General features: G+C 39.0%; 6 protein-coding genes, 1 long non-coding RNA gene and 1 pseudogene across 12 annotated transcripts in view; 6 read left to right on the top strand and 2 right to left on the bottom strand.

Moving 5' to 3' along the window:
* Positions 1–831: 831 nt before the first annotated feature.
* Positions 832–39,681, top strand: LOC145483850 (polycystin-1-like protein 2). 5 transcript variants are annotated; one of them, XM_081462401.1, is made up of 22 exons: positions 832–955; positions 7,520–7,649; positions 14,610–14,728; positions 15,865–15,937; positions 17,643–17,945; positions 21,091–21,434; positions 21,988–22,129; positions 23,191–23,300; positions 23,912–23,970; positions 25,213–25,367; positions 25,676–26,408; positions 26,964–27,410; positions 27,907–28,051; positions 28,343–28,519; positions 29,290–29,415; positions 29,581–29,805; positions 30,107–30,355; positions 31,028–31,771; positions 32,699–32,935; positions 33,277–34,566; positions 35,626–35,797; positions 36,639–39,681. In XM_081462401.1, exons 5-22 carry the CDS (start codon positions 17,855–17,857, stop codon positions 38,264–38,266), a joined length of 7,074 nt encoding a protein of 2,357 aa, XP_081318527.1. In that variant the 5' UTR covers positions 832–955; positions 7,520–7,649; positions 14,610–14,728; positions 15,865–15,937; positions 17,643–17,854; the 3' UTR covers positions 38,267–39,681. The 5 variants fall into 5 exon arrangements, with proteins under 5 accessions (XP_081318527.1, XP_081318526.1, XP_081318524.1 ...); XM_081462400.1 differs by lacking the exon at positions 832–955 and adding an exon at positions 2,869–3,160; XM_081462398.1 differs by lacking the exon at positions 832–955 and adding an exon at positions 6,277–6,584.
* A 2,719-nt stretch (positions 39,682–42,400) lies between these two features.
* On the top strand, positions 42,401–59,768 carry LOC145483848 (retinoschisin-like). Its single transcript, XM_081462395.1, has 7 exons — positions 42,401–42,652; positions 43,176–43,225; positions 50,575–50,705; positions 54,647–55,002; positions 58,756–58,897; positions 59,177–59,292; positions 59,685–59,768. Exons 3-7 carry the CDS (start codon positions 50,621–50,623, stop codon positions 59,745–59,747), a joined length of 762 nt encoding a protein of 253 aa, XP_081318521.1. The 5' UTR covers positions 42,401–42,652; positions 43,176–43,225; positions 50,575–50,620; the 3' UTR covers positions 59,748–59,768.
* Positions 59,769–60,222: 454 nt separating this feature from the next.
* Positions 60,223–63,955, top strand: LOC145483847 (sperm receptor for egg jelly-like). The gene is made up of 5 exons (XM_081462394.1): positions 60,223–60,295; positions 60,584–61,262; positions 62,208–62,811; positions 62,962–63,132; positions 63,480–63,955. The coding sequence occupies exons 2-5, from the start codon at positions 60,712–60,714 to the stop codon at positions 63,546–63,548; spliced, it is 1,395 nt and encodes a 464-aa protein (XP_081318520.1). The 5' UTR covers positions 60,223–60,295; positions 60,584–60,711; the 3' UTR covers positions 63,549–63,955.
* A 262-nt stretch (positions 63,956–64,217) lies between these two features.
* LOC145485693 (uncharacterized) lies at positions 64,218–65,681 on the top strand. The gene is made up of 3 exons (XR_014049214.1): positions 64,218–64,365; positions 64,903–65,131; positions 65,653–65,681. It is a non-coding gene; the product is annotated as an uncharacterized LOC145485693 (long non-coding RNA).
* A 106-nt stretch (positions 65,682–65,787) lies between these two features.
* LOC145483846 (uncharacterized) lies at positions 65,788–67,567 on the top strand. Its single transcript, XM_081462393.1, has 2 exons — positions 65,788–65,947; positions 66,578–67,567. The coding sequence occupies exons 1-2, from the start codon at positions 65,803–65,805 to the stop codon at positions 67,432–67,434; spliced, it is 1,002 nt and encodes a 333-aa protein (XP_081318519.1). The 5' UTR covers positions 65,788–65,802; the 3' UTR covers positions 67,435–67,567.
* On the top strand, positions 67,566–73,243 carry LOC145485692 (polycystin-1-like protein 2). Its single transcript, XM_081464316.1, has 4 exons — positions 67,566–67,943; positions 68,603–69,880; positions 70,756–70,930; positions 71,523–73,243. The coding sequence occupies exons 1-4, from the start codon at positions 67,710–67,712 to the stop codon at positions 73,241–73,243; spliced, it is 3,408 nt and encodes a 1,135-aa protein (XP_081320442.1). The 5' UTR covers positions 67,566–67,709.
* A 695-nt stretch (positions 73,244–73,938) lies between these two features.
* On the bottom strand, positions 73,939–94,339 carry LOC145483844 (uncharacterized; annotated as a pseudogene). The gene is made up of 16 exons (XR_014048965.1): positions 94,147–94,339; positions 93,038–93,354; positions 92,164–92,305; positions 91,742–91,851; positions 90,692–90,750; positions 87,643–87,818; positions 86,132–86,920; positions 84,922–85,040; positions 83,949–84,074; positions 83,435–83,584; positions 82,810–83,091; positions 81,575–82,315; positions 80,696–80,920; positions 78,819–80,135; positions 77,778–77,940; positions 73,939–77,068 (listed from the first exon to the last, which is right to left on the bottom strand). The product of XR_014048965.1 is annotated as an uncharacterized LOC145483844 (transcript).
* A 1,679-nt stretch (positions 94,340–96,018) lies between these two features.
* Positions 96,019–105,990, bottom strand: part of LOC145483843 (polycystin-1-like protein 2) — a 15,345-nt gene continuing 5,373 nt past the window's right edge. Inside the window, exons 8-17 of the mRNA XM_081462392.1 lie at positions 105,244–105,859; positions 104,768–104,935; positions 104,519–104,642; positions 103,779–103,963; positions 103,247–103,486; positions 102,033–102,740; positions 101,261–101,497; positions 99,502–100,767; positions 98,243–98,414; positions 96,019–97,930 (exon numbers count right to left, since the gene is read on the bottom strand). Coding sequence (XP_081318518.1) covers positions 96,321–97,930; positions 98,243–98,414; positions 99,502–100,767; positions 101,261–101,497; positions 102,033–102,740; positions 103,247–103,486; positions 103,779–103,963; positions 104,519–104,642; positions 104,768–104,935; positions 105,244–105,859 — 5,326 coding nt within the window. The 3' untranslated portion in view covers positions 96,019–96,320. The remainder of the gene's footprint in view (positions 97,931–98,242; positions 98,415–99,501; positions 100,768–101,260; positions 101,498–102,032; positions 102,741–103,246; positions 103,487–103,778; positions 103,964–104,518; positions 104,643–104,767; positions 104,936–105,243; positions 105,860–105,990) is intronic.

Below are 105,990 nucleotides of genomic sequence, written 5' to 3'. Positions count from 1 at the left end.
TTAGAGCAACTTAGGACGAAAATACTTCAGCAAAATTCCAGACATAAACGTATTGAGTAGTGGGCAGGAGCCCATTGATGGGGTCCTGGTTGTGGTCCAAAAGCATAAGAAATTTCGGAAATTTCGGACGCCTTTTCCCCCGCGCGACATCCGCAAAAATCCTTGCAGCATGTACGCACGTGTGCCGCACGCGATAGCGCAATTAGTTCAAAAAAAGCAAAATTGTCCCATATCATAGGGACAGCCCCAATACTAGAAATGGCGCCCGCTTATGGTCTCCGTCCCGGATTATAGCTCCTGATTCAAATTGATTTCTGTCGCTAGTCGCTAGGCTTCGAGGTGTTTTGTTTTCTGGATTCAAAATATTTTAGCTACCATCCGAATTGTTTTGCAGCTCGGCCAGAATTACTCCTGTCCTTGGGTTGAGAGCAATTTGGCGCTGGGTTTAAAAAGAGTTTTGCCGTGGGAACCAAAACAGGTTTCTTCGGTGGGCTAAGATTTCTTTCGTCGCTGCGTTTAGAGGTGTTAGGATCGCTACAGATTAGATTAGATCACGGTAGTTTCTTCCTGTGGTTCCAAGCCATAGGATAGAAACTTGTCCCACCCCTACCCCCTAAATATGGGATGACAGCATTGCGTGACGAACAAATAAGGAGATTCAAGGATTCAAGCAGCAATCAATCAACAGCTGGATCACTTTGGTGCAGGGCAAAGCATGCAACTATCTACAAATGACTTATCCGTTTTTGACTTAGATGTAGTGGCGATCACATGCACCGAAAGGTGATCACGGATTCATGGTATTCGACCGTGACCGTCAAATACGTTGACAGTTGGCGATGTACATCGGACATACTTAGTGTAAACAGAAAACAACTTTACTGCTTTATATGCGACGAGTGGCGAGAGAAACACGTTAAATCGGCTTTTGGACCTGCCTTTTACAGCAAACAAGGTAAGAACATTTCGAAATTGTCGGTTCCGTGTCTATTTCAACTTAATATAGGTCAAGACACGTGGCGCATGCTAAAATATATGTCTAACCCGTAAATTGAAATTTGACGACGGAAGGTCAAATATTTCAATTTTTAACGTATTTTGAAAAGCTCTCGCGTCGCTCACAATCATTTGCCCAAAGAAATTGTGACAGGAATCTGTAGACCATCCTTCTACGATTCAACCACCAGAAGCTTAATCCATTTGAAGGTTTCGCACATGGTGAAAATTAATTATATTTAGGAAGTACTTTTAAGTGAATGAATACATGTCTTCGAAATTTAATTATGTTGCACCCAAAAAGATACCGCAACATTTCCCATAATCTACCCAGTACACATTTGAAAATTGCACAAAACTATTTGAGTGTTTAAAGACTGAAGAATAATTTGGTTTTGCATGCGAGGCTCTCGAACTTGTCTAATAATGGTGCGTCAAATGACGATTTTAACGGAATTTGGTAATTTGCCTATTTCTTTGAAATAAAAGGACATTTTGCCAAAAAACTACCCAGTAGTTTTTGTCATGCCCTAGCCTATCTACCATAAAAATTTGAGCGAAATCGAATGCGATGGCGCAATTTTTTTTTTTTTTAAAATAGCAAAATTGTCCTATATTATAGGAAAAAGCCCCAATACTAGAAAAAGCGCGCGCTTACGATCTCCGTCCCCGATTAAGGCTCCTGTCATAACCTAACAAATAAAACATTGTATTAAATTGTGACCCTCAACTGGATTTCAGTAACTTTGGCGATAATACGCGCACGATACGTTTGCACGGTAAAACAAAAGAGAAACGATTTAACACGTAACAACCGTGCCACGATGTTTCCTCATCAACATGTTCTTTTCATTTTGTTGTACGACGACATTACCAGTGAAATTTTGTTGCATGGGTAGCTGGAGAATAACATATCTATCAACCTGGAATCGCAGGCAGCAAAAATGGCGTGGTTTCAAGGTGCACGACCTGATAACGTGAGAGTCGAAAGTTGTTGTTTCCCTAGGAAGTTAGTTTTGTTCGTCCTAGGGAGTTAGTGAGTTTTGACCCACGTTACGTTACACGTTCTCCTCCAATCGGAAAACGTATTTTAGTTGGGAGGTATAACAATTATTTTTAAGCACCTATGATCAACTCTGGCGATAAAAAAGCATTCCAAGAGTGCGTTTTGCAATTTCCACGACGGCGAACTATGGAACAACGCCTAAATACCTCGTTACACAGTTGTATAGAATATCGACAGATCGACACGAAACTGGAATTAAATGCAAATTTCGCTTCTGCCTTTCGACAGTTTTATCGTCAAATCTTATCGCGGAGAAATTCAAGCTGTTCCACGTAAAAAAGTAAGGACTGCGTATGAGACAAAACCTTTTCGTACCGTGTCAAGAAAAAGTAAGCTTTTCCGTTTCAGACAGATACAAATAGGTCAAAACATAACCAAGTTAAACGGAACACGGCAACTCAGTTTTGTTTTACTTATTAAATATGCTCAGATCGACATTCTTGACACGTAAATGGTTTTATGTCAAAACCACGCGAACGTATCGTGAATGGAGAGTCAAAATTTCATCCGCTGTCCCTCGAGACGTGTCAAAAGGAGAATTTTACTTTTTTACTTTATTAACGTTCAGGGCCGGGTTGTTGAAAGCCCGATTAAGCTAACCCAGGATTAGCCAGAATTTTGATTTGAGTTTTGTAACTTTTCGGTGAGGTTTTCTGTTCATGCTGTTTGTCCTTCAGCTTTGAGCTTGACTAAGCTCAAAGTACACAAAATGTAAGCAGTAAAAAACATTTTTAAGCAAGAAAAATTAATACTTCGGTTAACTTTTACTCCTGGGTTAGCGTTAACCGGGTTTCGAACAACCCGGCCCAGAACAAAAAAAATAAAGATCGATTAAAATCTACCATTCCAATAACGTAACACTAGAACCTAGTGATATTCGATGTACCATGTTGTTTGTTCAGCTGAAAAGAAATAGAAGCACATGTTTATCGTATCAAATGTCCCGATACTGGATAGCGGGTCTGGATAAGGGTGACGATATCAGTTATTAACCTGAATTTTCGACGATATCAGTCCAAAAACGCGTCTTTTCTGAGCTACGTACCAGTCCCCATGTCGACACTCTGGGTAAAGTGAACAAAAAAAGCGGTAAAAGAGGTGAGGAGCTTGGTTTTCTTAAACTTCGCTTTAATGTCAAATCTATGCTGATTCTGTCTTTGTCCAAAGGATCCGAAAACGGACTACTAGGTCGTGGAGGGCCCGTAGTAGAAAGACTTACTTACATTTTTTGCTGCGAGTCTTCGTTTGTAGTCAGTTTCAAACGCCCCTAATCTTATTCATCCCTTGTTCCTATTTGGTTTTGTCGTTTCAAAATTGTTTTGTCTCAAATTTGTATACCGAGAATTGCCGATCGCATAGAAGTTTCGAGAAACATTTCGTCAGAAACGAGAAATGACGAGAAACATTACGTCAGAAACACAAAACGACTGTGTGTAGTCCTAAATCACCCCTAATCTTATCCAATTCTTGTTCCTATTTGGATTATCGCTTCCAACTTGTTTTGTCTCTATTTTGCATACCGAGAATTGCCGATCGCATAGAACTTTCGAGAAACATTACGTCAGAAACAAGAAACGACGAGAAACTTTACGTCTAAAACAAGAAACCACTCTATGGAAAGAAAATTCTCTTTAAATTCATCCTACAACGAAACATGACCGTAACAATCTACCTCGATGTATTGTTTGTTCAAAATTAGAGTTTTCTTTCGTGAATTGACTTAGTCTGTTTTAAGCTCCTTGGACAACAAGTGTAATATTAAAATTTGATCCAGATTGATTTTTTTTGGACCCTTCTGTTGTAAAACCTTGCTTTGAAACACCAAATATTTTTAAAACCAAAACTGGTTTTTGCATTTGTGTTGACTCTTGTTTTTCCCCGTCGGGAAAGGATTGGATTGGTCAACTGTTAAGTAATTGAAACTAATCGTGCGTGTCAACGACGTGACTCCCATTGTTAACTTTGACTTGAATACGTCGGAGAGACTTCAAATAATTCGACGTTATCATGAATAGTGTACGAGCGCAAAACAAAATTTGCGCGGACGTGCACCAGTTCCAACTTGAATGTGGACGTTTTTGTTTGCTCCTTGGAAGTTTTCAGGGCTTCATTTATCGGCCTATCGATCAAACAAGCTGCCTTTATCGCAGCAACTCGCTCTTTGATATCCACAACTCACGAGTTAAAAAGGAAGGAGGTGGTAAAAGGAGTTAAATATTACCCTTGCTGTTGTTTTATCGTCAATTGCTAAATTCCAAATTTTGATTGGTTAGGGTTAGGTATTTTTCGTTAACGTGACTATCCGTCCCCCGAGTCGAGCATTGGGTTCACTAAAATATTTCTGATTCTCGACAGCAAGAAGCTTTTCGTGACTCATTTACCGCGGTTTTAATTTCATTTTCAGCCCGCGATTAAGAGTATGGGCTTCCTATGTGTATTCCTTGCTATTTTTAACCGAAGGTACCTTTTAACGTTAATCAAACGATAATTGCTCTTGTAGCGCCGAATGAATACGGCAAAATTTTCAAGTGATGAAAGCAATCATAATTGAGGTGCGAAAAAATAACACCAACGAAGGTGATGTTAGTAATTACAAAGCGTCTATTAAAAGCCGGTTGCTTGGAAAAGCTTTCAATCTGGCGAAAAAATACCAGATGTCGACAGAATACGTTGAACCCAATGCCAGTTTATTTTTCCACAGTTGATTCAGAGCATCAAAAATGAAGGAAGTGCGAATCAATTTACAACTTCAGATTTAGTTTCAGGACAGTGTGATCGTGATTTACTTTCTCTACAGCCAGTCGATCATCGTATAATATTTTTAATCGAAGAAAACGTCAAGAGACGGTAATAGCTCACTAATAAGGTAGAAAAACAACGGAGGGGAACTGAATAACGAGCCAAATTAAAGGAAGAAGAAAGGCTGTAATGTGGGAGCATTGCGCAAGATTGCAAACGACAGATCTTAAGGCAGCGAGTTTAGGTTCATAACCAATGACGAAGCAATGCAACTGAGAAGATCACTTCCATTGTCAAAACATTTCGGCTGTGGTTGTCGTGGCCACTTCGTGATCTTTTAGCTTAACAAAACCAGAACAGAGATCTGTTCGCGGAGAAGTAAGCTATTTTTAATTTTAATCATCCGTTCCTGAAAGCTTTTGAACGTTTGAGACAAAGAAGGTCCATTCATGTAGCTTCATAGTCAAAATGTCTAGAGGCGTCCTCCGGACAAATGGCTCGATTAACCTCCCGGAGAGAGCTCTGCCCTGAGTGAAGACACCACAGATGATAACATCCAGCTTTAAGTTTTTTCAGAAAGAAAAATTCAACAAACTTCCATGCCATGTAAATAATCCGAGACAACTGCTTGTAGGGTTATAATCTTATTGAATATTAATTATCGGCATGGCTTAGTAATTTTACTCCGCAATCTTTGTGTGCGTCAAGCTTCGGGTAACACTTCATATTTATCTTTTAAAATAAAGACAGAAATTCAGAAATAATTCTTCCCACTCCAAGTTTCCGCATTTGTATGAATTTGCATGCAAAATAACTCATTAAAACTTATCGACTCCAAGATGTTTTGTTACAAAAAGATCAGAATTCGAAAGGAAAACCTTAATGGACGGAGGTCAGCACTTTCATTTATTCCATTCTGAAGCAGCAACCATCAGCGCGCCACAAAAAAGCAGAAACTTTAAATCTGTCAGCGCTGAAAACGAGATCAGCTTTTGAGATAATTAAATGGAAATCGTTGAGAAATTCTGAAGCTCAAAGCAAACTTGTGGGAGGGGAAGTGTGCAACGTCGAAAGACTGTGAGAAACATAGAGTTGTCAATCCAAAAAAATATATTTTTCTTCTACAAGTACCGTGTACGGGAAAAAAAAACTACTAAAAGTAATTGATAGCTGTTCCACGCCTTTGCTATTTTGAAACTGAGGAATCCCACGTAATTCACCATGTGATTGAAAAAGGGTTGTCAACTTAGTCCACTGAAACACAATTTTCCGTGATCTCGGTCAGTTGCTTCGAGTCTAACAATTAGTCTAGCCAAGCCAGCCAATTTTGAAAATCATTTTGTCAAAAACCCTGATTACCGGTTCTGTATCTAGGCTGATGTCATAATTCTTACTATACATCAACGGATCTCTTTCTTTGACGCCGTGTATTCGTAAAAATTAGATTTACAGGTGTCAGTCAACAGGCAGGTGTGGGCAATACGTTAAGCTGTAATCCCTTTCATGAGATATGAACATGTTTCGGAAATGAAAAATGGAAATTTGAAAAAGAATATCCAGTAGAAGAGATGGAAGTTTATTTCGGAAATTGCGACTCAAAAGTTCCGGCTGCGGATTGGATGATTTGACGTGTATGCAGGCACGTGAAGTCCGACAAGTATTATTTTTAGCACGATATAAAACTCCAGGTACTGCCAGCAATATTTTATAACCTGAGTGTTTATTAGCCCATTTTGATGGAGCAAAAGTGAGAACATCCAAAGCCTTGGCACTGGAAGAAAAGGTTTGTGTTAATTATTGGAATAATTGTCATTGGTTAAGTCAATTCCATCGATACCTACTTAACAAAAGCGAAGTTTGCAAATACGATAAGTATTGTTGCACGTATTCCATTTGAGCATTCGTTTTATGGTAAAAGAGCCTCGAACGCATTTAATTTTCTATGCAATAAATACAATGAGTTACACTTCATTTCAAAAGCACGTCACATTTCATGCTGTGAATCAAACTTTAACAAGTTCCTAGCTGAAGATATTAAAATTCGCTTTGAATTTTAAAGAATGTTTATAACATCCCTAATTTGGGAAAATGTTCATAACTCCGAACGACAATGTTACCGATTCCTTCGTCATACTGAAGATTTCGTCTCATAATTCATGGTTACAGAACGCCAGATATGTATGCTTTCCAACTAATTATTTTCTTCTTCCTTTGCTTAATAACGTTTTTGTTCTTGGATTTGAAAACATTTCAGAGAAGTATTTATTTTTATTCTTAGCTTGACCAGATGCTGATTATTCTTTTAGCACGACGACTATGGAGTGATGCGAACTGCACGAACGCAATATTCGACTGAAAATTTGAATACCGATCGAAATTTATATAATGTAAGCACACTTTTAGAGGAGAAAAATTTTTAGCAGAACGTTCAAGGTAGCACATTTTCTACGCCTTTGTAGCAAATCGTGAAAACGATGAATTGCTTCTTCTCTTTTTGCGATTACGCTGCTAGAAATAAAGTTCTATGAACTTTTATCTCAACAAGACGTTTGTAAAGCTATTCACGGAAATTGGCTGTATTTCGATCAGCGTGTGTTTGTCGGAAGATGTGTTGCGGTTTCTTGGTATAAATAGAGGCTTTATTTATTTGCTTGTAGTGTGTACTTATTACATTGTAGTTAAAATCAGTATGTCTCTATCTTGTGTTTGTCTCGACAGAATATATGAGTCAAAGCTTCTTTTCAAACGGTGAAAATCTCAATATTATGAAGTTACTCGTTGGTGGACAGCATGCTACAAGGGACGTTCGTGACTGAATTTCATTAGCGAGTGCTCTGCTTGAAGAACGGTGAGTGGTTTGCAATCTTTAAAATAAGCTTACCTCTAACACATGGAATTTAATTTCTTGGCTAATGGGAAAATATCAACCTTATCTTGTAAAAGTCAGTTTAATCGTCATTTTATTCACTGCATGAAACGAGTCTAATGTTAATGATGTAAATTTGAGACCCAGGATGAGCATTTTCCGAAGCGGCAAAAGTGATATTTAAGCAATTCATTTATTTGCGGCTTGCAGCTTTTACAATCTACGCAACAGTCTGTAGTCGTCAAAGACGATTTGCCCGAACTACTTCTGGCACTTTCGCTCGGCAACAATCATTTGAAAGCGCAACATCTTTGGTAAATTATCGTATTTCCGGAGTAATCTCCGACAATGCATTTAAAAATATTGAAAACATACTTGGCTTAACATCGAGAAACCATAAACAATTGAAATGGTTTGCATTTCTTTTTATTTTTGTGACCTATTTTTGTGACCTAAGCTAGTGAGGGACCTTCTCATAAAAAACGGATTAGCGCTAATCCTTTGGGTGTTTTTTGGATGGGTTCTCATCGGATACTCACGAAAAAAATGTGTATAAAAAATTGTTAAGTGTTCATGGTCGTCACTGTAAGTGTTGTTGTACTTTATGTTAATGGTCCAAGGAAACTGAACATTGTTCATCTTAACCACTTGACATAAAAATGGACACGAAGTGTCCATTTCCAATGTATAAACTAATCTGATTCATTTTTTTTTCAAAAGAGAACTTGTTAAGTATCTCAGTGGAAGTCCTATGGTTAAAATCAAAATTATCCTTTTGTTTAAACAAATTTCAAGGAAACTGGGCATTGTTCATCTTCACCACTTAACATAAAATCAACATGAAATGTCCATTTCCGTTGCATGAGCTCATTTCATTTATTGAGTTTTTTTAGAAAAAGAAGTTGTTAACTATCTCAGCTGAGGTCCTTTTGTAAAATCAAATCAAAACTATCCTTTTGTTTGTACGAATGTCTTGTAACTCGAATTGCGAAGATTTAATTTGTTAATCGGGATTTTTGTTTTAATAAACTGTTCATGAAATAGGGCTGTGCGTTTATGGTTTTTTCTTCACGTGCTATTTCAGACTCCAGATTCTGATTTTATAAAATCAGGTTTTTTATTTCTTTTTTAATTTTTTTTCTTACAAATGGCACGATTCAAGCAGTTAAGACGTCTGACTCTGTCCTTCTTTCAATTTTTTTTTTTCTAAAGAAGTACAGTTCGTGACCAGAACAAAAGAGTCCCGAACGTTTGGATAAGGTCAACAAACTACTGTCCCTCACATTTGATTTCTCGAAACGTAGCAATCTAAAATCTTTTTGAAGATTCAGTATGAGCATAAATCCGGGACTAACATACATTACGGGGTCTGCAGAGGGATTGAAGCTTCGCCGGTAGCCGAAGCTTTCCACCATTTCCCCGTGTAGCATGGAGCGACAAGCAGCCCAAAACTAGGAAATACTGTCGAACCTTCACTAACGGCCACCTCTTCAGTTGTTGACTGGATCGAACAAACATACAGGCTTGTATTGTTTCACAACTTTTGAAAATATCACTCAGTGAAGCAGCTAATGACATTTCAAGCAAATTTTAAATATTTCACGCGATGTTGTTATTTTATATAGCAATGAAACTACAAATCATTATGATATAACAGTTTCTAGTTCTATGCTTTACTTAATATAGCAAACACTAAAGACCGTGTTTGAAAACATTTCCTAACGCCGACAGCAGAGTTAAAAATACGACGACTGGAGGTCCAGACTGGAGTATAATTGACGAACTTAGAGGCGTTTGTGTGTCTCTCCAGCCGGGAGTATACACCTAAAACAGGAGATCATTAGGTAGCCTAAAAATGTATATATACCCGAACCTCTCGACAATGGCCACCATGGGGACAGAGGGAAGGGGCCGTTGTGGTGAGGAGGCCGTTACGGGGAGGTAGGGATGTAATATAACACCGGTTCTTTTCGTTAGGTTCAACATTTTTAATATTTAAAAATTGATTATGGTAGTTTACAAATAAGTAACACAATCAAAATATATCTGTCCAATAAAACAGGAACCAAACAGAAACAGGAGTGGTATGGATCAAGTTTGGTGACCTTTTACAATACATAGTGCATACACGTACACCGTTCGTCATTTGCATACATCGTTCGTCAGTCTTTAATCAACTGGCTATTTCGGCACTGAATGTATGGACCATCCGCCAGGAAAAAAGGGGCCGTTTTAGGGAGGTGGCCGTTAGTGGTGGTTCGATTGTATTTCCTAGTTTTGGACTATTATTCCATCTAGAAGGAGATGAAGCAACAGCGCTTGTTGCTTGTCATGCTACATGAGGAAATGGCGGTAAGCTTCGGGTACTAGCCGGTGAACCATCGACTTCTGCTATCCCTCTGCAAACCCCATAATATATATTAGTCCCGGATTTATGTTTATACGGAATCTTCGGAAAGATTTTAGATTGCTACGTTTCGAGAAATCAAATGTGAGGGACAGCACTTTGTTAACCTTACCCAAACGTTCGAGACTCTTGTGATATACACTTGTGACATGGACATTGACTGTAGTAAAGGGCGCATCGAGGGTCGGATCATAACTTGCGGGACAACACAATCCCTTCTCAAGCTCACTTCTTTAGAAAACAAACTAATAACAGAAGACAGTCAAAAGTTTTAACCGCTTGAATAATGTCATTTGTAAAAAATCTTTAAACTTACAAAAATTTGTACTAATGAGCATTATTCAAATATTTGAAAGCTCTACATGTATCATGAAAGGTGAAACTTTCAGAAACCATTAATTTCAACTGCTGCACGGAAACTGGAGCTTATTTTGATTTTTTACGGTTTCTGTGAGGCAGAAGATCTGCTTTAGCTTATAGCAACGAGACAAGAAACGGTTCGCAGAAAAAGTCAAAAAATAAGATTTTACATTATTCAATAAGACTCTTACTTTTACTGTCCTTAGCCCCTTCCTTGTTTCTGTAGTTTCTTCTTGTGGTTATTCAGTGCAATTATTTTAATTTGTTACTTTTTCCATTACTACCTCTTCTCATATTTTCGTTTTAATTCATTCTCATGTTTTTGTTTTCGTAGCAATCAGTGTAAAACATCAGTTAAATGCATTTTACCCTGATAGCAAATGAATTGGGAACTGGCTAGATAAGTACACATCAATCAAAACCTTTTTTTGTTCTGTGAGAGAAAATTTAACTTTTTAAATTACATTCGATACCTGAATGTAATATTAATCTCCGAAGTAAATTACCTAATACGACTAAACCTTTATCAAATAAAACTTGAATTTTAAATCAGCTTAAGGGTGTTAGAATTGACCTTTTTGTTTAGCACTGAAACACTGCCATGCCTTGTTTTACAATTTAACACAAACCGCCAAAGTATCATTTATTATTAAGAAGGGACAACCATTTTGCAAATTAACGACAACCCGCGGCCGTCCCACGAGAATCTTGACGTGTTTCTTATCTTTGGACTTGTCATGTTTGGAAGACAAGCCTCCTTGAACCAAGCTGGAAACTTATTTTTCATTATTTGTCCATTAATACCCACCAAACGTAACATGAGAACGAAACTCAATTAGAAAAAAAACAAAAAACAAAAAACAATGTAATGGAAAACGTATAAGTATGGTTACACTATGAACATTTCTCTTGCAAGCCATGCGTATTAAGTTATTTCATAACATTTTTATCGTATAGTACTTGTCACAAATAAATCCGTACTACCGTTCTTTAATAAAATATTGGATCTGTGGTAATTTTTACTATACAAGTATTAAATCCTACAATGGGCATTTTCACTAAAACCCAAAACACGAAACGATGTTTTAAATTCCAAGTTACACTAACAAAAATAATTCGTTTCAAGTGTTTGTAACGTTTCGCTCAGCTAGCGTCGTGTGGAAATGAGGAACAGAATTGCGCTTGAAAGTCGCATTTATTGTAAGTTATTTTCAAATTTAGTCTTAATAGGTTTGCCCTATTTATTTTTGAGACATCTGTACGTAGAGGTCAACCGTGGGAAAGAGGAAGGGTGATTGCTCAAAGTCCATGCATGTTTTTCTTTCTTCTTAAATTCGTGTTAGACCCATGTATACCACTGGGCGGAGAAAGAAAATTTGATTGGCAAAGTGTTCGGCTCAAGAACACTACAAAATAGAAAAACAAAATGGAAACATCTTGGCACTTTCTCGAGAGTTGCGTAAGAATAAGAGGGGACCACTTAATACAATTAATTTTCAGTTGTCGACAAGCGCCATTTTTTTGGGACTTTCCTGAAATCCATTTCCATGTGATATATCTCCTTTTACTCATTGTAATCCACTATTCGAGCTTCAAATAAGTTGTGGGTCATGGCAGTGTATTGGCGGTCTGTTTCGCAATTCTACAAATTGTCTGCCCAGGAGTCATGGAAAATTTACGCGTATTTTTCGCGTTTCTCTTCGGGAAGTTACACATGTGTTTTTCATAAACTGCACCCGGGAGCAACTTCAGACCAGTAGCAAAATCAAATCCAGATATTTTGTTTTAAGTTTTGACAGAGTGGTTTTTCAATAGTTGATAATTTTGCAATAAGTCTTTGCTTTTCTTTTTTTTTTTGGTAAAACATGTAGTTTTAATTAAGTTACGCATCGAAAACTATAAACAATCTAAAACCTAACTAACTTTATTATTACGTGGTTCCTACGGCTTTGATGTCAAAATAACAGAGGATAAATATTTTTTTACTTTATTTATTTTATTTACATCTTTTTTTATCTTTTAGTTATTTCTTTGTTATTTATTTATTTAGATGTTTTTTTGTTATTATTTGTTCCTCTTTTAATTCATCTACAGTCCTTTAAAACGTCGAGAAATCCCGTTTTTGTCACATGAAGTCATCGTCGGGGTTTTTAGAGTAATTCAGTTGTAAATATACTTTAAGGTACTTTAATTTTCTTTAATTTTCGGGAATTTTGTACAAAAAATAGATTTTACATGACGGGCCAGTTGATGCTTCAAATTCAGCGGTCACACAAGCAGGTTATAAGAAGAAACGAACTGATCACCAAGAGGACATTGTCTTAATAGCGGTCTTCAACTGAGTATCGTAAACCAAAACCAAAGTAACACTCTGGCCAATCACAAAGGACGCAGCCATTCCATGGAAACAGTCAAAACTCCGACCAAATTCATGCGGCTAACGCGAAGCGCGGGAAAACGCGTGCTAGCGTGTCACGATTGGTTTTGGTTTTGCTTATAACTGAATGAGAAAGTGGCGCGTGTTTTTAATTAACCGATCGCGTAACGTAGAAATGTAAAACCAAAGCAAATGCGAATTTCTTTCGATTCTCGAGTGAAAAATTGCATGATCTATAGAGAAACAATTAGAAATATCCCCGCCATTGTATAATGTGTGAAACACACCTGTAAAGGGATTTGAATTTTAATAACGAGGGCTTAATGGTTAAGCTGGAATGCAGAAGTAGTTGAAGTAGTTTGTCGCAGTTATCGCACGCGCAAACCAAAAAAACATAAAGAAAAGGGAAAAACGAACAACCAAACAAACAAACAAATAAGCAATGAAGTTAAGAAACCTGCCTTCAAGGAAATGAAAAGAAACGTATTTTCACCTGTTTTGCGCAATAAGACCTGGCAATTTCACGAAGACAAAATACAGATGAATAGCACCAACAGATCTCAATGTAAGTGTTTATAGGGGAAAAGGGAAATAGACCTTTGGCAGGTGAAAGGTCCAGAATAAAGGCTTAATGATGAAATCGTCACTGTTTATCCTTTGAAATTTGTCGATAGTTAAGAAAAATGGGCCAATTATGTTTTCTTTGGTGGTTTAGACTACTAAGCAATGTACACATATGGCTGATTATTTTTTCTTTTTCATGGCCGGTTAATTCGATACCCATTAGCTAGCAAAGCGAAACGGAAACTTATTTAATTGAATTGAATTTGGCGATTGTTTATTGTCTAAAAAAAATCTTTTTAATGTTTTTCATGTAATTTGTCTTCTTCCGACATCCGCAGGAGTAATTCTAAGAGTGTTAATAGCTTGCTGAATTTTACATTCGGAAGTTAAACATTTCCAGTTAAAAATTTGGATTATTCGACACAGAGAGTTTCCTTTTCTTGCTCTTTTGTTACTTAAGGCCCGGTTCATACGTCGCATTTCTGCCGTGTCGAATTCAATTCAACGATTTAAATTCGACAGAAATTCGTCAGAAATTCGTCAGAAATTCGACGTCTGAATCGGCTGCCGCATTTCTGCCGCACGTTTGACTGGTCTTGTCGCATTATCCGACAGAAATGCGACACCGATTCAGACGTCGAATTTCTGCCGTGTCGAATCTAATGCATACGTTATGTTAATGTATTGAGCATGCGTAAATGTGTTCCCGCCAAAGAAAAAGAAGAAACTTGGCCATTCTCGACCCAGTGCAACCTGAACATATTGCAGCACATATTACTCCGTTGTCAGCCTTCTCCCTCTCGTTCCATTGGCGCACAATTTGTAGCAAAATTAAAGTCCTTCGTCGCTCAGTATTTTCGTCCGCCATATTGAATACTCTACGTTTAAAACATTTTCCGCTGGCCGACATACCCGACAGTATAAATTCTGAATTAAGTGCGACACAAGTGCGACGTATGAATCCACAGTCGCATTTCTGCCGCACTTAATTGAATTGAATTCGACATGGCAGAAATGCGACGTATAAACTGGGCCTGGGCCTGAAGTTTCTGTTTTCTCAACAGACACTAATCCTTGGTAATGCTTTGTTTAAATAGGTGGTTGTGTTAATTGTTCTGTGCGGGTTTCTGGCGCCTATCACAAGCAATGATTTAATTTCCTGTCTTTACAGTAACTATCGAATGGTCCGAAAATTTAAAAATCTCTCTTTATCATCTTTGATGTGTTTTTGCAGAATTTGGAAATCCTTCCTTCATGGTGGAAAAATTCAGTTCGTTTTGAGAATAGATCTTCGCTGTGATCGGCTTTAGAACGCTGCCAGCTCTCCTAATGAGCGGAATAATATAGCAAACGGTAAGCGATTTTAAATCGTTTAGATACATTTAAGTCAAGGTACATGTATCTATAGATATCTACAAGATAACGGAGATATGAACCTCCTCGAGGCATAAAGAAGGATAGACTTAAGTTTTACGCGATAATCAGGGACATATGAAGTTTATTCCATCGTATATATACATAAAATATCTTTCGTCTTGTTGGCAATGCAATAAGGCAATACTGATCAATTTTTAGTTGAATACGTTTTCCATCTGAGTAGAGAATTTACTCAAACGAAATCAATAATTATTGTTACGTCCTTTCCGTCTTAAAATGTTAACCAAATGAAATTTTCTTCGGTAAATGGGAAGAGGTAATCAACGACAAAAGTTTGCGTAGCGTGTTGTGCAACTGAACGAATTTAGCAACACGGAAACAGAGAGTTACAATTCTCACTGCAGTTTCTGCGAACAGCCGAAATCGCACTGGCAAATGGATGCGAGTCAGTTTTTGCCCCGTTAGTTTATGAGGGTGATCGGACACGTTTTTCTCAACAATATCAACACGTTACTTAGAGACAGGTGGCGAGGAACGCAATAAGTGACCAATTATCTAATTCCCTGAAATAATTATATTTAAATTACATTTTGCTGCTTCTTGAATCGAGCAACAAAATTTCAAATTTTGTTTAAGCAACGAACATTTTGCCATAAATTGAATAAATATCGGAGCAGATTCATTCAAGTTGAATTAATTTAACATGACCTGATTATATATATCTAGCTGAACCGTTCTGATATATAGATTTCTTGTTATCATTTATGGTGCGTTAGCATTTTTCTGATGAAATAGAATTCGACAATTGTCAGGAAGAGAAAATAACTTTCTACTAGTTTCTGAACTGTTTGCTAACGGAAGATTAAATTAAGAAAATAAAGTTTTCAAAACAAATTAGTTTTCAAGTAGTTAACGTATACAGAGAACACGCCAGAAACGTATGCTCGGTGGTTTCATCATTGAATTCAAGACTAAAATAACCCTGAAGGCTGGTTCGGTGATCACTATTTAGCATCTGTTCCTTTGAACCAGGTGTGGGGTAAGCATGTTTTACTTCTTACATAAATTTTAAGCACGCAGTCAAATGCCGTGTAATTATGACCCATTTCCAGGTGAAAATCAAACTTGGTTGAGTAAACAGCTGGAATAACTCCACTGAGCGGACGAATTCGACACGTATATCTGGTATGTATAGAACATATGGATCTAATTCGGTTTCAGAGAAAGATATATGTGGGATAACTCTCTCTAGAACATAGGACTCTCTGCAATCAGGGGGAGATCGTCGCTGTATCCAGGGCCTCTACAACTCCACTGAGATGCGAGGTGCGAGATGTTGACATAATGATCACGCCATCAAAGTTGAAATTGCATTATTCTGATAGTGGAAATAAACGTGCAATTTCCAGTTCGTTTTTGTAGCAGAGTTTTTTCAAAGAAGTAGGAAGTATTTTCTTCGTGGTTCTTTTGAGGTCTAGAAGCATAAGTGAAAGTTTGGGAGAATTTGAAAAGCTTGTAGAAGAACGAAGATGTCACAGGCCAGTGTTTCAACAGCGCTTCTTTCTCCCTCAAACTTATGCTCGCGTTTCAGCAATACGATGGAAACACCTAAAATGCTCTCACCTAAAGTGTTTTCTTGAATAAGTGACAGGAAATCGCACGGATGGTTGTTAATGATAAGGATAGGCCAACCGTGTTCAATTTCTTGGAATAAATCAAGAGTCTGACCACGAGAGCGATTTTAAAATCAAAATTCGCTACATTTGTCTTCTATTTCGACAACTTCAGCAGAAAAAAAGTAGAATTCATATTGCTTTGCGAATGACAGGAATTGAGTGGGATGTCTGTGGGGGAGGACATAAATAAGGATATATTTTTATTACGCTATGTTTTATAATTATTCTGTTGATAAGAATAAAGAAAGGCACAGAATTTTGAGCTGGGGCATTGAAGCTGCTAGTTGGATCAGCCTGGTCTAATTGATTTGTTCTTAGTGTACAGTGTAGGGAGACTAGTTTTAGTGCAGTGCACGCTCTTAGACCGAGAAGAGCTGGCCCTGAAGTGTCTGTGACCTAAAAAATGCAGTTGATCTTCTTCTCTTTGTACTTGTAAGGGATGTTTATAGTGCCAAGCTGCTTGATTGCAGAGCCACCTTATGCTGAAAGGACGGCTTAATTCTTTTCCAGTGCTTCTGCGGTTAACTTGACATAACTGAGCAAACGCTTTTTTTAAAAGCTTAAAAGCTCCATTTCCTCTCTTTGGCAACTATCGGCCACAATGCCAAATGTCGTTGATAGGTTCTCTGTTTATGAGGTTTTATTTCCTAGATATTTTTTATCAAGACTAGTCAGGTTACCAAGAATAAATTGCAAAATGACTGAATCAAGTATCTTAAGCGCAAAGTCTTTCAATAACAAGGCCTCTCAATTTTCACTGAGTAATAAAATACAAATAATACAACAAAGGAAACTTTTCTTAGAAGGCATGCGGGGTTTTTGAATCAAGATCTGTTTGAGCAAAATACATGAACCTAATTGCTATTTGAGAGCCTTAATAAATTCTTACAATAATCCGTGGTTGTCTTGGAGACTTGAATGCTTAGTCATAGGCCTGGTCATAGGCCTAAATCTGTCGTTAGTCTTATATATAAAAAAAAAATGTGACTTACTATAACTTGCGTCGTGATACTCCCAAGACTTGCGCATTAATCTGGGTGCTAGAAAGTTTTTTTTTTTTATTTCTCGATCCGGTATTTACTGCTTGTTATGTCTACTTTATTGGCTGTATTCTTTTATGCAGAACAAAAGCACCGCTTCGTAGTACAAAAAATTATGACCTCAAGAAAGTTTAACCGGTACTGAATATTTGCAATGTTAATTTTCTTTTTCAGGAAGATAATCGAACAAAATCGCTCGGACAGCCATCTGTTCTAAAGCGGTGAAAAGGCTCTTGCAAGTTAAGTCACGTTAGCGATCTCACTATTTGAAGCCCTAACGTACGAATATCAACGGTAATCGACACCAGCTGATTTGACACCAAGTTTTATCAGCCTTAGGACACTGGACGAATGGTTGTATCACAAGACGATCCAAAGATAAGATCATGGTCAGGAGAATGAGGCTCCATGTGGCGCTAAGGCAAATTCTCGCCCTATTCCTGATTGCTGTACGTTCAGGAAATTCAAAATGTCCAGGTAAGGAAGCGGTTTATCTTGTTACGTCCGCGCCCATTGCGGTGCGTAGTCATATGCAATGTCACTGCTGCAAATGCCATCCCGCAGCCGTTTTATTCGCTTGTTTTGTTAATTGTGAATCCACTTTGAAGGTAATCAAAATGAAGATAGTTTCCTAAGCTTCCTTTAGGAGTTGCTGTATGATCTTCACTGAGTTAAGGGCAACTGAACCTCGAAAACCATGCTTGACATTTGTTTATCCTGTGATAAGGGTAAACACATTAATGTGTTGATATTTTGTCCTCTACAAAGCTGTTCAAATGTACTTTAGGGGCTCGCTTGTAGGAAACTCAACAAAATTGATTTAACAATCGCAATTTACAAACTGAAAAGGGCCAAAAATTATAATATTTTCTGATCTTATGTTTTGAATATTTCACAAACTGAACGACATAATATTTTCCTGGAGCAATTGAATTTATGTCACACTGACTGCAGGCATGAAAAATTATAACAATTAAGTTCAAAAGAAATTTAAAAAGTCTCTTGATGACTACAAAAAAATTGACAGAACGATGTTAAGAGTTCGGGAATAATAAATGTTATGAAATTTCTGGGTTATGGCAAGTGCGGACTGATTGAATTGCTGATTTTCAGTGTCACGCAATTCAAAATAGATCAAAATAAAAAACAAAACCGGTCAATAGGTAAAGTCCAGAATCTGGGAAATGAAAGAAGGTAAGTATGCGAAGACGCTCGCCAAAATTCTGGTCACAGCAATTTTTCTTATGCGAGATATGCGGGGAAATTTTTTACCGAAATTTACAGAGATTTGTACGGAGACGTCATGCTGGTGCCCATCCGTATGGGCACCAACATGGCGGCCGGAAACCAACAGAAACATCTGTCACTGAGTTTTGCTACAAAAGCGTGAATTTATCCCTCGAGAAACACTAAAACATTAAAATAATACTTCTTCTAAGACATGAACTGTTCAGGTAACCAAGTTCCCCGAAATAAGTCACTTTTTTAACCATCATGACAGCCCTCTTGGCTGTCAAGTAAATGCCGCGTCACGCAATAGCTTAGAAATTCAAGCGTGGTGTATCACAAAACCAAGAACCCATTCGGAGCGAAAATTTGTATGAATATTAGTTTTCAGCTACTCTTATACATCATTAAAGTAAAATCTCAGGAAGATCAATAGGTTTGTAGTTTGAATTTTAGTGACGTCATGTGAAAACCAGCTATACAAATTACTGCCGAAAACAGATAGAAGTTGTCATTATGTTGATTAGACTTTCAACAATGCGCAACACTATTCACGCACAAAATTTTAATCTGTTGATTCGTTAGAGAGTGGTGTTGTGTATACTGAGGTAATAGACTAAAAGAAGATGCTTGCGAAATTTGCAATTATATTAAATATGCAAAACGTTTAGAGGGACGTTTAGAGGGAGCTTAAATAATTATTGATAACTGGATTGTGTTTCTAAAAACAGCGCCCATGATGGAAAAATTATAAAAACGCGATCACTACGCGCGCACTTGACATTCATTAGATGCAGAAGTAAAGAAAACTGAGCAGTTTGGTTTGTCTGACTTGGCAGCAAAATAAACATTAATTAAAACGCTACGTAGGAAAACCTAGCGAAGAAAAATAATTCTCGTGACTTCCTTTCCATCGTTCAAACACATCATTGCGTGATTGACAGAAATTAAGGGAAACATGCCTTCCGGCAGGGGTAAGACGTTATTGTTTACAAACCAATAAGTGTACACATGAAAAATTCGAGAGCAAAACAATACTTCAGAATTTCACTGACAGTGAAATTCAAAATAATTTCGTTTCAAATTATGGACAAATTTTGTTCCAAGTCAAAAAATTAAGGAAAAGGATTGTTACTAAAGCAACTAAATTATTTCAGTAAACATGCATGAATAACGTGCACCTTTAAACTGAAAGAAGATAACAAAAAAATTAAATTAATAATCATATTACTAATTTTAAAGATAATCATTCTCGAAGTTACAAGAATTAGTGGGAGGTCATGAGGGTGATATTCTTTTCGTATTTGCCAGAACGAACATTATTAATACCTTATTTCTCGAAACGTGTATTAGCAATACAGAAATAATGTGTTTCTTCCTGCTGAAAATAAGTCAAGAAAAAAATAAGTATTAATTTAATCACCATATTACCTATTTAAGGACTTTCATTCTCGAATTTATAAGAACTAACAGAAGTCTTAAGTCCGAATACTCGACGCATTCTTCCCAGTGGGGGCGTAGTTTATAGTTTCTAGAAACTGAATGGCTTCAAAATATATCAAAATACTTGTCTACAATACGATACTGCATTAAAACAAAAGCGCTCAAACGCACATTATTATTATTTATTATTATTATTATATTATTATTATTATTATTATTATTGTTAGTCATGAACTGACTGAAATGATGAAACCTAAATCCTTTTACGAATGGAAGAAACATATCAATAAAGGTTTATCATTATGATAGCTTGGCTTCGCCGTTAACGCATGGGGCGAATCAATCGCTACGTCAATAGTTAAGTTCCAAGGCATACATTTTCGCTTACTTTCTCTTCATAGTCGAACTTTTGACTTAAAATACTTTGCCTTAAAATGTCTACTGTTCCGTTATACTTAAGGGGGAGTACGTAGAGCCCATCTGTATGTATCTATAGCTTAGGAAGAGTAAAAGAGCCCAACTGTTAACTATTTTGTAAAATGTTTTAGGATGTTTTGTTTTTGGAATAAGTGTTTGCTTGGGTCCTTAGAGATCATATGGAAAACTTGAACAATACAAACGTGAATAAACAGCCAAAATAGACAACCGATTGCTTAAAAAAAGACTGGGAAATAAATTTTTATTGAAACTTTTCGTGATATCTGTGGTTATGAGTTTATCTCAAAATTTCAGAAATTAGATGAATTTTACTGAAATCCTTTCAGAGCAGAGATCTCTGGTCGAGCGATCAACGTGTTGGTGTCTCCATTGCCGTCTGCTTAGACTTCCATTGTTTCTCACGAACACTTAGCTTTCATTTTCAGCGGAGAATTAATTATTGCAAGCAGAAGACGATCACAGCTCGTCGCCTCGTCTCGAAACTACCTCTTTTATCTTCTTCCTCTTTGACTAGATGCATGCAACAAACCCCTGGGAATCTCCGACTACAGAATCCGTGACGACCAAATGTCTGCTTCCAGCGCATACGATGAACGCTTCGCCACATTCGGAGCACACCGAGCTAGACTAAACCTAACAAGCTGGCCAGCTGGGTACAGAGCTAACAAAGAAACGATTGGTTACTTTCCTTGGCTAAAGATAAATCTGGACCAGGATATGGTGATAACAGGCATTGCTACTCAAGGGTTCGGTAATGCCTCTTTGAACGAGTGGGTGACAAGTTACATGGTGTTTTATGATAAGAGAAATGCAGATGAAGCGGTTTATTGTACAACGGAAGATGGTGAAACCTTAAAGGTGAGTGTGTTTGTCATTTGGGTCCTTCGCTCCTTATAGTAACTCTGATCATTTACTTATTTTACATGGACAGTACCATCATTTTTCTCCGGTATGCCCAAATTGAACGATAAATAACCTCGATTATTATATTTTATACGACATTTTCGGAAGGCTTGTTGAGAGAAGTGAAACTTCGGTCATACATGTCTTCGAACCCCACTCTTTTCTCCAATACTTTTTGGCGCCGGTGTTTCCCTCGCGGTTTCAATTTTTCTCATCCCAACTAACTTGACAAAGTCCTTCAGGATGCTTTTCCTGGCAGAAGTTTTGTAAGTTTTTTGCACTGGTGAAAAAATGGCATTTCAATGGCAACTATAATGGATTAGCAATCTGATTTTGTTCTAGGCCTTAACCGATTCATTTACCATAAAATCATAATGAAGGGTCTTGATGTTACACACGTTTGACAACACTTTTCATTATAATTATTTTCTTACCTTACGTTCTTGTCGGCTGTTCTTACAGTATTTTTCCCTATTTAACGCATAATATCACTCTTTTACTGCTGCAGACCTTCAACGGAAATATCGACTCGAACTCTATACAATACGAAAATCTGGCTTTTCCTGTGGTGACGCGAAGCGTGACGATCAATCCAACGCTATGGAATAATAACATTGGTTTTCGGATGGAGCTCTATGGCTGTGAGCCAGGTTTGTCCGAACTGATATGTCCATCCATGTAGCTATGATTTCGTCTAAACACTCTGAGCACTTACTGACTATATACACTACTGAATAGTGAAAGTTAAGTGGTAAGACCTTACCTCATGTTCTTGGTTAGCTTAGCTATTTGAACTTAATGAAAAATTTCATAAACTCTTTGGTTATGTTTTTTTTATAAATTATAAATTATAGATGTTTTTGTACTTAGAAATTTTTAGAGGGGCGCATGTTTATTACTTATAACTAGTAAGTAACACCCTCTTTAAATAAAATTTAACAGATTGATTGATTGATTGATTGATACCGCAAAGGCTATCGTGGAAGACGAGGCGGCTTAATGCTTAGCGCGCTGAATTGTGGATCGAGAGTATTGGTCCATTTCATTGTGTTATAGCATAATATGTTCTTGGAAAAGGCACTGTAATCTCACAGTTTTTTTCTGTCCACCTGGTAGAATAAATGATTACGGTAAATTTTTTTGGGAAGCCAAACAAAAATACAAAGGGAAAACCTACAATATCAGTAGTCACTTTATGCAACAGAAACCGGAATAGACGGAATACGTTCCGGCGATAGGAGTCTCTCTGATTCCATGCAGACCGCTTTCTGAAGTCTATACATTTTTTCTGTAAGAACCTTCGAGGGGTATAATTGAGATAACGCAGATAAAATGATATGCACAAGGCTATTTCACTTGTTTCTGTTGTATGGTTTTCTCCTAACATGCTTGTGGAACTCAAAGGAATGGGTTATTTTGCTGTATTAAGTGGTGTGGCGATTACAACCCGGTGGAAGCAATTAACCCGCGGAAACAGGATCGTAATAGGAATTAGGTGCAATACAAAGATTTACAAAATTAAGTTCTAACCTCCGCATTGAAAAGTGTGAAAGGGAGAAGGAAGATCACATTGGGAATGTTTAGACGAGGACGTTTGATTTGTTGAGATCAGAGAAGCTACTTTTCGTAATTCCATGTGGCATACTTTGCCTTTTTTCCACAGAACGCGCCTTTTCAAACTTTTTTTAAGAACCTTTTTTTCATTTTTCAGAATTCTATTTTGTGGCGGTGATCACTGTATCAAACTCGCGTTTTACACTGCATTACGCCAACCCGAAGAGTGACGCTTACTTGACTTTAAAACAAGATATAATAACAGAGGTACTGTAATACGCTGTGTTCACACTTGGCGTCCGAGCACTGGTGCCTGGACGCTGGCACAAAATAGCGTTGCGTTCAGTTTAGTGCCAGAGTACAAGGTCGAAACCTTGTGCCCGGGCACGGGCTCTGTGTCCGAATTCTGGTGTGGGTACTTGGAAAAATGGTCTGTTCATACTTGTGCCCAGCGAGAGTTGAACTCGAGCACCGTGCTAGGGCTTCAATTGTGAACATTTTTAGAACTGTTCTGAACGTGACTTTAGTCAGTGCCATCAGACCATCACACCTACGATTCTATTCTTTAAAGTAGGGATTGCTAAGTTCTTAATGGTACTTTAAATGTGATTTGGTTGATGATTCTTTAAATACGTTTGTGTTTTCATTGGTTTTTCAGAAGACGGCAGAGAAGAGTAACTATTTTGTGCTTTGCAAGATAGAAATAATTCAAACTCCTTCAATTGAATTTGCTCAGGTGCATGCCCTTTGCGAGTGTTTAGGAAGGGTCAGTGGTGAAAACAATAATTAGAAAAACTAGAAAATCCCAACCTAAGGACAGAGAAGATTCTTAGGGATGGAATTGGGAAAAAAGGGATTCTAACTCATTCATTTTTCAGGTGACGGAATTCCTCGAAAGAGTTCCTGGATTTCTCTTTGCCGACATACGACAACTGAGGTAATATAGATTGCATGGCTTTATTTAACGCTCCTTAAGCAATGTCGCTTACCTATCTAACTGTCAATTAATGATTGTCAAAAAGATATCGTGTGGTACGTTTTCCAAAGAATGGATCTGACTAATTGAGTTTTATTGTCCAAACGTCAACTGTTATTTAAATTGGAAATTACAAATGACAGTTTGTTAATTTACTCTCTGATTTCACCTTTTTAGCTGTTCACTTTGTTTAGGTCACATGAATTTTCTCGTGCAATTTTGAAAGAATAAGCTCGAATAAATGTTTCAACGACTTACAAAATTGTTCGAGCCCGTAATTACTTGCTAATAACACACATGAATAAAAAGATAACTTACCGCCTTTGATATACATTGATTACTTTTAAAAGCAGTACGCAGAAGCCTCGATCGTCCGAATATCTTCAATATCGCAAACCTTCCGATAATGTCGGAAAAGCCTCGAAGTGTTCGGGTGATCTTCGACAAACTTCCGTAGTCTTCCGAACTTGTACTCTTAAGAAATCTTTGGAAATGCTCGGTTAATATTCAGAAATCTCAGATAAGGTTTGGTGATACTCGAAATTCTTCGGAAGTGCGCGGGTAATCTTCGCAAGTGTTCGAAATCCTCGTTGTAAATTGCACTGGTGTTAAACTTTTTGCACTGCTCTTAGCCATTCAAAATCGACTCTTTTTTCTATTGTATCATTGGGTAACAATAAGTTAATATTCCGGTGTAGCGCAATGTAGGTCTTAGGCTTGTACAGTCGAACCACTTCTAAGCGGCCATTCTGGGGGAAATGGGAGGTGGCAGTTAGTCAAGAATTGGTCTGAGACTTAGTAGAAACATCAATTTAACTTGCGTTAAGGCAACATGGGATTTCTTAAATGTTTTTATCAGTGGTCACTCCCCATTTCGGCGTGTTATCTGTCATCGACTTTTCCAAAACAAGGTCAAATTACATGCATTAAATTTGGGTGGCCTTTTAATAAGATTACGGACAGTAGGAAACCTTCTTCAGGACGACCAATAGGTGGCCGCGTCCCCTTAATAGTAGGCCTTAAGTAACCCGGCGATTAACAGGGTTCTATTTACAGTATCGTATTGATGGCAATCTCGGGACTTTGAAAACTGCTCCCTTAACAGAGGGTGGCTGCTGAAAGAGGTTCGACTGTATTCCCATTATGATAACGTTCATGGAAATGAATTACATCTAGAGTTTCCTTTCTCATATCTCTGCTCAGTCCGCAGTCTTACATGAAAATACCTATCATGGCTGCTGAGATCGAAATTTATTGTACTCAGTCAAGGAGGGATACTGTGCTCCAAGAGCTGCAAAACAGCATAAAGAATGGAGATTCTTCGATACTCAGCGATTATCTTTATACTGAGAACCGCTGTAAGTAAAAAGTTCTCTATTGAAAGTGCTTTGAAAGGGCTTTCACCCAATAAGCTATATTATACCAGTTGGTACGGTGGCACAAGGAGCTTTGGACCCTATCAGAGTTATCTTAGACGTGCTTTCAAGTGCGTTTTGTTAAACGTTATAGTAAAAGCAAATACCATGGTGCATTCCTTTCCATGGGGACATAATACTCAGTGAGCTCATTGCACCAAGACCGATATAAGCTTAAACTGCGTGGGCCAGTTTCGCTTGGGTAAAGCCTTCATTTACTAAATGTATTTCACTATTCAAATCTCCTTCAGTTGATTGTGAGTGCGACCTTCCTAAAATCACTGTACACCTGCAGAAATCTTTGGAGAACGCTACCGTTATTTACACCAACGATCGATTTCCGCTCAGAGCAACCTTTCAAGACGACTGCTATTCGTCGAATGGCTATGCACTTTATTGGGAGGTGTGTAAATGCGAAGAGCAAACTGGATTGTGTGATCAAATTATTCCATACGGGATGAAGAGACCTGGGTGGACGAAGAAACTTTACCCGAGGTTGTTCCGTGCTGGTTACCTGTATATCCGGTGCCTCGTCACAGACCCTAAAGACCCTAAAGTACCCATAGTCTACGACTATGGGTACGTCAAGATCATTTTGCCTCCGATCGTTGCGAAACTCGAAGGACCCCCTAATGTCGTCAGAGGTAATGAAAGTGTTGTCGTACTTAGTGCTTCTGAGAGCTTTGATCCCGAAAAAATTCACGAAAAGACAGAAGGCCTTGCATTGACCTGGTACTGTGGAGGAGGTATCATATCACATGATAACCAGGACGGGCTTTCCACAGTCTCCCCAAGCGACGCCGGTCGTTGTCCAGGTGATGGCATATTGAAAATAAACAGCACATCGCCCGTGCTTCAACTTAATGTGAGCAATTTAAGAGGAAACCATACCTACTTCTTTGAAGTTGTGGTTCAGAAGGGAGATAGGTCAGCAAATGCCACACACAGGCTAAGAGTAGACGAGCCGTTTGTAATTTCTATCAGGTGATTACGAAATATTAATTTTATGGTGCCCAGTTTATTTTTAATTTTAAGTTCTAGAGCGTTTCCTCAGATATCAGGAGTGTCCTCCAGCGAAGCTAAATGGTCTGGATGGGTTTGACGGATATATATGTAGGCAGAAGTGGTTTTCACTATCGCACAAATTGAGATCACATTCTGGAAGACATGTTTACAATTTGCCTCGCATTATATGAAAATACAGATGTCTTGGCCATGGGTATGAGGGGACAACACCTAACAAATAAACAGGCTCAAGCGTAGGTGGAGCTCGTGTAAACGATGGAAAACTAGGAAGATTGGAATTAACAATTTTCATTCCAACTTGACACCTGATGGAATACATTATTTGCCTTGAAAGGAAAATGCGATTTAAAGCACATGTCCGTTTGAGAGGTTTTGGACAAGAATTGCTTTTGAAACAGATATAAAACACAAGTTTAGTCGGTAATCGACTGGTTTGATGGAAGTTGAAATTTACCTTTGCAGTTTGGACTAATTAAAACGTACAATATTTATTATACATGTATTTACTTGCAGATGCACCACAAACTGCGGGGCCAAGGTGAGCGTCAATCAGCGGTTAACTTTAAAGTCTTCTTGTTCAGGGCCACTCTGCGACAGAATCATCAAATACGATTGGCTATTGCTCAGACGTGAATTGTCTAGCAAGAAGGACTGGATAGTCGTGCCAAACTTCGAAGACAGAATACTTACAGACATCAACAGCCCCAATCTGGTTATTCCGGGCGATAAGCAAATTTTAGAAGAAAATACCAAGTATAGGATAAGGGTTGAAGTGACACTTGCAACTGGGTTCACGTTCGCAGAGGAAATAATGTTCATTACAAACTCTCCTCCGCGTATTTTAGATGGCCGTGGTGGATGCTCTGTGACTCCAAGGGAAGGCCTCGTTCTGACGACAGAATTTAAAATTAACTGCTCGGGCTGGTCAGACGAGGACCTGCCTTTAAACTATGAATTCAGGTAGGCCAATTAACTTGTTGGTGAGAATGTTAAACCTGTTATTGTCTGTTAAAGTCTGTGTCAGGCTAGTGGCCCATACAGCGGGAGCGTAAGCGACTAAGAGAACGAGATGCTAGTCCATCGCAACTGATTTCTGTGATAGTGATAAATTCATATTTTTCTGGGGGAAGGAAGGAAATGGAGTTGTGGAAGGTGGGTGTAATAATCACCATCAAGGGACCATTATGCGTACGTAGATGCACACAATGTAAATCAAACAGATATATGAAAGAGGTAAATTTCTATGAACTGTTTCAGTTGAAAACGTATTTTTGATTTAAGCAGGTGAACTAATTTTTTTCTGCTACTCCCAGATCTCTATTTGTTTACAGGTAATGAATTGGCTTTAGTGTGTAAATCGTAACGTAACCATGTTGAGTATTGTTTGAAAGAGGGCTTCTTCGATATTTAAACGTCTACTATAGTTAACAATGAGTGGTTTCTGCTGAATATTTAGATACCAAACCAGTTCTGGAGTATTAGTAATTAACAGTGGACCTGCGTCCCATGCCATCGCCCGATTGCCTCTTGGGAATGTAACTGTAGAGGTACTCGTATCAGACCCCCTGGGTGCCTTCACTGCTCAACGACTTCAAATTCAGGTAGGTTGTAACAAAGTTGTTGGATAACCCTAATCAGAGAGTCAAGTGAAATGCTCCTACCTCTGCAGGAGGCTTTAATTCACAAAAAACAACTCTTGTACGCCTGGCGTGCCTGTGTTTATACCCCGAGTCTGCATTGTCATCTCATTTGTGTCGTTCAGTTCACGAATACTCGATCGTGTTCGTCCAGTTTTGCTGTCGCTCGTATGACCACTGACCTAGTTGAGATATACTCATAATTACCCAATAGTCAATGGGTTTGTTAATCTAAACACAAGTGTTGCCTTTCAGGTGAACCCGATACCTCCAGACGACTTTTCTAAAGTTCTGAAATCCTCCGCAACCGGTGGAGACAGCCAGCTTAAAGGTCTTGTAAATGATGGGAATGTTGATGAGGCTGCGCAGATGGCCTACTCTATTCTTACAGCTGTGGAGGATGCCGATGTAGGCAACGATGACAAGCAAGCGGTAAGTAACCCGCTGTAATGTCTACTTTATATGGGTACATCTTAAAATAGTGAATAAAGAAGAAGATAAATATGTCATCTACCTCCCCTTCAAGGGGACTATTCAGGGCCAATGCAAACAGACATTGAAAAAAGATATCGTGGATGAAAATATCATGGTTAAAAATCCCAAGTTACAGGAGGCAGACCAGTTGGATATTTGCTAGCGTAGCTGAGGAATTGAACTCGGAACCTCCGAGAGCAACTTTTCAGTAAGTGATAGAATGGTACTTTTACACACGACTAGTGGATTTAAAGTCGAGTGCGCACGCCTTTTTGGCACGCTGCCTCGTCAGTAAATCAATTGATCTTGGGAAAGTTTGAATAAGCCTGGGTTTGACTTGCTAAAGTTTCGATAAATCAAGTAATGCAAGCTTGTGAAATCATTGATTAAGGCCTCAAAGGTGTTCATTAAATAGAAACCACATAAAAAACGTTTGCAAAATCAGTGAGTTTACGTGGAGTTGGGACTCCCACACAAACCAACAAAGCTAAAAATTTGTAACTAAACAAACATAGAGACGCTATCGCTTCTGCGATCCGTTGGGTGGCGTACTCAACAAACATCAAAACGGGGGAAAAGAGATTAATGTTTTACGGTTCGCTTACCAACGGCAAATTGCTCATCCTTTGGATCCTGGAAATCATCTCTTGACGGATGAAAGGAAAACCTCACACTTCTGCCGGTTAATAGTCTATTTTAATCGACTATCATCTTGTATTTTGCCAAAGGTAAAGGAAACCATACTGGAACAGATATCCACTGTGGAAGTGAACAGTATGCAGCAAGTCACTCAACTATCAGCAGTTGTTGTCATGGCAACCGAAGGAGAAAAGGATGTAGCCGTGACAGCTCAGGTATAACGATACTTTTTCCCCTTGCTTCCCTTCCTTACTGCCGCCCTCCTTCCCTCCTTCGCCTTGCTTGCTTCGTTGACTCGTTGCTTTCTTCCTTTCTTCTTGCCTTCTATCGTATAAGAGTCTTCTCTCATCTTAACTGTGTATTTTTTTTACTTAACAAAGGAAAATGCAGTCGGCCTGTTAGAAAATATGACGGATTTCATAACCTCCCAAGCCAGCGCTGAGGGACAAGATGTTGACTTGGTTCAAAACATTGGAGGTAATCTCTTACAGGGAATGTCCAATTCCCTTAGCACCTCTGCCAAGAAGGCGGTTGTATTCGAGGAACCAAAGGTTGGGCAGGATACTATAGAAGATGAGGATGATGTTGTCACCGAGAGGAAACAGGTAACATAACACATTTCCGCGGCGAAACAAGAAGGGTTGTCAACGGAATATAGTGACATATGATGATTCTCTTGTATGATTCTCGTTTAGCTCAGTTGCGATAAATAATTGCCCACAGTCAGAACCGAAAAAAGCACCAATTATAAAATGAACTCTCATAATTCTAACGCTTAAAATTCATGACTCTAGCTCGAAAGAGAAACAATTTCATTCTTACGAATTTTCTCACAATTTTAATTACCTTCCCTAAAGAATTGGTCTTTTACCACTCAAAATGCTCAATCTTTTTTGCTCTTTACAGAGCAAAGATATCGCCAAGAAAACTCTTCATCTCATCGATAAACTAGGGGGTGGTCTCCTAGCAACTAAAGTACCTGGTGAGAAACCAAGCGTGTTCCACACTGACAAGCTGACGATGATATTGGATCGACAAACGCTCGCCAAAATGGCGGAAAAGACGTTAGGAGAGGGGGAAGAGAAAGTCTCCTTACCATCGTCTAAGACCCTGTTTGGTCCAGATGCCGCAAACTTGAAATCTGTCGATGCACAGGTAGGGGCCGACCTTGACATTTCTGACGTGTTTCGATTCCATTACGCGTCGACAGTAACTTATATATAGATCGAGATATCTTTGCTGACGCCATGGCTGTATGTATGTATACTTAATTGTATGTATGTACGATATATGAATATTTAAGAAACTTTTGGAACTTAGTAATTAGTGAAATTTGAAGTTCTTTGAGCGAAATTTTGAAGGGGAAATTGGCTTTTAAAAGCGCAAAGTTGGCACAAGCGCAAATGAGACCATACATAAGTTGCAAATATTTTGACAGCTAATTGTACCTTGAGATTTTGGAGCTTGATCAGAGACTTAAGCGCGACTGCTAATAAGGCAAACATTGTAGACAAAGAATCCTATATATCTGCTATAATACAAGAGAACTCCGTAAAATCTCAAGCTAAGCTGCGCGGTAAAAGAGACTTTGGATAGGCAATTGTCTTATTTCTAAATATTGCTGTAAATCTCAAAGGAAGCTTTCCCCAAATTTAGTTTATGCCTTGTCTCTTGTTTTTGTCTTCCTGCACAAAGTTTCCAGGCTTGATTACTCGTTTTTTTAAATGCATACCAAACTCCCCAGGTCCGCAACTGAGTCAGCTATGACGAGACTCTTGCCATGGGTTTCTTCAAGCATTCTATACCAATGATTCTTTTTTCTGTCAGATGACTTCGTTCAGCGAAAACCCGTTCACGTGGGATAACAGTGCGAAAGGTATTCGGTCATCTGTGGTGGACTTTAGTTTAAAGAAGGGCGACGGAACTCCTCTTCAAATTACTGGCCTCAAAGATCCAGTTGAGCTGTTTATACCTGTTACCCGAAAGGTCCAAACCACAGGAAACAAATCTGATGACAAATATTTCGCAAAGCCCAGTGATGGTTCTGAGAACTTGCAATATCATCGGATCGATATTCCATCAGTCAATTCTATTGTCTTCTTTGATATTCACCCTGAGCGCGGGGAGGTATTAGATATTTTTGTTACCGCAGGAAAGAAACCGACGCCGACTAATTACCAGTTCAAAACTCGCGTTCCAGATTTTTCATCTTGCACAGCGTCTTCCAAAATCTTTGGATACCGCAACTGCAGTAAAAATCCCTACGAGATCTCACTAGCTAGCAACGTCACTGGAAAAACAGGAACTCACTACATTGGCATCATGTTTGCCGCAAATAAAACCGAAAAAATTCAGAGCCGTGAATCACGGTCTTGCGGTGGCCAGGGCGGTCGTCAGAAGCGTTCTTGTATCGGCGTCAAAGATCCTCCAACCACACCTCCTTCATCACCAAAGATTATAATACCGGAATATAACAGCAGCACAGACGTGAACTACACGATGTCAGTGACTGTGACAAGCTGTTTGTATTGGTCTGAAAAGAAACAGGTCTGGACTAATGAGGGATGTTCGGTAAGCTGGGTTGATGCTATTGTTATTCTCTTCTTCGCTGAAGGATAGGTTAACTAGATTTGCTCAGGGCCAGGTTGTTTAAAGAATTAAGCTAACCCACGATTAGCAAGAATTTTGATGTCAGTTTTGCAACTTTGCGATGAGGGTTTTTGTGCACTTTGTTTGTCCTTCAGTTTTAAGTTTGAATAATCTCAAACGACACAAAACATAAGCAGTGAGGAGCAATTAAAATTAATACAGTTGTTAACTTTTAATCCTGGATTAGTGCTGACCGACTTTCGAACAACCCTGATCTGATGTTCAAAGCAGCCTGCGTAATTTGCTATTCTGTTTGAGCAGCGTATTGTTAGTCTCACTCGTTTTCAACTGACAAATTGTAGAATGCCAAGCACTGTGCCACGTTAGACCCCTTTTATTTGATTTTATTTCTCTCATAACCTTTCCAAAATATCAACATTGCATTACCGGTGCGTTGTGAAGCACATGGGTGATAAAAATAACACAAATCATCAGCTCTGTGACTATGTCATGCGCCACTTAGCTCTACAAAATTTGTCCAACTTCAACTCCTAAATGTAATGAGAATAATCGCAAAAAAATAATACCGAAATGTAACTTTCATTATTTCTTTTGTACCTCGTGGTCAGAACTATACATGTATACCATAATGCACTTATAAGGCTCTTTCTTTATTTCTGAGGGGTGGACCATTTGAATTTTTATGGGGAGGCTTGATTTTGAAAAAAAAAAAAAACATATCCTGCAGGCATACTTTTACCACAAAAAATTTCATGCACTTTTAGCGAAGCGAAAAAAGCAAGTTATAAAGAGAAAATAATACATGAAAATAATACGTGTATCATGCGTCAACAGTCAAAAGTCAAAATTCATATGGTCCACCCCTAATACATGTCTTTTCAAATTTAGATTGGACCAAAAACAAAGTCCGGTACTCTTCACTGCCTGTGTACTCACCTCTCAGCTTTTGGCGGAGACTTCTTCGTGGCTCCCAATCCTATCGATTTTGACAAAGTCTGGGAAAATTTTGGAAAACTTGCAGAGACTGGAAACTTTGTTGTCTTAGCCACCGTGTGCTCCATATTTGGTGTGTACTTCATGGGACTTGTTTTTGCCCGAAGGGCAGATAAGAACGATGAAATGAAGGTAAGATATTGCTTCTGTTGTCATCTCGTAGAGTAAAAAAAAAAAAATGGAAAAACAAATTTGCTTCAAATTCGTCTCTGAAATTCTTTAATTTGAATACTTTAATCTTTAATGATCGTGAGGTTGCTTTAAGAAATCGTTTCCGATGGTGTGTCAGTTGCCAGGGTTGTGTAGGTGTCCTCTTTAGAGACGCTGTCTTTCTGTTATTTTGGAGGCAAATACAAGTGTAGTGTTTTTGTATGGCTGGGGCACGACAGAGTGTCTTCTTATTGTAAGTAGTGGACGTTTATTCTTCATTGTCCTGTGAGACCCGTACTAATTCTTTTTTTTTTCTTCGACAGGTGGTAGGAAAAGTATACTTGAGTGACAATGTTTACTCTAGTGGCTGCGTCTATAATTTGCACGTGCGAACAGGAATGTGGAGAAACCAAGGAACAACAGCTCACGTGGGAATTGTGCTTTATGGAGAGGAAGGCTGCAGTGGCCCCATTTCACTCTCTAATTCAAATGCAAGGAAGACATTGTTTGCCCGCGGCAGCGTGAATAGCTTTACCCTGGGGCTGCCAAACTCACTTGGCCGGCTGTTCAAGATACTTATATGGCATGATAACAGCGGTGAGAATCCCGCTTGGTTTCTTCAACAAGTAGAAATAGAAGATTCCAGCACGGGAGACACGTGGCATTTTCTAGCGAATCGGTGGCTTGCGCTTGAGAAGGGATCTGGGGAGATCGAGTTTGAAATCAATGCAGCGGACAAGAGCGAACTCACGAAATTCAAAAATCTGTTTGTGTTTAGGACCGCAAGGAGTCTGGGCGATGGACATTTATGGTTGTCTGTGTTAACCAGGCCTCCGCATGTCGCGTTTACGCGTTGCCAACGATTATCTTGTTGCCTGTCAGTTTTGCTCACTGCCATGGTAACCAACGCTATGTTTTACAATTTCGGCGCCGCACCTAAAGATTCTTTCCAGTTGGGACCTGTGAAAATGAGTTGGACCCAAATCAAGATTGGAATCCAAAGTAGCTTGGTTGCGATTCCAGTTAACGTGTTGGTCGTTATGATCTTCAGAAACATCAAACAGAAGTCTGGGGAGAAGGTATTCGACATACGAGCTGAGGAAACGGAAGAAGAGGAGAAATTGCCAGGGTGTCTACCAAATTTCTTTGTTTACATCGGATGGACATTGTGTATTCTAACATCACTGACTGCAGCAGCCTTTATCGTGTTCTACAGCATGATATGGGGAAAAGACACATCTAACCAGTGGCTTACCTCAATCACGGTGTCGTTCGTCCAAGATGTCTTCGTTTCCCAGCCAATAAAAGTAATTCTGTTGGCTTCCCTGCTATCAGTCATACTCAGGAAGCCGCCGGAACGTGAGAAAGTTTTTGGAGTGACTTATCAGAAAGAGAATCGTGCCAACAAAACGGTGACAGGTCCACCTCAGGGTGATGAACTGAAGAAAGCTAAGGATTTCCGAACAAAAGTTCAAGGCATGTACAAAGTTCTCGCTGAAATCACTTTTTTCTTGATTTTTGTCCTACTTTTGATGATAGTCTGTTATGGAAATCGAAGTCCCGCGCGTTATTTACTGACCAACTCCACGGAGGAAGCATTTGTAAATTTCAAGGTAAGCTCAGGAATACGTTGCTGTTCACTTTTCCTTAAACGAAAATCGCGCACTGCCTGATAAGAACCCCAGGGGGGAGGTACTCCCTTATATGGGCTATATAGGTATGTGCGGCCCAAAAGAGTAAGGATTTCCGCCGTTTTGCTCATAATTAGGGTACCGATTTTGACCATTTTAGTCATAAATAGCGTATGATTTTTACACTCTGTTCTTAAACTGGGTATGTTTTTTAGAAGAAGCTACTTTTTCAGGTCATAAATAGGGTAGGGAAAACCGCAGATTTTGGTAACAAATAGGGTAAGGGTTTTGGAAAGCCGGCGGGCCACATACCCTCACCCAATTTTTCTAAGAGTACCCCTCGGGTTGATGACACAATAGCTGTCAATCGCCGGCATAAAGATTGCTATATCCTAGTCGTCTTGATGGGTGACTAAAATTACAGTCGTAGCAGCGACCACACTTGCGATTTTCGCCGATGGTTACGAAGGCTATAAATGAACATTGCCTTGTGTGCTTATAGCTTTACCCTAAAGGAGTTGTCATGACGAGATATAATTAAAACATGTTTGAAAGGAAACGGAAGCGAAGTGGATTATTCCCAGTCGCACTCGGGTCGAGTTGTTTGGTTTTGAACGAGTGTTAAGTTCTCTTTATTAAAGTGTTTCAGGTAAAGCTGAAATAAATAAATAAATAAATAAATAAATAAAAATAAATCACTTCATTTAAATGTCATGGTATTTAGCACTGCTGTGTCGATTGGGGACACTACAAATGAAGAAACACATATCGTAAATGGAACTGAAAATTTGTTAAAAATCCCAGCTGGTGGGAGCTGAGACTGACCAGTTGGCTACTTTCAAGACGTGGAGTAGTTGAAATCGGGACCACCCAACACTAATCCATCTAGTGGCAGGTGGGGGGATCTTAACCCAGTGCCCTAACTATCGAGCCACGCCGAATACTCAGGAAACTGAACTAAAAATTCAGGTTAATCTTGATTTGCTGAGCCATAATTTGAATGACTTGACCCTTACCCCTTCTTTATTTGATCTATTCAAGGGTAAGAGCATTTCATCATTTTGGGCGTGGATGCGTGGTAAACTCTTTCCAGCTCTGTACGACACCAGATGGTACAATGGGTGGATGTTCGATTACGACGAAGGATTCATGGGCAACAGAGAGCTTTTTATGGTTGGAATGCCGCGTCTACGGCAAATAAGAATTAAGCCTGGTAGAGTATGATTTTCTATACATTATCAACGGTAATCCGGGGGGAATTGCTGTTTGAAATGTCGTTTGTCCTAATTAATTTGAAGCATTAGCATTTTAAACTACCACATTAAACGGCTGTAAAGTTTGCATACATCAACACCAAGTTAGTCATAAAATGTTTTAACCAGGTGAGTGCTACAAAAGACAGTTGTATCTAAGAGTTACTGGTAATGGAGAAATTTCTGCTCCATTCAGTTGTGAATTTGTAAAATTGTGATCATAAACGTACTTCCTCTTTTTTGATTATATGGTCGTTGTCCCGGCGACGTTGTGACATGTCGACGTCACTGGATTTTGTTGACTTTGATCTGATCCCCCAATCAATTGCTTACTTTGGCTGTTACCTACTCCCTAGAAAATTTGAGGAATTCAGAATATACTATATAGTGACTTTGTAAGCTATTTTTATGTTCAAGGGGAATTTTTAACCATTTAGATGAAAAGGCTCCTCTTTATCTCGAGCAACCATGAATATAGATGACCATGAAAACGTCGTTTACACGAGTATTGTCCGAAAAAGGTTGTTACTTATATAGCAGAATGTCGTTGAACATTACTCTTTTTGAAACCTATTTGTAACCCTTAAGGTTTTATCCAGAGCCTTGGGTTTTTAAAAATATCGACGAAAATCATGCCGTGAAGCGTTTTTCTATGTTGTTAGAAAATGAAAGCGGTGATCATTCGGTTTGTCAGCAGTCGGTGAGGGTAGGATGGGGCGGGGGGAGTAGAAAAGGGAATATTCCCTGATGACACAAAGGAAAGCCCTTCCTTAAATTTTAATTTGTTTGTCATATTTACAGCAAGCGTCTGTCCAGTGATAGAGAAAACGCCCCAATTGGGAGAATCGTTTACAAGATACATTCCTTCTTATTCATCGAAAAACGAATATAAGACACGGTACAATCTGCCCGAGTGGATTCCAGTGACAAACATGAGCCACAATCAGTCAGTGTTTGAATTGGAATGGATGTGTCCAAAGCCGTGGAGATACAGAACCCCGTGGGACTTAGACACGCTATCCTATGAAGGATATTACAGCACATACAATGGCGGTGGGTTCATAGCTGACTTGGGATATAATATCAAGTCTGCGTTAAAAGTCGTAAACGAACTTCAGGCAAATAACTGGATTGACCAATTTTCAGTGGCGGTTTTTATAGAATTTACTATCTTCAATCCCTCTAGTTCGTTATTCAGTGTGACAAAATGTCTTTACGAGCGATCTCCTACAGGAGGAGTGGCTTTTTCGAGAAGCGTAAATACACTAACGTTGTACCACACGTCGAACAACAACTTTCAAAAGTTTGTGGAAGTCTGCCAACTTCTCTTCATGGTAATCATTGTATTTTTCGCAATCGACGAAGCATACAAGATATACAGAAAGAAGAAAAAGTACTTCAGGGGTTTTTGGAACTGGGTCGAGCTGTTACAAATCCTGACCGCCTTCAGCTCTGTTGTTATTTACTTCTTAAAAGCTAAATACACGAGTTCGTTCGTGAAGAAAGTCCGGAACAATCCTTTCGAGACCTCAAGCGCGGATTACATTGTTCTTTGGTCGATGGTTGAAATTTATGTGCTATCATTCCTCATTTTTATCGTAACTATGAAGTTCCTTCGACTAATTCGCTTCAATCGCCACGTGTGCCAAATGATGGGAACTCTGGCTAGGGCGGCGCGCCCGCTCGTGTCGTACTCCGTGGTGTTTGTATCAGCAGTGCTGGCCTACACTCAGCTAGCATTTCTTCTACTCTCATCAACGATGGGACCATACTCATCGTTTTTCAACTCTCTGCGTGCCGTACTGCAAATGCTTTTGGGAGGAAAAATGTTCTTTTACGAGATCAAATCGGTGAATAGCTTGCTAGGGCCGTTGTTTGTGTTTCTTTACATGTTTACGATGATGTTCATTCTTTTAAACATGTTTCTCGCCATCTTGAACGAGTCCTACTGGGAAGTTGTCGATAGCCCCGAAAATGACTTTAACAATGCCGATTTGGGACACTTTATGATCGTTTACCTGAGAAGAAATGCAAGGCTGCTTGGAAGACGATTCGTAAAGTCCCTGAAAAAGCACTTTCAAGGGAGAATGTTCCCACGGAAACGCGGAAACAAGGAACTTGAGAAGTTGATCTCTAACGAAATCGAAAGAAAGGATAGCACCAAGAAACTCTGTCCCATTGCTTCGATGGAGTCACTTGCAGATGAAGAAGACGAAGACCCGCTGAAAAATACTGAGGAATGCGATGACCATGTATATCTAGATTCAGGAAACATTACTGTATCCCTCCTCTCAATAGACGAGTCGTACGAGTCAGAGGAAGACGAGTATCTCGAGAGGCTCCTGCAACATGTTAAGAGCGCGGCGCACAGCCCGGAATTTCGTCAGAATGTCCCACCTTTGCGTCCAATAGTAGAGACTATAGTATGACATACATAAGGGAAAACGTGAAGTAATGCATGTCCGGGCAGGACGACCCATTAAAAAGGGGAGGTGTGCTCGTCGGGTCATTTAAATTCGGTAGCACTTAGGATGCTACAACACGGAACTCCAGTGTTTTTACTGTCAAAGTATCTCAATGCTCTGGCAGGAAATCTTTAAAACTGCTCCATAGAACAAAGCACTCTGTGACCAAGTTTTTAATCGGCATTGACGTCGCTGTAGCTGTTTTTTGTGTTTCTGTTTATAATCGTATAAATCTTCTGACTAGCATCTCCTCCCCTTTAACATGGAAGGTTAAGGTAGGCGTAATTTTTCAATAGTAGCTGACAATTACTTTGGTAAACCACATGACTACGTGGCTTTTATACCTACAGTTAATTGCACCTTTGTGATACGCTTCTACCAGATATCAGACGCGTTTGGTCGAACTCCAATAAGCCAAAATACCCATCGTGAGACGAAACAAGCCTGATACACTGTCGAGTCGATCGTATTTAGATGGCGCAATCAAATATTTTCCCTACACAGATTCGGTCAAAAATGTAGCGATTTCAGGTCAGTGACGTGATATCACAGGAAATTATGACCGTAAGCAAGACTTCTGATTGGATATTCCAAACCCTTTTGTGATTTTTCACAAGATGGCACTTTGACATTTTTCTACATTATCAGTTTTCAATTTTTATTTTGTTTTGAATTTTTATATCCATGTGAGTGTCATGCTTCACCGAGAAGAACAATTTATTTCGTTTTGCTCATCCTAAATATTTATTCTAAGCCCTTCTTGCATTCTTCCAACATTTTCTATTTACTTTGTGAAGTTTGCACAAGGCTGGCCTTGTTGTGGAATTTGTAATGTAGTAAGCTCACTTTAACATTACCTAAGTAAGGTTATGAAGTAATCTGTAACTGCTATCTCTACCTAACCCTGACACCAACACGTTTTAAGTTTATTTTTGACCGGGTAAAGCTGTTTTCTTTTTTTATAAATGTGGTGTACCGTATATTAAAGATGATTTACAGTCCGTACTGCGCAGTCTCAGCACCCTAATGTTTATAAACATTATAAGATCTCACTCGATGGAATGCGAATCGATGTTATTCGTTACGAACCACATACCTTATCTTTGAGGCCTTTCAAATTCTTTTCAGTTCCAACAGCTTTATTGATTTTTACAGCTGCGAAGTTGTTTCATCAAGTGATAGGAGAAAGAACGAAGCATAAAGCTTCGACCGCTTCGCATCCACAATGGCGGTTGCTTTGAAACTTGAATTTGCTTCATGTAAGTAGCTGCGAAATGTTTACATTTTGTGATGTCTTACATGAAACAAAACAAAAAACGGAAACAAACTCTCGAGAGTGCGCAGTACGGATTGGAAATCATGTTTAAAAGAATCACTTAATCATATCGTCTTATTTAGCCAATATAAACTGCTTACAACATACGCATCAAGAAATATCCTTCGTGACCTCTCTAAATTGGCATACCCAAAAACCACTTTGTTTTACAATGGGAACACGAGTAGAGTTTCTTATAGAGCTCTGTTTTGTAACGTTCTTTCATGAAAGTGTTTCATTCTATACAGTGGCGTATCTCAGTGGTAGAGGCGGTGGTTACGAGGATGGGTACTTAAACTTCATCTCCCTAAAAAAGGTTTGACGTATTTGGACCTGCCGTTATCCCCATCTTATCTGTTCTTCCTCTTCCCTTGATCGATGAAAGAGAGGGCCCAATTACGCTTTGTTCTCATCCTTTCCGCTTTTGATAACTTCTGGTTTCGCCACTGATAGAAATTAGGAAAATTCTGTATTGGATTTTGATTTCTATTTAGTATATGCAAAGGCTGTATCAAGTGTTATCTTATATCTGCTTAGTTGTTGCAGTAGATGCCTTCAAGCTAGAATTTATGCCTAACAGTAGCGCCAGAGCTATGAGTATTAAATGAGGATAAAGTATAAAACGTTAATACGAGCTAAAGAAATAATCAGATCTTGATTAATTTAAGTTAAAGTACATAAACAATACATAAATAACAACATCTATTTGGGGTTATAAATCAGATATTTATTATGAAAAGTAGAATTATCCAATCTAGACTAACTAACTAATACATAAAAGACTGACAACCTCCATCCGGAGCGATTGTGTCCGCGGACGGTGTTTCCAGTGCCGAAAGCGGAAACAGACTTACTGGTAGAGAGCTCGAGGAAAACTCTGAGAGTCGACAAAAAAAGAGCTGGTTATTTAAACGAGGTTTGCAAAGCGTTTAAGAAATCGCTGGGCTACTTAGATTCAGTTGTAATAGTACAATTTCGCTGCTACCAGAAGTGTCTTTCGTACACTCAATTTCAGCCGTAAGCAATATCTAGTTGACACACAATATATCCGCGGAGAAATGTAGGGCTATCATGCTTCTTATCCAGTTTGCCATAGCTCGACAAAGCTTTCAAACGTCTAAAAAATTATGTAGGGTTAAGAACCTTGATAATCTGTTCAAAGTATTTAACTCTACCCAATAAAACCGTTTATTTGAGATGTGGCCTGAACGGAAAAAACATAAATGAATTTCAGAAAAATAAGGATACGTCATAGATATCCCTCAACCGACGTCATGTGACTTTTGAGATCATCAAAACATTTGATGGATTTACATTAGAATAATTATGCATGACAGGGTGCTCTCTTGCTGGCAAGTAGTAAAGTATTTACCCATATAAAAATATATGAATAAAAAATATATTGCTATTTTTTATCAAGTGACCACCAGTGTTTATGAGACCAGGGTAATTACCATGTACATGGGAAAACCGGAAATTCCAGTTGGAAAATCAAATGGTTCGCGCCATTCCGTTAGGGAAGCTTCAGAAAATATGGGCTATGATTTGAGGTGATGCTATTTTTCTGCTCTTTTAAGTCTCTCTAACTGATGTGGATATACTTTATAGCGATTCCTTCTCCCGTCGTCGCATTCAATTGTTTAGTCTTTATGCCTGAAATTTCCAACCGGATGGTTTTTGTAAATGGTAAGCACCCTTGACAACGGAACCATTTTACACACAATGTGCTCAGTCCACACCGTTCACTCAAAAAATACAGGCTGATGGTTGCCCGGGTGGCTCGACTCTGAGCAAGAGTATTAGAGAGCTTTACATTCATATTTCGGCTAGGGGGGAGGGGTTCTCCCAGAAACATTGGCCGGGGAAAGGGGAGGGGAGTTGCAGCGAGCTTCTGGAAACTCTTACCGTATTTCTGTCCTAAATTTGCGATTTTGCTTACCTTGTTTCGGAACCCACCCAAAATCCGATGCCTCATTTCAAACTTTACACTTCAATCAATACGCTTTCACTAGACCTTCCTTATAATCAGTTCTCCAGTCCTAACGGCCAATAATGTTTATATGCTTTCATTAAGACAGCCTCTAAAACTGTACAATGTACGATTTTGTCGTATTAATCATAATGACTATAATAATTTTCAAGAAGTGGCTTCGTCTAAAACATACCTGAATCAAGGACAGAGTGCAAAAACCACACCGTATTGATGTCAAGTATATATTCAGTAAATTGGAAAATTTACTGCGATGATCATTCTTCACTTTCACCATACCGTACTCAGACCAAAATGGCTAAATTCTATATCCTACTTTAACCCAAAACAACTCAAACACCGTACCCTTTGGCGACACGTGCACAATTACCTAGACACGTGGCCCATATAAGGGAGTATTCCGTCGGGTATTTTTGAAGCATTAATGGTTGTATTACTCTTCTGGCCCTGGTTGTTTGAAAGGTGTATAAAGCTATTCACTGGATAAATCACTATCCAGCGGATGGCGTGGCTGCTGGATAGCGTGGTTTGTTTTGTGAACACTTATCCGCTGGATAGCGATTTATCCGGTGAAAAGTGTTATTCAACCTTCGAACAACCGGGGCAAGATGTTATTTTAGACCGCGGCTCATGATAATGTGCTATAGTTTCGTTTTTTTTTTTTTTTTATTATCATAAGCAGCTCCAAAATTTGAATGATTTCAGTTGCAGACAAAACATGCAAACTGTATTTCCTGGGTTATATATTTATAGTTGAACCCTGAAGCAAAAAGGACAGGAATCAGTTGCTATCATTTGCAGACAAAACATGTAACCTGTATTTCCTGGGTTATATATTAATAGTTGAGCCCTAAAGCCACAAGGACAGGAAACAGTTGCGTCTGACGTCATCGAAAACTGCGGCGCGTGCTCATTTGGCTTTCCATGTGCTCTGCTTTCCCGTCGTCTTCCCGTTGCGAGCGTAAGTCGGTGCTGTTTCCCGTTGAGTCCACGACGTGACACTTTTTTGACAATTTTTTTCGTCGTAGTTCATCCGTCTTCAGAGGTAAGGGAAAATGTATTTGGGATGTTCTCATCCTTTTTTTGACGTTTTACAATTTCTTGCGAGCGCCGTAAAGACTGGTTTTCACTAGAGCATACGCACAAGCACAAGCATAAGTATAAGCACAAGTGAAAACAGCCGCGACATAAGCATAAGCATAAGCAGAAGCATAAGAAGAACGAACCCGCTTATTTTTCTTGTGCAGTTTTCACTACTAACCCGCTCGACATAAGCATAAGCATAAGCACAAGAAAAACGAACAGTTCTGTTTTTTCTTGGGCTTATGCTTATGCTTATGCCGAGCGCGTTACTAGTGAAAACTGCACAAGACAAATAAGTGGGTTCGTTCTTCTTATGTTTCTGCTTATGCTTATGATTATGTCGCGGCTGTTTTCACTTGTGCTTATGCTTATGCTCATGCTTATGCTTGTGCTTATGCTCTAGTAAAAACCAGCCTCAAGGATCGTTTTTGTCGTGCAGCACTCTAGTCAGTATTTAGCTTACGCTTATATATGCTTACCAACAGCAGATCAAGTCGATAAAGGACTCAGACGAGGATCAAACAACAAAGAAAAAGTAAGTTTAACTTGAATTTGTGTCGCCGTACAACATCGAAATGGTTGCATGTGGAAACTTTATAGAAAAGCCTCCAACACCCATAAAAAGGACTTCCTAAAATTCAGAACTAACCAACCCGAGGGCTACATCTTGAAGAGACGAAGAAATCTGGGTTCTACTGTAAGTTTCATCGGCTGGATTTACTGTCCGTTCACATACAGAAAACCTGTATCTGTAAAAATATAAGCGTCTAGCGTGCATTAGTTACGTTTGGCTTTAAGCTTTATTTTCTCTTAGTCGTCGACTATTGGATGTTAAATTTTTGGCTGTTTAGAAATGGAGTTATTTGGCTGATGAAGGCTATAATGTGACTCTACGAAAAATTTAGTTTTGTACCAAGTCATGAACATTATGCTAATTAAAAATGAATGCGTATATTCGTGGGTGACAAAAATCTATTCTGGGCACATTCACACCTTTGAGTTTATTTACACAGACCTTGTGTAAAATCTGCCTGGGTGTGCAGATGCAGAGCAAAAAATTGACATTATTGGGAAAATTTTCGCGCACTTCTAAGACTTTCACATGACTTGAACTTTCATTATCCTGCGTCAAGCCTCTCGTGCAAAAAGCGCATGGTTTTTGAGCTCGTTGACGACCAGGTGCAGCTCTATTGTTTATTAATTGGGTTGACGAGATCGCCGGACAGATAGCTCGCAGCGCGCAAGTAGCTTGCGTCAAGATGGTTATTCCACCAAAATGGTGACGTTTAGCACCGTGGAATAGCAGTTTTTAATTGCGTATTTCTATGTGTACAACTGACAATTTGACAGGTCAAAACGAATTTGAAAATAGTCCTTACATATCTATTGCTGGGGAAACTTGCTGGTGCCACTTTTTCTTCGTAAACGTTTTTTCTTAAACTTTCACGAGTTAGAAAACGCCGAATTATGAACTGCTAATGCCAATGTTTCTGCGCAGCGAAAAAGAGTCACGGCTGCTCTCGACTACTTTCAGTTAGGGCAAGCATCAATAAAAATTGCAACGAATACCACAGTGCAAAAATAATAGCGAGCCCGAAAAAAAAAAAAAAAAAGTTTAAAACAAGTACATGCATATAATATGCAGGCCGAGAACTTCACTTATTGGACATTACGCTAAACATCTTTTCAAGGAAAAAATAATATTTTAAAACATAGATAAACGCTTAATATAGGAACAGTAAACGTATTTTGAGTAAATAAATATTGTCACAAAAAATGTGCAAATAGTAACGACTTGCAGAAAACTGGAATACCGAAGAGAAACACTCACTTTGTTCTGTTTATTGGCGACATCACATCAACCTCGATTTTGTAATAATAAATTCTGTAAATAATAATCCATGATACAAACACGGAGTGATGAAAACAGTAGCAGAAACAGGGAAGAGAAAAAGAATATAAATATAAAATATTAACTTTCGAGAAGAAACTAATGAGCAACTGAACAGCGAAAGCCCAAGCTGATAACATCTTGACACTGTGAATATCGAAATGGTAATTAATGCAATTTCATTTCGCTTGGAGCAAGATTGCTATAAATAGCTTCGGGACTCATATGCTGCTGCATCTATAGCAGGAATACGCGTCAAATTATGAATTTGATTTGAAGAGCTTTAACTTCTTATTCTGCTTATAACTGGAGACAGTTATAACATTCTGTCTATCCCGGCGAGTGATATTCACATATCTTTGGAAATGTTTATACAGCGTAACAACCAAATAATTATTTATACCAAAACCTACATCGATTAAGGAAAGAAAAAAAGAAAAAAAAAAAAAGAAAAAAATGAGTCAGTGCTAAATTTCATACATCACTGAACATTAAATTGCTTGAACCACACTTATCAATTTTGGTTTGAAAACGGAGTATTCGAATCAAAATGGCATCCAAATCAGCTTTCTTTGACACTATCAATTTGGAATCGTTTTTGCTCGCGCACTAAAGCGTTACATGAAAAACGATATAGAATAAGAAAGTGTCTGTATTCAACATGCGTAGAGTACTTAAGCCAGCGATATAAAGGCTCTCGTGACGCCAGCGTTTACGAAAAGCGACGCAGTGATGATGTACTACAAAAGAGAAACAGCGTTTTCGAAACCATTAACCACCTAAAGAAATTTTTATTTTTCGGATCCCCTTGACCGAATACGATGAATTGCCGTGCGGGAAAGGCGACTTGGAAACATCTTAACATGATAACATTTTGAAGGAAAATTGACCCAGTAGCAATAAATTGTCTCCTTGATAACGAAGAAGGCATTTTCTTTTGGAAAACTAAGACCTTTTCCCTTCCAACATTACTGCGCAAGTCAGTTGAAATTAGTCGTCAGTATTTTCTTTGCTGCCGTTTTTGCGTAAACTAAATTAAATGGCAGTCTCGCTAAAAGCGGTCCACTCGATTTCGGGACCAAAAATAATTTTCCTTCATTTTTTGTCAGTGAAAAGGGTTTGACACACATATATATAAAAAAGCACTTTATTATTTTCCAATTCCTTATTTTTGCTTTGCTACGAGCCAAAATTGAATTTTGGTCGAACTGAGGTTGCCGACCGTGATGAGAAAGGCAAAATTCTCCGATTTTGTGAAGCGTGCTACGTCGCCTAAAATGCAGCTCACAGAATTTCGTTTTAATACGAATTTTAAGGTACACTCACTACTTTGACTGACGAAATATGGAAACTTTCCGAAAAATTCTAAGCTTACCAGCGAGGCTGGACGACTCCCTACTCCGATCACCTACTAAAATTTAGCCAAATTTGACGGGGAAAATCTCAGAAGTTGGGTCTAAATGAAGCCTAAAAAGCACATCACAGTAAATTTCATACCTTAATAAACCGTTCTATAAGTTCAAACCGGTGGGTATCTCCTTGGATTGTACACGAGAACAGATTAAAATCTGCCACAGTCAGTGTGTTTACATAGCTATCGCTCGTGTCAAAGCTCATATGCATAACCCTAGCACCCGGTGAAAATACATCTTCTTCCATTCAGGTTCGTTTGTTGACCTTCTGAGTAGTGGCAAATAGCTTCCTTTAATACTTGTGTACACTCTAGATCCATTTTTGAGGTGAAGGTTGCGTTAAAGTTGATCAATTCGTCGTCCTGACCCTTCAATAAATTCTGCCGCAGAGGGAGCACTAGGAGTAGAAGAAAATCGTAAGTTTTCATTTACCGTTTAATGGCAACTGAATCCTGTACTACTGCCAAGACTACTGGGAGCTTGACGGCTATATGCCCGAATTTGAAGAGCAACAACAACGAACACTTGCCGGTTGCATCGCTGGGAAATGAACCTGAATGAACACGACACGCTTGAATGGAACTATGTTTTGCGATGAATGATGAGCTTTACTTCTGTTTTATGCTTGATGCTTGTCTTTTAGTATCTTGCACAGCGCATAAAATAAACTTCGGGATCCGTTTATCGGACCGTTTATACAACGAAAGCTGCACCAGCTTCGTCAAAATGTCACACAAGTTGTAATGTAGGGTGCGTGACATGTTATGTTGAGTGTGTGACTATGAGCTCACGTACCGCAATGTATGCTAGGATTTGGTTTTGGAGAGTGAAAAACATGTGCTTGGAGATTATACCAAAAGTACGGAGTTTGTGCTTTAAGAAAACGTTGTTTTCGTCTGAGTTGAGCGTGTAACAGCAACGTGACCAATTACCCTGGAGGGGGGTACTCCCTTATATGGGCTATATAGGTATTTGTATGTGAGGCCCCAAAGGGTAGGGTTTTTCAGCCGTTTGGGTCATAAATAGGGTATCGATTTTGGTCATTTTGGTTATAAATTGGGCATGGCTTTAGCACTCTAGTCTTGAATTGGGTATGATTCTTAGCAGAAGCTACTTTTTCATCATTATCAATAAGACCTTCAACAAAGCCCTTCATAACGTATGCTTAGGGCAACTGTGTCAGCCGCATAGGTCATAAATAGGCTATCAAATGTTTGGTCAGGTCATAAATAGGGTAGCAAAAAACGCAAATTTTGGTCATAAAGAGGGTAAGGGGTTTGGGAAGTGGGCCGCACACCCCCACTCAACTTTTCTGGAAGTACCCCCCCTGGGCCAATTACCAGGGGCCGAGGGCAAATCCCCTACCCCGCGCGCGCCGATCATTAGATTTGGCAAGATCTTCTCATTTCAATATTGATAATGTAAAAGCCACCCATTAATTTTTTGGACTAGTGCAATCTTTTCTTTTCCATATTTCGTCAGTCAAAGTAGTGAGTGTACCTTAAAATTCGTATGAAAACGAAATTCCGTGAGCTGCATTTTAGGCAACGTAGCACGCTTCACAAAATCGGTGAATTTTGCCTTTCTCATCACGGTCGGCAACCTCAGTTCGACCAAAATTCAATTTTGGCTCGTAGCAAAGCAAAAATAAGGAATTGGAAAATAATAAAGTGCTTTTTTATATATTTATGTGTCAAACCCTTTTCACTGACAAAAAATGAAGGAAAATTATTTTTGGTCCCGAAATCGAGTGGACCGCTTTTAGCGAGACTGCCACTTAATAATTATGCAATGGAAATGAAAATTCTATATACCTTGGCTTTCTACCAGTTCAGTTTAGCGATCATACATGACGCACTCTACGATTTGCTCTTTTAACGTTTTTGCTGTTTGTTGTAGAAATTTCATCGATATAATACGGGTCTCCATGAAACTGGCAATTTTATGTGTTATTCCAAATGTTAGCCCCCATTAAAGATTAGAATATTGTTATTTTAAAGGGACACTGCCACCATTTTTAGCCGCATGATTTTGGAAATCTCAAAAACAATATCGATCGTTGAAAGCTGAACAATAATGGTTTTATTTTGTAGAGTAGTACTCGACAAATGATTAGAATCCATTAGAAAGTGAGGATGGCTAACGATGGCGAGGATGGAAACGAATTGCGATATTGATGTTTTGAAAAAGCGTCAGGCTGTCAGTTTTTTCGAAAGTTCAAGTTTGGCTCGAAAATCGCTGAAATTTTGAAAAAATGATGCTGCAGAGTGGACGTTCTTCAAGAAATTGCCTTTAATCATTTAGTTAGTGCTATTTTTAAATAGCTCTAACTAAATGAAATTCAAATTTTTAAATAGCTCTAACTAAATTTATTTTTAAATAGCTCTAACTAAATTTATTTTTAAATAGCTCTAACTAAATTTATGTAATAAGAACTTAAAAGTTCTTATTACATAAATTTAGGGATCGGACCATTTCGTCAATTTATAACAGTTTCAAGGAAATATATCGTGACTGTCTCTCTTTAAGATACTAATCGCGCTTTGTAGAGTCGAGAAATGAGTATTTGCCAAACTTTCCGTTTCATTTTGCAAATCTTTCTCGAACTATCGCAAAGAGGTATTAGAAAGTAAAAATAAGGTTACATTAAGGCATTTTATCACCATGTTTGAAGTATTCCTGACGTGTACAGGTCCCTTATCGCAGCACTTGGAATATTTCATGCTGATATAACTAGATTAGGAATATTTCCTTTGGCCAAAAGTGTATATAATATAGTTGGCTGGTTTGTGTTGCATGAGCAACGTATTCCATGCACCACACGGAGTTTATTTTCCTCCCAAAGACATATACATGTACTGCTTTTAGTTGTATAGTGTATAAGGAATTTGTCAACGAGTTCTTTCAACTAGTAATTCGTAAAAGGCTTTATCTGTTTCTCGCAGTGTATTTTCACTCTTCGTAGATTTGTCTTTCCCTCCGGCTATTTGGCAAAAAAAAATGAAAACCTATCTAACAGGAACTTTTGCAGGTAAATTGACCGCGTGAAAACAAGAAAATTTAGTTTCAAAATCGAATCAATTCACGGTAGGAATTTTGTAAATATTTCAAGTCTTCAATTATTGCATTATATCCACGGGTATACATTGGAAATTTTAAGAAAAGAAAATGAAGAGATGATCCCTACCGATGGTTATCTATTAAATCTACATTTGGTCCTGTTTGCGTCAGTCGTTTCGCCATCCACGAAGAAGACTTATCTTGTGCGTTTATTTGTCATAACACATACCATTGCCCTTTTGCTCCGTGCTACAACACTTAAAAAATTCAAATTTGTACTTCTGAGGTATCCAGGCAAAGTGAATATTCATGTTTCAATACTGAATATTGGTTTTTATTAACTGGTATCTTACTAGAAGGGTTTGGAAACAAGTTGCTGAACTGATATGCACTGATATACCTCTTTGTCACCGCACGCCTGGTGTGTAAGGTGACATATTTCTCCTCTTTCATACGATGACAACAACTTGAAAAACTATATCCGTGAAAGTAATCCGATTCTTGAAAGCGCGGAGCCAGTCCACCTGTAGCATTGGAATATTATAATAACTTGCTTTTCTTGTCAGGAACAAAAGCAAAACGGGGAAATGGGCCTCTTTGGAACTGGGTATTATGTAATCTGCTCTGCTTTAAATTTTACACTTGAATCAAAATTGTAGTCGCTGCCATAACATTCTACATTGAGCAGTAGCAAAAGAAATAATGGCGATTTCGCAATTTGGCATTGTATCGGGAACACTATTGAGCCCTGTTTTAAAGTTTTCTCAAGCAGCCTGAAGAATACAGTCACCTTTTTCCCTGAAATCCGTGTCCACTTTGGTTCTTGGAATAACGTTTCGATATCCGTTTTACATTACGCAATTTTTTACTAGCGCCTCAAACGGTTACTAAAATGGCATTTTAGTGTATGCCTCTATGACTTTATTTCACCATTTGCTTACAGCTGAGTCTTGTCAAGTGTACTTCCTGTCGAGTCTATTAAAGGGCGAGAGGTCAGAGGAGGACTTAAGAAACTAGGGAGGCCTCCTGGCTTAGTCCGTCGTCGGAAAGGTTCTTTTCATTTTGCTTAAGAAAGGAAAAGAGCTATGTGTAGTAATTAAGTCAATTTTGTTTTTGCCTCTTAAGGACATCTTTCATTTGGTAAATAAGAAATGGTCAGTTCAGTTTATCTGTGTAAGATCAAGAAAGTATCCCTCTATAGAAGGCTGTTTTATTTAATTTTGACGATGTTTCTGCTGACCTGTACACAACATGTTCATCTACCGAGTAATATTACGGTTAGTCACTCATGGAGACAGCGAAAGGAGACATTATGCCATTATTATCACAGAGTAGGAAAATGCTTAACGTATTCATAAACGTATAGTTCTCACATACAACAATAGAAAGAATTCAGAAATGGCTTTGTCTTAGAAAGGGTGGTGGGTTTCACTTCCTTCTATGCAAAGTTCGTTGCCACTTGTAATTAATCCTTGGATAATTAATTGCTTTTTCCTATACATGTTTGCTTTTAATACACAGGTAGAGAACGGAGAATACTTCTCTGTTTGCTAATAATCCTTGAAAGATGGGATTTGTTGCTGTTGCTGTTGAGATTTCACTGATATTGCTGTTAACAGTTTTCTGTGGAGTCAAATGTTACGACTTGCTAGGTTAGTCACTTTACATTTGTTTTTTGTCATCCCTTTAACCTTAATAGAAATTAAAATGCTAATGACGTAGACCTTAAAGAAGTGATTTATAGAAATTATTTTCGAATTCTTAGAAGTGAACGCATGGTTACATTAGATAGCGTTTTATAACATGGCTTAAAATGAAAGATTTTCCGCTCAAATGACTAAACAAATAATAAGAAATCAAAGGACACAAATATTACTGTGTTTTCTTAGTCTCATTGGAGTCGTTGTTTTGACCAAATAAGCTTAAAATATTGTTTACCTTTCATAGATCACACAAAGATAATTTCCGGAAATTTATGTAAACTGACTTAAATCATGTTTGCAAACATCCATTAACAGATTGTGATTGCTTGTCCTTGGGTATAAAAACAAATCATTAATAACGACCTCAGCCATTTGTGGTCAAGTGCTTTGAAATCGAAGCATTTCTTTTCCACTTGACTGTAAATTAGAACAGTCTAGAAATATGTTATCAGCACTTTTGTAAATCAATCTCAGCTTCAGATTGTGATCAAGACCTTAAAGTGTATGAACTCCATGTGGGCTTCGTTGCCCTTTTCCTAAGTTAAAGACTTCTCGACATAACGCATAAGATAACCAGAAATTAAATAGCATGCTAGTTTATAGACCCAGATTTTTCTCGTGCCGAACCGTCGGTTTGGACGCTCTATATGATGAAACGATATTTTTTCCCGGGTTCAAAAAATGCGTTTAACGATTTGTGTTTAATTAAGTGCGCAAGTTTTCATGCAACATAAATTGTAAAATCGAATACAACTGATTGTTTTTAAAAAGCTCTGGTATACACGTATAGAAAGATTTGATTTGAGAACGTCACATGTTTGCATGATAGTTTGGCTTCACAAGTAGGCAGTGCAGGGGTATAATTATGACATTGGACATCTGTTTCTCTGAGGAAATTGTTTTTTCTCTAGCTTTGTCAAAACCTACGATGCGATTTGCAGTATTCTGGCGTTTTCTTATTTAAATCTTATCAGTTTCTATAACTTAGAATTTTTTGTATTTACATGCAAAAACAGCGGAAAATCGATTCAAGGTCGTCGTTCGTTTAGTTGGGCATCGAAGATCATCATTGATATGATCACATTGCTTTACCTGAGTATACATCAGACCTCCGTTTCTCAAGGATTTCATCGCGAGCTTTGCTTCCGGAAAACTGCTCTGAGCTGTTTTGTTTACTGTTTTCTTAACCCTGGGCAGCAGAAATTTTGCCCTTAAGAGTAATTTTTTCGAAATACTTCAAAATTGTGCTAGGATGAAATTGCATCCTATGCCGAAATAGTCAATTCAAATCAGTTAGCGGCTTAGAGCTGCAACTGCAGAAAAAGCACCTACGTACATTTACGGTGCATTCTATCAGTCTCTTTAACTTTTCTGTTATTCCTAGTAATTATTGTTCGTAAAGAGTCAATGTTGCAGTGAATTGTAATTATGGTTGCATTACAAATGTACATATTTTTATCATGACATTTTATGTAGCAGGGGAACATTGGTTAATATACGCTTTATTTGGATTAGGCGAACTGAAGAACGGATCTCACTAGCCTTACTGTGATGTAACTGATTTAAAGTAGATTGGTGGCTACTTCACTTGGGCTATAGGGCACGAGTAACGCGAACCAAAAGTTCACTTTAGCAAAAAAGGTATATCCCTTGGACGAGAAGTAGCTCGCAAGTACTAACCATACTGCTTTGGAAGCGGCTGGAAATATGAGCTTTAAAGACTGTTTAGAGTAGTCATCTTAAGAATTTATGATTAAAATCATTTTATGAAGGACTATCTGTTATTGACATAATGAATGTATGAAATACATTTGCATATTTAATATTCGCTGTTAACGATCTCTGAGTATTATTTCCTTCCTGTTTTCGTGTCAGTGTTGCTTTTCAACCGTTTTGAAGTAAGACACATGTTCAGTTTTCGGAAATGTGAAGACAGCCGACGCAATGGATGAGCCATTCTCATATCAGTTTCATCAAATGTCCTATTGCGATGAATAATTTCAATATCCTCTTTCTTTTATAATTTTTGTACTGAAAATGTTGCTATTTTTGTGATGGTATCTACTCTTGTGAAATCAAGCACGTTTCAATAGAACATTTTACTACCTCCCTCCTCCCTAGTAATTGGAAAAACGCGTGACCTTGGGTAACCTTCGTCACAACGGGTAATACACGGTTGTTTTTATAGTTGTAGACTGAATCCAATATTTACCTTCATAAGATAGTTTATATTTATTTATTTATTTATTTATTTATTTATTTATCTATTTAGTTCTTCATTTATTTATTTTTATTTATTTTCAAAATGAAGAAAGGTAAACCTTATCAGGGAAATTCATATTAGCAAAAAGTCAAGGTAGGTTCGATAGCGCATTCAATGAGAATCTCTCCTATTCCTTTTGATATTACTCCTAACCTGACTAATCTCTCAGCTTGAGAAAGACTCGTGTCAATTATTAAAGATATCTATGTTGAAAGTGAAAAAATGAAAAGAAAAAAAAAAACCTAAAATAATGCAGGCGATATGTGTATTCATATACATTTACAAACGTCAGTCGTGGTGTGGAGTGCCAAATTTAAATTACCAAGTTATTAAGCTTTCTGTGTTAATCAAAAAATTAGTAGTAAACTTACAGCTTTCTACGTTGGTCACATCATGGTCACATCTAACTTGCAACTTAATATCTTGGCGTCCAGGTTATTGCTGCAATTTTTTTGAAACATCAGACTTGCACCGGACCACCGCCAGGCTTTGAATTCATTCACACAGTGGCGCATTTCTGATTATGAAATATAATTATGTACACAGAACAGTTCGATTCCATTCAGTAGTCTAAAGAATATATCTTCGTTTACAAAGTTGGTGTGATAAATTTAAATTTTGGAACAAAGTTCTATAAGAGTCGCCCCGATATCCGCCCTTTTGCTCTGCTTCTTGACATTTCTAGATGGAAAATGTTTCAAAGTTGGGGTTGGAGTCTTAATATTAAACAGGTGTATATTTTTTCGAGTCAGACTTACTCGTCGTCAATCAATCAAAACGAAAACAAGATATGAAAGTTGCAATCTTTCATCGCATAATTTCAAATTTTCCTGATTTTGCCAAAATGTACTGTTTAAACTTTTTCCTTCGTGACTTTTCAGAGGTGGTTGTTTTAGAGCATTCTAAGCTCATGCAGCTATTTAATAACATACCGTCGACGAACGCCAGCGAAGGACAATGGCCCCATCCTACCGTCAAACCTACAATCTATAGGAGTGAAAGAAACTTGGAAATTAAAATTGCGTCGTCTTATTGAATAACAGAAGCTCGTGCAAACAAAGTTTTTAGCTCAAAAAGAAGCGTGGTCAAAAAGCTATGAACGACTTTCGCGGCAGGTGTAAACGACCGTTCGACGCTTTCGAAACTGTGTGGCATTTGAAATCACCTCTGGCAACATTAAACCCACTTCTGCTGTTTTATACTAGGTTTGCAGTATCTTTTTCACATGACCGGCAAATGACGAAGTTTCCTCTACAGACAAGTTGCTATTGACAACGGGAAGTGATTTTCCACCAATTAAATATCTTCTATTATAATGAAGTTTTTTCCTTTCATGAAAATAGCAAGACATCTCACCAGGTTTCGGCAGACTATGTGCGTCTTCGAGATAGCGACTATAAACTTGAAAGTTGTAAGATGAGACTAGTTCTCCTTTGCAATTTGTTGGTGTCATTCGTATTAGCAAAAGTTCGACATAGGCCAATCGGGATACCAGAAATAATCGGTAAGATGAGTTCTAAAGTGATTCTAAAAACCGTAAAGTTTCTGCCTCAAATTTCATAGAGTAGGTTTCGACCAAAGCCATATTAAAACTTGAGTCCCGTGCTTGTAATTTTCCTCCCTCCAGTTAATTGTAGATCTCCGCTTGGAATGGAATCCGGTGCTATACCAGACAGTGATCTAAGTGCTTCACCATCTTTTGACGGAGATCTCAACACTTATGGACCTCAGAGAGCAAGGCTTAACCTGAAACGGCGGCCTTACTACGGATATCGCGCAGAACAAAGATCACGAAGCGATGGTTCTGCTGAGTCCAACGAGACTTGGATCATGGTCAAGTTACGAAACGAGACTGTGATAACGGGTGTTGCTACTCAAGGATATGGTGTCACAGAAGCCCAGGAGTGGGTCACTAAGTACACATTGATGTATTCAACTGGAAACGAGTTTTTTCCCTTCAGAGAGAGAAGCGGAAATATCAAGGTAAGCTAATACTTGTATTTTGTTGTTTTGTTGTTAGGTTCGTCCTAATTTATCCAACAAGTGTCCTGATTAAAGTAAAAAACCGAGCGAAAGGTCGTTGAATTTTTAGATTTAAGTTAGCAGTAAACCTAGGTAGTCTTTAGTATTTTATTGATAAGCCAATATTTTCCTATTATCTCATCAGTGGCATTTTATCTAAGCATAAATGAGCTGTCTTTCATTGTTACTTTTTTGCCATCCATCTTCCAGAATCTTCAAGCAATCAAAAATGTCTGCATTGCTCAGATTGAAGTGTTTATTTAAAAGATGTTTAGACTTCTTTGATCGTTAAATCAAGGTTTTGTTCAAATTTTCATGAATTTTACGTTTTCATCTCACTGTTTTTAATGACATTTAAAATTTGTCGGTGGATTAAAGTATGTTGAAGAGCAAGAGTTTCGAGCGAATGATAACTGGCAGACGTCAAAAACTGCAATTTCATGACAGCATACCTCCTTCATCTTTCCTTGTTTTCAAATGCAAATTTTAACAATTGTGTTTTAATCAGCACCCCATGTCTTTTTTTCCTTTTCAAATACAAATTTCCACAATTATGCTTTGACTGCCAGTGCAAATAAAGAGATATATTAATGGAGAAAAAGAACATAAAAATAATTCATTCTGGTAGTTTTAGCAACGCGGTATCAGGGCTTATTTGACATCACGATTAATCGCTAATAATGCACGATAATAAAAGTATTATCGCAAAATTTGGAATTCATTTATTTACGCAATTTTTCATTTCCACTTTAATCTAGCCGGTGAGTTTTGGCGTCAATAATTTGTGCCTTTTCCCATTATTAAGCAAGCCATAGCTAATAATGCCCAACAGGAGCCTGAAAACTTCTTTTTTAATTGTTATTGTTTCTTATGCCGATTTTTGTAAAAAATGGTTTTCCAAATGAAGCTTCATGAAATGATCGTCGTTTGTATTTAATTTATAGTCTGAGTCAGAAAGTTAATGATTACTGGTGTAACTGACTTGGATTCATTGTAAGGCCGCAGATTCAGTGTGCATCTGAACACGATGGTTTATTAACTTCAACTGATGCTGACTAAAGGAGGAGATTCATCTACAAGAGGCTTAATTTCACAATTTCCGATATTCGAGAGCCCTAAAAATCAACTCGTGAATAAAGGAATAACTTGGGACATTAAGGGTAGGTTAGCCCAGCATAGCGATCATTTGACGCACCGTCAAAGATGCAGACGCATTTGCATTTGTCAAAGAGACTGATCTTTCTACTGAAAAAAAAACCTTGGTAAATTTAGCTTCGGGTTAAATATCTTGACATCAACTGATGAGGAACAGTTTTATGTGCTGTTTTACGTTCGGTTCCCCGCCATAAGCATCATCTGCATCTGCCAAGGATGCAGATGTATTTGTCATTGATGCTGATCTTAATAATGAAAAAACCTCTGTAATTCAGCTTCGGGTTTTTAATTTTGATATCTACTGACGAGGAACAATTTTAAGTTTAGTTTTAGTTCATGTTCCCCCACATTGTCATCATATGACTCATCGCCAAAGATGTAGATGCATTTGGATTGGTCATCGATGCTGATCTTTTTAATGAAAAAAACCTTTGTCAATTAATCCAGCTTCTGGTTAAATATAATCTTGACAAACAATAAAGAGAAAACGGTTTACATTCAGTTTCACTTTAGGTTCCCCAACCTACAATAGCCACCTACACCGCCAAAAATTAGAATGCATTTGCATTTGTCAAAGAGGCTGATCTTTATAAAGGATAAAGTAAATTCAGCTTGATGTTGATAATCGTGCTATCCACTGGTGAGAAACAGTTTTACATTTAGTTCTATGCTAGGTTCCCCAACATAGTCATCATTTGACGGATCGCCAACGATGCACTTGACAAAGAGGCTGATCTTTATAATGAAAAATAAAATAACTTTGGTAAATTTAGCCTCGGGTTAAATGTCTTGACATCAACTGATGAGGAACAGTTCAGTGCTACGTAGCCATCATCCTACTTGGTGCCAAAAGATGCAGTTGCATTTGAAATTGATGCTGATCTTTATAATGAAAAAAAAAAAAAAAAAAACCTTTGTTAATTTAGCTTGAGGTTGATAATCTTGATATCAACTAGTAAGAAACAGTTTTACATTCAGTTTTACGTCTGCTGCACAGAAGATGAGGATGCATTTGCATTTGTCATTGACGCTTATCTTTATAATGGGAAGAAACCTTTGTTAACAACTGATGAGCAGCTTGAGGTTGATGATCTTGATTTTACGTCCAGCATTACTTATGGTTACTTTAGCTAGGTTCCCCATCATCTTGCACACCGCCAAAAGTGCGAATGCATTCGCACTTGTCATTGAGGCTTATCTTTATAACGAGAAATGCCGTTTTTTTTATTCACCCTCTAGTTTATAATCTTGGCAGCAGCTGATGAACAGCAGTTTCAATTTAAGCTTAGGGTTTCTTAAGGGGATTTAACCCCCTGCCGTTTGCTGAGAAAGCAAGAGTGCTGCACACCCAACGGAAAAACGTTTAATACCAGACGGTGTAATCATATAGTTGCTCCTCATCGTTTATCACTTTAGACATGGTTGCAATTGCATTGTTAGCCTAAACTCCGTAGAAGCGATTGCGTATATTTTTAGTTTGAATTACCTAGGGCTATAACTTTGGTAGTAAGTGCTGAGAAACGGTTAAAAGGTCAAGTGCTTCCATTCATTAGCCCTTGCTGATGAAAAAAGGTTTGCAGTTGAATTAAACCCAAGCGTTCCTTTGATTATGTTGCTATGTTTAAGACCGTTTACGGACTAAGATATATTGTCCTCCTGTGCTATCAAACCCCACTTTCTAATGTGACCGTTTCGAAGATACTGGATCAATGCGGAAGTCATGATTTTCATCATAAATGTCACACTACTCCTTCTGTGGGCGGTGGAGGCTTAGGGTATCAACAAGTGTCTTGCTCCTCACGTGGGTCTCGCTCTGATAAATCAATCAATGGGTCGAAATAATATCTACTAGGAATAATAGCAATATTGTTCAGAAAGTCCGGAAAGTACAATAAAACAATTCCAATTTAGCTCAAATATAACAAGCCTTTTTCTATAGAGCATGACTTGTCTCTAGCAAGTCGGCTATAAAGTATATGCTCTGCAAGTCCTAAAGATGCAAAGCCACAGTTGTCATTATTTTGCTCTCAGAAGACTGCTTTGCTTTATCCCACTTTAAATTAAAAAAAAACATTTGCCACTATTGTCATGCCGTTAAAATCGCTTTAAGAGGTGTGTAAGCCATGGAAGCTAAATGTTTCTCAAGTTCACGGTTGAAAATGAGTTTCGATTGTTGCTCTGATCTATCTTGAAAGCTATCATAAAATTACTGAAACAAATAAATGAAACTTTTTCCATTCTAAGAGGATGGCATTTTGAAGCATTTCTCTTACCTTAAAACAAACCAGAATGAATTTCTGAGTGTTCAGGCATTCTTTGAATACATTTGCAGGCAACTTTATTCCCGCCAGAACTGACCTGTGACAGCAGACCGGCTTTTATCACGTCGTTTATAACGTTAAAATAACGGGCAAGAGTCAGTAGATGATGATGCAAGCTGAACAAAACTCACCGCGTTTTATATGCTATATTTTATTATGAAAATATTGAAGTAACAATAATAGAAAACAAGAAGTGAATCTCAATTTAATTTTAAAAGTTGATTTTTTGTGTTTAAAGGAATTCAGAGGAAATGTCGACAGTAATGGAGTTGAGCACCACAACGTTCCACTTCCTGTTCTAACATCAAGGGTTATGGTAGTGCCGCTGACCTGGAATAATAATGCGGGCTTGCGAATGGAACTTTATGGATGTGCACCTGGTAAGCACATGTATTTCTTTACTTAAAATAACTAATACTTTCATGCCAACTAGTTATAAGTCGTACTACGACACTAAAAATGAAAAATACAATTTTTCCTGTTAAAAATATTAGTGTACGAAATTACCATAACTGTGAAATTAAAGCCGGGCAGTAAATTACTAAACTTAATCCTTAAAAACTAAGCCATAAAAGTCTTGTATCCCTCGGCCAGTTTTTTTATATATAGTTTCAGATTCCCGTGTTTTACATTGTTTACTTATCCATCCAAATCTACAGGTTACTACTTTCTGGCGAGGCTCAAAATAGCTGATCATGGTGCATTTTTCACTCTTGCGTTTGCGGATGAATTAAGTGAAGATTACCAAACCTGGTCAGCTGACATCACAGACGAGGTAAAGGGATTTTGATTTTGGGTTTATTGGTTGTAGCATAAAGTATTAGGCTCTCACCTGAGGGGATGGTATTCCATCACATGATACTCAGCATTATTTCCCAACAATTCTTCGATAGCCGTTCATTCATCTGAATGAAACTAGGAAGGACCATGTGAATGGTGCAGTGAGAAAACGGCACTACGGGGCCATTGGGCTGGAATACCGAATTCTGAAACTGTCAAAACTACAAAACGAAATTGGAATTGCAATGATCATGATAATGATATAACTTGGCATAAAAAGGGTACATGTTCCTTTTTTCGCTTGCCTGGTGATATTGTTTAATGCTCTTTAGGACGTCAGTCAAGACTGCCGGTGAAAACGGCTAATAAATTTTACCTTCCCATTAGGTTCAACGCCTCATCGGAAATGTTCCAGGATTCCTTCAAGTGAAATTGCGACGTTTTCGGTAAGTAAGCCTTGTATTGAATGGAGTTGTGTACTCGTGAAACTCGTACAATGTAAAAAACGCTCGGTACAATGTAAATAACGTAGTGGCGTGGAAAAAAAGAACATCTTCCTATTTTACCTGTATTCAGTTCAAAAATAGGTGGTTAAAGTTCCTTTACTGAGAAAGATGTTTTAGGTGATCTTTCTTTTGCTACTTGAAATGTCTTCCACTTGCAGAAGCTTTGTAGTTCGCTCAGCCCCTTGAAATTGAAAACCAAAAGTTATATCCATATGTCCTTTCTCCAGGAAACTGAAATTAGATTTCCATTCCCTCTTTCCTTTGTAAAACGATCTGTTGCTTGCTACAAGTAATAAGATCAGTTTTTAAAGTATTGATGATTTACTGTTTGCTGTATCAGATTGAGTAGGGATTCTGTCGGACCATTAGTGTTAGCTGAGGTTGAGATACATTGCATTAAAGAGGCCGCTCGCTTTGTTGCTGGTAAACTGGAAAATTCTGTCGTTTCGACGGACAGCATATTTAAACCAGAGGTCGACGTCTCCTTACCAGGTAAGAAAAACAAAGCTTATGGTTTAATTTAACCAAATTAAAATAGAAAGTCTTGAAATTCGGCCCAAAGGGCCATCGAAGATGGATTCTTCGAGGAATTATCTTACAATACTGGCCTCGTGTATGTATTACGCCGAAACGTAAGCTATGTTTGGAAATTAGGATAGTTTTGGCTATTTATAATTAGTGTCTACATTTCCCTTCATAAGAAAAATATTTCAGGCCGGTCGAAACGTTGGAAAGTATGGCGTTATTCCAAATAACAGTTCTCCCTTTTGTTTTCTTTAGGAAACTTCAGTTGTTTTTTCCCTGATGCTGATATCCATGTGGATGGAACTAAAGCGTTAGCAAAGGAAGTCTTAACGATATCACAGTTAACGCTCTCACCGGTTATAACCTTCTGCCATCCACAGCCTATGTCGATCCAAGCGTCACTTTGGGAGACGTCCATAATTGTGGGAGATTTTCCCTCGCCATTTCAAGAACTCGGCAAGGGGATAGAGCAGGTATTGAACCCTCGTATTAACTGTACGGATTGTTATCCTGTCTATTTATATGTGAGGTTTACTGCTCATGTCAAGGAACTACGGAGAAAAACGTTAGAGAGCTTTATTCTTCTGAAAGTTGACCAACCAGAGCTAGTGGCGAAGATAGAAGGTCCAATGAAAGCTGCTAGAGGAATCGGCGAGATATCTTTGGACGCTTCTAAGTCACATGACCCCGACAGTTTCGCTGAAGGAGAGTTGAGCTTCACTTGGTTCTGCAAGAGTAAGAAGGATGAAGAGTTTCCTAAAGGAACCTGCCCATATGCAAGGACAGTTTCAGACGGAAAAATTTTCCTCGTTAATGTTAACAGACTGAGATCAAATCACCTCTATGACTTTAAACTCGTTGTGTCAAAAGGAACACGGATAAGGAAGGCAATTCACACCTTGAAGGTCCTTCCGTCTGTAAACTTCACTTTCAGGTGAGAAATGATGTAGCGATTTGTTATGATTAGTTATGAATAGTTCCACAGTAATAACGGAGTGACTTCATTTAGAGTAAAAAATTCAGACAACAGAATGCAAAGTGATGTCGTGGGTATATTTTTACAACTCCGTTAACTCATCCAACATAACCATAATGAAAGGAACTTGCTATGCATGTACAATTTAGTCTGAGCAGGCGAGTTTTTCAGTGTTCTGTGGTCAGCTCATTATGTCTTTGGTGTTTTCTATTTTAGTAAACTACTGTTTTCAGGTTTCCCTCAAGTTAAAGACAATTTGTACGTGGCCAAAAAACCTTGTCTGGGCTCCTTTAAACACTTGTTCGTGGCGAACGTATCACATCAGATGACAACCTCTCTCATTAGCTGAGTGATTTGCACACCTGGGCCGGGTTGTTCAAAGCCCAATTAAACTAACCCAAGATTAACAAGAATTTTGATTTTAGTTTTGTAACTTTTCGGTGAGGTTTTCTGTTTGTACTGTTCGTCCTTCAGTTTTGAGCTTGACTAAGCTCAAAATACACAAAACGTAAGCGGTAGAAAACATTTTTATACCAGAAAAATTAATACTTGGTTAACTTTTACTCTTGGGTTAGCGTTAACCGGTTTTCGAACAACCCGGCCCTGCCTGTTAATCTGATGGCTCAGTTTTAAATACGATTACACAGACCTTAATAAACACCCCCAAGATGGTTATTGATGTAGAGATAACCATATCTAAGTGAAAATGATATATAGTACCAGCTCAGTAAAAAACCTGAAGCCATTACCTCTAAAATGTACCACGCCAAGTTCCTTTTTAAAGTTATTCACTACACAATGAGCCTCTTCGCTCATTTTCGTGAAAACAGAGAGAGCAATTTCAAATCTGAGCTTTCTTCATATACAGTACATGAAGTAATTATTGTTTCCTTTTTCCCCGAGGTGCCGTGCAAATTGTGGAAAGAAAGTGCTTCAGTCCAAAACATTGAGGATCGAGCCCAAATGTGAAGGCAAACTGTGTGATCGTATCATCAAAACAAAATGGAGCATCCACACACTCAACTCTACGGTGAACAGCCGTTGGTGGAGAAAATCAAGCACCTTCGTTGTAAAAGATTTCTCTTCGGATGTTTACCCTTCAAAAACAAGGAATCCTCATTACAAAATAAGGGCAGTTATTGCAATTCGTGTACAAAATGAAGTCATCAAAGAAGAATACGATGAAAAAATTATTCTGAATTCCCCGCCATTTATCACTGATCGCAACAGTGGATGTTTTGTGACGCCAAACGAAGGTTACGCTGTAGAGACTATATTCAATATCTCTTGCTTGGGCTGGAGTGACGAGGACGAGCCCTTAAATTACGAATTTCGCTACAACACGAGCGATGGTTTGATAATCAATTATCCAAACGTGGGGACTGGAAAGAACACACTGTCGACAAACCTTCCTGTTGGTAATAAGGCTGATAATTTCGAGTTAAGAGTGGATGTGTACGTCAAGGATTCACTTGGAGATTTGACCATCAGCAGCGTGGCAGTGAAGGTAGGCTGGGAATTTTCAGCGATCAAACGAACTGCAGGTGCAGTTACCGCCCAAATTGCCAGACCTGCTAAGAATGCCTTTCTCTACTCTTCTCTTGGCAAGAGCTACTGCCAAGTTACCTTTAAAACTGTGTTATTTTGTTTCGTTTAGGTGAAGGACAAATTCTCTGAAGACGTCGCCAGAACCTTGGACAAGATTGCTAACAATGAAAGTAACAAATTCACTAATTACATAAACAGCAATAAACCTACCGAAGCGTCTGACGTGGCAATATCTGTACTTTCACTCTTGGAGCAGAGAAGACGTTCAAGTGGATCGGAGGTTAGTCTGCTCCTTCTGCGCTGTGTTAGAGGGATCCTAAAACTATTGTTTTAAATCATATCCTTTTTCGCTATACTTAACGTTACACAGATAAACATTGCTTATAGCGTGGCATTAAAGCATTGCCCAGGGAAAAGGAGAGGACAACAATAATCCGAAAACTGGACTGGGCTGCTTGAGGAAGCGAAACGCGGAACTTCCCCTTTTCACTGTGTCCCCGTTTTACTAGTCCTCGTTTTACTATCGTAGCCCAGTCTATTTGAGTTGCTTGTTTATCTAAAAAGAGGTTTTCGAGAAGTCAGAGATAAAATTAGTTGCTTTAATTCTGGTTTTTCTTTTTTTGTTAGGGAGAAGATGACAATGACCAACATGCAATATCAAAGGAGAAAGTCCGAAAAGTCAGTATAATTACATGAGACTGCATTAAGATTATCATAGGACAAACATACTGTGGATGGGTGTATAAGATAAATTCTACAGCTTCTAGTATTAGGTCTTGTGATTTCAGATTCGCTAGTGAGCTATCTTTCTGCTTGCACTGGCAAAAAAAGTTTTCATAGGTGTATGTCGCGCATTTGGTCGCCTAGTTTTGTATGCATCATTTGTGCGAGCACTGCATTTTTAAAATCTGGGCTTAGTTTTACCTTAAGAAAAAAAAAGACGCAAGCACAAGGCCCATTCGTTCAAAGAGTGGATAGTCCTATCCGCCGGCCGAGATAAACCGCTATCCAATGAATAAGTACTGACAAAACATGCTACGCTATCAAAATGATTTGTGCACGGCATCACGTTTTCCGTCGATTAAGCAAGGCGTCATGGTCAACTTTCTTCCCACTGGTTGACAGGTAGAAACTAATAACTTTGGATAAACCATCCATTTTTAAGGGCAACTCTATTGTATGACCGCAATGCATCTGGAACTATCACTTGGATAGCGGTAAAATACGAATTAAATAGCTCATAATCAAGAATTAACGGTACATAAATTAACACCTGAGAGTTGCGCACAAAAACCTGACTGAATTGAAATTCTTTCTTAATTTTTTTTTCTCACTGGTATATTTTATTCTATTGCGACCCTTAATCAAGTGTTTTGATCATGTTTAGTTAAAAGACAACATCATTGATGAATTGAGCAGAATCAAAATCGACAGCAAGGAACTTCTCACAAAAGTAAGCACTGCGGTAGCCATGGCAGCCAAAGAAAGAGATGAAATATCGCTAGAATCACAGGTACCGTCTTTTTGTTTAAATCGCTGGAATTAGTTGACTTAGAGCAATTATTTGTCTTTATTGCTTTATATCCAAAGACGTATGTAACGGCAATGTCGAGAATGAATCAATATAAATATCCCATGTAAAACACGCCTTTCCAGAGATCTCTGGGATAGCAAAAGGGAAAGGAAGTGAAATAATTTCTCTACTTGTACCTTCGTTTGTCGAAATGATGGGCCTGTAATTCTTCTTCGCCATACCAAGCGGTCACGTACCCCTTTCGCTCCAGGCGAACTTTTGGCAAATGTTCGCCGAGGTATTGTTTAAATCTCGACGATATTTCGCTTGACAAAACTAAGAGGTACTGCTTAGATTCGTGAAGTTTCGTTTGTTTAAACACAAACTTTAACAGCCCCCTAATGCAGCATGTTTTAAAAAACAAAGTGTTGATGGGAATTAGAACGATATTCTCAAAGTTTTGACCTGGAATTATGCTTAGTATCATTTAATAGCATTCTTCTCCGCTTCTGAGACAAAATGTTTTTTGGTACTCAGGAACAAGCTCTGGAGCGTCTGGACGAGGCGACAGATCTTCTTTCCAAACTCATGGACAATAACATGGAAGATGCCAACACTTTGACAAAAGTCAGCAAAAATCTGCTTCTTGGACTGGGCAATATTTTGAATATCTCTTCTCAGGATGCTAGCGTTGTTTCGATGCAAACAACGTGGTATAAGATTGACAAGGAAAAGGTATTGAAATACATACGAGAATTTGACTTGGGTATTTGCTTTGATTTGATACATTTACCTTCGAGTCGCATTATCGTGATATTAAGTGTCTTTGATACACTTCAAAGGACTGGACGCGTTTACTCTCTTCCGAATCGTTTTAGACTAACCTTTCCTGTCCTAAATGCACACTACATTGCAATGAACAGCACTGCATCGCACTGCATTGTAAGGCATTCCACAGCGTTGCACTACACACAGTATACTGCACTGTTCTGCAGTACACTGAACCACACCAATTATTCACTACACCGCAGTTTTCTTTTTTCACTGTTTTTTTTTTTGTCACTGCACCGCAGTTAACTGTTGTCACCTTTGCTGCACTAATTCGTCTCTGGTGCACCTGAGACAAATTCACTTTACCAAAACGCAGCACGCTTCACCGAAATAAACCTTGTTTATTGCGCTTCATTCGTGAAGCCCCGCACTATAATACACTGCGCTGCTGGGCTAAACGGTCGCGTAATCAATCCTTACATTTGGCTTAATGTTGTGTTTTGCTTTCTATCACAGAGCAAAAAATTTGCCCAGAAAGCTCTTAAAACGATATGGAAACTTCGAGACTGCCTAGTTGTCGATAAAGGTGACGATGAACCAGTGGTAATTACCAGTCGATACCTTTCCATGGTTTTGTACAGACAGGAGAACGTGAAAAACGAAACAATGATAGGAGATGCAAAGACGAAATTCATCCTACCGTTATACAAAGGGCTATTCAGAAGACAAGGAGTGGAGAAGGCTGACATCACCTCGAAGATTGTCTTATTTAAGGGGAACCCTTACACCTGGCACAAAAGTGCATTTAAAGGTGAATGCCATGAAATCATTTTAATCTAATTTTCAATTATCTTGAATTAATTTTTTCAAGTAAATTTTGAATATAAATATATATATATATAAAACATAAAATGTCATTATTGTGCTTACACGCGGCAAACGAAAGAATGAACGGAAAGGAATGAATAACAAACGAACAAATGAACAAAAAAACAATTGGTCCTTATTAAGGGGAAAGTAGAAGCGCGGTAGCATCATGGTTAATGCACTGGTCTCCGGATCGACATTTTACTATCACAGAGCCTCTCTCATCTCAGATGTATAAATGCGTACCACCGAATTTAGTACGGAGGTATCGCTGCGATGGACTAGCATCCCATCCAGGGGGAGTAGACTTTTTCCTAGTCGCTTCTTGCTACAGAAAACGGGATGAGCACCGACGTGATGGGCCACTTGACTCACTGATGCAGACTTTACCTAGCTACTAATGCGAAGAAAACAAACCAGAAATGATATTGAGTAAACCATTGACGCACCGTGAATGAAACAGCCAACAAGCAAACAGAAAAACGAACGAACGAACGAACGAACGAACGAACATACATACATTCATACAACAATAATGACAGGTTTTACTTCATTTTCCTTGTTTTCTTTTTAGTTACATCATGGGTTATTGATGTAGTTCTTCAAACAGAAGACAAAAGAAATTTAAACGTCTCCGACTTGAGGAAGCCAGTACATCTGTACATTCCACAGAATTCTGGCAATGGTTCACCGGCCGATGTGACGAAAAATACAGTGCAATATTTTGTTAAACCGAGCTATGACATTTACGAGTCTAAGCTCATACAATATCATAAAATAAACATACCAGACCAGGGCGATGTGGTGTCTGTGAAGCTGCATCCCGAGAAACACGCTACACCACTGCGTGTCTATGTGAGTTCCTCTGACTACCCGACGCCTACGGAGCACAACTTTTCCATCGTGTTACCTTGCAAGAAAGAGGAGCGGAAATGCAACAAAGATCCCTATGTGTTCTCATTCAACACTTCTCATACCGGGAACACTGGAATTCATTACATTGGCATACATTATTACGTGAATATTACCTACGACGTCATGTTTCAAGATGAAGGGAAACTGATAACCATGAATGGTTCCGTCCAAGAGCGGCCAAGGAGATCCATTGACTGTGATAGTAGAAGCAGAAGGCAGAAACGTTCTTGTATTGGTGTAAAAGACCCTCCTCCTCCCCCCACTCCCGTTCCCATCGTTCTCAGATCGGAGTATAATGTCAGTACTGATTTGAATTACACGCTGTCTGTAAACATCGGAAGTTGTTTCTATTGGTCTGAGGTCAAAGAGCTGTGGACGGACGAAGGTTGCAAGGTAAGACCAACTCTGGTTTATATCTACAAGAATGCGTCATGTGTACCTAAGTTCGCACAACGGTTTTCTGTTGGAGATGATAACTTCAAAAAATCGGTTTTCAAGAAGGGAAGGTTCCTTTAAAACGGCCACTCGATAAATTTATTCACAAAAGTTAAAAGAAGCGGTTTTGAGGACAATAAAGTCGCTATATCCAAATCGCTTGTTTTGAGTTCATTCTTTCTACTGAGGATTCTTGGTGGAATATAGAGGCTTGTCTGGTCCTTGAACGCATTTTTTTGCCTGAATGTAAAGTGATAGTTTTAACGTCTTTTACCAAGAAAAATAATTTCAATTATTCTTTGGTAGAAAGAGCTAGTGATGACTGTGGGGGTGTTCTTTCGTCCTCTTTCTAGGTCATGCCTGAAACAGTTTCGGGCAGCATTCTGTGCCTGTGCAATCATCTGTCCGCTTTTGGTGGCGATTTCTTTGTGGAGCCGAACAAAATTGAATTCAAAACGGTCTTTGGTAAGTTTGGTGACCTCGGAGAAACCAAGAACTTTGTTGTCCTAGCAACAGTGTGTTCCGTGCTTTTGCTCTACACGATCGGCGTCATCTTCACTCGACGAGCGGACAGCCGAGATAAGCAGAAGGTTAGTCATCAAAGCTGCTTTTATTGTAAACATTGTTTCGTGATGCCTGTCACGGGAAAAGTCACATAGATTTGTGCGTATAGGTCCATGTATGCAAACTTTCTCCTAAAATCCAGTTCCTCGCTTGTGGTTTGTTAATGCCTTACTCGCCTCGCTATTATTGGCCAGCAGTGAAAGAGACTTATTTAGTGGCAGCTAAACAACGGCCATATTCCATTCCAAATATGAGTCAAAAATCCTAAAGTACCTTAACATTAGAAGTCCTTTAATATGCCAACCACATAACCACCACCAGCCTCACTCCATTTTCCCCTGCTGTAGTCAGCGCGGAGTAAACAAATGTTCGAAAGGTCCCGAACATAAATATTGGTTATCTTAAACATCTTGAAATGGTATGTCCTGAAAATATAAGAGTGGTGACAAATATAAAACAGGACTTAGGAGACGCTTTGAGATTAAAAAAAACCGTCTTTATTCGTTTGTTCGTTCACTCACTGAATTCGATTGTTGGACAGTTCAATCAGTCGTCGTTCGGTCATTCGGTTGATTTTAAGGTCAGTAGCGACAAGTCGATCATGCAGTAGTTGGTTCGTCTGATTTGTTCTTTTACTCGGCATTGCCTTACCAACTTATTGATTTTCTCTTCCGATTTATTGCAGACAATACCAAATGTTTATCTCCTCGATAGCTTGGAGGAAGGACAACACCATTATCGCATCTCCATTCAGACGGGAATATGGTTGGGAAGCGGCACCACAGCTAACGTTGGAATAATCATCTATGGCGAGGACTGTTACAGTGACCAGATCATACTTAACGACTCCGCTTGCAAAAAGATGTTCTTTGCTCGAGCGAGTGTGAATACATTTACCGTGTCTCTGCCTAGGCGCCTGGGACCTCTCTACAAAATTAAGGTGTGGCACGACAACAGCGGGGAGAGTCCTGGATGGTTCTTGAGAGACTTTGTGATAACAGAGATGGATACGCAAGAGCAGTGGCACTTTCTCGCGAACAGATGGTTGGCGGTTGAAAAGGGTCGAGGAGAAGTCGAAATTCTGCTGAAAACTTCAAATAAAGAGGAAACGTCTAACTTTAAAAGCCTCCTCTCTTCAAGGGTTTCAAAACGATTGGCCGACGGACATTTGTGGATATCGGTACTTACTAGACCACCACAAAGCTTGTTTACTCGAACGCAGCGTTTCTCGTGTTGCATATCGGTGTTTTTCCTAGCTATGATTACCAACGCTATGTTCTACGACTTTGGCGAGGAAGCCGAAGATACTTTTCAACTTGGTCCATTGACTATGAGTTGGACGCAAGTGAAAATTGGAATCCAAAGCGCTATGATTGCGCTGCCAGTGAATGTATTTATTGTAACTGTTTTTAGAAACGTGAAACCAAAGAACAAGCCTCATGGAGACAACGATAACGAAGAGGAAAATTTATCAAAGGGTCTCCCTCATTTTTTTGTTTATATAGCGTGGATTATGTGTATTCTTGCAATTCTTTCTTCAGCGTTCTTCACTGTGCTCTATAGCTTATCTTGGGGAGCCAAGATCTCCAACGAGTGGCTCACTTCCATTCTCGTCTCTTTCTTCCAAGACGTCATTATCTTGCAGCCCATTCAAGTTGTTCTAATTGCTTCTTTGCTGTCAATATTGATTAGAAAACCAGTGAAACACGATCCAGTGCATGGTTTGCCTCGTAAAAAGAACCCGTGCGAGGAAGATTATAAAGTACAACCGCCAGAGGAGACTGTGTTAAAAAAGTCGCGAATTTTCAGGACGAAACTTCAAAAGATGTTTCGCGCTATCTTGGAGATTAGCTTGTTCTTGTTTTTTGTCCTGTTACTGTTCGTTGTGTGCTATGGAAACAGGGAGACCTCAAGATACCAGCTTACTAAATCACTTAAGGATATTTTTGTTAAATTTGATAAGGTAGGTGTTCAATTGAACCAGCCGATTCAACCAGCCAGCTGCCAGCCTGTTATCAGTCAGTCAACAGTCAATCGGTCGGCTGATTAGTTGACCAGTCTGTAGGTCGGTCAGTCATTTAGGCTGTCAGTTGGTCAATAGGTCGGTCGGTCGGTCATTCATTTATTCATTATTTACCCATCCATTCATTCATTCATTCGTTCATTAATTAATTAATTAATTCATTCATTCATTCATTCATTCATTCATTCATTCATTCATTCATTCATTCCGTCAGTCAGTCAATCAGTCAGTCAGTCAGTTAGTCAGATATTCCATCAGTCAGTCGATCGGCCAGTCAGTCGTCAGTCGGTCTGTCAGTCATTAATTCAGTCAGTCAGTCAGTCGATAAATCGGTCAGTTGGTTAATCGGTCGCTCAGTCGCTCGGTCGGGAAGTCAGTCCGTCACTCAGTCAGGTGGTCGGTTTTTCAGTCGGTTGGTCGGTCCGTCACTCAGTCAGTCAGTAAGTAGGTCAGTCAGTCCGTCGGTCTTTTGGTCAGTAAGTTGGTCGGTCACTCAGTCGGTCGGTCTGTCAGTCGGTCGACCGCTCGGTCGGTCGGTTGATCGATGGGCAAGTCAGTCAGTCGGTCGACCAGTACGTCAGTCAATATCTCGGCCAGTCAGTTAGTATGCCAGGCGTAGGGATCAGTACCTCAGCTGGTTAGCCAGTCGGTCGGTAGCCAGTAAGTCTGCCGAGTAACTATCATAATTTGGGTGACTCAAACGTTCAATAAGATATTTTTGGGTGCAATATCTTACTCTTAGAACTGCCACATCAATCCTCCTGGTTCTTGCAATAATATTCTCATATCAATGTTGTGCTGTTTTTATCGCACAGCGAGTCAACAGCACCGCAACTTTTTGGAATTGGACCCGGCAAAAGCTCGTACCAGGCCTCTTTCTCTCTGAATGGTACAATGGACAGCAAGTCAATCTAGAGGAAGGGTTCATAAGTAGTGGATATCCCTTTCTCGTGGGCATGCCCAGACTCAGACAGATCAGAGTACAGCCAGGTTAGACTGTGAATCATGCGTAATATGGACATTTCCAAACATATATAATAGAAACATGCAGTGCCTAACTTCGAGCATGAAAACAAGTTCCCCGAAAGTGTGGTTATGATGTCTTTAGTTTGGTAATACAACGTAACTAGTAACCCCATTTGTCTACTTTTTAGCCTTGACAAATAAGACCTTTGTATGCAAATAGTGGGAATATCGTTGGAATTAACAGATTGAAAATAATATCTCTTTTAAACCAGATGTAACCCTGTTCTCAGTGATTAGCAACCCTTTCATATAAGCCATTTCGTTCGAGGAAACCTTCATTAAATAACCTTCACGATCCGTTTTTAGCCAAGCCTCCCCCCGCGTTCCTACTTGTAACCCTTTCCCCGCCCCTTTTTCCGTATAATTTTTGGTTAGAATTCCCTTCCGTACAAATTAATTTTCTAAGCCTCTCGTGCATATATTTTTAAATCACGTTGTTGTTCCCTGTTGCGTTGCTTGTTAATGACATACACGCCGTTTTATTTGTCAGTATTAATAAGCTCTCCTGTCTTAATAATCCCCAAAACCGCCTTAACATATAATTCTTGCTTTGTAGATGCATGTCAAGTTGAAGATTACGTGGTAGTGAAGCGATGCTTACCATATTATAGTTTCCGATCTGAAGATAGGACCGCCTACAGCCTTCGTGACTGGACACCCGTCGCCAACATCACCGAATTCGAGGTCTCATTTAAGCTAGATGATTTGTGTCCGAAGCCTTGGAGGTACCGCACCGCAGATTCTTTAGAAACGCTTTCATTTCACGGTTATCACGCCATCTATGACGGCGGAGGTTATGTTGCTGATCTTGGATATAACGCTGAATCAGCACTGGAAGTAATACACGATCTGGAAAACAATAGCTGGATTGATGATAGAACTTTCGCCGTGTTTATCGAGTTCACCGTGTACGAACCTTCAAGCACACTCTTCAGCACAGGAAAGTACCTCTATGAGAGGTACCCAACGGGAGGAACCAAAACAACTGGCACAATTGAGACCCTGATGATTTATTACCCGACAGATCCCAGTTATAGGTCTTTCTATCTAGCTTGTCAACTTCTCTTTATTTTCTTGATATTCGGGTTATTCGTCATGGAGACTGTAAAACTTTATTTCCAAGGATGTAGATATTTCACTCACTTCTGGAACTTGGTGGATATTCTCCAAATTAGCAGTGCTGTGGCCGCGATTGTTTCGTACTTCTTCAAGGCAAAATACACTAGTGATTTTGTGCGAAGAGTCAGAAAAAACCCCTTCGACACGTCAAGCTCAGACTACATCGTCCAGTGGTGCGATCTCGAAATATGGTTGCTGTCTTTAGTGGCTTTTCTCGTGACAATAAAAATGCTGAGATTGCTAAAATTCAACGATCACATCTGCCACTTGACGTACACGGTGAAATCAGCTGTCAGGCATCTCGTTTCTTACTCTTTGGTTTTCACAGCTACACTCGTGGCCTACACACAGCTTGGAACTCTTCTATTCGGAAGCAATGTGTCGTCATACTCAAACATGACGCAGTCACTGAGGATGCTTCTAGAAAGGCTTCTGGGTAATAATATGTACACAAAAGAGCTAAAGGCAGTGAATGACATCATGGGTCAATTGTTTACATTAGCATACTCGTTCTCAATCGGAATGATACTGATCAGCATGTTTTTAAGTATTCTTTATAGCTCTTACAGCGAGATAAGGCGAATCAAGCAAGGCCGATTTCCTAATGTTGAGCTGGCTCACTTTGCGTGGCGATATTTCATCGAAAAACTCCAAACGTTTTGGCGCGACAAAAAAACATCCCTCAAAAGGAGAAACAAAGTAGAAAAACCGCACTTAAAGAGAAAAAATGCAAAATACTTTAGCGTTCCTAGAATGAACGCTTTAGAAGATGCAGATGAATTCTTACGCACGACGTATGATGAACTCAAGTCAACCGAAGAGTGCCGATGTCTTTCTGCGGAAGAAATCCAGTTCGAAGAGGCAACTATTGAAGAATTCGATGACATTTATTTAGCGGACGAATACTCTTCCCTGAAAGACGTGAGGAAAACTCTGTTCCAAATAGGAACTTCTTTCTTCCTCACCAAAAATCAGTGGAGCTCGGGAAGTCTGAGCTACAGCGACGATGATAGGGATGAAATCAGTTCACTGAGAAGCGAGTGGAGCTACGGTAAGGAAAGTAATCAAATGCAGAGCTTGTTCAGCCTCAACAGGATAGAATCCGACTCCTCGGAAGATGATATAGATGATCTGGTGGAAGGGCCTCTAAAAGTATAGAGCCCTTTGTTCATGTTTGTTTTTGTTATTTCTATCTATTTGCATTGAAATATAATGCAAGAGAACATTTCAAAGACAGTTAGCGAAAAAAAAATTGGCACTGTACAGAGTTAAGAGTGGCTAACATTTTCAAGTTGGTTACTGTATTGTTACCTACTCCATAAGTAGATTGGCGGTTTCTACCCACCTAAAGCCCAATTCCGCTGCGTTCCGTTATCCAAAAATTGTTTCTAAACATAAAAATATTTTAATATCTGGGGCTACTAAGGTCAGTTTTCTATTTCAAAAGAAAACCCAAACTGTCCGTTTATAGGCGGGTGTCTCTCAGTAAAATTAGATCTTTTTAATGGAATTTGGACCCAATGTAATGGCGGCATCAATACGTGCAGATTTTGGTACTGCAGATTATAATTATTTTTAAAAAATCTCTTAGTATAAAGCAAAAAGAGTTAGTGTCTTTATGTTTGAGTCTGATTACTGTAGTTACACTAAACTACTTTTGAGTTGTTTGCCTAGTTTTTCGACCTTGAGGTAATATATTCTAATGTAAGAGAAAAAGGACAATAAAATGTTTTAAAGTACATTGAAATTAGTTTTAATTATTTCTCTGATTTAGGACAATACCTTCGTTCAGTTAGTATTGTTACAAATATGTTATTAATATCTACTTTTAGAGACATGTTAATGATGTCACTGATTAATTTAACAGAGTTTTATGCAAATGTTACTGAACGAAAACAATGCTTATTTGTAAAAATCCTTTGTCATTTTGCTGGTTTCCACTGCTATTGATGGTGCCTCTTTACCTTTACATGTAAAAATGACACAGGAAGGATTGAAATTCGAAAAAAGGTGGTTACAGACGCTATTCTAACAGAGACGTGTATCAACAGAGCAGTCAACGAAAGCAAATGCCTAAATGGTTTTCAGGTCTAATATCCTTCAAACAAAGTCGGCAGCCGTGATCTGCAGTTCTGCTGCCTACTTCACATGACCAAAATTACTGCAGGTCGGCAAACATTAAACCGTGCTAAAATCTTATTCCAAATCAGCGAACTTTCAATTTTTTTTCCACACGACATTAAACTTTATATTGTATCTACGGCACGGCAAAATAAGTAATTGCTCTTACCCCTTCCACAACGGGACGGTCAGTTAATCTCTCAACATCTCACTTTTTATGCTTGAATTTAGCTTGAATAAATATTATTTCAACTCCATGCGTTTACCGAGTACAGGAGGATTTCGTCAGACTATAACATATATATGAATCAATCGAGGAAAATATTGTTGGTTTGTTGATCTTTTCCCGTCATCATCTATCCATATCTGTTGCCATGCAACGGATAAGGCCCCCACATTACTACTCCAGCTAGCTCGGTCCCGTGCAGTCTTCGCAAGCTATTATTGGTTGACCTTCCTGGCCATTCGGAGGTGCAGGCATATGAACTTAATCGCTCATTATTTTCTGTCAAGAACAACCAGCAGCGTGTCCCGAACAGAAATAATGCAACGGAGGTTAAAATATTTAGTGCAAATTCTGGGAGAAACGTATACTCGAAAAAAAATCCGAGTCCCAGATCATCGGATTTGAGCCCACGACCCTCAGTGATCTAGTCGGATGCTCTAACCACTGAGCTACCGGAGACTCTATGTTGAGCAAGGGTCAAATTGTGGGTATCGACTTGAACCGCATCGCGCGGCTACACAGCCACGTATTGACTCATATGGACTCACTAACAGCATCCCAGAATTTACACTTAATATCATGTTGTTGAGGTTAAAATAACATGTCAAATTTATTCCAACTCGCGCGTAACTTTCATCGTTGGCTTGTTGTCAGTGAGCTCGATTGCTTTCTGTATACGTGATTTCAACTGTAAGAAGTATTTTTTTCAACAGCACTTAACTAATTCAAAATCTATGTATTAGGGTAAGTATATAATAGTTCGTTACGGATTAATCATACGTAATTCTCTGCCAAAACCTTAGTGTAACTCTGGGTATGGCTCCTCAGCGTTCGACGAATAGACCCTCCTTGAACCCTCTCCATGCCACGAACGTAGCTCCACGTCTGAATGTGGGGAGCGTCCTCTTGACAAGTTTGAATCAAAGAAAGAATGGACGCGGACTTATCCAGGCCTGCAAAACTGTCGTCAAATGACGAGAAAGAGGAGCGAGAATTGTACCACTCTTCACCTTCCCACAAACATCTTGTGAAATCCGACCGAACGGTTTTCATGATCTTCGCGATATCGGAGAGTAGTTCCTCATCGGTTGGCGGAGGCTTAAAAGAGGCGTTCATCTTTGCTTGTGCACAGCTGGTGTTCAAAACTTTAATTTTTTTGTTTTCATTTCTCCTATTGGTAGGACTTGCTGGATTTATCTGGATGCAAGGTATTCTTTCAAAATCTGTTTGAGGGCATAGACTTTCGTAGCTCAAAAGACTTTCAGTTTCTGCTAGCTTGGCTCTTTCTTCTTGTGGAGCAGCATGATCTTCCATTGTTTGCTGTAATTCACGTTTTGGAGGTTGCGGTGTGTATTTTCTGCGAATGGTTTTTCGAAACGTAGATTTTCTGAAAGCTCTGTTGACAGGCATAGTGCTTGCTCTCCTGACACGGTTTACCAAATAGCTTTTCATGTAGGCACCAAGCTCATCCCCTGGATACTCTCTGCCGCTGGCCTCATGGAACGCGTCATCCAAAATTGCAATAAAAGTGTTTGCAAAGACGATAGTCATGCTTAACATGCATGCCATCAGAAAAATGGGGGCAAACACTTCGGATTCAACACTTCCATTCATCTTTGAAAACTGTATCTTACCGATTCCAATACCCATTTTAAGTACCGTGCGGAGAGAGTAATAAAACGTTGCATATTCCCCATCTTCTGCACCAAACAGAAGCGTCCCGAGCTGGGCAAATGCAAGAACAAGCATCATAATAACAATAGCGAATGAGCACAGGTAACGACAAGCTGACTGTAGGGTCCATTTCATAACGTGTACATGACGATTAATCTGTATGAGTTTGAGACAATTGATGGTTGTTGTCACAACTGTGATGGACAAAATAACTTCTTGGAAACTTGACCACGCGAAAAATTGGTATGCAGTCCAGTCACCGAATGGATTATCGCGTATTCGTTGTAAGAAAGCTTTCAGGCTATTCTCCTTCACGAAGACTATAAGCACAGCGCAGGAAGACGACAAAATTTGTAGCATGGTAACCCAGCTGAAGAAGCTCTTGAAATATGCACGACCCCGCTTGAAACATCTAACAATCTCTATAACCAGTAACACCAAGATGATAATAAGCCACAGGAGAATGCAGACGCGATAGAATGTCTGAACAGCGGAGCCAGACGTGTGAAATAGGAGCTCAGGAATAACATTAATACTTGTCTTTCTCATACCACTATCATACTTCTCCAACATGAGCATGACGTTGCTAAGCAACAAATTGGCGGGCTCTAAAACTACAAATTCGACTATAACCACAGCTGACTTCCCGTCTATCCAGCCGTTCTTTTCAATACTTTGCTTGACCCTTAAAGCAGTGGAGGGGTCGTAGCCAAGCTTAGCAATGTAGCCGCCGCCACCATATGGAAGAAAAACTTCGCTAACGCTCACTGGCTCTTCATAGTGCCACGGTTCTGGGCAAGAATCTTGAAAGTGATATGGAACCTCAGCTAAGGTTTTTATTGGCTTCCAACCGGGTTGATAATATGGCGTTGTGTCTTTATTTGAAGAGGAAAACGCGGGAAGACATTGGTTGAAGTGGGTATGTAACACGGGTTCCACTTGAATTACCTCACACGTGGATTCTGTGTATTAAGAGCAGTATAACACTCCCATTTACAAGTTAGCTGCTCATATTATATTAATACACTAATGAAACATTGATACTCAAATAGCTCAGTGAAGAGAGACAGGAAAATTTTTACGTGATAACAAATGGTAATCAGTCTTATAAGTCATGCAATCGTTTAGCGTGCACTTTTCAACAATAAGACCACGAGACCAACATTTTCTATGAAGAAATTCTCAAGGAGGTGCAGCTGAGTTGACCATAGACGCGTAGAAAACTCTGACTCGAATTCTAATTTTATATCCCTGCTAAAATTAAAGCTGTGTTTCCATGGCTATCTAAAATTGCAGAATAAGTTTAAGCTCTTGAGCATCCTAAATTTAAGAAGAGAATATTACAGAGTTTCATCTTGCTCAAACTATTTCGAGGCTTCAAATATACGAGGGCTCCTTCCGTGCAACCTCCGGCACTCTGTCGCCTTAAATATTGTAAATATATACCAAATTAACGGTGATGAGATCTGCACTTGCTTCTCATTGTGTCAAATTGAAAAAATTCTATGAATAGTGATGATTTTTCTGCAGTGCGCCTTATTGACCTCGGTACTTACTCCGTACGCTCATCTCCAAAATTCATATTTTCTTGTAGTGTTTAGCTTCAACACTTGGCATTAACGATTTTCATGGTATTTGTTTTTACGGTTTATAATAAACAAGAAGCCTAACCTTACCTGATACGCATTTGCCGAATCCTTGGCAGGCCGACTATGAAACCAATTTTGCTAGTTATCATCCCGGTCTCGTTTCCGTCAGCTGACTGCCCTTTGTCGTAAAGACCATGAACTAGTTCTTCCTCAAACCAGGCCCAAAACGATTTGGCATCTTTTACCTGGGTTTAAATGATAACAATTTAGACTCCTTAGGGCTTACTTATTTTATTACCCGGAAAGAGATCTTGGCGCAAGATTCATAAACTAGCCTTCCCACTTATGTCCAGGGTTGAACGCAGGTATTGTTTAATTAGTACTTCATATTTGGCAGGATTATTTGACATTTTCATATTACTTCATATTTGACAGAATTGTTTGTGTTTTGGTGACTTTTTACCAATGAGGACACTTTGTGATGCTTATCGTAAGGAATTTGAATCTCATTAGCGTTCATAAAACACCGACAAGTACAAAGAAAAAGAAAACAAATAATCAAACATACAACAAACAGACAGGCTCCGTCCACACTACGCGGGAGAAATTTGAGAACGTAGCTTTATTTCTAATGTTAGGGCTACTGTCCACGATAATCTGACCCGAAAACAGAACTTTTCGGAAACGTTCTTCAAACCGGAGGAATTTGAAAACGCGACCTTTGCGTTTTAGTGTGGACGGAAAACATTTTGAAAATTGAAATTTTCGCAAACGATGACATCACGATAATCACGTGATTTCCCTGCTCGAGTTTTCCTCAAACACAAATCCAAGATGACCAGTGATTGTTGCGTGTTCAAATTTCTAAAACTTAGAGTGGACGGTGCCATAGAGAGACAAACAGATCTACAAACAAGTATCAGATCAGTTGACGAGACAGGAAGAACAAACAAACAAACATACAAACAAACGGCAAATATTAGCTAAACAAAAGCATAGAGAAGGGCTTCACTGATCTGCACTACAGCACAAAAACCTTGTGTACTTTATTATTAACTAAAAAGATATTTACACATTACACATGTAATAATGTGAAAACCCCAAATATGTCTTGGTACGATACCTGGGAAAATCCTCTGAATGTATCCTTGAGTGATTTTGTCTGCCTATAAGTGGATGGTTTACGGTTTGCGTAACATACCGTCATCAGTAGGACAACAAAGGCTACGTAGAGCATTAAATCTACGAAGAAGCGCCGCATTTTTCTCTGTTGTAGTTTTAAACCTCTTGCTCTCAGTAGCGTTTCTGTAGAAGGCTTTTGGCCGATCACTTGCCCATAATCTTCTTGAACCATGTGCACTAAGTTTGCTTGCTGTGCCGTGTTTTCGATGTCATTGTTTGCAGCTGGTTTTCTGTTTATCAACGATAAGATTGAAGTGTTGAAAAGAATAATGATCGGTCCTGTAAGCAATATTTCTTGAAGCAAAGAGACGCCGACTGACAAGAACCAGCGATTCGCTATTTCCGCTCCCCATTCGAAACTGTACAAAACCGCAAACACTGCCGACGAAACTGAAGCTGTCAAACAGAGGAACCATCCAACGACAATAAACCAGCGAGGTAAGAAGCCCTGGGTGTTTTTTCTTCCTGTAGTGGAGGTCTCCATCTCTTTAGAGCTATCTGGGGATATGTTTCTCTTGATGTTCCTAAATATCATCACTGTAACTATGTTGACAGGTAGCGCAATGAGTCCGCTCTGAACACCGATTATGATTTGTGTCAAGCTCAGTTCTAGTGGTCCTAGTTGAAAGGAGCTTGGGTCTTCTGTCTTTTTAAACTGGTAAAACATGGCGTTGGTTACTAGAGAAACCAGTATGATTGACAGCATACAGGTTAGCCGCTGGCAACGTGTAAATGGGTTCTGTGGCGGCCTGGCAAAGATTGAGAGAAACAGATGTTTATCTGCAAAGTTAGTGACGGCCCGCCACTGAAACAAATTGCTGAATCTCGTCAGCTCTCTTTTCGAGGCTGCTTGGATCTCAACATCGATCGCACCATCAGCGCTCTCTACAGCAAGCCATCTGTTGGCCACGAAATGCCATTTTTCGTCGGTAGAGACGTCTTTAACCACAACTTCGTACAAAAACCACGATGGACTTTTACCACCGTTGTCGTGCCAAATCTTTACCTTGTATACCTGTCCAAGTCGACGTGGAATGTCGAAGCTGAAAGTGTTTACACTGCCACGGGTGAAAAGTTTCCTTTCCTTCCAGGGGTCCATAAATAATATTGTATCACTAATTTCGTCTTCACCGAAAAGTATTACACTGACGCTAGCAGTGGTGCCATTATCATGCCACATTCCGGTTTGGATAGATATTTCATAGTTATAAGCACAGGAATGTTCTCCTTTCTGAGAACTCACCTTGGTGTTCACAACCTGTTAAATAGAGAATATTTAAAAAAAAAAAAAAATTTTCAAATTTTTTGCTATGAAATCATTAAATAACCATTCGTTTTAATTTTTAGTGATAGTTATTTAGGAGCTAATTGTCTCAGTGTTCTTAAGATCAAATTGGGTGATCAACATCCGCGATGAGGGAATGATATGATTGAACAATCGATCTGTGTTAAAATTGAAATAAGGAGATAAGAAAACTAAAAACATCATGACGGTAAAAAGAAAATCCTGTGCTGTTCTAGGCTCAAAAGCCTGACTTAATATATTACAGTTTTTTAAACGACGAAACTTGCTATAACTTTCCTTCGACTGAGGGGGCACGCTCGAACATCAGCTTCATTTACTTGCTAAGGCGGTTAATTTACCTTTACCAACCGAGTAAAAGTAATAAATAGCTAAGTAATTCTACGAGAGCTGTTTACGTGTATGTGGCAAACCTCTTATTTTGTCTCAAAAGGGATGCTAAAATCAGGAGAAGTCGCAAGTTGAGTAAGTGCTTGGTATACACAAAATTCACCATTCTGAGAAAAAAAACCTACCTTCATTTTGTCTCTGTTGTCTGCCCTTCTAGCAAACACAAGACCAACAGCGTAAACCACAAATATTAGGCAAATTGTGGAGAGGACGACCAAGTTTTCGGGTGGTATTTCTGCTATGACCTTGGAGAAGTCGATCTTGTTGGGAACCACATAGAAATCGCCAGAAAATGTTGATAGATGATTGGTTAGACAGTGGACCCTCGTCTCGTTACTTTCAGTAGCAACCTAAACGGGTCATCATAAAATACGTTGTAAGTCATTGCAGTTTTTATGTCAGTATCAATGCTGAGTGCGAATTACATCTTTTTTTCTCTAACTTGTCTTGTACATAGAGCGGTTCTTTACTGACTGTACCAAATTTGAAGCCACATTAATCACACACAGAAATTGACAAAGCCAACAATCGATAGCGCAGCAAATTAGCTTTGGATTAATAATTTTTGAATGTACTATATTTGGAATGTCTTTCTCAATGTAATTGTCTGAGTATTTTTTTTTTGTTATATAAATAGACAAAGATTGACGAGCCTAATTTTCTCGATGACTGGACTGTGAATCTTTGTTACACTGGATAAAGGTGACGCAATGATTTTGCAAAGAATGTGTAAATTACTTCTTCTCATAGCTTTCGACAAGTAACTGTACTTTTCAGATGCAACCCCCTTCAGTGTGGTTGTCCAAGCAGCGTTGAGGCTATGGAATGCGGTAAAGACGGGTTCTGAGTTCACTTTCTAGTGCTCATTCGCTCTCCATATATTTAAGTGTGCAGTAACAAATGAGTTGCACCTGTACCCTTTTGTCAATTTCTGTCAGACGATTTTCAAAATTAAGATGGAAGATGGAGGTGGGATTCTTCCTTAGACGGCAAAATAAACTAACCTGGATTCCTCGTGCTGACCATTTTTTGTTCAGTTTGTCCCAGAATACGCAGGTCCCCACCGTAACAAACAATGTGTACCTAACGTCCGTTTTAGAATCGAATTGGCGAGGCACGTTCTTTTTCACCGGGAGAGGAGTTGGAGCTGGTTTCACCTTAACGCAATACTGTGTCTGTCTTCTTAAAGCCTCTGCATCATTGCCTGCTATTCCTGCAGACACCTCGGGGATTTCAACGGAATCCTCAAGAATTTCGACTCCAATAACATGGCGTCCAATATGACCTGTGACATTGGGTAGAAGATCAAATTCATATGGGTCACGAGGCGAACATCTGTCATTCCATTCCCTGGAAAAATTTGAACACGTCAAACGGGTGGTGTTTGGCAGAGTCACGTTCAAGTCATGGTGTTGAGGCGTTGGTCTTGAGTAGTGCCCGACGTAGACGCGCAGTGAAATGTCCTTCTCAGGCTTAATTCGCACAGTTACTACCGCTTCGTAAGAAGGAATAGAGACGTTGTGATAACGCATTTCTTTTCTTTTGAGAAACAGAATTCCATCAGATGCACCTTGGTCCCTAGTTTCGTCAGGGTCTCTAGAGAACAGAATTCTTATTGGTTTGCTTAGATTAGAAATCTTCATCTTGGTGTTGTTGTTGTGCCAAAATGTGATGTCAATAGCTGATATATTTCTCGAGATGATTCCCTGGCTCGAGAAAAGAGGATTGCGATCGAATCTAATGATCTGAAAAATAACATGTTATGCAGAAATTATTTTATGGTGTTAATCGGTACGCGGCCCCGTTAATGTTCAGTAAATGAGAAATACCGTGGGGTGAAAGTTCCCTGGAATCGTAACAAACCCGTCTTAATTGAACACCCTACCGAAACGTAACTAGGTAGCTGTCATTATTGCCATTATTATTATTTATTTATTTATTTAATCATTATTTATATTATTAATCATTATTTATATTATTCATCATTTACAATAAATTCCAATAAAATGTCTGCTATTATAAGGGGATTCTCTCTTAGCTGAAGAAACTGACAACTTAGTAAAGTTATTATTACTATTATTATCATAACACATGTAACACACATTGATAAGGTCACGTGACAGGGTTCTAGATTTTGAAATATCCTAGTATTACTTTTGGTTCTCTAATGGATAATTTCTGTTTCTTTTTTGGCATTGCTTTGTTTAGTTTGCTGTCTAGTGCTTTTTTAGAAAAATACCTGCACTGATCCAGATTGGAGGTTATCACTCCATTTTCCAGCAAATAAGTCCTTGGGAAGGCGCACTTCATCTCTCTTTATGCGAAGCACTTTATCATTGAAACTCTGGATCTTCCTTTTCGCCAGTAAAACGGAAACGCCACTGGAGTACAATTGGACTTTATTTTCTCCTGGAGCAGAACTCATAAACCTGCGTCTCATATCACTTATGTTGTATATCGATTTCTTTGCCTTTCTTGTTATCTGCGTAAAGAAGGGTAGCAACTTTGAAGTCATGCACGGCTTGGCAATATATTGAGCCAGGACACTTGAAAGAGAAAATTGAGACAGTTGGGTAACGCTAGTTTCCTTTGTTGCAAGCGACTAGTATGTACTGATCTCCTCCCAAGAATGAGTGTCGTACGCTCTTGTCCCTCCTTCCCTCCTGCTTCTAGCGTTTTGTTTTTGTTTTGTTAACAGTTCTGGATAGAGGCTCTGCCAGATTACAGTGACACAAACAACGACCTTTCTTGATGACGCTCGAATTCTGTCCTTTTGATTCAAAATCTAACCCATGCGCCATAAGGCCACAATTCTTTGATACCTTCATGTTAAACATTTTTAGAGAGAAGAAATCGGTATTTACTTTTTCATTTTTATCCTGTGAGGCAGAAGAAAGAATCAGTGCAGCACCCTGTATTAGGTTCTTCGTTGTGTTGTCGATGTTGGAGACGTTTCTGGGGCTCTGTTCATTCACAAAGTTTACAGCCATCTTAAGAATGTCAAGAGAATTTTCCTGTAAAAAATTGAGTTCCACGCCATTATTAACTTAAAAACGTGAATGAGATGGGTGCACATACTTTACAGAATTACCAGTGCAAGCTGTGTCCAAAATGTGATTTATTACAAAAATAAAGCAAATCACTAAACTCAGGGTGTTCGTCCATCAAATTAATGATAAATTGAAGTCTTTTGTTTCTATGTCGGTGCATGGTCTTACACTGGAACATTACATAGCTTGGAGGGCCATTTTCTTATATAATAATTTCGCCAAACTTACAAAGCTTTTTGCACAACATTTAGAATAGTCTAGCCGTAAACATTTTAGATGATCAAAATTATGCAACTCTAAACCACTGGTGCTATGATATAAAACGTACCTGGATTTCCTTCGTGGTTTCTGCTTTGATTTTGTTACTGTATATAACAAAGACTGCCATTTGGTTCAACTGCTGGACGGTTTTAATCTTCATATGCATTATGCTTCGTGTTATGTCCTGTTTAGTCTTTAGGAAAGAAACAGAAAACAGGTCAATCATGAATACGTTCAGTGTAAACAAATACTAGACGTTGTATAAAAGTCTCCGTCGGAGCTTACCCCGGTTTCCGTAGAATCAAGCGACTAAGAGTAATTCTAGTCCCCTCTGCATGGGACGCTAGTCCATAACAGGTTCCCCCAAACATTAAATTCCCCAGTACCTTCTTATAAAGCTGCATGGAGAAAGGCACTTTGATAGTAAAGTGTCTTCCCCCCCCCCCACCCAAAATAAAAGGTAGTGACCCCCGCCAGTGCTTAAACCCGAGCACTCGATCCGAAAGTTCAGAACACTAACCTTTAGGCCCCTGCGTTTCCGACGGACTGTTGTTTCACCAGGCGAAAAGTTTTGTATAATTTTGGAACATATTTTAAATCTTACCGCTACAATTACAGCCTGAGACAACATTATTTTATTAAACTTGTGCACCCTTTTAGCATGATGTGCCTGAGCAGAGCGAGTCGAATGGGTGAAATCCCTCGGAAAATCCATGTAGAGTGATTTTCTGCTCATTCTTTATAACGGCGGGAGACCCTTTGCGGTACATGGCCAGGTGAAATGTAGTTCAATTCTAGCCGGAGTGCTCATTCTTCAATATCCTATAAGTTTACAGCTTGACCAAACTCAGCTGTCAAATAACGATGCGCTAATGCTCGTTGTAACAAGCCCATTGTTAGTAACTAATTGTTTTTTACCTGTCTGACCCAAATCAGCCTTGTTCTAAAATGATGTGACAACAAATTTTGGTATGTAGTATGGTCTGTAAGATCTCCGTTGCTCAGGTCTGAGCTCTATGATGATATTTAACCCAACCAACCTTTCTTCTAACTGTGGTGTTACGTTCTGTCTGGTCCAATATGATTTGGAGAATCTTCAGGTTGCATGCAGCCTCTTCGTGCTGGTCGGATGCTAGTAGATTTTTAATAATTGTGACTTCTTTCATAAGAATGTTAACCTAAAATGAGAGAAATGAAATAACAATTATGTACTTTTCATTCGCTAATGCAACAATTCGAGTCAATGTCCCTCCCAGGGGGTCTCCTATCGCTGAGGGATATATTATAAACCCGGGGAGGTACTCCCTTATACGAGCTATATAGGTATGTGCGGCCCCAAAGGGTATGGTTCTTCAGCCATTTTGGTCATAAACAGGGTATCGGTTTAGGCGATTTTGGCCATTTTGGTGATAAATATGATATGGTTTTTGCACTCTATAATGTTGAACTGGGTATGTTCCTTAAAAGAAGTTACTTTATCATCATTATCGATAAGACCATCAACAAACGCCATTCATAACTTAGGTTTAGGGCAACTTTGCTAGCAACGGTCGTAAATAGGGTATCGAATTTTTGGTCAGATCATAAATAGAGTAGCAAAAATGGCAGATTTTAGTCATAAACAGGGTAGGGCTTTTGGGAAGTGGACAGCACACCCCCACCCAGCTTTTCTGAGAGTATCGTCCCCCGATTATAAAGTCAAAGTATCTTTTAGGAAGCCTTCGAAGAAATAATAACAAAAGAAACGCTCTTATTTCCGTTTTTAGGCTCGATTTCCGCCGGACTCTCGAGCCTGGTCTACTATAGCGCGGGCTCGTTTCCTGGAAAGTGGCTTGTAATCAAGCCTATTCCGTTTTAAGTTGTATCTTTTAGGGTTCAAATAAAGCCGAGCGACGCCTAAATTGGTCTCCTTTAGGAGTTTAATTCAAATTTTTCGACGAACATCACCGATCTTTTAATAAGGGAATCCACGGCCGCACGTGAATGAATCCTTTCAAATTCGGTACACGCTTGTGCTATTGCAACAGTCTGCGTTATGATGTTCAGAATTCCAAAACATGAACACGCCACGTTACATGGAATATTGCACTTTGCTCGTACGTTTGACTCAAATGTAATCCCGCGCCGAGGCTAAATGGTATTTTGAAATTTTGGTCATTTAGGCCAAGAATAGTTTCAACCAGGAGAAAAAACCTCGGAGCAAATTATGAATATTGTTTATATGAAATTGCATGTACGACTTCTCTGGACTGTGATAAACTAGCTCCACTCATGTCTTACTTACATACCAACCTACCTTTACAACAACATCATGAAAGAGTGAAGGCATCGACAAATACTTAGCTTCCATCTTTACCAGAACACTATAATCTTCCTTTGGATTGCCAGCAGGTAGAGTTATCGTTCCGGTCGGAGTACTCCAATTTGAAAGAACCAGAGGCTTGGTAGGGTCGATTTCCGCCTGTCTTTCGAGTCCGGCCTCCGGTTCCTTTCCCGAACAGTGGTTTGTAATTGAGCCAAAAGGCTTGCTAGTCGAAGCCAGCGTGGCAGAATAGCCAATTGCTTCAATGTCTTTGTATCCACCTATGCAACGTACAGTAAATTTATCCAAAGTGGGCTTTCTTTGTGTCGGTGTTACTGTACAGTTTAATGCCTCCATTGGCACTAATTCAAAGAAGCCGAAGTCGTAGGTGAACGAATATACACCTGTTTCGTCAGCATTCCTTGCGATGCATCTAATATACTGTAATCCAGGCGGTCGGATATGCTGTTTCCATAAACGTAGCTTGTCTTCCCTCTTTTTCCCTTTTTGGGTTTTACCAAATTGATATATCAGATTGAAAATTCCCGATTCTCTGTCAACGGCTGCGATCTCCCAGCTGTACGCTATCATTGCAGTGATGTTGCAGTCCGGATCTAAGCTTGCATTCACAGTGTATTTGCTTCTGGGTTTTTTTGTGTCGAATGTTACCAGCCGAGGATTAAATGGATCTTTGCCGAGAGAAACCTGGACGGCTGGGGGTCGACATTTTCCACTAACTGGCGAGACAGAAATATTGAATTAAAGCTTAGAACTTAAGGAACACACGGTAGGCAGTTTTACCTTTTATATGCTTATCGCAGAGTTACTTCCCTCCTGGTATTGTCTTATACTGACCGATGGTGACCACAAAATGTAGATTACCAACTGCCCCTCCCTCGCCCCTCCCTCGAGGTAAACGTACTTTGGCACTTTCATTTCAATCATTTTTCATATACACGGCTCTACAAGCTGCGAGCTTTATATTCGCTAGCCGCATGCTTCTTCCTCGAGTCGCAATATCGATACGGCAACAAAAATTACCGTAAAATTTACATTTGAACGTCTGGGGTATTGCGAAAATAAGAACAAAATAATACAAACAGGCAAATTAACAATAAATATTTAAATCATAGACGGCAACAAAAACGCAAAGAGCGGTTTTCAGCTCACTGTCGAAAAGTAATTATTGATTTTGCTTCGCTCATATATGATACAAGATTGGGTTAAACTCGTTTCAGTTCTGTCAGTCTGAAGCCACACCAAAAATAAAGTTAGTTAACCATCGTTGGTCACTCGCACACGTTTTCCCGCAGTTTCGTCAACTAAATGTATTTAATTCGAGTTTTGGACCTTCTGTGTCTTTTGTGATTGGCCAGATTGATTACTTCGATTTGGTTTTATGGCACTCAATTAAAAACCTGTTGTTTGAAATTTCGTAAGGATATTACACAAAACTTACCTGGATGCTGAATTTTCAGAATAGTAGTTCCAAATACAGGTTTGTCTCCCTGTCTGGTCAACGAGATCCGAAATTGCTTCAAAATGTCCTGAGTGGATGATGCTATGCAATAGATCTCCAACTCGGCTGTCACGCTCACTTGATCTTTTTGGAGGTCGTTTATGTATAAAGGGGGACTAAATCATCAAAACAAACAGAAACAATAGAAAGCTGTTCTCCATCGTTAAAATGTGGAGACTACTTGATTGCTGATTACCGGCAGAATAAATATATAGATTTAGCCAAGCCTAAAGCGGAGCTCCTGATTGCAATAACTGACGATAAAGGAAAGAGAGAATTATTTTTTCTTGGATCAGAAACTCAAAAAATGATCAATTGTGAGCATGTATTTGTTCAGCGTGTGGTTTTGCTATTTTTTCCACTTAAATTTTGACAAACTATACCCAACAATCCTAACCAAGATTGTAGAAATTACGTACGCAATATATCAGACTTTCCGAGAGACGATTGTACAAGGAATATGTCAAAAGAAAAGTCAACAATGCGCCAGGGGTTAGCTTGCGCCGAAATTTTGCCTTTGCGAGTACTCCTTCCTTCTCCCTCAGAGAAACAACGGGACTTGAGCCCGAGATCCAATCGGCACACCAGTAACTGGTCAGCGGTCAACTTAAAAAAAAAAAACGCAACCTCGATGAGCTCTAAACCTGAGCCCGCGATATAGTTACGTGATACTGGTCAGCGGATAGCTTGTTGTGACAGCTGTCAATTAACAATGGCGGAGACGCAAAAAATCAAAGATGTAGCTATGGTAATGGTGCTACTCTCTTAGTTTTCAAGGTATTGGCGTACGGACGGACGTACGTACGTACGGACAGTCACGTGAAAACCAAAATTTTTCAGATCGATGGGTTACCATATTTTCTAAGGTATGGGGTTCCGCTCGCGCGCCTTCGGTGCGCAGGAGCTCCGCTATTAAGAGATTACGGCGGAATTGGACTGATTGCGGCTCCTGTTTACATTCGCCGTTAGCGGATAATGGACGTTTTCGGCGGCCATTTTGAATTCTGTTGTTTCAAATAGCTATTATGGGGTGCTTATGGGGCAAGCACATACTAATAGACCTCTTTCGCTTGGGCGGTTTATTCTCCCATTACAGACCACGTAATATTCTCTAGAGAATTGTTCTTTTATCCACTCAAAAACTATTTATTCATATGGACACGACTATCTGAAAATTTGAAAGAATTCTCAAGAGTATCATCACATGGTCTGAAATGAGGCGACAAACCTGTCATTATCATTTCCCTGAGCCTCCTATAATAGGTATTTGAAATAATAGAATTCAAAATGGCTGACGTATCGCCGAAAAGGTCCATTGGAAAACGTTTACTAGGGGAATTCGAAATTTTTTATATGAGCTTTCGCCGGCAACAAGAATTTGTAAGCATTTTCAATATGTAATATTTACTTAATTTTCTCTCCTTTTAGCATTTTAGACTTAAGGCCGGTTTTCATATCATCCCTGTGATCGCTGCTAACAAAAAGCTGATGGATTCTTACGACTACTGGTTTCCTCATTGATCAGCGCAAGATTTTTGGCAGCGACTTTAGCGATCATGTGGAAACCAACCTTAACGTAGCTTACCTTAAAGACACTTACAATGTTCTACTTCCAAATTACTGAAGTTTTTGAGAAGGCAAGTTCGACGCAGTTTCATATTACTAAATGACAAATTCAGAGGCTATAACTAAGAAGTTTACGCAGCGAAGAATGCATTTAGTGCCAAAACCTATCCTCGAGTGTTTAAGTTCATCTAGAGATATGAAAAATTCCTCGTCCTGCACATGTTCATTATCATTTCCCAGCGGACGCCTGGAAAATGATATGGACATATAGCGACGAGCCACGTAAAGCTCATTATATATTTTGCTCTTTAAATATAATAACCTTATTCTGCATCATGGTACTTGCGTTGAGCTTTTAAAATATTTTCTCGAACTAATACTTACAATTCATCATACACAAATTCGCAATTAGCTAATCAGAAGCCGTGTCTACTGTCCTGATATCCTGCGATATCAAGTCACTGACCTGATATGGCTACGATATCATGCTCTCTTAACCGAATTTGGGTATACCAAATACCTAATCGTGCCTTAATGTTTAGTACGCTTTGGCGGCAAATCAGGGTCGTTTTGTCTCGCCATGGGTGGTATTTCGGTGAGACGAAATCGAGCCAAAATACTCATGGCATAACCAAACTACGAACCACGACTCGACCAAACTCGCCTAATATGCTGGCGAAGCGTACCAAAAAGATACAGTTAGGTAATGTTTAAACAAAGGAAATCATGACCATGACGGTATTTGGATATCTGATCTTAATTAGAATGGATTTTTACGATTTTATTTCTCCGTTATCTCCATGGATTTAGTTTCGATTGAGAAGATACATCAAATATCAAACACCAAAGCAGTGTTTGACCACAGTCCAAACACTTCGAAACTCGTCAAAAATACTCCGCTTGGTGTTTGGGAATATTTTCAAACACGGTCTTTTGTGTCTGATATATTACTTGAAGCAGAATAGAATTCAGAATAAGCATTTTAAAAAGACGCAGCAGTGTATAACGTACTGATCAAACTCTCGCTAGAGTATTTTCACCGATCTCGAGTATCGTCAATCAGCGAGATCATTTTTCCCCAGAGAATAATGCAGTTGCTTTGACTTCTTAACTTTCGTACTTCGTAACATAGATTTTATCTATCCCGATGTCGAAATAGTTTTCCATATGTCTATAACAAAAATATTAAGGCATAGCAGTTTTAGCAATTGAAGACCTCGAGTAGGCTTTTACGCTAGAATTAGATGTTCCTACATGCCATACTGCTATCAGTATCGGAGACTGTCTCAAGGGGATACCAGGTACGCCGGCTTTATAAACTCTTTATGGGTTTAATAATAAGGCATATTTTTAGTCACGTTTCTTGCACGATTGATATACAGGGTTAATGTAACGCAAGGAAAAATAACTAAAATTTACAAACCTGAACTTGTGAAGTTTAACAGACAGGAAGCCTGGAACATCCTTCAGGTACTCTGTAACCTTTAAAAAGATTAATTAAAGATTTAGTCTCCTCCATTCTTCGTTATTATATCTTGCTAAACTAGATGTACTGAGCTCTGCGGCGTGGAAATATAATAACTTTAGTATCAAACATATCTAATTTTATAATCGCGTTTCCAATTTTTATCAACTTATTTACGCCGATCGGTTGGAAACTGATACACCCTCAGACAGTCGCACCTGTTTTGGCTGTTTTTGGACCTCTACTAAAAACTAAGAAAGTCAAGGCCAAAATGGTAAGCCTTTACACTCGCTTTCAGTGTTACTTGCATAGCAATTATCTTTCGACATGCCATGTCTCGACAAGCTATGTAACCTGGCCTACGTCAAATTGTAAGCGCAACTGACTTCTTTACGGTCGAACTCGACTTTTAGTCATAAAAGATGGATTTACTTGACATCAAACTAAGGCGATGTGGGAGTTAAATCGACTGTTTTGAATATTACATCTTTCGAATACTAACTGATTGGTAGCAGCCCAAATCACCATCGAGAACCGATAGAGTACACTAAAATCGTTTGAATTATGTCATAAATCGGGAGACATGCAAAGTCCAAAATCTTCTTCATTCATTTGAGGTCATTAGTTATCATTTATTTGTCATTTGTTCCGCTAATAACCGAAAAAAAAAGGCCAGTTTCACAGTTAAAACGGTCTTTCAGCCGTTTTCATAGCATCTCGAAAGATGGCATGTGGAAAGATGGTCGAAAGATGTCGCCCATGCACGTAACACTGAGAGCGGGTGTAATTGCCTACGATTGTACTTCATTCACTGGAACAGTTAGCGAGGACCTACAGCAATAACAGTTAGGAAAAATAAAAGTGAGACACTAACACTTTTTTTTTTAATAAACCTGAAACTCTAAGCCTTTGCTTAGTATTGTAGCTCCTACAACGGGACAGTAAGAAAGAAGCTTCAGGAAGACAAATTTAAGCAAAACACTTAAACTAGTTTTGTTTTGAACATACCTGATTTAAAACCAAGCCCTTGATTTCTCTGGTTTCTTCATCATTGGGATTCATGTAGCTAAGCAGAAAGTTTGTATTCCGTACCTTCAGCCAAACGTTGAAATAATTAACTAAGAACAGAAAAAAAAACCCAAAGTTTTAACGTTCGCCATGAAACAAAGTTTCTTTTCTTACAGACTGCACAGCAATGAGATGCTTGACCACGGATAAGTATACATCTTTATCCAACATAATGATAGCTTTAAAAGAAGAATTCAATTACCCAAAGCAAAGTGATTCATTCCCTCTTTTTCCCACAATTATTTATCTTCTAAAGACACTTGCAATACTTGAAAAGTTGGTGTTTTGACGAGGTAAACGACGATGTTTGATGCCCGTTCGTCGTCTATTCATACTTGATAAGATACCAAAGAGGTTCTTACCTGGTTCACAGCCGTATAACTCAAACCTTAAAGCGATATTATCATGCCAATCTGTGGGGATCAGTACGACTTCAGAGGTTTTTACCGGTAATGGAACTGTATTGAACTTAATAGTGTGGCCATCAATATTACCACCAAATTCCTAGCAAAAAACAACAACAAAACAACAAAAACAACAACAGCTACTACTGAGACCCCACGAAAGTGCCACCTCACGATGTTTATCTACTGTAGTAACTCAGTACACATTTTTCAACTTAGACGTTTTTAAAGCAATCTTCGGACTAGTCTTAAACTAGCCCTTTCTGATCCTAAATTTCAGCCAAACAAGGCTTAGTCAACGTAAAATTGTCAACTTGATAAAAGACTCACTTGCTTACCAGAAACAACACAAATATTGTGTAATTGTCCATGGAAGAGTAAGGTAGCAAACCTTTACTTGCAGGATGCACTTTCATTTTACAACTTAAAACACTTTCATTTTACAACTTAAAACTGTTCAGATGGCTAGCTCACTTCAGTAAAACTGTTTACATGTTCCTTATGAGGCCGTTACCTCAAAGAAATTATCTGAACTGTAAGCTTACCATCACAAGCAAAGATTCGAAGCAAATTATGCGAGTTACTTAGATAAATGGAAAGTTATCTAAGCTACTGTACTGATCCCTTTAAATGCTTTGATTAAACTAAATATGTGGGTGAACTGAATCCAGTGGAGTGTAATTGTTACGTTAGAATTTACCTTGGACTCTACAAGCTTATGTTCTACTCTCTCTCAGAGAATAGTCAAATAATAGTTCTCGCGACGTGAGGTTGCGAGGAGCTCCTCACTTCGAAGAGTGGGGCTTGGGTCTGAATCATAGGGCCTTCTCACCTCAATAGATTTATAATTTCCAGCATCATCAGCAGCGAACATTCTATACTTGGTGATCCACTCTTGTCCTAGGCCTTGGGTAGCGATGCCAGTTACGACCATTTCTTTCGGAAGAATGACCAAAAGGGAAGGGGAAAGTGACTGGTTACGTGCGTGGCTAAGGGCTTTCGGATCGGTGCGATATCCCGACGACGAATTCAGTCTTGCGCGATGAGCTCCGAACAATGTCAGATCCTCCTCGTAGCCAGTCACAGGGGCAAATATGCTACTATCAGGAATGTCGCCATTTTCCATGCCAAGTGGATTGTGACAGTCGCCTAAGTAGAAAAATATAATATCGTGCACCCCCTGAACGTAAAATGCAGTGAGGTGATTGGGGGAGCAGGGAAATAAGGGGTAGGGGGATGGAATCTCTCGTTTTTGGCGTTTCTTTCTACGAGAGAAGGATAAAGCCGCTTCACACAAAACAAGCCAAAAGTTTTCCAATGGGACTATTGTTTGCTCGGATAATTAAATGATCGTAAACGATAATCTGATAGGTCTGTTTCTGATAAATTTATGCGCCATTCAAAACGATTTGATGGCTAGGGATGTTATTAGGGCGTTTGCGTATAATATTATATCTTGTTACAAATGGACAATATTCTTTGCTTTATTCTTCTCGAATGGACAGAAAACGGACGAAAACCATCGAGCTTCATGTTTTATTTGCGAAGAAAATTTGTATTAACACCTTAAGTGTCTTTGTTCAACACTGTGCTATTCCGTGTCTATTTTTTTTTGACTCAGTTGTACACTGAATGTGACGAATAAGCGGAACTTGTGTGTGTGATTGTCTCGACTGACCATGGTATACGAAAGCCTTAGAACCGTCATTTGTTATTTAGCATCGGCATCAATAGGCTCTTAAGTCAGTATAACCATACTAGGAGGCTTAGAAGAGGACGATACAGAAATCCTTAAAATGAAGCAAGAATTTTCGTCGGCTTGTTGTGACTATTAGCGTCATTTACCATTGTTGTACCACCTAGTTCACGATCTTAACATTATTTAACTAACAGATCAAGGAAATACCCAGGGAAGTTAAAAATGAACTAAAGTTCACTTACGAAATTCCCCTTGCACCGAATGGAATAGATGAAACATCGCCATAAAAAGAAATAAGAACTGTCTTCTTTCTGCCATTATCATAAAGTAGTTTTTAATTCATAACTGAAGCAAACAATTTTGAAAGGGATTGTAAATTATTTATTAGCAGACACATTAACTCGCAGGCCACTATTTCAGGTGGTCGCTGTAATTCCTCGAGCAAGATCACTTTCTAGTGTAGAAATCTTATAATTTTATTCCGATATGGTGTTTTTTTCTGGAAAAACAAAAAAATAAGCAAAGAATTACCAATACTTAAACTTTTCAACTACTTCTTCATCATATCGTGTTTTAATCAGTTATTCACCATTTTCATACCTTTGCTATTCAATAAACTAGAGGGCCGCATGCTTAACCAATATTGATGAAGCTAATTACAGAAAGTCACGTTTCTTGTATTTAACACATTTGAAAATAGTCGAGAAGAGTTTGCTAATTGGCACAATAATGGAAAGTGTCCAGCACGGTAGCGATGGCAGAATGAAAGATGCACGAAACATTCCTGTCCTGAAATGTTTTCATGTACATTTATTAATGGACTTCAATTGATACCTTCAGCAAACAAGAAAATACAGAGTAATTGTGTATTGACAAAAAAAGACAAAAACACTTGCAAGGTTTTACTTTAATCGGGATAAAATGTAGCATAATTATTTAGAGTAAGAATTCAAATTAAGGTCTTTAGTCGGTGACAACACTTAAATATGGTGACATTAAAAACCAGTTTATTAATGTGTCATTCAAGTTCTTTCATCCCTGATGTTAATGACTTTCATTCAAGCTCACATTTTAATTCCACCTGGCCTCTAGATAATGATAGTATGACTCGGCATCTTAGTTGCTTTGTTTACCATTCTAATTCCAAGCTCATCTAGTGTCATGATTGTATATCCTTAGATACCGATTCTTAAATGTCAAGAAAGCGCGTCACAAGAATTAATAGACAAGTGAGGGATTTTGGCCGTTCTAGTAATTCCTATAATTATCCAAATATGTTTTTTACATGATGGTCAAAATCCCAACATTTTCTCGACGCCATCTGCCACGATAAGATATCGATTATATTTGATACTGTTGGCTGCGAATTTTGCAAGAGAAGACTCAACCAGAATGAAAGCGATGTCATCTTTCGGAGGACTGACGTTATGTTCCTCACGGAGCCCCGAAGATCTTCAATTCATAAATTCGTGTTCCATTTACCGTTTTGCATCGTGTGCACTACTTCTACACCTTGCATCTTTTACGCCCCTTCAAATTTGTTGTTTCGACCAAAATGACGGGTTCAAATAGGACACTTTCTACGGAAGTTTGAAATTTCCCACCGATATTTGCAGATTTCTTTTGTTAATGGCACGACAACTTGAACAGCCAAATGTGCGGAAAACGTAAACGACGAACAGATCTAGAGAGAGGAAGGAGACGTCCTGGGAATAATATTAGGGAACTTTAGCAATAACAACGGCGACCCCGAGGACGACGCTTTTTTTTTTTTTTTAAAAATGGATCTATATTTTACCATCCAATGTCGCAACTGTGTAGTTCTGTTCAGTGCGCTTATCGGTCCATAAACTTGGTCGGGAAAAATGACAGCGTTCAGTTGCAAAGGAAGATACCAAAAATTAGCCGCTGTGGTTCACGTTCTCCAAAACACGTAGAACCTGGTCATTCTCGGCACGTTGATGTTCGTAGATGTTGGGCAAGAAATGTACTAAGATTCAAAACGCGCGTGTAAAATCATTGTTTCGCTCATTAAACTTTTTGTTTAGTGATGTTCTCGTCGCCCTCGCTGTCGCCCTCGCCCTCGCCCTCGCCCTCGCCGTCGTGTTTTGCTAAAACTCCCTAATACCCCCTAGGGGATAAGGATGTAAGAAAACAACATGGCAGTCTCCCCAAGGGGAATCGGATATTACAGTTTCTCAATAAATTCCAATGTCCGGACTCAGAAAACGAAATAATAACCCGACCGTCATATCTCCACTACATACAGATGCAGTAGGGATAGCTTAAGTAAATCATGTTTTAATTGTTATTCTCTGATTATGATTTCATCTGGCCATCATTAGGTTAGTGTGGGCAAATGGCAGCCGAGCGGCCTCAATAATACAATATGAGACTGGGTGACTGTGGAAAGAAGCTATACAGGAGTGTCAGACATATCACTGGCTGACAAAAGAAAACTACCGCAATCACTGTCGAACTCCAGCTCAGAATCGGGACAGCTACCCTCTTGATCTGTGTCCTGGTCTGTTTCAGAGTTTTCTTGAATTGTTCCTTCGGAAAGCTTCCTTAGATGCAATTGCACTTTGGAAAGCAATTCCTCCGCATGAGACAAAATAGGATATTGGATCTCGTCCAGGCTATCCATAGAGGCTAGTCTAGGAACGTTAGTCTTAGGAGCATGGGTTATATGATATCCATGAACCTGATATTTACGACTATGTTTCCTATTACAGAAACTTAGTCGAACGAATTCACCGAAGTTGTAAAGTGAACGTATAGAGGCTTTCACGCAAGACTGTAAGTATTGAAACAATTCAACATAGTCAATGTCATCAGCGTCATTTTTTCTTTCTTTTTCTTCTCGTGACTTTGTATAGGACTCGTTTAAAATGGCTATAAACGTATTAACTAAGATTGCCATTGCGGTTAATAAATATACGAAGAGGAATAATGGCCCAAGAAAACTGTCGGTGGCAAATTTGAGCTGATAATACGAAGACTTGCCACCAATGACCATCTGAAGCAATGTACGAACTGCTTGGGGTAAAGTGGAATAGTTGAGTACCGAAGATCCAAAAGACAAAAACGCAAACAAAGCAAATGCTATTATAACGACAAAGAATACCACTGCAAAAGAGGAAAGTGGAGTGACGGAACCTCTCAGGGTCGTCCTCATTTGATAAACGTGAGGATTGAATCGAAAAAGTCGCAAGGATTTAATGGTGACCACAAACATTACCACGGAGAGCAGATAGTCTTCAACCTCGGACCAGAACATAATTTGATCAGCGCTCCAGTTATCAAATGGATTTGCTCGAACATTGCCCACGTATTCACGCGTACATCCCTCTTTGTAAAGCATTATTCCAATTCCGGAGGCAGCAAAGCCGATCAACAATATGTCAATCCAGCTCCAAAATCGCTTGAAGTAAATGCGTCCTCCTCGAAACGCTTTTGCGATCTCTATTATTATAAACCCGAGAATTACCAACATGAGCAGCACCTGCGAAACTTGATAAAATGATCGGTAGCTTGCGGACCCATGGGGTAAATAAACAGTAACTGTTTTTACTGTGCTGCTTGTTATGACGCCTCCAGTTGGGAATCTCTCGTATAAGTACCTCATAAGGCTATAAAAGGATTTTGCAGGCTCAAACAATGTGCATTCAATAAGAATAGCTACTGTCCTGTCGTCGATCCAGCGGTTGTCTTCCAAGCTTTCTAAGACATCTAATGCTGATTCCGAGTTGTAACCAAGATTTGCCACAAACCCTCCCCCAAGGTACGCGGTCGTTGTGCCTTGAATTGGTTCTGACTTCAACCCACTTGCAGTTACATATTGCCATGGTTTTGGACATAGCGAATCCAACTCGGCGGTATTAGTAATAAACAAACTGGCATTCTTGACTGGTATCCAACCCGGTTTGTGAAAAGGTGTGGTGTCTTCGTTGCTTTCGCTGTAGAAAGGCAAGCATCGCGGGAGGACAAGTCCTAAGGAATGGCTTTTTGAATTACACTGGGATTCTGTCAAGACAAGAAGTTGAGCTGTTTTCATTGAGTTATCTTCTCTACGTTTTATTTACCTAACTTGAATCCAGAACAACTTAACACTCGGTTATTTGATTATTTGCGATTTGCTGGAAACGTCTCAGTTGTTTGCAAGGAGTTTGTTAACTATATGAGCAGAAAACCATATTCAAACCGTGCCAGGAACTCCCATGCGTTTCTGATAGTACGCCAATACGGGAACATGTATATAATTAGGTATTTCTATAGAAGAACACACCATTAAAATCACAATACATAAATATGACTCAACTTGATATCTAATCTTACCTGGAAGTATACGTATTTGCCGAAGTCTTGGCATTCCAACTAGGAAATTTTCTCTGTTGCTGATGAATCCTTCGTCATAATCAAATGGTTTGCCGTTATACCACGCTGTGTTGAACAGTCCAGGAACAAACGTATTCCTCATCCAACTCCATAGAGATGGTGTATCATCCACCTACAAGAAGTAACCATGTTTAGGTATTAATATGCACAAATACGCTTCTTTTGCAACGAATTATTTTTTTCGAACACTCAAGATCGAGCACGGAGCACGAGAGCAGTCGTAAAGAAAACAAAATTGAAGACCTGTGAGCAGACTACCAATTTCAAGGCTGACTCATTTTTAACAGAGAAGTGAGTGTTGCAGCGATAAAAACGTTACGATATTTAAATGAAACTTTCCTGTGTGCTAATCAGCCAGATGACTTGCGTTAAAGTGCCTAGGAAATTAAAAAATAATTCCTGCTTATTTGAAGGCTTCTCAAAGTAAAGAAGAATGGCATTTTCCTTTTTGGAATATCTTTTTTCATTTTGGAGATATTCACGTTTTTGTATTATGCAAATGAGGAAAGTGATGACATCATAGGTGGTTCCTCTAAAACAGCACAACACTCAATCGAGAATAACTCTAGAAACATTAAGGCAGTGTTCTTCAAACTTGGCACCAGCAATGTACATCACAAAAGAAACAGAATGACATCTACTATATTGTAACCATGACAACACTCCTGGCTCCAATCTCTTTCTGTGAAAAACCAAATATCCCCATTTGCAACCTTTTATAGTGGGACAGAGGGTCTTGCTCGGAACACATAAGGTTCCCATATTGTCTGAACCCTCCCCATTACATTGGTGGGAGTGGATGACCCTTGTTTAAGATAAAATCTGGGAATTTTAGTCTTAATTAAAACAGAACCCGCGGCATAACTGTTGTCATGGCAATGGCACGACGGGTGTCATTATTTTTCTTTTGTGAAGTATATTTGTGGTGCCAAGTTTAAAGAACACTGCTTTAATATTTCTAGAGTTATTCTCGATTGAGTGTTGCGCTGTTTTTGTGGAACCTTTTACGACGTCATCACTTTTCTTACAAAAACATAAATATCTCTAAAACGAAAAAAGATATTCCAGAAAGCAAAACGCCATTCTTCTTTACTTTGAAAAGCCTTTCAAATAAGCAGCTATTATTTTTTACTTCATAGGCACTTTAACTACTTAAAATAATTCACTCTGGCTATGAAAAAAAAACCTTTTACACTCACCTTCGAAAAGTTTTTAAAAAGAGCCTGCACTGATTTTGTCAGACTGTATCTCGCAGAATCTCGATTCCCGTAACACACAACCATAAAGAGAAAGAGGAATGCGGCAAAGAAACAAATCTCAACAATTGCACGGAACGCATTTTTTTCCTTCTTGCGTTGAAAGCGTGCATTCTCAAGCTCCTCCATCTCAAGAATTCTTGCTTCCTTTCCAACATCTCCTGTGCGTGCGAACTGATGCTCAGGTAGAATTTGGGACTGATACACTGAGTCAGGGTCCAGTGGCTTCCTAATAATTATTGACAGCAAGCAAACGATAATCAACACTTTCATTGGTTGAATTAGCAAGACGTCTTCAAAGAATGAGAAGGTCATAGACACAAGCCATTGATTCGAGATCTCAGCACCCCAAGATAAGCTGTAAAAGACGGTAAACAAAGCACTGGCTAACGTAGTGGAGATACAAAGGCCCCAGCTAAAGTAAATAAAGATATGCGGGAGGCATCCTGAAGAATTTGGTTGTTCCCCACTTTGTTTGATATTCTTGAATATGGTTACAATGAGAAAGTTAACCGGGAGAGCAACGAGGCCACTCTGAATACCAATCTTTATTTCTGTCCAACTAAATTTTAGTGGTCCAATGTAGAAGACATCTGTGGCTTTGGCGCCAAAGCGATAAAACATAGCACCAGTTACCATGGCGCAAAAGATGACTGACAGGCAGCAAGAAAGTCTTTGACATCTAGTAAACTGATCGTGCGGAGGTTTGGTGAACAGAGAAATCCAGAGATGCGAGTCTCCGACAGCTTTTTGGGCTCGAGAGTGAAGGACGTTTTTAAATTCTAATAGATCTGCTTTTGACGCTGCTATCAGCTCGAGGTCTATCTCCCCGAGGCCCTTTTCAACAGCAAGCCATCGATTCGCTATAAAATGCCACTTTTCTCTTGTCTGGACATCTTCTACGACAATTTCAAGAAGAAACCACGATGGACTGTCTCCAGAATTGTCGTGCCATACTTTTAATTTAAAAAGGGATCCTAATGATTTTTGCAGAGACAGAGTGAAAGTATTTACACTGCCTCTGGCAAAGAATATCCTTTGCAGTTGTTTACATGTAAAGATTATCGGCTTTGAGACGCCTTCTTCACCATATAGTACCAGCCCTACATTGGCGGTAGTTCCAGAATTCCTCCACGCGCCAGTTTGTATGGAAATGGTGTAAGTGTGCTCCTCAGTCTGTGGATCTGAGAGGTGATATTCTGCAACGACCTACGAATTGGAAGTAGAGAAAATTCCTGTGTGTGACTGTAAGGCACACATTTATTTGCAAAACCTACAGACAACATAATAGGATACTACAACAACACTTAAGATGGTAATGAATGGGCAGAGGATTGCTGAATGCCACTTAGATACCCTCTTTCAGAATAGGAAGAACTCTGCAGTAAAAATGCAAGCAAAACAAAGCAAACCTTCCCGTCCCTCTTTAAGTTCTATTTTGTCTCTTCTCATTACCCGCTCGATTACAAAACTAATGTCATTGCGGCCACTTCTTAATACTGATGCGATTAAATTGTGAATCTACTTTGAACTCTCTCTAAATTAAGCCTGCTAAACGCAGTGTCCCCAATTAGCCTCTGATTGCCAACCATGCCCAAATCATTTGATATCCTGTTTTGTACTGAAAAATCAGTTTCCGTCAACACTTTAGGATCTCGATTTCTCAAAAGGTAAATCAGAGCCGAATAAGAACTTTATCTACCTTTGACTCGTCCTTCTTGTCGGCTCTTCGGGCAAAGATCAAGCCCACTACATAAAACCCTAACAAAGTGCAGACAGTCGCTAACACAACATAGTTTCCAGTCTCCCCTAGACGGCCAAATTCGTCCCAGACCTTATCAAAGTCGATGGGATTTGGCGCCACGAAGAAATCTCCACCAAAAGATGTCAAGTGCGTACAAAGGCAGTGCACTCTCCCCTGCTGAGATGTTGAACCAACCTGTAGGGAAGTAACATATACTAAGATTAATGTTTGAAATCCGCATTTTAACTTTGGCGAATTTTCTTAAACATGACGCTCGCAAAAAAATATCTATCAATTGGGTCATTGTCGGAGGGAGCTACGTCAGTCACAATAAGATGTTACTCTTCCATTTTATAAAATGGATTTCAAGTTTAAAGAGAACCCCATAATGTAGTTATTTCCTAATGCAAAACTTCCGAGAAGAAACAGAGATAATAGAGAATCCTAAAATTGACATTTACACTGAAGAGCGATCTTCAAACATTTAGATAAGTCTTTTTTTCGTTTGCCGTCCATGACTTGGTTCCTCCCGTCCAATCTACACGTCAATAGATTTACCCACGCAACTTGCATCTTTCTTAACGTGACTTAGTGACTGTGGCATTCGTATAGATTATTACTCCCAGCGCCTAGTTTTACGAAAAAATAAGGTGTTGCAAGAACTAAAGATAAGACGAAATCGAAGTGTAAATTAGAACATTAAATATTGTTTCTAAATGTTTTTTCTAACCTTGCATCCTCTGCTCGACCATTTCTCTTCCTCCACCGACCAGTAAAGGCACGTTCCCATGGTTACTGAAAATGTGTAGTTAACGTCTGTTTTCGCATTATACTGCGGTGTGACAATCATAGGCGTTGGGGGTGGGGTGGTCGGGGGATCTTTGACTTGAATACAAGATCTCTTTTTCCGTCTGCCATTACCAGTGCAAGATCTTCGCATCCTAGCCTTTGGAACAACCAGTGTTATCCCGACGTAGTAAAGACCTGCATCATAACCAATAAGTTTGACAGAATGAGCATCGTCGGTACAGTTGGATAACTTATCTGTTTTATAGCTTTGGCAGGATGACAAATCTGGCAAGTTGACGACGTAACTGTGGTTGTTAGCACTAGGTTTAAACCCTTGTCCAAAATAAACTACCACCTGTCGACTGGCAACGTTCGCAACTCTCAAAGACACAAGGTGCTCACTTGACGGTATAACAAGGGTGTGATACCGAATGACTCCTGGTTGTAGGAACAAGTGACGTGGCTTTTTTCTAGGGTCTGAAACTTTTTCGGTGTGTCTGTTGGAAATGTGCAGTCCTAATGGGCTGCTGAGATTGTTGACCTCTACTTCCATGCTGTTGCTGGTTCTTAGAGTGACGTCAATTACAGTCGAACGGATGCTTGATGCAGTCTTATCCCATGTGTAAGGATTTTCTTTGAATGCCATCAGCTGAAATTCAAACCAAGGTGTTAACGTTATTAGCTAAATCATTCTGGTGTTGACTATAACCTAATGTCTTCAAAGAGGGGTCGAGTACCTGAGAAAATTATCGCCAGAACTAAGGTTACCACGAATACCTACTTGAATTGCTTTCCAGACTATCTATTGTTGACCCAATTCTTTTTAAGACTTACGTTACCACCTTTAGCACATGACGTCAAAATGTGTTAAATATGTTTATTTCATACGAAATATTCAGGAAAAACTGCACGCTACAGTTAAGAATCGCTTACAGTCTGAACACCTTGGACAACAGCGGATTGAATACGTGATTGACGATCTTTAAAAACGCAGTAAGAAAACAGGGTTGTAATCATTCCACAGTAATGTGGATGTCTCAAATTTCTATATAGTGCTCAGAGTATAACGTAACTGCGTTTTGCGGTACGAAATTAAAACAACAAAAACAACACTAACAGAGATAAGGCAATAGTCCAATCAAAAGAACGATTTACCTGCAATGTAACACTGCCATTAGTTTTTGGAAATATATTATTGGAGTCAGGTATAACAATGTCTGCCCCTCCCTCGCTGATATTCCGCCCAGAGAGATCTTCTGGCTTCTCCTTGTAGATCGCAACATCCACAAAGTTGGACTTCACGACAGTTTTCCCTTGGCTTGCGTGACTTGTTGATGAGAGAACTTCTCCGACCTTTCTGACTAATTCGAGTGTCCTTTTTGTGTTTTCTTTTCCCTGATGAATTGAAAGAACATTGTTGCCAATGAAGGGTCACTTCTTGACTGAACCAGCGGGAAACAGCGGGTAATCCCGTGCTCACAAGATAACCCTGGATCTGGCCCACCCAGGAAGCCAATCACGCCTAAAATTTGTTTCACCTTACCCGTTCGCGGAGCTAACCATAAAAGGTCACCAAAAAAACAAGCTATGAATCCTTGGTCTAGTTGGATCATGATACTAACAGAAAACCTGTATTTGAGAACTAAATTTCCACCGCTTTTTCGAGGCTGACTGAAATTCTACTTACGGTTTCTTTTGTAGAATCATCTTTTGTTTCTATTCTAGCATCCTTAGAAGAGATTTGTAAAAGACTTCCAATACTGTTAAGCAGAACGGAGCTGACATTCTTAGCAACCTTGGCATCGTGGGTACTGTTTGAAGAGAACTGAGAGGCCATGAAGTTTGTAGCTTCACTTAGTAGTGCAAAGGCGTCTGCCTAGAAAGACGAGGATTATAATCATTTTTGGATATTGCCGAAGTCCACTGTGAATCCGCAACTTTTACTGGTTTTTTTTTCAGGAGATTGCACTTGATGAAAATGAAGGCAGATGGGGCAACGTTAGCGTTAGCGTTAGCCCTTAGTCGGAGCGATTCGCTCTGACGAAGAGCTAAGAATTAATTGTCTTACTTTTTAAACAAAACAAACAACAGCCGTTTTCCAGAGGGGTCAGATTTAAGAGATAATTGGCTTACTTTGCAAACAAAACAACACATGTAAATAAAATAAAACTATATAAAAGAGAGCTTTGTAAACTCGTAGTGCAAATTACAAAGCCCTTCACATTTCTAACTAGCTAATAAAGTTGTCAAAAGCTAATAAAGTTGTCGATAACCTCGCGGTTCTATTAGCCTCCATGCACAAACTATAGACCATTGTCACCTTTAATTGTTATATATGTATTTTTTTTTCTTTTTTATGCTAATATTGTAATTTCAAAATTGTAAGTGCAAAGTAAAGTGAAGTTGAAGTTGAAGTTGAAGTTCAACTTACCTGCAGGGAAGGGGAAACGGTTTGACTGTTATCTGTCGCCCAGACAACAACAGCGGCAACTTTTGTCACATGGACAACGCTTTCCACTTTGAGACCTTTCATGTCTCGCAAGATGGAGCTCTAGAAAGTATAGTTAATAAATAGAAGTGATTAATGGATGACGCATGCATGTGCATATTTCACGATGGCTATAAAAGAAGATAAAACGAAGAATGGAATGGGTGGATTTAATTCAATGCGCTTACCGACTTTCTCTCGAATGACTCGTCACGAAAGTCCTTTACAGTGGACATCAACATAAAAGCAAGCTCCGTCGCTCGGTCAGCATCTCCAGCTCGCACAAAGTCGCGAATGACGTTGAGTTGCTTGTTAACAAATTCATCGCTAAAATCGGACTGCTTTGGAGGGCGTACCTAGAAAAGAGGTCAGAAGCGTCTTCGTTGAAACGTTACCAGGTTATTTGTTAGATCAGAAATATGATCCTGTATATGAACGTCAGACGTCGTGTCATGATGGAAGCTTCAAACATAAACAAGAATAAGCTTTTTCTTACTTGTTGTCCTTAATAATTGCAAGTACCATGAAAATGAATGTGAAAATGAAACGGACCTGAGTTCAAAAAATATCATTTAAAAGCGTATTAAGAGCAGTAATAGTTAACCAAATGGCAAGAGTAGTTCTTTCAGACAAATATTGCATGTCATTCCTTTGATACTGATACCTTGACTAACAGCCGCGTGGATGTGAAATCCTGGTAAGAGTCTCCAACAAGCACTTCCAATAGGAGCTCATACTTATTAGAGGCCTCTCCTACTGGGAGTTTTGTAGTCACTGTGTTCAAACTCCCGGCTTGAATTATTACCATACCATACTTGTCTTGGTATGTGAACTCATAAGTCAGCGGTTTGTCCGCGTCATGCCATCCCGAGCACGTGATCGAGAAGTCGGTTGATATAGCTTCACCTTTCATCGGTACAACGTGGCAACTAGCGTCTACAGAGAACATTTTTGGAGGCGAGTTGACAATAAACGAAAAGTTACCATCAAACTCCTTCCCATCGTCTAATTTAACCGAAGCTTTAACAGCGTAATGAACGTGCTTTCTCGTGTCATCTTCTAATTTGAAAATGTCGTTAATGAACAGGCGTCTGGTGTTCATTTGCAGATAAATATTAACGTGATGAACTGGCGAGACAGAAAAGCCGTCAACTGATTGATTAACAATATGCAAACTCCAAGTGTAGTTCGAAATTTTGCTGCAGGCTTCTCCTTGGCACGTCGCCTCCAGGAGTAATCCATCTTGCGGACTAACCTTTTCACCACAATTTGACATGCATCTGAAGAAAACAACAATATAAACTACAGTACCTAGTTTGGTAAACTACAATGATGTTGAAAAAAAAAAAAAAAAAACATTTTTGTCCAATCTATGCCGTAATTTTCTTTGTCCTTTGAAGTGCTAAACTTC

The sequence above is a fragment of the Orbicella franksi genome, chromosome 4, assembly GCF_964199315.1.
Source record: "Orbicella franksi chromosome 4, jaOrbFran1.1, whole genome shotgun sequence".
Classification (NCBI taxonomy): domain Eukaryota; kingdom Metazoa; phylum Cnidaria; class Anthozoa; order Scleractinia; family Merulinidae; genus Orbicella; species Orbicella franksi.
Note: the sequence above shows the minus strand (reverse complement) of the source record. Positions and strands in the feature narration are given on the sequence as shown.

Excerpts from the sequence above, each read along its gene's own strand:
- LOC145483850 (XM_081462401.1), top strand. The coding sequence starts at position 17,855 with ATGGTCAGGAGAATGAGGCTCCATGTGGCGCTAAGGCAAATTCTCGCC. Across the intron at positions 23,301-23,911 it reads AACAAGATATAATAACAGAG|GTGACGGAATTCCTCGAAAG; the intron begins GTACTGTAATAC and ends TTCATTTTTCAG. Across the intron at positions 34,567-35,625 it reads AAGCATTTGTAAATTTCAAG|GGTAAGAGCATTTCATCATT; the intron begins GTAAGCTCAGGA and ends GATCTATTCAAG.
- LOC145483848 (XM_081462395.1), top strand. The coding sequence starts at position 50,621 with ATGGGATTTGTTGCTGTTGCTGTTGAGATTTCACTGATATTGCTGTTA. Across the intron at positions 50,706-54,646 it reads CAAATGTTACGACTTGCTAG|TTAATTGTAGATCTCCGCTT; the intron begins GTTAGTCACTTT and ends TCCTCCCTCCAG. Across the intron at positions 59,293-59,684 it reads CAGCTGACATCACAGACGAG|GTTCAACGCCTCATCGGAAA; the intron begins GTAAAGGGATTT and ends CCTTCCCATTAG.
- LOC145483847 (XM_081462394.1), top strand. The coding sequence starts at position 60,712 with ATGTCGATCCAAGCGTCACTTTGGGAGACGTCCATAATTGTGGGAGAT. Across the intron at positions 61,263-62,207 it reads TCTGTAAACTTCACTTTCAG|GTGCCGTGCAAATTGTGGAA; the intron begins GTGAGAAATGAT and ends TTTTTCCCCGAG. Across the intron at positions 62,812-62,961 it reads TCAGCAGCGTGGCAGTGAAG|GTGAAGGACAAATTCTCTGA; the intron begins GTAGGCTGGGAA and ends TGTTTCGTTTAG.
- LOC145483846 (XM_081462393.1), top strand. The coding sequence starts at position 65,803 with ATGATAGGAGATGCAAAGACGAAATTCATCCTACCGTTATACAAAGGG. Across the intron at positions 65,948-66,577 it reads GCACAAAAGTGCATTTAAAG|TTACATCATGGGTTATTGAT; the intron begins GTGAATGCCATG and ends TTTTCTTTTTAG.
- LOC145485692 (XM_081464316.1), top strand. The coding sequence starts at position 67,710 with ATGCCTGAAACAGTTTCGGGCAGCATTCTGTGCCTGTGCAATCATCTG. Across the intron at positions 69,881-70,755 it reads TTTTTGTTAAATTTGATAAG|CGAGTCAACAGCACCGCAAC; the intron begins GTAGGTGTTCAA and ends TTTATCGCACAG. Across the intron at positions 70,931-71,522 it reads ACAGATCAGAGTACAGCCAG|ATGCATGTCAAGTTGAAGAT; the intron begins GTTAGACTGTGA and ends CTTGCTTTGTAG.